Genomic DNA, 137201 nt, shown 5'->3' on the forward strand with positions numbered 1-137201 from the left:
TCTGCCTGCCAGCTATCTGCAGACGTTCGCATTTTCGGAGCAGGGCTGCTGCGGGCTCCCGGCACGGACCCCATAAGCTACGTTTGAAGTTTGAGGTGGCAAGATAAGCAAGCAGCCCCAGTCTCTGTGCCTCTGTGCGAGCAGTGCCGTGGGCAGATGAGGCTGAGCAACAGCTTTCCAGGATAGCTCCTTCTGCCTGCCAGCTATCTGCAGACGTTCGCATTTTCGAAGCAGGGCTGCCGGAGGCTGCCAGCACGGACCCCATTAGCTACGTTTGAAGTTTGAGGTGGCAAGACAAGCAAGCAGCCCCAGTCTCTGTGCCTCTGTGCGAGCAGTGCCGTGGGCAGATGAGGCTGAGCAACAGCTTTCCAGGCTAGCCCCTTCTGCCAGCCAGCTATCTGCAGACGTTCGCATTTTCAGAGCAGGGCTGCCGCAGGCTCCCGGAACAGACCCTATTAGATACGTTTGAAGTTTGAGGTGGCAAGACAAGCAAGCAGCCCCAGTCTCTGTGCCTCTGTGCGAGCAGTGCCATGGGCAGATGAGGCTGAGCAACAGCTTTCCAGGCTAGCCCCTTCTGCCTGCCAGCTATCTGCAGACATTCGCATTTTTGGAGCAGGGCTGCCGGAGGCTCCCGCAACGGACCCCATAAGTTAGTTGTGAAGTTTGAGGTGGCAAGACAAGCAAGCAGCCCCAGTCTCTGTGCCTCTGTGCGAGCAGTGCCGTGGGCAGATGAGGCTGAGCAAGAGCTTTCCAGGCTAGCCCCTTCTGCCTGCCAGCTATCTGCAGACGTTCGCATTTTTTGGAGCAGGTCTGCCGCAGGCTCCCGGCACGGACCCCATAAGATACGTTTGAAGTTTGAGGTGGCAAGACAAGCAAGCAGCCCCAGTCTCTGTGCCTCTGTGCGAGCAGTGCCGTGGGCAGATGAGGCTGAGCAACAGCTTTCCAGGCTAGCCCCTTCTGCCAGCCAGCTATCTGCAGACGTTCGCATTTTCAGAGCAGGGCTGCCGCAGGCTCCCGGAACAGACCCTATTAGATACGTTTGAAGTTTGAGGTGGCAAGACAAGCAAGCAGCCCCAGTCTCTGTGCCTCTGTGCGAGCAGTGCCGTGGGCAGATGAGGCTGAGCAACAGCTTTCCAGGCTAGCCCCTTCTGCCTGCCAGCTATATGCAGACGTTCGCATTTTTCGGAGCAGGGCTGCCGCAGGCTCCCGGCACGGACCCCATAAGATACGTTTGAAGTTTCAGGTGGCAAGACAAGCAAGCAGCCTCACTCTCTGTGCCTCTGTGCGAGCAGTGCCATGGGCAGATGAGGCTGAGCAACAGCTTTCCAGGCTACCCCCTTCTGCCTGCCAGCTATCTGCAGACGTTCGCATTTTCGGAGCAGGGCTGCCGCAGGCTCCCGGAACGGACCCCATAAGCTACGTTTGAAGTTTGAGGTAGCAAGACAAGCAAGCAGCCCGTCTCTGTGCCTCTGTGCGAGCAGTGCTGTGGGCAGATGAGGCTGAGCAACAGCTTACCAGGCTAGCCCCTTCTGCCTGCCAGCTATCTGCAGACGTTCGCATTTCTGGAGCTGGGCTGCCGCAGGCTCCCGGCACGTACCCCATAAGTTACGTTTGAAGTTTGAGGTGGCAAGACAAGCAAGCAGCCCCAGTCTCTGTGCCTGTGTGCGAGCAGTGCCGTGGGCAGATGAGGCTGAGCAACAGCTTTCCAGGCTAGCTCCTTCTGCCTTCCAGCTATCTGCAGACGTTCGCATTTTCGAAGCAGGGCTGCCGGAGGCTGCCAGCACGGACCCCATTAGATACGTTTGAAGTTTGAGGTGGCAAGACAAGCAAGCAGCCCCAGTCTCTGTGCCTGTGTGCGAGCAGTGCCGTGGGCAGATGAGGCTGAGCAACAGCTTTCCAGGCTAGCCCCTTCTGCCAGCTAGCTATCTGCAGACGTTCGCATTTTCAGAGCAGGGCTTCCGCAGGCTCCCGGAACAGACCCTATTAGATACGTTTGAAGTTTGAGGTGGCAAGACAAGCAAGCAGCCCCAGTCTCTGTGCCTCTGTGCGAGCAGTGCCGTGGGCACATGAGACTGAGCAACAGCTTTCCAGGCTAGCCCCTTCTGCCTGCCAGCTATCTGCAGACGTTCGCATTTTCGGAGCAGGGCTGCCGCAGGCTCCCGGCACGGACCCCATAAGCTACGTTTGAAGTTTGAGGTGGCAAGATAAGCAAGCAGCCCCAGTCTCTGTGCCTCTGTGCGAGCAGTGCCGTGGGCAGATGAGGCTGAGCAACAGCTTTCCAGGATAGCTCCTTCTGCCTGCCAGCTATCTGCAGACGTTCGCATTTTCGAAGCAGGGCTGCCGGAGGCTGCGAGCACGGACCCCATTAGCTACGTTTGAAGTTTGAGGTGGCAAGACAAGCAAGCAGCCCCAGTCTCTGTGCCTCTGTGCGAGCAGTGCCGTGGGCAGATGAGGCTGAGCAACAGCTTTCCAGGCTAGCCCCTTCTGCCAGCCAGCTATCTGCAGACGTTCGCATTTTCAGAGCAGGGCTGCCGCAGGCTCCCGGAACAGACCCTATTAGATACGTTTGAAGTTTGAGGTGGCAAGACAAGCAAGCAGCCCCAGTCTCTGTGCCTCTGTGCGAGCAGTGCCATGGGCAGATGAGGCTGAGCAACAGCTTTCCAGGCTAGCCCCTTCTGCCTGCCAGCTATCTGCAGACGTTCGCATTTTCGGAGCAGGGCTGCTGCGGGCTCCCGGCACGGACCCCATAAGCTACGTTTGAAGTTTGAGGTGGCAAGACAAGCAAGCAGCCCCAGTCTCTGTGCCTCTGTGCGAGCAGTGCCGTGGGCAGATGAGGCTGAGCAACAGCTTTCCAGGATAGCCCCTTCTGCCTGCCAGCTATCTGCAGACGTTCGCATTTTTCGGAGCAGGGCTGCCGCAGGCTCCCGGCACGGACCCCATAAGATACGTTTGAAGTTTGAGGTGGCAAGACAAGCAAGCAGCCCCAGTCTCTGTGCCTCTGTGCGAGCAGTGCCGTGGGCAGATGAGGCTGAGCAACAGCTTTCCAGGCTAGCCCCTTCTGCCTGCCAGCTATCTGCAGACGTTCGCATTTTCGGAGCAGGACTGCCGCAGGCTCCCGGAACGGACCCCATGAGCTACGTTTGAAGTTTGAGGTAGCAACACAAGCAAGCAGCCCCAGTCTCTGTGCCTCTGTGCGAGCAGTGCCGTGGGCAGATGAGGCTGAGCAACAGCTTTCCAGGCTAGCCCCTTCTGCCTGCCAGCTATATGCAGACGTTCGCATTTTCGGAGCAGGGCTGCCGCGGGCTCCCGGCACGGACCCGTAAGCTACGTTTGAACTTTCAGGTGGCAAGACAAGCAAGCAGCCTCACTCTCTGTGCCTCTGTGCGAGCAGTGCCGTGGGCAGATGAGGCTGAGCAACAGCTTTCCAGGCTACCCCCTTCTGCCTGCCAGCTATCTGCAGACGTTCGCATTTTCGCAGCAGGGCTGCCGCAGTCTCCCGGAACGGACCCCATAAGATACTTTTGAAGTTTGAGGTGGCAAGACAAGCAAGCAGCCCCAGTCTCTGTGCCTCTGTGCGAGCAGTGCCGTGGGCAGATGAGGCTGAGCAACAGCTTTCCAAGCTAGCCCCTTCTGCCTGCCAGCTATCTGCAGACGTTCGCATTTTTGGAGCTGGGCTGCCGCAGGCTCCCGGCACGGACCCCATAAGCTACGTTTGAAGTTTGAGGTGGCAAGACAAGCAAGCAGCCCCAGTCTCTGTGCCTGTGTGCGAGCAGTGCCGTGGGCAGATGAGGCTGAGCAACAGCTTTCCAGGCTAGCTCCTTCTGCCTGCCAGCTATCTGCAGACGTTCGCATTTTCGAAGCAGGGCTGCCGGAGGCTGCCAGCACGGACCACATTATCTACGTTTGAAGTTTGAGGTGGCAAGACAAGCAAGCAGCCCCAGTCTCTGTGCCTCTGTGCGAGCAGTGCCGTGGGCAGATGAGGCTGAGCAACAGCTTTCCAGGCTAGCCCCTTCTGCCAGCCAGCTATCTGCAGACGTTCGCATTTTCAGAGCAGGGCTGCCGCAGGCTCCCGGAACGGACCCCATAAGCTACGTTTGAAGTTTGAGGTGGCAAGACAAGCAAGCAGCCCCAGTCTCTGTGCCTCTGTGCGAGCAGTGCCGTGGGCACATGAGGCTGAGCAACAGCTTTCCAGGCTAACCCCTTCTGCCTGCCAGCTATCTGCAGACGTTCGCATTTTCGGAGCAGGGCTGCCGCAGGCTCCCGGCACGGACCCCATAAGCTACGTTTGAAGTTTGAGGTGGCAAGACAAGCAAGCAGCCCCAGTCTCTGTGCCTCTGTGCGAGCAGTGCCGTGGGCAGATGAGGCTGAGCAACAGCTTTCCAGGCTAGCCCCTTCTGCCTGCCAGCTATCTGCAGACGTTCGCATTTTCGGAGCAGGGCTGCCGCGGGCTCCCGGCACGGACCCCATAAGCTACGTTTGAAGTTTGAGGTGGCAAGACAAGCAAGCAGCCCCAGTCTCTCTGCCTCTGTGCGAGCAGTGCCATGGGCAGATGAGGCTGAGCAACAGCTTTCCAGGCTACCCCCTTCTGCCTGCCAGCTATATGCAGACGTTCGCATTTTCGGAGCAGGGCTGCCGCAGTCTCCCGGAACGGACCCCATAAGATACGTTTGAAGTTTGAGGTGGCAAGACAAGCAAGCAGCCCCAGTCTCTGTGCCTCTGTGCGAGCAGTGCCATGGGCAGATGAGACTGAGCAACAGCTTTCCAGGCTAGCCCCTTCTGCCTGCCAGCTATCTGCAGACGTTCGCATTTTTGGAGCTGGGCTGCCGCAGGCTCCTGGCACGGACCCCATAAGCTACGTTTGAAGTTTGAGGTGGCAAGACAAGCAAGCAGCCCCAGTCTCTGTGCCTGTGTGCGAGCAGTGCCGTGGGCAGATGAGGCTGAGCAACAGCTTTCCAGGCTAGCTCCTTCTGCCTGTCAGCTCTCTGCAGACGTTCGCATTTTCGAAGCAGGGCTGCCGGAGGCTGCCAGCACGGACCCCATAATCTACGTTTGAAGCTTGAGGTGGCAAGACAAGCAAGCAGCCCCAGTCTCTGTGCCTGTGTGCGAGCAGTGCCGTGGGCAGATGAGGCTGAGCAACAGCTTTCCAGGCTAGCCCCTTCTGCCTGCCAGCTATCTGCAGACGTTCGCATTTTCGGAGCAGGGCTGCCGCAGGCTCCCGGCACGGACCCCATAAGCTCCGTTTGAAGTTTGAGGTGGCAAGACAAGCAAGCAGCCCCAGTCTCTCTGCCTCTGTGCGAGCACTGCCGTGGGCACATGAGGCTGAGCAACAGCTTTCCAGGATAGCCCCTTCTGCCTGCCAGCTATCTGCAGACGTTCGCATTTTCGGAGCAGGGCTGCCGCAGGCTTCCGGCACGGACCCCATAATCTACGTTTGAAGTTTGAGGTGGCAAGACAAGCAAGCAGCCCCAGTCTCTGTGCCTCTGTGCGAGCAGTGCCGTGGGCAGATGACAGTGAGCAACAGCTTTCCAGGCTAGTCCCTTCTGCCTGCCAGCTATCTGCAGACGTTCGCATTTTTGGAGCAGGGCTGCCGCAGGCTCCCGCAACGGACCCCATAAGCTACGTTTGAAGTTTGAGGTGGCAAGACAAGCAAGCAGCCCCAGTCTCTGTGCCTCTGTGCGAGCAGTGCCGTGGGCAGATGAGGCTGAGCAACAGCTTTCCAAGCTAGCCCCTTCCGCCTGCCAGCTATCTGCAGACGTTCGCATTTTTGGAGCTGGGTTGCCGCAGGCTCCTGGCACGGACCCCATAAGCTACGTTTGAAGTTTGAGGTGGCAAGACAAGCAAGCAGCCCCAGTCTCTCTGCCTCTGTGCGAGCAGTGCCGTGGGCAGATGAGGCTGAGCAACAGCTTTCCAGGCTAGCCCCTTCTGCCTGCCAGCTCTCTGCAGACGTTCGCATTTTCGAAGCAGGGCTGCCGGAGGCTGCCAGCACGGACCCCATAATCTACGTTTGAAGCTTGAGCTGGCAAGACAAGCAAGCAGCCCCAGTCTCTGTGCCTCTGTGCGAGCAGTGCCGTGGGCAGATGAGGCTGAGCAACAGCTTTCAAAGCTAGCCCCTTCTGCCTGCCAGCTATCTGCAGACGTTCGCATTTTCGGAGCAGGGCTGCCGCAGGCTCCCGGCACTGACCCGATAAGCTCCGTTTGAAGTTTGAGGTGGCAAGACAAGCAAGCAGCCGCAGTCTCTGTGCCTCTGTGCGAGCAGTGCCGTGGGCAGATGAGGCTGAGCAACAGCTTTCCAGGATAGCCCCTTCTGCCTGCCAGCTATCTGCAGACGTTTGCATTTTTGGAGCTGGGCTGCCGGAGGCTCCCGCAACGGACCCCATTAGCTACGTTTGAAGTTTGAAGTGGCAAGACAAGCAAGCAGCCCCAGTCTCTCTGCCTCTGTGCGAGCAGTGCCGTGGGCAGATGAGGCTGAGCAACAGCTTTCCAGGCTAGCCCCTTCTGCCTGCCAGCTATCTGCAGACGTTCGCATTTTCGGAGCAGGGCTGCCGCAGGCTCCCGGCACGGACCCCATAAGATACGTTTGAAGTTTGAGGTGGCAAGACAAGCAAGCAGCCCCAGTCTCTCTGCCTCTGTGCGAGCAGTGCCGTGGGCAGATGACAGTGAGCAACAGCTTTCCAGGCTAGTCCCTTCTGCCTGCCAGCTATCTGCAAACGTTCGCATTTTTGGAGCAGGGCTGCCGGAGGCTCCCGCAACGGACCCCATAAGTTACGTGTGAAGTTTGAGGTGGCAAGACAAGCAAGCAGGCCCAATCTCTGTCCCTCTGTGCGAGCAGTGCCGTGGGCAGATGAGGCTGAGCAAGAGCTTTCCAGGCTAGCCCCTTCTGCCTGCCAGCTATCTGCAGACGTTCGCATTTTTTGGAGCAGGGCTGCCGCAGGCTCCCGGCACGGACCCCATAAGATACGTTTGAAGTTTGAGGTGGCAAGACAAGCAAGCAGCCCCAGTCTCTGTGCCTCTGTGAGAGCAGTGCCGTGGGCAGATGAGGCTGAGCAACAGCTTTCCAGGCTAGCCCCTTCTGCCAGCCAGCTATCTGCAGACGTTCGCATTTTCAGAGCAGGGCTGCCGCAGGCTCCCGGAACAGACCCTATTAGATACGTTTGAAGTTTGAGGTGGCAAGACAAGCAAGCAGCCCCAGTCTCTGTGCCTCTGTGCGAGCAGTGCCATGGGCAGATGAGGCTGAGCAACAGCTTTCCAGGCTAGCCCCTTCTGCCTGCCAGCTATCTGCAGACGTTCGCATTTTCGGAGCAGGGCTGCTGCGGGCTCCCGGCACGGACCCCATAAGCTACGTTTGAAGTTTGAGGTGGCAAGACAAGCAAGCAGCCCCAGTCTCTGTGCCTCTGTGCGAGCAGTGCCGTGGGCAGATGAGGCTGAGCAACAGCTTTCCAGGATAGCCCCTTCTGCCTGCCAGCTATCTGCAGACGTTCGCATTTTTCGGAGCAGGGCTGCCGCAGGCTCCCGGCACGGACCCCATAAGATACGTTTGAAGTTTGAGGTGGCAAGACAAGCAAGCAGCCCCAGTCTCTGTGCCTCTGTGCGAGCAGTGCCGTGGGCAGATGAGGCTGAGCAACAGCTTTCCAGGCTAGCCCCTTCTGCCTGCCAGCTATCTGCAGACGTTCGCATTTTCGGAGCAGGACTGCCGCAGGCTCCCGGAACGGACCCCATGAGCTACGTTTGAAGTTTGAGGTAGCAACACAAGCAAGCAGCCCCAGTCTCTGTGCCTCTGTGCGAGCAGTGCCGTGGGCAGATGAGGCTGAGCAACAGCTTTCCAGGCTAGCCCCTTCTGCCTGCCAGCTATATGCAGACGTTCGCATTTTCGGAGCAGGGCTTCCGCGGGCTCCCGGCACGGACCCGTAAGCTACGTTTGAACTTTCAGGTGGCAAGACAAGCAAGCAGCCTCACTCTCTGTGCCTCTGTGCGAGCAGTGCCGTGGGCAGATGAGGCTGAGCAACAGCTTTCCAGGCTACCCCCTTCTGCCTGCCAGCTATCTGCAGACGTTCGCATTTTCGCAGCAGGGCTGCCGCAGTCTCCCGGAACGGACCCCATAAGATACTTTTGAAGTTTGAGGTGGCAAGACAAGCAAGCAGCCCCAGTCTCTGTGCCTCTGTGCGAGCAGTGCCGTGGGCAGATGAGGCTGAGCAACAGCTTTCCAAGCTAGCCCCTTCTGCCTGCCAGCTATCTGCAGACGTTCGCATTTTTGGAGCTGGGCTGCCGCAGGCTCCCGGCACGGACCCCATAAGCTACGTTTGAAGTTTGAGGTGGCAAGACAAGCAAGCAGCCCCAGTCTCTGTGCCTGTGTGCGAGCAGTGCCGTGGGCAGATGAGGCTGAGCAACAGCTTTCCAGGCTAGCTCCTTCTGCCTTCCAGCTATCTGCAGACGTTCGCATTTTCGAAGCAGGGCTGCCGGAGGCTGCCAGCACGGACCACATTATCTACGTTTGAAGTTTGAGGTGGCAAGACAAGCAAGCAGCCCCAGTCTCTGTGCCTCTGTGCGAGCAGTGCCGTGGGCAGATGAGGCTGAGCAACAGCTTTCCAGGCTAGCCCCTTCTGCCAGCCAGCTATCTGCAGACGTTCGCATTTTCAGAGCAGGGCTGCCGCAGGCTCCCGGAACGGACCCCATAAGCTACGTTTGAAGTTTGAGGTGGCAAGACAAGCAAGCAGCCCCAGTCTCTCTGCCTCTGTGCGAGCAGTGCCGTGGGCACATGAGGCTGAGCAACAGCTTTCCAGGCTAACCCCTTCTGCCTGCCAGCTATCTGCAGACGTTCGCATTTTCGGAGCAGGGCTGCCGCAGGCTCCCGGCACGGACCCCATAAGCTACGTTTGAAGTTTGAGGTGGCAAGACAAGCAAGCAGCCCCAGTCTCTGTGCCTCTGTGCGAGCAGTGCCGTGGGCAGATGAGGCTGAGCAACAGCTTTCCAGGCTAGCCCCTTCTGCCTGCCAGCTATCTGCAGACGTTCGCATTTTCGGAGCAGGGCTGCCGCGGGCTCCCGGCACGGACCCCATAAGCTACGTTTGAAGTTTGAGGTGGCAAGACAAGCAAGCAGCCCCAGTCTCTCTGCCTCTGTGCGAGCAGTGCCATGGGCAGATGAGGCTGAGCAACAGCTTTCCAGGCTACCCCCTTCTGCCTGCCAGCTATATGCAGACGTTCGCATTTTCGGAGCAGGGCTGCCGCAGTCTCCCGGAACGGACCCCATAAGATACGTTTGAAGTTTGAGGTGGCAAGACAAGCAAGCAGCCCCAGTCTCTCTGCCTCTGTGCGAGCAGTGCCATGGGCAGATGAGACTGAGCAACAGCTTTCCAGGCTAGCCCCTTCTGCCTGCCAGCTATCTGCAGACGTTCGCATTTTTGGAGCTGGGCTGCCGCAGGCTCCTGGCACGGACCCCATAAGCTACGTTTGAAGTTTGAGGTGGCAAGACAAGCAAGCAGCCCCAGTCTCTGTGCCTGTGTGCGAGCAGTGCCGTGGGCAGATGAGGCTGAGCAACAGCTTTCCAGGCTAGCTCCTTCTGCCTGCCAGCTCTCTGCAGACGTTCGCATTTTCGAAGCAGGGCTGCCGGAGGCTGCCAGCACGGACCCCATAATCTACGTTTGAAGCTTGAGGTGGCAAGACAAGCAAGCAGCCCCAGTCTCTGTGCCTGTGTGCGAGCAGTGCCGTGGGCAGATGAGGCTGAGCAACAGCTTTCCAGGCTAGCCCCTTCTGCCTGCCAGCTATCTGCAGACGTTCGCATTTTCGGAGCAGGGCTGCCGCAGGCTCCCGGCACGGACCCCATAAGCTCCGTTTGAAGTTTGAGGTGGCAAGACAAGCAAGCAGCCCCAGTCTCTCTGCCTCTGTGCGAGCACTGCCGTGGGCACATGAGGCTGAGCAACAGCTTTCCAGGATAGCCCCTTCTGCCTGCCAGCTATCTGCAGACGTTCGCATTTTCGGAGCAGGGCTGCCGCAGGCTTCCGGCACGGACCCCATAATCTACGTTTGAAGTTTGAGGTGGCAAGACAAGCAAGCAGCCCCAGTCTCTGTGCCTCTGTGCGAGCAGTGCCGTGGGCAGATGACAGTGAGCAACAGCTTTCCAGGCTAGTCCCTTCTGCCTGCCAGCTATCTGCAGACGTTCGCATTTTCGAAGCAGGGCTGCCGGAGGCTGCCAGCACGGACCCCATAATCTACGTTTGAAGCTTGAGCTGGCAAGACAAGCAAGCAGCCCCAGTCTCTGTGCCTCTGTGCGAGCAGTGCCGTGGGCAGATGAGGCTGAGCAACAGCTTTCAAAGCTAGCCCCTTCTGCCTGCCAGCTATCTGCAGACGTTCGCATTTTCGGAGCAGGGCTGCCGCAGGCTCCCGGCACTGACCCCATAAGCTCCGTTTGAAGTTTGAGGTGGCAAGACAAGCAAGCAGCCCCAGTCTCTCTGCCTCTGTGCGAGCACTGCCGTGGGCACATGAGGCTGAGCAACAGCTTTCCAGGATAGCCCCTTCTGCCTGCCAGCTATCTGCAGACGTTTGCATTTTTGGAGCTGGGCTGCCGGAGGCTCCCGCAACGGACCCCATTAGCTACGTTTGAAGTTTGAAGTGGCAAGACAAGCAAGCAGCCCCAGTCTCTCTGCCTCTGTGCGAGCAGTGCCGTGGGCAGATGAGGCTGAGCAACAGCTTTCCAGGCTAGCCCCTTCTGCCTGCCAGCTATCTGCAGACGTTCGCATTTTCGGAGCAGGGCTGCCGCAGGCTCCCGGCACGGACCCCATAAGCTACGTTTGAAGTTTGAGGTGGCAAGACAAGCAAGCAGCCCCAGTCTCTCTGCCTCTGTGCGAGCAGTGCCGTGGGCAGATGACAGTGAGCAACAGCTTTCCAGGCTAGTCCCTTCTGCCTGCCAGCTATCTGCAAACGTTCGCATTTTTGGAGCAGGGCTGCCGGAGGCTCCCGCAACGGACCCCATAAGTTACGTGTGAAGTTTGAGGTGGCAAGACAAGCAAGCAGGCCCAATCTCTGTCCCTCTGTGCGAGCAGTGCCGTGGGCAGATGAGGCTGAGCAAGAGCTTTCCAGGCTAGCCCCTTCTGCCTGCCAGCTATCTGCAGACGTTCGCATTTTTTGGAGCAGGGCTGCCGCAGGCTCCCGGCACGGACCCCATTAGCTACGTTTCAAGTTTGAGGTGGCAAGACAAGCAAGCAGCCCCAGTCTCTGTGCCTCTGTGAGAGCAGTGCCGTGGGCAGATGAGGCTGAGCAACAGCTTTCCAAGCTAGCCCCTTCTGCCTGCCAGCTATCTGCAGACGTTCGCATTTTCGGAGCAGGACTGCCGCAGGCTCCCGGAACGGACCCCATAAGCTACGTTTGAAGTTTGAGGTAGCAACACAAGCAAGCAGCCCCAGTCTCTGTGCCTCTGTGCGAGCAGTGCCGTGGGCAGATGAGGCTGAGCAACAGCTTTCCAGGCTAGCCCCTTCTGCCTGCCATCTATATGCAGACGTTCGCATTTTCTGAGCAGGGCTGCCGCGGGCTCCCGGCACGGACCCCATAAGCTACGTTTGAAGTTTCAGGTGGCAAGACAAGCAAGCAGCCTCACTCTCTGTGCCTCTGTGCGAGCAGTGCCGTGGGCAGATGAGGATGAGCAACAGCTTTCCAGGCTACCCCTTTCTGCCTGCCAGCTATCTGCAGACGTTCGCATTTTCGCAGCAGGGCTGCCGCAGTCTCCCGGAACGGACCCCATAAGATACGTTTGAAGTTTGAGGTGGCAAGACAAGCAAGCAGCCCCAGTCTCTGTGCCTCTGTGCGAGCAGTGCCGTGGGCAGATGAGGCTGAGCAACAGCTTTCCAAGCTAGCCCCTTCTGCCTGCCAGCTATCTGCAGACGTTCGCATTTTTGGAGCTGGGCTGCCGCAGGCTCCCGGCACGGACCCCATAAGCTACGTTTGAAGTTTGAAGTGGCAAGACAAGCAAGCAGCCCCAGTCTCTGTGCCTGTGTGCGAGCAGTGCCGTGGGCAGATGAGGCTGAGCAACAGCTTTCCAGGATAGCTCCTTCTGCCTGCCAGCTATCTGCAGACGTTCGCATTTTCAGAGCAGGGCTGCCGGAGGCTGCCAGGACGGACCCCATTATCTACGTTTGAAGTTTGAGGTGGCAAGACAAGCAAGCAGCCCCAGTCTCTGTGCCTCTGTGCGAGCAGTGCCGTGGGCAGATGAGGCTGAGCAACAGCTTTCCAGGCTAGCCCCTTCTGCCAGCCAGCTATCTGCAGACGTTCGCATTTTCAGAGCAGGGCTGCCGCAGGCTCCCGGAATGGACGCCTTAAGCTACGTTTGAAGTTTGAGGTGGCAAAACAAGCAAGCAGCCCCAGTCTCTCTGCCTCTGTGCGAGCGGTGCCGTGGGCAGATGACAGTGAGCAACAGCTTTCCAGGCTAGCCCCTTCTGCCTGCCAGCTATCTGCAGACGTTCGCATTTTTGGAGCAGGGCTGCCGGAGGCTCCCGCAACAGACCACCTAAGCTACGTTTGAAGTTTGAGGTGGCAAGACAAGCAAGCAGCCCCAGTCTCTGTGCCTCTGTGCGAGCAGTGCCGTGGGCAGATGAGGCTGAGCAACAGCTTTCCAGGATAGCCCCTTCTGCCTGCCAGCTATCTGCAGACGTTCGCATTTTTCGGAGCAGGGCTGCCGCAGGCTCCCGGCACGGACCCCATAAGATACGTTTGAAGTTTGAGGTGGCAAGACAAGCAAGCAGCCCCAGTCTCTGTGCCTCTGTGCGAGCAGTGCCGTGGGCAGATGAGGCTGAGCAACAGCTTTCCAGGCTAGCCCCTTCTGCCTGCCAGCTATCTGCAGACGTTCGCATTTTCGGAGCAGGACTGCCGCAGGCTCCCGGAACGGACCCCATAAGCTACGTTTGAAGTTTGAGGTAGCAACACAAGCAAGCAGCCCCAGTCTCTGTGCCTCTGTGCGAGCAGTGCCGTGGGCAGATGAGGCTGAGCAACAGCTTTCCAGGCTAGCCCCTTCTGCCTGCCAGCTATATGCAGAATTTCGCATTTTCTGAGCTGGGCTGCCGCGGGCTCCCGGCACGGACCCCATAAGCTCCGTTTGAAGTTTCAGGTGGCAAGACAAGCAAGCAGCCTCACTCTCTGTGCCTCTGTGCGAGCAGTGCCATGGGCAGATGAGGCTGAGCAACAGCTTTCCAGGCTACCCCCTTCTGCCTGCCAGCTATCTGCAGACGTTCGCATTTTCGCAGCAGGGCTGCCGCAGTCTCCCGGAACGGACCCCATAAGATACGTTTGAAGTTTGAGGTGGCAAGAGAAGCAAGCAGCCCCAGTCTCTGTGCCTCTGTGCGAGCAGTGCCGTGGGCAGATGAGGCTGAGCAACAGCTTTCCAAGCTAGCCCCTTCTGCCTGCCAGCTATCTGCAGACGTTCGCATTTTTGGAGCTGGGCTGCCGCAGGCTCCCGGCACGGACCCCATAAGCTACGTTTGAAGTTTGAGGTGGCAAGACAAGCAAGCAGCCCCAGTCTCTGTGCCTGTGTGCGAACAGTGCCGTGGGCAGATGAGGCTGAGCAACAGCTTTCCAGGCTAGCTCCTTCTGCCTGCCAGCTATCTGCAGACGTTCGCATTTTCGAAGCAGGGCTGCCGCAGGCTGCCAGCACGGACCCCATTATCTACGTTTGAAGTTTGAGGTGGCAAGACAAGCAAGCAGCCCCAGTCTCTGTGCCTCTGTGCGAGCAGTGCCCTGGGCAGATGAGGCTGAGCAACAGCTTTCCAGGATAGCCCCTTCTGCCTGCCAGCTATCTGCAGACGTTCGCATTTTCGCAGCAGGGCTGCCGCAGTCTCCCGGAACGGACCCCATAAGATACTTTTGAAGTTTGAGGTGGCAAGACAAGCAAGCAGCCCCAGTCTCTGTGCCTCTGTGCGAGCAGTGCCGTGGGCAGATGAGGCTGAGCAACAGCTTTCCAAGCTAGCCCCTTCTGCCTGCCAGCTATCTGCAGACGTTCGCATTTTTGGAGCTGGGCTGCCGCAGGCTCCCGGCACGGACCCCATAAGCTACGTTTGAAGTTTGAGGTGGCAAGACAAGCAAGCAGCCCCAGTCTCTGTGCCTGTGTGCGAGCAGTGCCGTGGGCAGATGAGGCTGAGCAACAGCTTTCCAGGCTAGCTCCTTCTGCCTGCCAGCTATCTGCAGACGTTCGCATTTTCGAAACAGGGCTGCCGCAGGCTGCCAGCACGGACCCCATTATCTACGTTTGAAGTTTGAGGTGGCAAGACAAGCAAGCAGCCCCAGTCTCTGTGCCTCTGTGCGAGCAGTGCCCTGGGCAGATGAGGCTGAGCAACAGCTTTCCAGGCTAGCCCCTTCTGCCAGCCAGCTATCTGCAGACGTTCGCATTTTCAGAGCAGGGCTGCCGCAGGCTCCCGGAACGGACCCCATAAGCTACGTTTGAAGTTTGAGGTGGCAAGACAAGCAAGCAGCCCCACTCTCTGTGCCTCTGTGGGAGCAGTGCCGTGGGCAGATGACAGTGAGCAACAGCTTTCCAGGCTAGCCCCTTCTGCCTGCCAGCTATCTGCAGACGTTCGCATTTTTGGAGCAGGGCTGCCGCAGGCTCCCGCAACGGACCACCTAAGCTACGTTTGAAGTTTGAGGTGGCAAGACAAGCAAGCAGCCCCAGTCTCTGTGCCTCTGTGCGAGCAGTGCCGTGGGCAGATGAGGCTGAGCAACAGCTTTCCAGGCTAGCCCCTTCTGCCTGCCAGCTATCTGCAGACGTTCGCATTTTTCGGAGCAGGGCTGCCGCAGGCTCCCGGCACGGACCCCATAAGATACGTTTGAAGTTTGAGGTGGCAAGACAAGCAAGCAGCCCCAGTCTCTGTGCCTCTGTGCGAGCAGTGCCGTGGGCAGATGAGGCTGAGCAACAGCTTTCCAGGCTAGCCCCTTCTGCCTGCCAGCTATCTGCAGACGTTCGCATTTTCGGAGCAAGACTGCTGCAGGCTCCCGGAACGGACCCCATAAGCTACGTTTGAAGTTTGAGGTGGCAAGACAAGCAAGCAGCCCCAGTCTCTCTGCCTCTGTGCGAGCAGTGCCGTGGGCAGATGAGGCTGAGCAACAGCTTTCCAGGCTAGCCCCTTCTGCCTGCCAGCTATCTGCAGACGTTCACATTTTCTGAGCTGGGCTGCCGCGGGCTCCCGGCACGGACCCCATAAGCTACGTTTGAAGTTTGAGGTGGCAAGACAAGCAAGCAGCCTCACTCTCTGTGCCTCTGTGCGAGCAGTGCCATGGGCAGATGAGGCTGAGCAACAGCTTTCCAGGCTACCCCCTTCTGCCTGCCAGCTATCTGCAGACGTTCGCATTTTCGCAGCAGGGCTGCCGCAGTCTCCCGGAACGGACCCCATAAGATACTTTTGAAGTTTGAGGTGGCAAGACAAGCAAGCAGCCCCAGTCTCTGTGCCTCTGTGCGAGCAGTGCCGTGGGCAGATGAGGCTGAGCAACAGCTTTCCAAGCTAGCCCCTTCTGCCTGCCAGCTATCTGCAGACGTTCGCATTTTTGGAGCTGGGCTGCCGCAGGCTCCCGGCACGGACCCCATAAGCTACGTTTGAAGTTTGAGGTGGCAAGACAAGCAAGCAGCCCCAGTCTCTGTGCCTGTGTGCGAGCAGTGCCGTGGGCAGATGAGGCTGAGCAACAGCTTTCCAGGCTAGCTCCTTCTGCCTGCCAGCTATCTGCAGACGTTCGCATTTTCGAAGCAGGGCTGCCGGAGGCTGCCAGCACGGACCCCATTATCTACGTTTGAAGTTTGAGGTGGCAAGACAAGCAAGCAGCCCCAGTCTCTGTGCCTCTGTGCGAGCAGTGCCCTGGGCAGATGAGGCTGAGCAACAGCTTTCCAGGCTAGCCCCTTCTGCCAGCCAGCTATCTGCAGACGTTCGCATTTTCAGAGCAGGGCTGCCGCAGGCTCCCGGAACGGACCCCATAAGCTACGTTTGAAGTTTGAGGTGGCAAGACAAGCAAGCAGCCCCACTCTCTGTGCCTCTGTGCGAGCAGTGCCGTGGGCAGATGAGGCTGAGCAACAGCTTTCCAGGCTAGCCCCTTCTGCCTGCCAGCTATCTGCAGACGTTCGCATTTTCGGAGCAGGGCTGCCGCAGGCTCCCGGCACGGACCCCATAAGCTCCGTTTGAAGTTTGAGGTGGCAAGACAAGCAAGCAGCCCCAGTCTCTGTGCCTCTGTGCGAGCAGTGCCCTGGGCAGATGAGGCTGAGCAACACCTTTCCAGGCTAGCCCCTTCTGCCTGCCAGCTATCTGCAGACGTTCGCATTTTCAGAGCAGGGCTGCCGGAGAATCCCGGAATGGACGCCTTAACTACGTTTGAAGTTTGAGGTGGCAAAACAAGCAAGCAGCCAAAGTCTCTGTGCCTCTGTGCGAGCAGTGCCGTGGGCAGATGACAGTGAGCAACAGCTTTCCAGGCTAGTGCCTTCTGCCTGCCAGCTATCTGCAGACGTTCGCATTTTCGAAGCAGGGCTGCCGGAGGCTCCCGCAACGGACCCCATAAGCTACGTTTGAAGTTTGAGGTGGCAAGACAAGCAAGCATCCCCAGTCTCTGTGCCTCTGTGCGAGCAGTGCCGTGGGCAGATGAGGCTTAGCAAGAGCTTTCCAGGCTAGCCCCTTCTGCCTGCCAGCTATCTGCAGACGTTCGCATTTTTGGGAGCAGGGCTGCCGCAGGCTCCCGGCACGGACCCCATAAGATACGTTTGAAGTTTGAGGTAGCAACACAAGCAAGCAGCCCTAATCTCTGTGCCTCTGTGCGAGCAGTGCTGTGGGCAGATGAGGCTGAGCAACAGCTTTCCAGGCTAGCCCCTTCTGCCTGCCAGCTATATGCAGACGTTCGCATTTTCTGAGCAGGGCTGCCGCGGGCTCCCGGCACGGACCCCATAAGCTACGTTTGAAGTTTCAGGTGGCAAGACAAGCAAGCAGCCTCACTCTCTGTGCCTCTGTGCGAGCAGTGCCATGGGCAGATGAGGCTGAGCAACAGCTTTCCAGGCTACCCCCTTCTGCCTGCCAGCTATCTGCAGACGTTCGCATTTTCGCAGCAGGGCTGCCGCAGTCTCCCGGAACGGACCCCATAAGATACGTTTGAAGTTTGAGGTGGCAAGACAAGCAAGCAGCCCCAGTCTCTGTGCCTCTGTGCGAGCAGTGCCGTGGGCAGATGAGGCTGAGCAACAGCTTTCCAAGCTAGCCCCTTCTGCCTGCCAGCTATCTGCAGACGTTCGCATTTTTGGAGCTGGGCTGCCGCAGGCTCCCGGCACGGACGCCTTAAGCTACGTTTGAAGTTTGAGGTGGCAAGACAAGCAAGCAGCCCCAGTCTCTGTGCCTCTGTGCGAGCAGTGCCGTGGGCAGATGAGGCTGAGCAACAGCTTTCCAAGCTAGCCCCTTCTGCCTGCCAGCTATCTGCAGACGTTCGCATTTTCGGAGCAGGGCTGCCGCAGGCTCCCGGCACGGACCCCATAAGATACGTTTGAAGTTTGAGGTGGCAAGACAAGCAAGCAGCCCCAGTCTCTGTGCCTCTGTGCGAGCAGTGCCGTGGGCAGATGAGGCTGAGCAAGAGCTTTCCAGGCTAGCCCCTTCTGCCTGCCAGCTATCTGCAGACGTTCGCATTTTCGGAGCAGGACTGCCGCAGGCTCCCGGAACGGACCCCATAATCTACGTTTGAAGTTTGAGGTAGCAACACAAGCAAGCAGCCCCACTCTCTGTGCCTCTGTGCGAGCAGTGCCGTGGGCAGATGAGGCTGAGCAACAGCTTTCCAGGCTAGCCCCTTCTGCCTGCCAGCTATATGCAGACGTTCGCATTTTCTGAGCAGGGCTGCCGCGGGCTCCCGGCGCGGACCCCATAAGCTCCGTTTGAAGTTTCAGGTGGCAAGACAAGCAAGCAGCCTCACTCTCTGTGCCTCTGTGCGAGCAGTGCCATGGGCAGATGAGGCTGAGGAAAAGCTTTCCAGGCTACCCCCTTCTGCCTGCCAGCTATCTGCAGACGTTCGCATTTTCGCAGCAGGGCTGCCGCAGTCTCCCGGAACGGACCCCATAAGATACTTTTGAAGTTTGAGGTGGCAAGAGAAGCAAGCAGCCCCAGTCTCTGTGCCTCTGTGCGAGCAGTGCCGTGGGCAGATGAGGCTGAGCAACAGCTTTCCAAGCTAGCCCCTTCTGCCTGCCAGCTATCTGCAGACGTTCGCATTTTTGGAGCTGGGCTGCCGCAGGCTCCCGGCACGGACCCCATAAGCTACGTTTGAAGTTTGAGGTGGCAAGACAAGCAAGCAGCCCCAGTCTCTGTGCCTGTGTGCGAGCAGTGCCGTGGGCAGATGAGGCTGAGCAACAGCTTTCCAGGCTAGCTCCTTCTGCCTGCCAGCTATCTGCAGACGTTCGCATTTTCGAAGCAGGGCTGCCGGAGGCTGCCAGCACGGACCCCATTATCTACGTTTGAAGTTTGAGGTGGCAAGACAAGCAAGCAGCCCCAGTCTCTGTGCCTCTGTGCGAGCAGTGCCCTGGGCAGATGAGGCTGAGCAACAGCTTTCCAGGCTAGCCCCTTCTGGCTGCCAGCTATCTGCAGACGTTCGCATTTTCAGAGCAGGGCTGCCGCAGGCTCCCGGAACGGACCCCATAAGCTACGTTTGAAGTTTGAGGTGGCAAGACAAGCAAGCAGCCCCACTCTCTGTGCCTCTGTGCGAGCAGTGCCGTGGGCAGATGAGGCTGAGCAACAGCTTTCCAGGCTAGCCCCTTCTGCCAGCCAGCTATCTGCAGACGTTCGCATTTTCGGAGCAGGGCTGCCGCAGGCTCCCGGAACGGACCCCATAAGCTACGTTTGAAGTTTGAGGTGGCAAGACAAGCAAGCAGCCCCAGTCTCTGTGCCTCTGTGCGAGCAGTGCCCTGGGCAGATGAGGCTGAGCAACACCTTTCCAGGCTAGCCCCTTCTGCCTGCCAGCTATCTGCAGACGTTCGCATTTTCAGAGCAGGGCTGCCGGAGGCTCCCGGAATGGACGCCTTAACTACGTTTGAAGTTTGAGGTGGCAAAACAAGCAAGCAGCCAAAGTCTCTCTGCCTCTGTGCGAGCAGTGCCGTGGGCAGATGACAGTGAGCAACAGCTTTCCAGGCTAGTCCCTTCTGCCTGCCAGCTATCTGCAGACGTTCGCATTTTTGGAGCAGGGCTGCCGGAGGCTCCCGCAACGGACCCCATAAGCTACGTTTGAAGTTTGAGGTGGCAAGACAAGCAAGCATCCCCAGTCTCTGTGCCTCTGTGCGAGCAGTGCCGTGGGCAGATGAGGCTTAGCAAGAGCTTTCCAGGCTAGCCCCATCTGCCTGCCAGCTATCTGCAGACGTTCGCATTTTTGGGAGCAGGGCTGCCGCAGGCTCCCGGCACGGACCCCATAAGATACGTTTGAAGTTTGAGGTGGCAAGACAAGCAAGCAGCCCCAGTCTCTGTGCCTCTGTGCGAGCAGTGCCGTGGGCAGATGAGGCTGAGCAACAGCTTTCCAGGCTAGCCCCTTCTGCCTGCCAGCTATCTGCAGACGTTCGCATTTTCGGAGCCGGGCTGCCGCAGGCTCCCGGAACGGACCCCATAAGCTACGTTTGAAGTTTGAGGTAGCAACACAAGCAAGCAGCCCTAATCTCTGTGCCTCTGTGCGAGCAGTGCTGTGGGCAGATGAGGCTGAGCAACAGCTTTCCAGGCTAGCCCCTTCTGCCTGCCAGCTATCTGCAGACGTTCGCATTTTCGGAGCAGGGCTGCCGCGGGCTCCCGGCACGGACCCCATAAGCTACGTTTGAAGTTTCAGGTGGCAAGACAAGCAAGCAGCCTCACTCTCTGTGCCTCTGTGCGAGCAGTGCCATGGGCAGATGAGGCTGAGCAACAGCTTTCCAGGCTACCCCCTTCTGCCTGCCAGCTATCTGCAGACGTTCGCATTTTCGCAGCAGGGCTGCCGCAGTCTCCCGGAACGGACCCCATAAGATACTTTTGAAGTTTGAGGTGGCAAGACAAGCAAGCAGCCCCAGTCTCTGTGCCTCTGTGCGAGCAGTGCCGTGGGCAGATGAGGCTGAGCAACAGCTTTCCAAGCTAGCCCCTTCTGCCTGCCAGCTATCTGCAGACGTTCGCATTTTTGGAGCTGGGCTGCCGCAGGCTCCCGGCACGGACCCCATAAGCTACGTTTGAAGTTTGAGGTGGCAAGACAAGCAAGCAGCCCCAGTCTCTGTGCCTGTGTGCGAGCAGTGCCATGGGCAGATGAGGCTGAGCAACAGCTTTCCAGGCTAGCCCCTTCTGCCTGCCAGCTATCTGCAGACGTTCGCATTTTCGAAGCAGGGCTGCCAGAGGCTGCCAGCACGGACCCCATTATCTACGTTTGAAGTTTGAGGTGGCAAGACAAGCAAGCAGCCCCAGTCTCTGTGCCTCTGTGCGAGCAGTGCCCTGGGCAGATGAGGCTGAGCAACAGCTTTCCAGGCTAGCCCCTTCTGCCAGCCAGCTATCTGCAGACGTTCGCATTTTCAGAGCAGGGCTGCCGCAGGCTCCCGGAACGGACCCCATAAGCTACGTTTGAAGTTTGAGGTGGCAAGACAAGCAAGCAGCCCCAGTCTCTGTGCCTCTGTGCGAGCAGTGCCGTGGGCAGATGAGGCTGAGCAACAGCTTTCCAGGCTAGCCCCTTCTGCCTGCCAGCTATCTGCAGACGTTCGCATTTTCGGAGCAGGGCTGCCGCAGGCTCCCGGAACGGACCCCATAAGCTACGTTTGAAGTTTGAGGTGGCAAGACAAGCAAGCAGCCCCACTCTCTGTGCCTCTGTGCGACCAGTGGCGTGGGCAGATGAGGCTGAGCAACAGCTTTCCAGGCTAGCCCCTTCTGCCTGCCAGCTATCTGCAGACGTTCGCATTTTCGGAGCAGGGCTGCCGCAGGCTCCCGGCACGGACCCCATAAGCTCCGTTTGAAGTTTGAGGTGGCAAGACAAGCAAGCAGCCCCAGTCTCTGTGCCTCTGTGCGAGCAGTGCCGTGGGCAGATGAGGCTGAGCAACACCTTTCCAGGCTAGCCCCTTCTGCCTGCCAGCTATCTGCAGACGTTCGCATTTTTAGAGCAGGGCTGCCGGAGGCTCCCGTAATGGACGCCTTAACTACGTTTGAAGTTTGAGGTGGCAAAACAAGCAAGCAGCCAAAGTCTCTCTGCCTCTGTGCGAGCAGTGCCGTGGGCAGATGACAGTGAGCAACAGCTTTCCAGGCTAGTCCCTTCTGCCTGCCAGCTATCTGCAGACGTTCTCATTTTTGGAGCAGGGATGCCGGAGGCTCCCGCAACGGACCCCATATGCTACGTTTGAAGTTTGAGGTGGCAAGACAAGCAAGCAGCCCCAGTCTCTGTGCCTCTGTGCGAGCAGTGCCGTGGGCAGATGAGGCTTAGCAAGAGCTTTCCAGGCTAGCCCCTTCTGCCTGCCAGCTATCTGCAGACGTTCGCATTTTTCGGAGCAGGGATGCCGCAGGCTCCCGGCACGGACCCCATAAGATACGTTTCAAGTTTGAGGTAGCAACACAAGCAAGCAGCCCCAGTCTCTGTGCCTCTGTGCGAGCAGTGCCGTGGGCAGATGAGGCTGAGCAACAGCTTTCCAGGCTAGCCCCTTCTGCCTGCCAGCTATCTGCAGACGTTCGCATTTTCGGAGCAGGGCTGCCGCAGGCTCCCGGAACGGACCCCATAAGCTACGTTTGAAGTTTGAGGTAGCAACACAAGCAAGCAGCCCTAATCTCTGTGCCTCTGTGCGAGCAGTGCTGTGGGCAGATGAGGCTGAGCAACAGCTTTCCAGGCTAGCCCCTTCTGCCTGCCAGCTATATGCAGACGTTCGCATTTTCGGAGCAGGGCTGCCGCGGGCTCCCGGCACGGACCCCATAAGCTACGTTTGAAGTTTCAGGTGGCAAGAAAAGCAAGCAGCCTCACTCTCTGTGCCTCTGTGCGAGCAGTGCCATGGGCAGATGAGGCTGAGCAACAGCTTTCCAGGCTACCCCCTTCTGCCTGCCAGCTATCTGCAGACGTTCGCATTTTCGCAGCAGGGCTGCCGCAGTCTCCCGGAACGGACCCCATAAGATACGTTTGAAGTTTGAGGTGGCAAGACAAGCAAGCAGCCCCAGTCTCTGTGCCTCTCTGCGAGCAGTGCCGTGGGCAGATGAGGCTGAGCAACAGCTTTCCAAGCTAGCCCCTTCTGCCTGCCAGCTATCTGCAGACGTTCGCATTTTTGGAGCTGGGCTGCCGCAGGCTCCCGGCATGGACGCCTTAAGCTACGTTTGAAGTTTGAGGTGGCAAGACAAGCAAGCAGCCCCACTCTCTGTGCCTCTGTGCGAGCAGTGCCGTGGGCAGATGAGGCTGAGCAACAGCTTTCCAGGCTAGCCCCTTCTGCCTGACAGCTATCTGCAGACGTTCGCATTTTCGGAGCAGGGCTGCCGCAGGCTCCCGGAACGGACCCCATAAGCTCCGTTTGAAGTTTGAGGTGGCAAGACAAGCAAGCAGCCCCAGTCTCTCTGCCTCTGTGCGAGCAGTGCCGTGGGCAGATGAGGCTGAGCAACAACTTTCCAGGATAGCCCCTTCTGGCTGCCAGCTATCTGCAGACGTTCGCATTTTCAGAGCAGGGCTGCCGCAGGCTCCCGGAACGGACCCCATAAGCTACGTTTGAAGTTTGAGCTGGCAAGACAAGCAAGCAGCCCCAGTCTCTCTGCCTCTATGCGAGCAGTGCCGTGGGCAGATGAGGCTGAGCAACAGCTTTCCAGGCTAGCTCCTTCTGGCTGCCAGCTATCTGCAGACGTTCGCATTTTTGAAGCAGGGCTGCCGGAGGCTGCCAGCACGGACCCCATAATCTACGTTTGAAGCTTGAGGTGGCAAGACAAGCAAGCAGCCCCAGTCTCTGTGCCTCTGTGCGAGCAGTGCCGTGGGCAGATGAGGCTGAGCAAGAGCTTTCCAGGCTAGCCCCTTCTGCCAGCCAGCTATCTGCAGACTTTCGCATTTTTGGAGCTGGGCTGCCGCAGGCTCCCGGAACGGACCCCATAAGATATGTTTGAAGTTTGAGGTGGCAAGACAAGCAAGCAGCCCCAGTCTCTCTGCCTCTGTGCGAGCAGTGCCCTGGGCAGATGAGGCTGAGCAACAACTTTCCAGGATAGCCCCTTCTGGCTGCCAGCTATCTGCAGACGTTCGCATTTTCGGAGCAGGGCTGCCGCAGGCTCCCGGAACGGACCCCATAAGCTACGTTTGAAGTTTGAGGTAGCAACACAAGCAAGCAGCCCTAATCTCTGTGCCTCTGTGCGAGCAGTGCTGTGGGCAGATGAGGCTGAGCAACAGCTTTCCAGGCTAGCCCCTTCTGCCTGCCAGCTATATGCAGACGTTCGCATTTTCGGAGCAGGGCTGCCGCGGGCTCCCGGCACGGACCCCATAAGCTACGTTTGAAGTTTCAGGTGGCAAGAAAAGCAAGCAGCCTCACTCTCTGTGCCTCTGTGCGAGCAGTGCCATGGGCAGATGAGGCTGAGCAACAGCTTTCCAGGCTACCCCCTTCTGCCTGCCAGCTATCTGCAGACGTTCGCATTTTCGCAGCAGGGCTGCCGCAGTCTCCCGGAACGGACCCCATAAGATACGTTTGAAGTTTGAGGTGGCAAGACAAGCAAGCAGCCCCAGTCTCTGTGCCTCTCTGCGAGCAGTGCCGTGGGCAGATGAGGCTGAGCAACAGCTTTCCAAGCTAGCCCCTTCTGCCTGCCAGCTATCTGCAGACGTTCGCATTTTTGGAGCTGGGCTGCCGCAGGCTCCCGGCATGGACGCCTTAAGCTACGTTTGAAGTTTGAGGTGGCAAGACAAGCAAGCAGCCCCACTCTCTGTGCCTCTGTGCGAGCAGTGCCGTGGGCAGATGAGGCTGAGCAACAGCTTTCCAGGCTAGCCCCTTCTGCCTGCCAGCTATCTGCAGACGTTCGCATTTTCGGAGCAGGGCTGCCGCAGGCTCCCGGAACGGACCCCATAAGCTCCGTTTGAAGTTTGAGGTGGCAAGACAAGCAAGCAGCCCCAGTCTCTCTGCCTCTGTGCGAGCAGTGCCGTGGGCAGATGAGGCTGAGCAACAACTTTCCAGGATAGCCCCTTCTGGCTGCCAGCTATCTGCAGACGTTCGCATTTTCAGAGCAGGGCTGCCGCAGGCTCCCGGAACGGACCCCATAAGCTACGTTTGAAGTTTGAGCTGGCAAGACAAGCAAGCAGCCCCAGTCTCTCTGCCTCTGTGCGAGCAGTGCCGTGGGCAGATGAGACTGAGCAAGAGCTTTCCAGGCTAGCCCCTTCTGCCTGCCACCTATCTGGAGACGTTCGCATTTTCGGAGCAGGGCTGCCGGAGGCTGCCAGCACGGACCCCATTACCTACGTTTGAAGTTTGAGGTGGCAAGACAAGCAAGCAGCCCCAGTCTCTGTGCCTCTGTGCGAGCAGTGCCGTGGGCAGATGAGGCTGAGCAAGAGCTTTCCAGGCTAGCCCCTTCTGCCTGCCAGCTATCTGCAGACGTTCGCATTTTCGGAGCAGGGCTGCCGCGGGCTCCCGGCACGGACCCCATAAGCTACGTTTGAAGTTTGAGGTGGCAAGACAAGCAAGCAGCCCCAGTCTCTGTGCCTCTCTGCGAGCAGTGCCATGGGCAGATGAGGCTGAGCAACAGCTTTCCAGGCTAGCCCCTTCTGCCTGCCAGCTGTCTGCAGACGTTCGCATTTTTGGAACTGGGCTGCCGCAGGCTCCTGGCACGGACCCCATAAGCTACATTTGAAGTTTGAGGTGGCAAGACAAGCAAGCAGCCCCAGTCTCTGTGCCTGTGTGCGAGCAGTGCCGTGGGCAGATGAGGCTGAGCAACAGCTTTCCAGGCTAGCTCCTTCTGCCTGCCAGCTATCTGCAGACGTTCGCATTTTTGAAGCAGGGCTGCCGGAGGCTGCCAGCACGGACCCCATAATCTACGTTTGAAGCTTGAGGTGGCAAGACAAGCAAGCAGCCCCAGTCTCTGTGCCTCTGTGCGAGCAGTGCCGTGGGCAGATGAGGCTGAGCAAGAGCTTTCCAGGCTAGCCCCTTCTGCCAGCCAGCTATCTGCAGACTTTCGCATTTTTGGAGCTGGGCTGCCGCAGGCTCCCGGAACGGACCCCATAAGATATGTTTGAAGTTTGAGGTGGCAAGACAAGCAAGCAGCCCCAGTCTCTCTGCCTCTGTGCGAGCAGTGCCCTGGGCAGATGAGGCTGAGCAACAACTTTCCAGGCTAGCCCCTTCTGGCTGCCAGCTATCTGCAGACGTTCGCATTTTCGGAGCAGGGCTGCCGCAGGCTCCCGGAACGGACCCCATAAGCTACGTTTGAAGTTTGAGGTAGCAACACAAGCAAGCAGCCCTAATCTCTGTGCCTCTGTGCGAGCAGTGCTGTGGGCAGATGAGGCTGAGCAACAGCTTTCCAGGCTAGCCCCTTCTGCCTGCCAGCTATATGCAGACGTTCGCATTTTCGGAGCAGGGCTGCCGCGGGCTCCCGGCACGGACCCCATAAGCTACGTTTGAAGTTTCAGGTGGCAAGAAAAGCAAGCAGCCTCACTCTCTGTGCCTCTGTGCGAGCAGTGCCATGGGCAGATGAGGCTGAGCAACAGCTTTCCAGGCTACCCCCTTCTGCCTGCCAGCTATCTGCAGACGTTCGCATTTTCGCAGCAGGGCTGCCGCAGTCTCCCGGAACGGACCCCATAAGATACGTTTGAAGTTTGAGGTGGCAAGACAAGCAAGCAGCCCCAGTCTCTGTGCCTCTCTGCGAGCAGTGCCGTGGGCAGATGAGGCTGAGCAACAGCTTTCCAAGCTAGCCCCTTCTGCCTGCCAGCTATCTGCAGACGTTCGCATTTTTGGAGCTGGGCTGCCGCAGGCTCCCGGCATGGACGCCTTAAGCTACGTTTGAAGTTTGAGGTGGCAAGACAAGCAAGCAGCCCCACTCTCTGTGCCTCTGTGCGAGCAGTGCCGTGGGCAGATGAGGCTGAGCAACAGCTTTCCAGGCTAGCCCCTTCTGCCTGCCAGCTATCTGCAGACGTTCGCATTTTCGGAGCAGGGCTGCCGCAGGCTCCCGGAACGGACCCCATAAGCTCCGTTTGAAGTTTGAGGTGGCAAGACAAGCAAGCAGCCCCAGTCTCTCTGCCTCTGTGCGAGCAGTGCCGTGGGCAGATGAGGCTGAGCAACAACTTTCCAGGATAGCCCCTTCTGGCTGCCAGCTATCTGCAGACGTTCGCATTTTCAGAGCAGGGCTGCCGCAGGCTCCCGGAACGGACCCCATAAGCTACGTTTGAAGTTTGAGCTGGCAAGACAAGCAAGCAGCCCCAGTCTCTCTGCCTCTATGCGAGCAGTGCCGTGGGCAGATGAGACTGAGCAACAGCTTTCCAGGATAGCCCCTTCTGCCTGCCAGCTATCTGCAGACGTTCGCATTTTCGGAGCAGGGCTGCCGGAGGCTGCCAGCACGGACCCCATTACCTACGTTTGAAGTTTGAGGTGGCAAGACAAGCAAGCAGCCCCAGTCTCTGTGCCTCTGTGCGAGCAGTGCCGTGGGCAGATGAGGCTGAGCAAGAGCTTTCCAGGCTAGCCCCTTCTGCCTGCCAGCTATCTGCAGACGTTCGCATTTTCGGAGCAGGGCTGCCGCGGGCTCCCGGCACGGACCCCATAAGCTACGTTTGAAGTTTGAGGTGGCAAGACAAGCAAGCAGCCCCAGTCTCTGTGCCTCTCTGCGAGCAGTGCCATGGGCAGATGAGGCTGAGCAACAGCTTTCCAGGCTAGCCCCTTCTGCCTGCCAGCTGTCTGCAGACGTTCGCATTTTTGGAACTGGGCTGCCGCAGGCTCCTGGCACGGACCCCATAAGCTACATTTGAAGTTTGAGGTGGCAAGACAAGCAAGCAGCCCCAGTCTCTGTGCCTGTGTGCGAGCAGTGCCGTGGGCAGATGAGGCTGAGCAACAGCTTTCCAGGCTAGTCCCTTCTGCCTGCCATCTATCTGCAGACGTTCGCATTTTTGGAGCAGGGCTGCCGGAGGCTGCCAGCACGGACCCCATAATCTACGTTTGAAGCTTGAGGTGGCAAGACAAGCAAGCAGCCCCAGTCTCTGTGCCTCTGTGCGAGCAGTGCCGTGGGCAGATGAGGCTGAGCAACAGCTTTCCAGGCTAGCCCCTTCTGCCAGCCAGCTATCTGCAGACTTTCGCATTTTTGGAGCTGGGCTGCCGCAGGCTCCCGGAACGGACCCCATAAGATATGTTTGAAGTTTGAGGTGGCAAGACAAGCAAGCAGCCCCAGTCTCTCTGCCTCTGTGCGAGCAGTGCCCTGGGCAGATGAGGCTGAGCAACAACTTTCCAGGATAGCCCCTTCTGGCTGCCAGCTATCTGCAGACGTTCGCATTTTCAGAGCAGGGCTGCCGGAGGCTGCCAGCACGGACCTCATAATCTACGTTTGAAGCTTGAGGTGGCAAGACAAGCAAGCAGCCCCAGTCTCTCTGCCTCTGTGCGAGCAGTGCCGTGGGCAGATGAGGCTGAGCAACAGCTTTCCAGGCTAGCCCCTTCTGCCAGCCAGCTATCTGCAGACGTTCGCATTTTCAGAGCAGGGCTGCCGCAGGCTCCCGGAACGGACCCCATAAGATACGTTTGAAGTTTGAGGTGGCAAGACAAGCAAGCAGCCCCAGTCTCTCTGCCTCTGTGCGAGCAGTGCCGTGGGCAGATGAGGCTGAGCAACAGCTTTCCAGGCTAGCCCCTTCTGCCTGACAGCTATCTGCAGACGTTCGCATTTTCGGAGCAGGGCTGCCGCAGGCTCCCGGCACGGACCCCATAAGCTACGTTTGAAGTTTGAGGTGGCAAGACAAGCAAGCAGCACCAGTCTCTCTGCCTCTGTGCGAGCAGTGTCCTGGGCAGATGACGCTGAGCAACAACTTTCCAGGATAGCCCCTTCTGGCTGCCAGCTATCTGCAGACGTTCGCATTTTCGGAGCAGGGCTGCCGGAGGCTGCCGGCACGGACGCCTTAAGCTACGTTTGAAGTTTGAGGTGGCAAGACAAGCAAGCAGCCCCAGTCTCTCTGCCTCTGTGCGAGCAGTGCCGTGGGCAGATGAGACTGAGCAACAGCTTTCCAGGCTAGCCCCTTCTGCCTGCCAGCTATCTGCAGACGTTCGCATTTCTGGAGCTGGGCTGCCGCAGGCTCCCGGCACGCACCCCATAAGGTACGTTTGAAGTTTGAGGTGGCAAGACAAGCAAGCAGCCCCAGTCTCTGTGCCTCTGTGCGAGCAGTGCCGTGGGCAGATGAGGCTGAGCAACAGCTTTCCAGGATAGACCCTTCTGGCTGCCAGCTATCTGCAGACGTTCGCATTTTCAGAGCAGGGCTGCCGCAGGTTCCCGGAACGGACCCCATAACCTACGTTTGAAGTTTGAGGTGGCAAGACAAGCAAGCAGCCCCAGTCTTTGTGCCTCTATGCGAGCAGTGCCGTGGGCAGATGAGACTGAGCAAGAGCTTTCCAGGCTAGCCCCTTCTGCCTGCCAGCTATCTGCAGACGTTCGCATTTTCGAAGCAGGGCTGCCGGAGGCTGCCAGCACGGACCCCATTATCTACGTTTGAAGTTTGAGGTGGCAAGACAAGCAAGCAGCCCCAGTCTCTGTGCCTCTGTGCGAGCAGTGCCGTGGGCAGATGAGGCTGAGCAACAGCTTTCCAGGCTAGCCCCTTCTGCCTGCCAGCTATCTGCAGACGTTCGCATTTTCGGAGCAGGGCTGCCGCAGGCTCCCGGAACGGACCCCATAAGCTCCGTTTGAAGTTTGAGGTGGCAAGACAAGCAAGCAGCCCCAGTCTCTGTGCCTCTGTGCGAGCAGTGCCGTGGGCAGATGAGGCTGAGCAACAACTTTCCAGGCTAGCCCCTTCTGGCAGCCAGCTATCTGCAGACGTTCGCATTTTCGGAGCAGGGCTGCCGCAGGCTCCCGGAATGGACGCCTTAAGCTACGTTTGAAGTTTGAGGTGGCAAGACAAGCAAGCCGCCAAAGTCTCTCTGCCTCTGTGCGAGCAGTGCCGTGGGCAGATGACAGTGAGCAACAGCTTTCCAGGCTAGTCACTTCTGCCTGCCAGCTATCTGCAGACGTTCGCATTTTTGGAGCACGGCTGCCGGAGGCTCCCGCAACGGACCCCATAAGCTACGTTTGAAGTTTGAGGTGGCAAGACAAGCAAGCAGCCCCAGTCTCTGTGCCTCTGTGCGAGCAGTGCCGTGGGCAGATGAGGCTGAGCAACAGCTTTCCAAGCTAGCCCCTTCTGCCTGCCAGCTATCTGCAGACGTTCGCATTTTTGGAGCTGGGCTGCCGCAGGCTCCCGGCACGGACCCCATAAGCTACGTTTGAAGTTTGAGGTGGCAAGACAAGCAAGCAGCCCCAGTCTCTGTGCCTGTGTGCGAACAGTGCCGTGGGCAGATGAGGCTGAGCAACAGCTTTCCAGGCTAGCTCCTTCTGCCTGCCAGCTATCTGCAGACGTTCGCATTTTCGAAGCAGGGCTGCCGCAGGCTGCCAGCACGGACCCCATTATCTACGTTTGAAGTTTGAGGTGGCAAGACAAGCAAGCAGCCCCAGTCTCTGTGCCTCTGTGCGAGCAGTGCCCTGGGCAGATGAGGCTGAGCAACAGCTTTCCAGGATAGCCCCTTCTGCCTGCCAGCTATCTGCAGACGTTCGCATTTTCGCAGCAGGGCTGCCGCAGTCTCCCGGAACGGACCCCATAAGATACTTTTGAAGTTTGAGGTGGCAAGACAAGCAAGCAGCCCCAGTCTCTGTGCCTCTGTGCGAGCAGTGCCGTGGGCAGATGAGGCTGAGCAACAGCTTTCCAAGCTAGCCCCTTCTGCCTGCCAGCTATCTGCAGACGTTCGCATTTTTGGAGCTGGGCTGCCGCAGGCTCCCGGCACGGACCCCATAAGCTACGTTTGAAGTTTGAGGTGGCAAGACAAGCAAGCAGCCCCAGTCTCTCTGCCTGTGTGCGAGCAGTGCCGTGGGCAGATGAGGCTGAGCAACAGCTTTCCAGGCTAGCTCCTTCTGCCTGCCAGCTATCTGCAGACGTTCGCATTTTCGAAACAGGGCTGCCGCAGGCTGCCAGCACGGACCCCATTATCTACGTTTGAAGTTTGAGGTGGCAAGACAAGCAAGCAGCCCCAGTCTCTGTGCCTCTGTGCGAGCAGTGCCCTGGGCAGATGAGGCTGAGCAACAGCTTTCCAGGCTAGCCCCTTCTGCCAGCCAGCTATCTGCAGACGTTCGCATTTTCAGAGCAGGGCTGCCGCAGGCTCCCGGAACGGACCCCATAAGCTACGTTTGAAGTTTGAGGTGGCAAGACAAGCAAGCAGCCCCACTCTCTGTGCCTCTGTGGGAGCAGTGCCGTGGGCAGATGACAGTGAGCAACAGCTTTCCAGGCTAGCCCCTTCTGCCTGCCAGCTATCTGCAGACGTTCGCATTTTTGGAGCAGGGCTGCCGCAGGCTCCCGCAACGGACCACCTAAGCTACGTTTGAAGTTTGAGGTGGCAAGACAAGCAAGCAGCCCCAGTCTCTGTGCCTCTGTGCGAGCAGTGCCGTGGGCAGATGAGGCTGAGCAACAGCTTTCCAGGCTAGCCCCTTCTGCCTGCCAGCTATCTGCAGACGTTCGCATTTTTCGGAGCAGGGCTGCCGCAGGCTCCCGGCACGGACCCCATAAGATACGTTTGAAGTTTGAGGTGGCAAGACAAGCAAGCAGCCCCAGTCTCTGTGCCTCTGTGCGAGCAGTGCCGTGGGCAGATGAGGCTGAGCAACAGCTTTCCAGGCTAGCCCCTTCTGCCTGCCAGCTATCTGCAGACGTTCGCATTTTCGGAGCAAGACTGCTGCAGGCTCCCGGAACGGACCCCATAAGCTACGTTTGAAGTTTGAGGTGGCAAGACAAGCAAGCAGCCCCAGTCTCTCTGCCTCTGTGCGAGCAGTGCCGTGGGCAGATGAGGCTGAGCAACAGCTTTCCAGGCTAGCCCCTTCTGCCTGCCAGCTATCTGCAGACGTTCACATTTTCTGAGCTGGGCTGCCGCGGGCTCCCGGCACGGACCCCATAAGCTACGTTTGAAGTTTGAGGTGGCAAGACAAGCAAGCAGCCTCACTCTCTGTGCCTCTGTGCGAGCAGTGCCATGGGCAGATGAGGCTGAGCAACAGCTTTCCAGGCTACCCCCTTCTGCCTGCCAGCTATCTGCAGACGTTCGCATTTTCGCAGCAGGGCTGCCGCAGTCTCCCGGAACGGACCCCATAAGATACTTTTGAAGTTTGAGGTGGCAAGACAAGCAAGCAGCCCCAGTCTCTGTGCCTCTGTGCGAGCAGTGCCGTGGGCAGATGAGGCTGAGCAACAGCTTTCCAAGCTAGCCCCTTCTGCCTGCCAGCTATCTGCAGACGTTCGCATTTTTGGAGCTGGGCTGCCGCAGGCTCCCGGCACGGACCCCATAAGCTACGTTTGAAGTTTGAGGTGGCAAGACAAGCAAGCAGCCCCAGTCTCTGTGCCTGTGTGCGAGCAGTGCCGTGGGCAGATGAGGCTGAGCAACAGCTTTCCAGGCTAGCTCCTTCTGCCTGCCAGCTATCTGCAGACGTTCGCATTTTCGAAGCAGGGCTGCCGGAGGCTGCCAGCACGGACCCCATTATCTACGTTTGAAGTTTGAGGTGGCAAGACAAGCAAGCAGCCCCAGTCTCTGTGCCTCTGTGCGAGCAGTGCCCTGGGCAGATGAGGCTGAGCAACAGCTTTCCAGGCTAGCCCCTTCTGCCAGCCAGCTATCTGCAGACGTTCGCATTTTCAGAGCAGGGCTGCCGCAGGCTCCCGGAACGGACCCCATAAGCTACGTTTGAAGTTTGAGGTGGCAAGACAAGCAAGCAGCCCCACTCTCTGTGCCTCTGTGCGAGCAGTGCCGTGGGCAGATGAGGCTGAGCAACAGCTTTCCAGGCTAGCCCCTTCTGCCTGCCAGCTATCTGCAGACGTTCGCATTTTCGGAGCAGGGCTGCCGCAGGCTCCCGGCACGGACCCCATAAGCTCCGTTTGAAGTTTGAGGTGGCAAGACAAGCAAGCAGCCCCAGTCTCTGTGCCTCTGTGCGAGCAGTGCCCTGGGCAGATGAGGCTGAGCAACACCTTTCCAGGCTAGCCCCTTCTGCCTGCCAGCTATCTGCAGACGTTCGCATTTTCAGAGCAGGGCTGCCGGAGAATCCCGGAATGGACGCCTTAACTACGTTTGAAGTTTGAGGTGGCAAAACAAGCAAGCAGCCAAAGTCTCTGTGCCTCTGTGCGAGCAGTGCCGTGGGCAGATGACAGTGAGCAACAGCTTTCCAGGCTAGTGCCTTCTGCCTGCCAGCTATCTGCAGACGTTCGCATTTTCGAAGCAGGGCTGCCGGAGGCTCCCGCAACGGACCCCATAAGCTACGTTTGAAGTTTGAGGTGGCAAGACAAGCAAGCATCCCCAGTCTCTGTGCCTCTGTGCGAGCAGTGCCGTGGGCAGATGAGGCTTAGCAAGAGCTTTCCAGGCTAGCCCCTTCTGCCTGCCAGCTATCTGCAGACGTTCGCATTTTTGGGAGCAGGGCTGCCGCAGGCTCCCGGCACGGACCCCATAAGATACGTTTGAAGTTTGAGGTAGCAACACAAGCAAGCAGCCCTAATCTCTGTGCCTCTGTGCGAGCAGTGCTGTGGGCAGATGAGGCTGAGCAACAGCTTTCCAGGCTAGCCCCTTCTGCCTGCCAGCTATATGCAGACGTTCGCATTTTCTGAGCAGGGCTGCCGCGGGCTCCCGGCACGGACCCCATAAGCTACGTTTGAAGTTTCAGGTGGCAAGACAAGCAAGCAGCCTCACTCTCTGTGCCTCTGTGCGAGCAGTGCCATGGGCAGATGAGGCTGAGCAACAGCTTTCCAGGCTACCCCCTTCTGCCTGCCAGCTATCTGCAGACGTTCGCATTTTCGCAGCAGGGCTGCCGCAGTCTCCCGGAACGGACCCCATAAGATACGTTTGAAGTTTGAGGTGGCAAGACAAGCAAGCAGCCCCAGTCTCTGTGCCTCTGTGCGAGCAGTGCCGTGGGCAGATGAGGCTGAGCAACAGCTTTCCAAGCTAGCCCCTTCTGCCTGCCAGCTATCTGCAGACGTTCGCATTTTTGGAGCTGGGCTGCCGCAGGCTCCCGGCACGGACGCCTTAAGCTACGTTTGAAGTTTGAGGTGGCAAGACAAGCAAGCAGCCCCAGTCTCTGTGCCTCTGTGCGAGCAGTGCCGTGGGCAGATGAGGCTGAGCAACAGCTTTCCAAGCTAGCCCCTTCTGCCTGCCAGCTATCTGCAGACGTTCGCATTTTCGGAGCAGGGCTGCCGCAGGCTCCCGGCACGGACCCCATAAGATACGTTTGAAGTTTGAGGTGGCAAGACAAGCAAGCAGCCCCAGTCTCTGTGCCTCTGTGCGAGCAGTGCCGTGGGCAGATGAGGCTGAGCAAGAGCTTTCCAGGCTAGCCCCTTCTGCCTGCCAGCTATCTGCAGACGTTCGCATTTTCGGAGCAGGACTGCCGCAGGCTCCCGGAACGGACCCCATAATCTACGTTTGAAGTTTGAGGTAGCAACACAAGCAAGCAGCCCCACTCTCTGTGCCTCTGTGCGAGCAGTGCCGTGGGCAGATGAGGCTGAGCAACAGCTTTCCAGGCTAGCCCCTTCTGCCTGCCAGCTATATGCAGACGTTCGCATTTTCTGAGCAGGGCTGCCGCGGGCTCCCGGCGCGGACCCCATAAGCTCCGTTTGAAGTTTCAGGTGGCAAGACAAGCAAGCAGCCTCACTCTCTGTGCCTCTGTGCGAGCAGTGCCATGGGCAGATGAGGCTGAGGAAAAGCTTTCCAGGCTACCCCCTTCTGCCTGCCAGCTATCTGCAGACGTTCGCATTTTCGCAGCAGGGCTGCCGCAGTCTCCCGGAACGGACCCCATAAGATACTTTTGAAGTTTGAGGTGGCAAGAGAAGCAAGCAGCCCCAGTCTCTGTGCCTCTGTGCGAGCAGTGCCGTGGGCAGATGAGGCTGAGCAACAGCTTTCCAAGCTAGCCCCTTCTGCCTGCCAGCTATCTGCAGACGTTCGCATTTTTGGAGCTGGGCTGCCGCAGGCTCCCGGCACGGACCCCATAAGCTACGTTTGAAGTTTGAGGTGGCAAGACAAGCAAGCAGCCCCAGTCTCTGTGCCTGTGTGCGAGCAGTGCCGTGGGCAGATGAGGCTGAGCAACAGCTTTCCAGGCTAGCTCCTTCTGCCTGCCAGCTATCTGCAGACGTTCGCATTTTCGAAGCAGGGCTGCCGGAGGCTGCCAGCACGGACCCCATTATCTACGTTTGAAGTTTGAGGTGGCAAGACAAGCAAGCAGCCCCAGTCTCTGTGCCTCTGTGCGAGCAGTGCCCTGGGCAGATGAGGCTGAGCAACAGCTTTCCAGGCTAGCCCCTTCTGGCTGCCAGCTATCTGCAGACGTTCGCATTTTCAGAGCAGGGCTGCCGCAGGCTCCCGGAACGGACCCCATAAGCTACGTTTGAAGTTTGAGGTGGCAAGACAAGCAAGCAGCCCCACTCTCTGTGCCTCTGTGCGAGCAGTGCCGTGGGCAGATGAGGCTGAGCAACAGCTTTCCAGGCTAGCCCCTTCTGCCAGCCAGCTATCTGCAGACGTTCGCATTTTCGGAGCAGGGCTGCCGCAGGCTCCCGGAACGGACCCCATAAGCTACGTTTGAAGTTTGAGGTGGCAAGACAAGCAAGCAGCCCCAGTCTCTGTGCCTCTGTGCGAGCAGTGCCCTGGGCAGATGAGGCTGAGCAACACCTTTCCAGGCTAGCCCCTTCTGCCTGCCAGCTATCTGCAGACGTTCGCATTTTCAGAGCAGGGCTGCCGGAGGCTCCCGGAATGGACGCCTTAACTACGTTTGAAGTTTGAGGTGGCAAAACAAGCAAGCAGCCAAAGTCTCTCTGCCTCTGTGCGAGCAGTGCCGTGGGCAGATGACAGTGAGCAACAGCTTTCCAGGCTAGTCCCTTCTGCCTGCCAGCTATCTGCAGACGTTCGCATTTTTGGAGCAGGGCTGCCGGAGGCTCCCGCAACGGACCCCATAAGCTACGTTTGAAGTTTGAGGTGGCAAGACAAGCAAGCATCCCCAGTCTCTGTGCCTCTGTGCGAGCAGTGCCGTGGGCAGATGAGGCTTAGCAAGAGCTTTCCAGGCTAGCCCCATCTGCCTGCCAGCTATCTGCAGACGTTCGCATTTTTGGGAGCAGGGCTGCCGCAGGCTCCCGGCACGGACCCCATAAGATACGTTTGAAGTTTGAGGTGGCAAGACAAGCAAGCAGCCCCAGTCTCTGTGCCTCTGTGCGAGCAGTGCCGTGGGCAGATGAGGCTGAGCAACAGCTTTCCAGGCTAGCCCCTTCTGCCTGCCAGCTATCTGCAGACGTTCGCATTTTCGGAGCCGGGCTGCCGCAGGCTCCCGGAACGGACCCCATAAGCTACGTTTGAAGTTTGAGGTAGCAACACAAGCAAGCAGCCCTAATCTCTGTGCCTCTGTGCGAGCAGTGCTGTGGGCAGATGAGGCTGAGCAACAGCTTTCCAGGCTAGCCCCTTCTGCCTGCCAGCTATCTGCAGACGTTCGCATTTTCGGAGCAGGGCTGCCGCGGGCTCCCGGCACGGACCCCATAAGCTACGTTTGAAGTTTCAGGTGGCAAGACAAGCAAGCAGCCTCACTCTCTGTGCCTCTGTGCGAGCAGTGCCATGGGCAGATGAGGCTGAGCAACAGCTTTCCAGGCTACCCCCTTCTGCCTGCCAGCTATCTGCAGACGTTCGCATTTTCGCAGCAGGGCTGCCGCAGTCTCCCGGAACGGACCCCATAAGATACTTTTGAAGTTTGAGGTGGCAAGACAAGCAAGCAGCCCCAGTCTCTGTGCCTCTGTGCGAGCAGTGCCGTGGGCAGATGAGGCTGAGCAACAGCTTTCCAAGCTAGCCCCTTCTGCCTGCCAGCTATCTGCAGACGTTCGCATTTTTGGAGCTGGGCTGCCGCAGGCTCCCGGCACGGACCCCATAAGCTACGTTTGAAGTTTGAGGTGGCAAGACAAGCAAGCAGCCCCAGTCTCTGTGCCTGTGTGCGAGCAGTGCCATGGGCAGATGAGGCTGAGCAACAGCTTTCCAGGCTAGCCCCTTCTGCCTGCCAGCTATCTGCAGACGTTCGCATTTTCGAAGCAGGGCTGCCAGAGGCTGCCAGCACGGACCCCATTATCTACGTTTGAAGTTTGAGGTGGCAAGACAAGCAAGCAGCCCCAGTCTCTGTGCCTCTGTGCGAGCAGTGCCCTGGGCAGATGAGGCTGAGCAACAGCTTTCCAGGCTAGCCCCTTCTGCCAGCCAGCTATCTGCAGACGTTCGCATTTTCAGAGCAGGGCTGCCGCAGGCTCCCGGAACGGACCCCATAAGCTACGTTTGAAGTTTGAGGTGGCAAGACAAGCAAGCAGCCCCAGTCTCTGTGCCTCTGTGCGAGCAGTGCCGTGGGCAGATGAGGCTGAGCAACAGCTTTCCAGGCTAGCCCCTTCTGCCTGCCAGCTATCTGCAGACGTTCGCATTTTCGGAGCAGGGCTGCCGCAGGCTCCCGGAACGGACCCCATAAGCTACGTTTGAAGTTTGAGGTGGCAAGACAAGCAAGCAGCCCCACTCTCTGTGCCTCTGTGCGACCAGTGGCGTGGGCAGATGAGGCTGAGCAACAGCTTTCCAGGCTAGCCCCTTCTGCCTGCCAGCTATCTGCAGACGTTCGCATTTTCGGAGCAGGGCTGCCGCAGGCTCCCGGCACGGACCCCATAAGCTCCGTTTGAAGTTTGAGGTGGCAAGACAAGCAAGCAGCCCCAGTCTCTGTGCCTCTGTGCGAGCAGTGCCGTGGGCAGATGAGGCTGAGCAACACCTTTCCAGGCTAGCCCCTTCTGCCTGCCAGCTATCTGCAGACGTTCGCATTTTTAGAGCAGGGCTGCCGGAGGCTCCCGTAATGGACGCCTTAACTACGTTTGAAGTTTGAGGTGGCAAAACAAGCAAGCAGCCAAAGTCTCTCTGCCTCTGTGCGAGCAGTGCCGTGGGCAGATGACAGTGAGCAACAGCTTTCCAGGCTAGTCCCTTCTGCCTGCCAGCTATCTGCAGACGTTCTCATTTTTGGAGCAGGGATGCCGGAGGCTCCCGCAACGGACCCCATATGCTACGTTTGAAGTTTGAGGTGGCAAGACAAGCAAGCAGCCCCAGTCTCTGTGCCTCTGTGCGAGCAGTGCCGTGGGCAGATGAGGCTTAGCAAGAGCTTTCCAGGCTAGCCCCTTCTGCCTGCCAGCTATCTGCAGACGTTCGCATTTTTCGGAGCAGGGATGCCGCAGGCTCCCGGCACGGACCCCATAAGATACGTTTCAAGTTTGAGGTAGCAACACAAGCAAGCAGCCCCAGTCTCTGTGCCTCTGTGCGAGCAGTGCCGTGGGCAGATGAGGCTGAGCAACAGCTTTCCAGGCTAGCCCCTTCTGCCTGCCAGCTATCTGCAGACGTTCGCATTTTCGGAGCAGGGCTGCCGCAGGCTCCCGGAACGGACCCCATAAGCTACGTTTGAAGTTTGAGGTAGCAACACAAGCAAGCAGCCCTAATCTCTGTGCCTCTGTGCGAGCAGTGCTGTGGGCAGATGAGGCTGAGCAACAGCTTTCCAGGCTAGCCCCTTCTGCCTGCCAGCTATATGCAGACGTTCGCATTTTCGGAGCAGGGCTGCCGCGGGCTCCCGGCACGGACCCCATAAGCTACGTTTGAAGTTTCAGGTGGCAAGAAAAGCAAGCAGCCTCACTCTCTGTGCCTCTGTGCGAGCAGTGCCATGGGCAGATGAGGCTGAGCAACAGCTTTCCAGGCTACCCCCTTCTGCCTGCCAGCTATCTGCAGACGTTCGCATTTTCGCAGCAGGGCTGCCGCAGTCTCCCGGAACGGACCCCATAAGATACGTTTGAAGTTTGAGGTGGCAAGACAAGCAAGCAGCCCCAGTCTCTGTGCCTCTCTGCGAGCAGTGCCGTGGGCAGATGAGGCTGAGCAACAGCTTTCCAAGCTAGCCCCTTCTGCCTGCCAGCTATCTGCAGACGTTCGCATTTTTGGAGCTGGGCTGCCGCAGGCTCCCGGCATGGACGCCTTAAGCTACGTTTGAAGTTTGAGGTGGCAAGACAAGCAAGCAGCCCCACTCTCTGTGCCTCTGTGCGAGCAGTGCCGTGGGCAGATGAGGCTGAGCAACAGCTTTCCAGGCTAGCCCCTTCTGCCTGACAGCTATCTGCAGACGTTCGCATTTTCGGAGCAGGGCTGCCGCAGGCTCCCGGAACGGACCCCATAAGCTCCGTTTGAAGTTTGAGGTGGCAAGACAAGCAAGCAGCCCCAGTCTCTCTGCCTCTGTGCGAGCAGTGCCGTGGGCAGATGAGGCTGAGCAACAACTTTCCAGGATAGCCCCTTCTGGCTGCCAGCTATCTGCAGACGTTCGCATTTTCAGAGCAGGGCTGCCGCAGGCTCCCGGAACGGACCCCATAAGCTACGTTTGAAGTTTGAGCTGGCAAGACAAGCAAGCAGCCCCAGTCTCTCTGCCTCTATGCGAGCAGTGCCGTGGGCAGATGAGGCTGAGCAACAGCTTTCCAGGCTAGCTCCTTCTGGCTGCCAGCTATCTGCAGACGTTCGCATTTTTGAAGCAGGGCTGCCGGAGGCTGCCAGCACGGACCCCATAATCTACGTTTGAAGCTTGAGGTGGCAAGACAAGCAAGCAGCCCCAGTCTCTGTGCCTCTGTGCGAGCAGTGCCGTGGGCAGATGAGGCTGAGCAAGAGCTTTCCAGGCTAGCCCCTTCTGCCAGCCAGCTATCTGCAGACTTTCGCATTTTTGGAGCTGGGCTGCCGCAGGCTCCCGGAACGGACCCCATAAGATATGTTTGAAGTTTGAGGTGGCAAGACAAGCAAGCAGCCCCAGTCTCTCTGCCTCTGTGCGAGCAGTGCCCTGGGCAGATGAGGCTGAGCAACAACTTTCCAGGATAGCCCCTTCTGGCTGCCAGCTATCTGCAGACGTTCGCATTTTCGGAGCAGGGCTGCCGCAGGCTCCCGGAACGGACCCCATAAGCTACGTTTGAAGTTTGAGGTAGCAACACAAGCAAGCAGCCCTAATCTCTGTGCCTCTGTGCGAGCAGTGCTGTGGGCAGATGAGGCTGAGCAACAGCTTTCCAGGCTAGCCCCTTCTGCCTGCCAGCTATATGCAGACGTTCGCATTTTCGGAGCAGGGCTGCCGCGGGCTCCCGGCACGGACCCCATAAGCTACGTTTGAAGTTTCAGGTGGCAAGAAAAGCAAGCAGCCTCACTCTCTGTGCCTCTGTGCGAGCAGTGCCATGGGCAGATGAGGCTGAGCAACAGCTTTCCAGGCTACCCCCTTCTGCCTGCCAGCTATCTGCAGACGTTCGCATTTTCGCAGCAGGGCTGCCGCAGTCTCCCGGAACGGACCCCATAAGATACGTTTGAAGTTTGAGGTGGCAAGACAAGCAAGCAGCCCCAGTCTCTGTGCCTCTCTGCGAGCAGTGCCGTGGGCAGATGAGGCTGAGCAACAGCTTTCCAAGCTAGCCCCTTCTGCCTGCCAGCTATCTGCAGACGTTCGCATTTTTGGAGCTGGGCTGCCGCAGGCTCCCGGCATGGACGCCTTAAGCTACGTTTGAAGTTTGAGGTGGCAAGACAAGCAAGCAGCCCCACTCTCTGTGCCTCTGTGCGAGCAGTGCCGTGGGCAGATGAGGCTGAGCAACAGCTTTCCAGGCTAGCCCCTTCTGCCTGCCAGCTATCTGCAGACGTTCGCATTTTCGGAGCAGGGCTGCCGCAGGCTCCCGGAACGGACCCCATAAGCTCCGTTTGAAGTTTGAGGTGGCAAGACAAGCAAGCAGCCCCAGTCTCTCTGCCTCTGTGCGAGCAGTGCCGTGGGCAGATGAGGCTGAGCAACAACTTTCCAGGATAGCCCCTTCTGGCTGCCAGCTATCTGCAGACGTTCGCATTTTCAGAGCAGGGCTGCCGCAGGCTCCCGGAACGGACCCCATAAGCTACGTTTGAAGTTTGAGCTGGCAAGACAAGCAAGCAGCCCCAGTCTCTCTGCCTCTGTGCGAGCAGTGCCGTGGGCAGATGAGACTGAGCAAGAGCTTTCCAGGCTAGCCCCTTCTGCCTGCCACCTATCTGGAGACGTTCGCATTTTCGGAGCAGGGCTGCCGGAGGCTGCCAGCACGGACCCCATTACCTACGTTTGAAGTTTGAGGTGGCAAGACAAGCAAGCAGCCCCAGTCTCTGTGCCTCTGTGCGAGCAGTGCCGTGGGCAGATGAGGCTGAGCAAGAGCTTTCCAGGCTAGCCCCTTCTGCCTGCCAGCTATCTGCAGACGTTCGCATTTTCGGAGCAGGGCTGCCGCGGGCTCCCGGCACGGACCCCATAAGCTACGTTTGAAGTTTGAGGTGGCAAGACAAGCAAGCAGCCCCAGTCTCTGTGCCTCTCTGCGAGCAGTGCCATGGGCAGATGAGGCTGAGCAACAGCTTTCCAGGCTAGCCCCTTCTGCCTGCCAGCTGTCTGCAGACGTTCGCATTTTTGGAACTGGGCTGCCGCAGGCTCCTGGCACGGACCCCATAAGCTACATTTGAAGTTTGAGGTGGCAAGACAAGCAAGCAGCCCCAGTCTCTGTGCCTGTGTGCGAGCAGTGCCGTGGGCAGATGAGGCTGAGCAACAGCTTTCCAGGCTAGCTCCTTCTGCCTGCCAGCTATCTGCAGACGTTCGCATTTTTGAAGCAGGGCTGCCGGAGGCTGCCAGCACGGACCCCATAATCTACGTTTGAAGCTTGAGGTGGCAAGACAAGCAAGCAGCCCCAGTCTCTGTGCCTCTGTGCGAGCAGTGCCGTGGGCAGATGAGGCTGAGCAAGAGCTTTCCAGGCTAGCCCCTTCTGCCAGCCAGCTATCTGCAGACTTTCGCATTTTTGGAGCTGGGCTGCCGCAGGCTCCCGGAACGGACCCCATAAGATATGTTTGAAGTTTGAGGTGGCAAGACAAGCAAGCAGCCCCAGTCTCTCTGCCTCTGTGCGAGCAGTGCCCTGGGCAGATGAGGCTGAGCAACAACTTTCCAGGCTAGCCCCTTCTGGCTGCCAGCTATCTGCAGACGTTCGCATTTTCGGAGCAGGGCTGCCGCAGGCTCCCGGAACGGACCCCATAAGCTACGTTTGAAGTTTGAGGTAGCAACACAAGCAAGCAGCCCTAATCTCTGTGCCTCTGTGCGAGCAGTGCTGTGGGCAGATGAGGCTGAGCAACAGCTTTCCAGGCTAGCCCCTTCTGCCTGCCAGCTATATGCAGACGTTCGCATTTTCGGAGCAGGGCTGCCGCGGGCTCCCGGCACGGACCCCATAAGCTACGTTTGAAGTTTCAGGTGGCAAGAAAAGCAAGCAGCCTCACTCTCTGTGCCTCTGTGCGAGCAGTGCCATGGGCAGATGAGGCTGAGCAACAGCTTTCCAGGCTACCCCCTTCTGCCTGCCAGCTATCTGCAGACGTTCGCATTTTCGCAGCAGGGCTGCCGCAGTCTCCCGGAACGGACCCCATAAGATACGTTTGAAGTTTGAGGTGGCAAGACAAGCAAGCAGCCCCAGTCTCTGTGCCTCTCTGCGAGCAGTGCCGTGGGCAGATGAGGCTGAGCAACAGCTTTCCAAGCTAGCCCCTTCTGCCTGCCAGCTATCTGCAGACGTTCGCATTTTTGGAGCTGGGCTGCCGCAGGCTCCCGGCATGGACGCCTTAAGCTACGTTTGAAGTTTGAGGTGGCAAGACAAGCAAGCAGCCCCACTCTCTGTGCCTCTGTGCGAGCAGTGCCGTGGGCAGATGAGGCTGAGCAACAGCTTTCCAGGCTAGCCCCTTCTGCCTGCCAGCTATCTGCAGACGTTCGCATTTTCGGAGCAGGGCTGCCGCAGGCTCCCGGAACGGACCCCATAAGCTCCGTTTGAAGTTTGAGGTGGCAAGACAAGCAAGCAGCCCCAGTCTCTCTGCCTCTGTGCGAGCAGTGCCGTGGGCAGATGAGGCTGAGCAACAACTTTCCAGGATAGCCCCTTCTGGCTGCCAGCTATCTGCAGACGTTCGCATTTTCAGAGCAGGGCTGCCGCAGGCTCCCGGAACGGACCCCATAAGCTACGTTTGAAGTTTGAGCTGGCAAGACAAGCAAGCAGCCCCAGTCTCTCTGCCTCTATGCGAGCAGTGCCGTGGGCAGATGAGACTGAGCAACAGCTTTCCAGGATAGCCCCTTCTGCCTGCCAGCTATCTGCAGACGTTCGCATTTTCGGAGCAGGGCTGCCGGAGGCTGCCAGCACGGACCCCATTACCTACGTTTGAAGTTTGAGGTGGCAAGACAAGCAAGCAGCCCCAGTCTCTGTGCCTCTGTGCGAGCAGTGCCGTGGGCAGATGAGGCTGAGCAAGAGCTTTCCAGGCTAGCCCCTTCTGCCTGCCAGCTATCTGCAGACGTTCGCATTTTCGGAGCAGGGCTGCCGCGGGCTCCCGGCACGGACCCCATAAGCTACGTTTGAAGTTTGAGGTGGCAAGACAAGCAAGCAGCCCCAGTCTCTGTGCCTCTCTGCGAGCAGTGCCATGGGCAGATGAGGCTGAGCAACAGCTTTCCAGGCTAGCCCCTTCTGCCTGCCAGCTGTCTGCAGACGTTCGCATTTTTGGAACTGGGCTGCCGCAGGCTCCTGGCACGGACCCCATAAGCTACATTTGAAGTTTGAGGTGGCAAGACAAGCAAGCAGCCCCAGTCTCTGTGCCTGTGTGCGAGCAGTGCCGTGGGCAGATGAGGCTGAGCAACAGCTTTCCAGGCTAGTCCCTTCTGCCTGCCATCTATCTGCAGACGTTCGCATTTTTGGAGCAGGGCTGCCGGAGGCTGCCAGCACGGACCCCATAATCTACGTTTGAAGCTTGAGGTGGCAAGACAAGCAAGCAGCCCCAGTCTCTGTGCCTCTGTGCGAGCAGTGCCGTGGGCAGATGAGGCTGAGCAACAGCTTTCCAGGCTAGCCCCTTCTGCCAGCCAGCTATCTGCAGACTTTCGCATTTTTGGAGCTGGGCTGCCGCAGGCTCCCGGAACGGACCCCATAAGATATGTTTGAAGTTTGAGGTGGCAAGACAAGCAAGCAGCCCCAGTCTCTCTGCCTCTGTGCGAGCAGTGCCCTGGGCAGATGAGGCTGAGCAACAACTTTCCAGGATAGCCCCTTCTGGCTGCCAGCTATCTGCAGACGTTCGCATTTTCAGAGCAGGGCTGCCGGAGGCTGCCAGCACGGACCTCATAATCTACGTTTGAAGCTTGAGGTGGCAAGACAAGCAAGCAGCCCCAGTCTCTCTGCCTCTGTGCGAGCAGTGCCGTGGGCAGATGAGGCTGAGCAACAGCTTTCCAGGCTAGCCCCTTCTGCCAGCCAGCTATCTGCAGACGTTCGCATTTTCAGAGCAGGGCTGCCGCAGGCTCCCGGAACGGACCCCATAAGATACGTTTGAAGTTTGAGGTGGCAAGACAAGCAAGCAGCCCCAGTCTCTCTGCCTCTGTGCGAGCAGTGCCGTGGGCAGATGAGGCTGAGCAACAGCTTTCCAGGCTAGCCCCTTCTGCCTGACAGCTATCTGCAGACGTTCGCATTTTCGGAGCAGGGCTGCCGCAGGCTCCCGGCACGGACCCCATAAGCTACGTTTGAAGTTTGAGGTGGCAAGACAAGCAAGCAGCACCAGTCTCTCTGCCTCTGTGCGAGCAGTGTCCTGGGCAGATGACGCTGAGCAACAACTTTCCAGGATAGCCCCTTCTGGCTGCCAGCTATCTGCAGACGTTCGCATTTTCGGAGCAGGGCTGCCGGAGGCTGCCGGCACGGACGCCTTAAGCTACGTTTGAAGTTTGAGGTGGCAAGACAAGCAAGCAGCCCCAGTCTCTCTGCCTCTGTGCGAGCAGTGCCGTGGGCAGATGAGACTGAGCAACAGCTTTCCAGGCTAGCCCCTTCTGCCTGCCAGCTATCTGCAGACGTTCGCATTTCTGGAGCTGGGCTGCCGCAGGCTCCCGGCACGCACCCCATAAGGTACGTTTGAAGTTTGAGGTGGCAAGACAAGCAAGCAGCCCCAGTCTCTGTGCCTCTGTGCGAGCAGTGCCGTGGGCAGATGAGGCTGAGCAACAGCTTTCCAGGATAGACCCTTCTGGCTGCCAGCTATCTGCAGACGTTCGCATTTTCAGAGCAGGGCTGCCGCAGGTTCCCGGAACGGACCCCATAACCTACGTTTGAAGTTTGAGGTGGCAAGACAAGCAAGCAGCCCCAGTCTTTGTGCCTCTATGCGAGCAGTGCCGTGGGCAGATGAGACTGAGCAAGAGCTTTCCAGGCTAGCCCCTTCTGCCTGCCAGCTATCTGCAGACGTTCGCATTTTCGAAGCAGGGCTGCCGGAGGCTGCCAGCACGGACCCCATTATCTACGTTTGAAGTTTGAGGTGGCAAGACAAGCAAGCAGCCCCAGTCTCTGTGCCTCTGTGCGAGCAGTGCCGTGGGCAGATGAGGCTGAGCAACAGCTTTCCAGGCTAGCCCCTTCTGCCTGCCAGCTATCTGCAGACGTTCGCATTTTCGGAGCAGGGCTGCCGCAGGCTCCCGGAACGGACCCCATAAGCTCCGTTTGAAGTTTGAGGTGGCAAGACAAGCAAGCAGCCCCAGTCTCTGTGCCTCTGTGCGAGCAGTGCCGTGGGCAGATGAGGCTGAGCAACAACTTTCCAGGCTAGCCCCTTCTGGCAGCCAGCTATCTGCAGACGTTCGCATTTTCGGAGCAGGGCTGCCGCAGGCTCCCGGAATGGACGCCTTAAGCTACGTTTGAAGTTTGAGGTGGCAAGACAAGCAAGCCGCCAAAGTCTCTCTGCCTCTGTGCGAGCAGTGCCGTGGGCAGATGACAGTGAGCAACAGCTTTCCAGGCTAGTCACTTCTGCCTGCCAGCTATCTGCAGACGTTCGCATTTTTGGAGCACGGCTGCCGGAGGCTCCCGCAACGGACCCCATAAGCTACGTTTGAAGTTTGAGGTGGCAAGACAAGCAAGCAGCCCCAGTCTCTGTGCCTCTGTGCGAGCAGTGCCGTGGGCAGATGAGGCTGAGCAACAGCTTTCCAGGCTAACCCCTTCTGCCTGCCAGCTATCTGCAGACGTTCGCATTTTCGGAGCAGGGCTGCCGCAGGCTCCCGGCACGGACCCCATAAGGTACGTTTGAAGTTTGAGGTGGCAAGACAAGCAAGCAGCCCCAGTCTCTGTGCCTCTGTGCGAGCAGTGCCGTGGGCAGATGAGGCTGAGCAAGAGCTTTCCAGGCTAGCCCCTTCTGCCTGCCAGCTATCTGCAGACGTTCGCATTTTCGGAGCAGGGCTGCCGCGGGCTCCCGGCACGGACCCCATAAGCTACGTTTGAAGTTTGAGGTGGCAAGACAAGCAAGCAGCCCCAGTCTCTGTGCCTCTCTGCGAGCAGTGCCATGGGCAGATGAGGCTGAGCAACAGCTTTCCAGGCTAGCCCCTTCTGCCTGCCAGCTATCTGCAGACGTTCGCATTTTTGGAGCTGGGCTGCCGCAGGCTCCTGGCACGGACCCCATAAGCTACGTTTGAAGTTTGAGGTGGCAAGACAAGCAAGCAGCCCCAGTCTCTGTGCCTGTGTGCGAGCAGTGCCGTGGGCAGATGAGGCTGAGCAACAGCTTTCCAGGCTAGCTCCTTCTGCCTGCCAGCTATCTGCAGACGTTCGCATTTTTGAAGCAGGGCTGCCGGAGGCTGCCAGCACGGACCCCATAATCTACGTTTGAAGCTTGAGGTGGCAAGACAAGCAAGCAGCCCCAGTCTCTGTGCCTCTGTGCGAGCAGTGCCGTGGGCAGATGAGGCTGAGCAACAGCTTTCCAGGCTAGCCCCTTCTGCCAGCCAGCTATCTGCAGACTTTCGCATTTTTGGAGCTGGGCTGCCGCAGGCTCCCGGAACGGACCCCATAAGATATGTTTGAAGTTTGAGGTGGCAAGACAAGCAAGCAGCCCCAGTCTCTCTGCCTCTGTGCGAGCAGTGCCCTGGGCAGATGAGGCTGAGCAACAACTTTCCAGTATAGCCCCTTCTGGCTGCCAGCTATCTGCAGACGTTCGCATTTTCAGAGCAGGGCTGCCGGAGGCTGCCAGCACGGACCCCATAATCTACGTTTGAAGCTTGAGGTGGCAAGACAAGCAAGCAGCCCCAGTCTCTGTGCCTCTGTGCGAGCAGTGCCGTGGGCAGATGAGGCTGAGCAACAGCTTTCCAGGCTAGCCCCTTCTGCCAGCCAGCTATCTGCAGACGTTCGCATTTTCAGAGCAGGGCTGCCGCAGGCTCCCGGAACGGACCCCATAAGCTACGTTTGAAGTTTGAGGTGGCAAGACAAGCAAGCAGCCCCAGTCTCTCTGCCTCTGTGCGAGCAGTGCCGTGGGCAGATGAGGCTGAGCAACAGCTTTCCAGGCTAGCCCCTTCTGCCTGACAGCTATCTGCAGACGTTCGCATTTTCGGAGCAGGGCTGCCGCAGGCTCCCGGCACGGACCCCATAAGCTACGTTTGAAGTTTGAGGTGGCAAGACAAGCAAGCAGCACCAGTCTCTCTGCCTCTGTGCGAGCAGTGTCCTGGGCAGATGACGCTGAGCAACAACTTTCCAGGATAGCCCCTTCTGGCTGCCAGCTATCTGCAGACGTTCGCATTTTCGGAGCAGGGCTGCCGGAGGCTGCCGGCACGGACGCCTTAAGCTACGTTTGAAGTTTGAGGTGGCAAGACAAGCAAGCAGCCCCAGTCTCTCTGCCTCTGTGCGAGCAGTGCCGTGGGCAGATGAGACTGAGCAACAGCTTTCCAGGCTAGCCCCTTCTGCCTGCCAGCTATCTGCAGACGTTCGCATTTCTGGAGCTGGGCTGCCGCAGGCTCCCGGCACGCACCCCATAAGGTACGTTTGAAGTTTGAGGTGGCAAGACAAGCAAGCAGCCCCAGTCTCTGTGCCTCTGTGCGAGCAGTGCCGTGGGCAGATGAGGCTGAGCAACAGCTTTCCAGGATAGACCCTTCTGGCTGCCAGCTATCTGCAGACGTTCGCATTTTCAGAGCAGGGCTGCCGCAGGTTCCCGGAACGGACCCCATAACCTACGTTTGAAGTTTGAGCTGGCAAGACAAGCAAGCAGCCCCAGTCTCTGTGCCTCTATGCGAGCAGTGCCGTGGGCAGATGAGACTGAGCAAGAGCTTTCCAGGCTAGCCCCTTCTGCCTGCCAGCTATCTGCAGACGTTCGCATTTTCGAAGCAGGGCTGCCGGAGGCTGCCAGCACGGACCCCATAAGGTACGTTTGAAGTTTGAGGTGGCAAGACAAGCAAGCAGCCCCAGTCTCTCTGCCTCTGTGCGAGCAGTGCCGTGGGCAGATGAGGCTGAGCAACAGCTTTCCAGGCTAGCCCCTTCTGCCTGACAGCTATCTGCAGACGTTCGCATTTTCAAAGCAGGGCTGCCGCAGGCTCCCGGCACGGATCCCATAACCTACGTTTGAAGTTTGAGGTGGCAAGACAAGCAAGCAGCCCCAGTCTCTGTGCCTCTGTGCGAGCAGTGCCGTGGGCAGATGAGGCTGAGCAACACCTTTCCAGGATAGCCCCTTCTGGCTGCCAGCTATCTGCGGACGTTCGCATTTTCAGAGCAGAGCTGCCGCAGGCTCCCGGAACGGACCCCATAAGATACGTTTGAAGTTTGAGCTGGCAAGACAAGCAAGCAGCCCCAGTCTCTCTGCCTCTATGCGAGCAGTGCCGTGGGCAGATGAGACTGGGCAAGAGCTTTCCAGGCTAGCTCCTTCTGCCTGCCAGCTATCTGCAGACGTTCGCATTTTCGGAGCAGGGCTGCCGGAGGCTGCCAGCACAGACCCAATTACATACTTTTGAAGTTTGAGGTGGCAAGACAAGCAAGCAGCCCCAGTCTCTCTGCCTCTGTGCGAGCAGTGCCTTGGGAGATGAGACTGAGCAACAGCTTTCCAAGCTAGCCCCTTCTGCCTGCCAGCTATCTGCAGACGTTCGCATTTTTAGAGCTGGGCTGCCAGAGGCTCCCGCAACAGACCCCATAAGCTACGTTTGAAGTTTGAGGTGGCAAGACAAGCAAGCAGCCCCAGTCTCTCTGCCTCTGTGCGAGCAGTGCCGTGGGCAGATGAGGCTGAGCAAGAGCTTTCCAGGACAGACCCTTCTGCCTGCCAGCTATCTGCAGACGTTCGCATTTTCGGAGCAGGGCTGCCGCACTCTCCCGGAACGGACCCCATAAATACGTTTGAAGTTTGAGGTGGCAAGACAAGCAAGCAGCCCCAGTCTCTGTGCCTCTGTGCGAGCAGTGCCGTGGGCAGATGAGGCTGAGCAACAGCTTTCCAAGCTAGCCCCTTCCGCCTGCCAGCTATCTGCAGACGTTCGCATTTTTGGAGCTGGGCTGCCGCAGGCTCCTGGCACGGACCCCATAAGCTACGTTTGAAGTTTGAGGTGGCAAGACAAGCAAGCAGCCCCAGTCTCTGTGCCTCTGTGCGAGCAGTGCCGTGGGCAGATGAGGCTGAGCAACAGCTTTCCAGGCTAGCCCCTTCTGCCTGCCAGCTATCTGCAGACGTTCGCATTTTCGAAGCAGGGCTGCCAGAGGCTCCCAGCACGGACCCCATAATCTACGTTTGAAGTTTGAGGTGGCAAGACAAGCAAGCAGCCCCAGTCTCTGTGCCTCTGTGCGAGCAGTGCCGTGGGCAGATGAGGCTGAGCAACAGCTTTCCAGGCTAGCCCCTTCTGCCAGCCAGCTATCTGAAGACGTTCGCATTTTCAGAGCAGGGCTGCTGCAGGCTCCCGGCACGGACCCCATAAGCTCCGTTTGAAGTTTGAGGTGGCAAGACAAGCAAGCAGCCCCAGTCTCTCTGCCTCTGTGCGAGCAGTGCCCTTGGCAGATGAGGCTCAGCAACAACTTTCCAGGATAGCCCCTTCTGCCTGCCAGCTATCTGCAGACGTTCGCATTTTCGGAGCAGGGCTGCCGGAGTCTGCCGGCACGGACGCCTTAAGCTACGTTTGAAGTTTGAGGTGGCAAGACACGCAAGCAGCCCCAGTCTCTGTGCCTCTGTGCGAGCAGTGCCGTGGGCAGATGAGGCTGAGCAACAGCTTTCCAGGCTAGCTCCTTCTGCCTGCCAGCTATCTGCAGACGTTCGCATTTTTGGAGCTGGGCTGCCGCAGGCTCCTGGCACGGACCCCATAAGCTACGTTTGAAGTTTGAGGTGGCAAGACAAGCAAGCAGCCCCAGTCTCTGTGCCTCTGTGCGAGCAGTGCCCTGGGCAGATGAGGCTGAGCAACAGCTTTCCAGGCTAGCTCCTTCTTCCTGCCAGCTATCTGCAGACGTTCGCATTTTCGAAGCAGGGCTGCCGGAGGCTGCCAGCACGGACCCCATAATCTACGTTTGAAGCTTGAGGTGGCAAGACAAGCAAGCAGCCCCAGTCTCTGTGCCTCTGTGCGAGCAGTGCCGTGGGCAGATGAGGCTGAGCAACAGCTTTCCAGGCTAGCCCCTTCTGCCAGCCAGCTATCTGCAGACGTTCGCATTTTCAGAGCAGGGCTGCCGCAGGCTCCCGGAACGGACCCCATAAGCTACGTTTGAAGTTTGAGGTGGCAAGACAAGCAAGCAGCCCCAGTCTCTCTGCCTCTGTGCGAGCAGTGCCGTGGGCAGATGAGGCTGAGCAACAGCTTTCCAGGCTAGCCTCTTCTGCCTGACAGCTATCTGCAGACGTTCGCATTTTCGGAGCAGGGCTGCCGCAGGCTCCCGGCACGGACCCCATAAGCTACGTTTGAAGTTTGAGGTGGCAAGACAAGCAAGCAGCCCCAGTCTCTCTGCCTCTGTGCGAGCAGTGTCCTGGGCAGATGACGCTGAGCAACAACTTTCCAGGATAGCCCCTTCTGGCTGCCAGCTATCTGCAGACGTTCGCATTTTCAGAGCAGGGCTGCCGCAGGTTCCCGGAACGGACCCCATAACCTACGTTTGAAGTTTGAGCTGGCAAGACAAGCAAGCAGCCCCAGTCTCTGTGCCTCTATGCGAGCAGTGCCGTGGGCAGATGAGACTGAGCAAGAGCTTTCCAGGCTAGCCCCTTCTGCCTGCCAGCTATCTGCAGACGTTCGCATTTTCGAAGCAGGGCTGCCGGAGGCTGCCAGCACGGACCCCATAAGCTACGTTTGAAGTTTGAGGTGGCAAGACAAGCAAGCAGCCCCAGTCTCTGTGCCTCTGTGCGAGCAGTGCCGTGGGCAGATGAGGCTGAGCAACAGCTTTCCAGGCTAGTCCCTTCTCCCTGACAGCTATCTGCAGACGTTCGCATTTTCGGAGCAGGGCTGCCGGAGGCTCCCGGAACGGACCCCATAAGCTACGTTTGAAGTTTGAGGTGGCAAGACAAGCAAGCAGCCCCAGTCTCTGTGCCTCTGTGCGAGCAGTGCCGTGGGCAGATGACAGTGAGCAACAGCTTTCCAGGCTAGCCCCTTCTGCCTGACAGCTATCTGCAGACGTTCGCATTTTCAAAGCAGAGCTGCCGCAGGCTCCCGGAACGGACCCCATAAGATACGTTTGAAGTTTGAGCTGGCAAGACAAGCAAGCAGCCCCAGTCTCTGTGCCTCTATGCGAGCAGTGCCGTGGGCAGATGAGACTGAGCAAGAGCTTTCCAGGCTAGCTCCTTCTGCCTGCCAGCTATCTGCAGACGTTCGCATTTTCGGAGCAGGGCTGCCGGAGGCTGCCAGCACGGACCCAATTACATACTTTTGAAGTTTGAGGTGGCAAGACAAGCAAGCAGCCCCGGTCTCTCTGCCTCTGTGCGAGCAGTGCCTTGGGAGATGAGACTGAGCAACAGCTTTCCAAGCTAGCCCCTTCTGCCTGCCAGCTATCTGCAGACGTTCGCATTTTTAGAGCTGGGCTGCCAGAGGCTCCCGCAACAGACCCCATAAGCTACGTTTGAAGTTTGAGGTGGCAAGACAAGCAAGCAGCCCCAGTCTCTCTGCCTCTGTGCGAGCAGTGCCGTGGGCAGATGAGGCTGAGCAAGAGCTTTCCAGGACAGACCCTTCTGCCTGCCAGCTATCTGCAGACGTTCGCATTTTCGGAGCAGGGCTGCCGCACTCTCCCGGAACGGACCCCATAAATACGTTTGAAGTTTGAGGTGGCAAGACAAGCAAGCAGCCCCAGTCTCTGTGCCTCTGTGCGAGCAGTGCCGTGGGCAGATGAGGCTGAGCAACAGCTTTCCAAGCTGGCCCCTTCCGCCTGCCAGCTATCTGCAGACGTTCGCATTTTTGGAGCTGGGCTGCCGCAGGCTCCTGGCACGGACCCCATAAGCTACGTTTGAAGTTTGAGGTGGCAAGACAAGCAAGCAGCCCCAGTCTCTGTGCCTCTGTGCGAGCAGTGCCGTGGGCAGATGAGGCTGAGCAACAGCTTTCCAGGCTAGCCCCTTCTTCCTGCCAGCTATCTGCAGACGTTCGCATTTTCGAAGCAGGGCTGCCGGAGGCTGCCAGCACGGACCCCATAATCTACGTTTGAAGCTTGAGGTGGCAAGACAAGCAAGCAGCCCCAGTCTCTGTGCCTCTGTGCGAGCAGTGCCGTGGGCAGATGAGGCTGAGCAACCGCTTTCCAGGCTAGCCCCTTCTGCCAGCCAGCTATCTGCAGACGTTCGCATTTTCAGAGCAGGGCTGCCGGAGGCTCCCGGCACTGACCCCATAAGCTACGTTTGAAGTTTGAGGTGGCAAGACACGCAAGCAGCCCCAGTCTCTGTGCCTGTGTGCGAGCAGTGGCGTGGGCAGATGAGGCTGAGCAACAGCTTTCCAGGCTAGCTCCTTCTGCCTGCCAGCTATCTGCAGACGTTCGCATTTTCGAAGCAGGGCTGCCAGAGGCTCCCAGCACGGACCCCATAATCTACGTTTGAAGTTTGAGGTGGCAAGACAAGCAAGCAGCCCCAGTCTCTGTGCCTCTGTGCGAGCAGTGCCGTGGGCAGATGAGGCTGAGCAACAGCTTTCCAGGCTAGCCCCTTCTGCCAGCCAGCTATCTGCAGACGTTCGCATTTTCAGAGCAGGGCTGCCGCAGGCTCCCGGCACGGACCCCATAAGCACCGTTTGAAGTTTGAGGTGGCAAGACAAGCAAGCAGCCCCAGTCTCTCTGCCTCTGTGCGAGCAGTGCCCTTGGCAGATGAGGCTCAGCAACAACTTTCCAGGATAGCCCCTTCTGCCTGCCAGCTATCTGCAGACGTTCGCATTTTCGGAGCAGGGCTGCCGGAGTCTGCCGGCACGGACGCCTTAAGCTACGTTTGAAGTTTGAGGTGGCAAGACACGCAAGCAGCCCCAGTCTCTGTGCCTCTGTGCGAGCAGTGCCGTGGGCAGATGAGGCTGAGCAACAGCTTTCCAGGCTAGCTCCTTCTGCCTGCCAGCTATCTGCAGACGTTCGCATTTTTGGAGCTGGGCTGCCGCAGGCTCCTGGCACGGACCCCATAAGCTACGTTTGAAGTTTGAGGTGGCAAGACAAGCAAGCAGCCCCAGTCTCTGTGCCTCTGTGCGAGCAGTGCCCTGGGCAGATGAGGCTGAGCAACAGCTTTCCAGGCTAGCCCCTTCTGCCTGACAGCTATCTGCAGACGTTCGCATTTTCGGAGCAGGGCTGCCGCAGGCTCCCGGCACGGACCCCATAAGCTACGTTTGAAGTTTGAGGTGGCAAGACAAGCAAGCAGCACCAGTCTCTCTGCCTCTGTGCGAGCAGTGTCCTGGGCAGATGACGCTGAGCAACAACTTTCCAGGATAGCCCCTTCTGGCTGCCAGCTATCTGCAGACGTTCGCATTTTCAGAGCAGGGCTGCCGCAGGTTCCCGGAACGGACCCCATAACCTACGTTTGAAGTTTGAGCTGGCAAGACAAGCAAGCAGCCCCAGTCTCTGTGCCTCTATGCGAGCAGTGCCGTGGGCAGATGAGACTGAGCAAGAGCTTTCCAGGCTAGCCCCTTCTGCCTGCCAGCTATCTGCAGACGTTCGCATTTTCGAAGCAGGGCTGCCGGAGGCTGCCAGCACGGACCCCATAAGCTACGTTTGAAGTTTGAGGTGGCAAGACAAGCAAGCAGCCCCAGTCTCTGTGCCTCTGTGCGAGCAGTGCCGTGGGCAGATGAGGCTGAGCAACAGCTTTCCAGGCTAGTCCCTTCTCCCTGACAGCTATCTGCAGACGTTCGCATTTTCGGAGCAGGGCTGCCGGAGGCTCCCGGAACGGACCCCATAAGCTACGTTTGAAGTTTGAGGTGGCAAGACAAGCAAGCAGCCCCAGTCTCTGTGCCTCTGTGCGAGCAGTGCCGTGGGCAGATGACAGTGAGCAACAGCTTTCCAGGCTAGCCCCTTCTGCCTGACAGCTATCTGCAGACGTTCGCATTTTCAAAGCAGGGCTGCCGCAGGCTCCCGGCACGGACCTCATAACCTACGTTTGAAGTTTGAGGTGGCAAGACAAGCAAGCAGCCCCAGTCTCTGTGCCTCTGTGCGAGCAGTGCCGTGGGCAGATGAGGCTGAGCAACACCTTTCCAGGATAGCCCCTTCTGGCTGCCAGCTATCTGCGGACGTTCGCATTTTCAGAGCAGAGCTGCCGCAGGCTCCCGGAACGGACCCCATAAGATACGTTTGAAGTTTGAGCTGGCAAGACAAGCAAGCAGCCCCAGTCTCTCTGCCTCTATGCGAGCAGTGCCGTGGGCAGATGAGACTGAGCAAGAGCTTTCCAGGCTAGCTCCTTCTGCCTGCCAGCTATCTGCAGACGTTCGCATTTTCGGAGCAGGGCTGCCGGAGGCTGCCAGCACGGACCCAATTACATACTTTTGAAGTTTGAGGTGGCAAGACAAGCAAGCAGCCCCAGTCTCTCTGCCTCTGTGCGAGCAGTGCCTTGGGAGATGAGACTGAGCAACAGCTTTCCAAGCTAGCCCCTTCTGCCTGCCAGCTATCTGCAGACGTTCGCATTTTTAGAGCTGGGCTGCCAGAGGCTCCCGCAACAGACCCCATAAGCTACGTTTGAAGTTTGAGGTGGCAAGACAAGCAAGCAGCCCCAGTCTCTCTGCCTCTGTGCGAGCAGTGCCGTGGGCAGATGAGGCTGAGCAAGAGCTTTCCAGGACAGACCCTTCTGCCTGCCAGCTATCTGCAGACGTTCGCATTTTCGGAGCAGGGCTGCCGCACTCTCCCGGAACGGACCCCATAAATACGTTTGAAGTTTGAGGTGGCAAGACAAGCAAGCAGCCCCAGTCTCTGTGCCTCTGTGCGAGCAGTGCCGTGGGCAGATGAGGCTGAGCAACAGCTTTCCAAGCTAGCCCCTTCCGCCTGCCAGCTATCTGCAGACGTTCGCATTTTTGGAGCTGGGCTGCCGCAGGCTCCTGGCACGGACCCCATAAGCTACGTTTGAAGTTTGAGGTGGCAAGACAAGCAAGCAGCCCCAGTCTCTGTGCCTCTGTGCGAGCAGTGCCGTGGGCAGATGAGGCTGAGCAACAGCTTTCCAGGCTAGCCCCTTCTTCCTGCCAGCTATCTGCAGACGTTCGCATTTTCGAAGCAGGGCTGCCGGAGGCTGCCAGCACGGACCCCATAATCTACGTTTGAAGCTTGAGGTGGCAAGACAAGCAAGCAGCCCCAGTCTCTGTGCCTCTGTGCGAGCAGTGCCGTGGGCAGATGAGGCTGAGCAACCGCTTTCCCGGCTAGCCCCTTCTGCCAGCCAGCTATCTGCAGACGTTCGCATTTTTGGAGCTGGGCTGCCGCAGGCTCCCGGCACTGACCCCATAAGCTACGTTTGAAGTTTGAGGTGGCAAGACACGCAAGCAGCCCCAGTCTCTGTGCCTGTGTGCGAGCAGTGGCTTGGGCAGATGAGGCTGAGCAACAGCTTTCCAGGCTAGCTCCTTCTGCCTGCCAGCTATCTGCAGACGTTCGCATTTTCGAAGCAGGGCTGCCAGAGGCTCCCAGCACGGACCCCATAATCTACGTTTGAAGTTTGAGGTGGCAAGACAAGCAAGCAGCCCCAGTCTCTGTGCCTCTGTGCGAGCAGTGCCGTGGGCAGATGAGGCTGAGCAACAGCTTTCCAGGCTAGCCCCTTCTGACAGCCAGCTATCTGCAGACGTTCGCATTTTCAGAGCAGGGCTGCCGCAGGCTCCCGGCACGGACCCCATAAGCACCGTTTGATGTTTGAGGTGGCAAGACAAGCAAGCAGCCCCAGTCTCTCTGCCTCTGTGCGAGCAGTGCCCTTGGCAGATGAGGCTCAGCAACAACTTTCCAGGATAGCCCCTTCTGCCTGCCAGCTATCTGCAGACGTTCGCATTTTCGGAGCAGGGCTGCCGGAGTCTGCCGGCACGGACGCCTTAAGCTACGTTTGAAGTTTGAGGTGGCAAGACACGCAAGCAGCCCCAGTCTCTGTGCCTCTGTGCGAGCAGTGCCGTGGGCAGATGAGGCTGAGCAACAGCTTTCCAGGCTAGCTCCTTCTGCCTGCCAGCTATCTGCAGACGTTCGCATTTTTGGAGCTGGGCTGCCGCAGGCTCCTGGCACGGACCCCATAAGCTACGTTTGAAGTTTGAGGTGGCAAGACAAGCAAGCAGCCCCAGTCTCTGTGCCTCTGTGCGAGCAGTGCCCTGGGCAGATGAGGCTGAGCAACAGCTTTCCAGGCTAGCTCCTTCTTCCTGCCAGCTATCTGCAGACGTTCGCATTTTCGAAGCAGGGCTGCCGGAGGCTGCCAGCACGGACCCCATAATCTACGTTTGAAGCTTGAGGTGGCAAGACAAGCAAGCAGCCCCAGTCTCTGTGCCTCTGTGCGAGCAGTGCCGTGGGCAGATGAGGCTGAGCAACAGCTTTCCAGGCTAGCCCCTTCTGCCAGCCAGCTATCTGCAGACGTTCGCATTTTCAGAGCAGGGCTGCCGCAGGCTCCCGGAACGGACCCCATAAGCTACGTTTGAAGTTTGAGGTGGCAAGACAAGCAAGCAGCCCCAGTCTCTCTGCCTCTGTGCGAGCAGTGCCGTGGGCAGATGAGGCTGAGCAACAGCTTTCCAGGCTAGCCCCTTCTGCCTGACAGCTATCTGCAGACGTTCGCATTTTCGGAGCAGGGCTGCCGCAGGCTCCCGGCACGGACCCCATAAGCTACGTTTGAAGTTTGAGGTGGCAAGACAAGCAAGCAGCACCAGTCTCTCTGCCTCTGTGCGAGCAGTGTCCTGGGCAGATGATGCTGAGCAACAACTTTCCAGGCTAGCCCCTTCTGGCTGCCAGCTATCTGCAGACGTTCGCATTTTCGGAGCAGGGCTGCCGGAGGCTGCCGGCACGGACGCCTTAAGCTACGTTTGAAGTTTGAGGTGGCAAGACAAGCAAGCAGCCCCAGTCTCTCTGCCTCTGTGCGAGCAGTGCCGTGGGCAGATGAGACTGAGCAACAGCTTTCCAGGCTAGCCCCTTCTGCCTGCCAGCTATCTGCAGACGTTCGCATTTCTGGAGCTGGGCTGCCGCAGGCTCCCGGCACGCACCCCATAAGGTACGTTTGAAGTTTGAGGTGGCAAGACAAGCAAGCAGCCCCAGTCTCTGTGCCTCTGTGCGAGCAGTGCCGTGGGCAGATGAGGCTGAGCAACAGCTTTCCAGGATAGACCCTTCTGGCTGCCAGCTATCTGCAGACGTTCGCATTTTCAGAGCAGGGCTGCCGCAGGTTCCCGGAACGGACCCCATAACCTACGTTTGAAGTTTGAGCTGGCAAGACAAGCAAGCAGCCCCAGTCTCTGTGCCTCTATGCGAGCAGTGCCGTGGGCAGATGAGACTGAGCAAGAGCTTTCCAGGCTAGCCCCTTCTGCCTGCCAGCTATCTGCAGACCTTCGCATTTTCGGAGCAGGGCTGCCGTAGGCTGCCGGCACGGACGCCTTAAGCTACGTTTGAAGTTTGAGGTGGCAAGACAAGCAAGCAGCCCCAGTCTCTGTGCCTCTGTGCGAGCAGTGCCGTGGGCAGATGAGGCTGAGCAACAGCTTTCCAGGCTAGCCCCTTCTGCCTGACAGCTATCTGCAGACGTTCGCATTTTCGGAGCAGGGCTGCCGCGGGCTCCCGGAACGGACCCCATAAAATACTTTTGAAGTTTGAGGTGGCAAGACAAGCAAGCAGCCCCAGTCTCTGTGCCTCTGTGCGAGCAGTGCCGTGGGCAGATGACAGTGAGCAACAGCTTTCCAGGCTAGTCCCTTCTGCCTGCCAGCTATCTGCAGACGTTCGCATTTTCGGAGCAGGGTTGCCGCAGGCTCCCGGAACGGACCCCCTAAGGTACGTTTGAAGTTTGAGGTGGCAAGACAAGCAAGCAGCCCCAGTCTCTGTGCCTCTGTGCGAGCAGTGGCGTGGGCAGATGAGGCTGAGCAACAGCTTTCCAGGCTAGCTCCTTCTGCCTGCCAGCTATCTGCAGACGTTCGCATTTTCGAAGCAGGGCTGCCAGAGGCTCCCAGCACGGACCCCATAATCTACGTTTGAAGTTTGAGGTGGCAAGACAAGCAAGCAGCCCCAGTCTCTGTGCCTCTGTGCGAGCAGTGCCGTGGGCAGATGAGGCTGAGCAAGAGCTTTCCAGGCTAGCCCCTTCTGCCAGCCAGCTATCTGCAGACGTTCGCATTTTCAGAGCTGGGCTGCCGCAGGCTCCCGGCACGGACCCCATAAGCACCGTTTGAAGTTTGAGGTGGCAAGACAAGCAAGCAGCCCCAGTCTCTGTGCCTCTGTGCGAGCAGTGCCGTGGGCAGATGAGGCTGAGCAACACCTTTCCAGGATAGCCCCTTCTGGCTGCCAGCTATCTGCGGACGTTCGCATTTTCAGAGCAGAGCTGCCGCAGGCTCCCGGAACGGACCCCATAAGCTACGTTTGAAGTTTGAGCTGGCAAGACAAGCAAGCAGCCCCAGTCTCTCTGCCTCTATGCGAGCAGTGCCGTGGGCAGATGAGACTGAGCAAGAGCTTTCCAGGCTAGCTCCTTCTGCCTGCCAGCTATCTGCAGACGTTCGCATTTTCGGAGCAGGGCTGCCGGAGGCTGCCAGCACGAACCCCATTACCTACGTTTGAAGTTTGAGGTGGCAAGACAAGCAAGCAGCCCCAGTCTCTCTGCCTCTGTGCGAGCAGTGCTTTGGGAGATGAGACTGAGCAACAGCTTTCCAGGCTAGCCCCTTCTGGCTGCCAGCTATCTGCAGACGTTCGCATTTTTAGACCTGGGCTGCCAGAGGCTCCCGCAACAGACCCCATAAGCTACGTTTGAAGTTTGAGGTGGCAAGACAAGCAAGCAGCCCCAGTCTCTCTGCCTCTGTGCGAGCAGTGCCGTGGGCAGATGAGGCTGAGCAAGAGCTTTCCAGGACAGACCCTTCTGCCTGCCAGCTATCTGCAGACGTTCGCATTTTCGGAGCAGGGCTGCCGCAGGCTCCCGGCACTGACCCCATAATCTACGTTTGAAGTTTGAGGTGGCAAGACACGCAAGCAGCCCCAGTCTCTGTGCCTGTGTGCGAGCAGTGGCGTGGGCAGATGAGGCTGAGCAACAGCTTTCCAGGCTAGCTCCTTCTTCCTGCCAGCTATCTGCAGACGTTCGCATTTTCGAAGCAGGGCTGCCGGAGGCTGCCAGCACGGACCCCATAATCTACGTTTGAAGCTTGAGGTGGCAAGACAAGCAAGCAGCCCCAGTCTCTGTGCCTCTGTGCGAGCAGTGCCGTGGGCAGATGAGGCTGAGCAACAGCTTTCCAGGATAGCCCCTTCTGCCAGCCAGCTATCTGCAGAGGTTCGCATTTTCGGAGCAGGGCTGCCGCAGGCTCCCGGAACGGACCCCATAAGCTACGTTTGAAGTTTGAGGTGGCAAGACAAGCAAGCAGCACCAGTCTCTCTGCCTCTGTGCGAGCAGTGCCCTGGGCAGATGAGGCTGAGCAACAACTTTCCAGGATAGCCCCTTCTGCCTGCCAGCTATCTGCAGACGTTCGCATTTTCGGAGCAGGGCTGCCAGAGGCTGCCGGCACGGACGCCTTAAGCTACGTTTGAAGTTTGAGGTGGCAAGACAAGCAAGCAGCCCCAGTCTCTCTGCCTCTGTGCGAGCAGTGCCGTGGGCAGATGACAGTGAGCAACAGCTTTCCAGGCTAGTCCCTTCTGCCTGCCAGCTATCTGCAGACGTTCGCATTTTCGGAGCAGGGTTGCCGCAGGCTCCCGAAACGGACCCCCTAAGGTACGTTTGAAGTTTGAGGTGGCAAGACAAGCAAGCAGCCCCAGTCTCTGTGCCTCTGTGCGAGCAGTGCCGTGGGCAGATGAGGCTGAGCAACAGCTTTCCAAGCTAGCCCCTTCTGCCTGCCAGCTATCTGCAGACATTCGCATTTTTGGAGCTGGGCTGCCACAGGCTCCCGGCACTGACCCCATAAGCTACGTTTGAAGTTTGAGGTGGCAAGACAAGCAAGCAGCCCCAGTCTCTGTGCCTGTGTGCGAGCAGTGGCGTGGGCAGATGAGGCTGAGCAACAGCTTTCCAGGCTAGCTCCTTCTGCCTGCCAGCTATCTGCAGACGTTCGCATTTTCGAAGCAGGGCTGCCAGAGGCTCCCAGCACGGACCCCATAATCTACGTTTGAAGTTTGAGGTGGCAAGACAAGCAAGCAGCCCCAGTCTCTGTGCCTCTGTGCGAGCAGTGCCGTGGGCAGATGAGGCTGAGCAACAGCTTTCCAGGCTAGCCCCTTCTGCCAGCCAGCTATCTGCAGACGTTCGCATTTTCAGAGCAGGGCTGCCGCAGGCTCCCGGCACGGACCCCATAAGCACCGTTTGAAGTTTGAGGTGGCAAGACAAGCAAGCAGCCCCAGTCTCTGTGCCTCTGTGCGAGCAGTGCCGTGGGCAGATGAGGCTGAGCAACAGCTTTCCAGGCTAGTCCCTTCTCCCTGACAGCTATCTGCAGACGTTCGCATTTTCGGAGCAGGGCTGCCGCGGGCTCCCGGAACGGACCCCATAAGCTACGTTTGAAGTTTGAGGTGGCAAGACAAGCAAGCAGCCCCAGTCTCTGTGCCTCTGTGCGAGCAGTGCCGTGGGCAGATGAGGCTGAGCAACAGCTTTCCAGGCTAGCCCCTTCTGCCTGACAGCTATCTGCAGACGTTCGCATTTTCGGAGCAGGGCTGCCGCAGGCTCCCGGCACGGACCCCATAACCTACGTTTGAAGTTTGACGTGGCAAGACAAGCAAGCAGCCCCAGTCTCTGTGCCTCTGTGCGAGCAGTGCCGTGGGCAGATGAGGCTGAGCAACACCTTTCCAGGATAGCCCCTTCTGGCTGCCAGCTATCTGCGGACGTTCGCATTTTCAGAGCAGAGCTGCCGCAGGCTCCCGGAACGGACCCCATAAGCTACGTTTGAAGTTTGAGCTGGCAAGACAAGCAAGCAGCCCCAGTCTCTCTGCCTCTATGCGAGCAGTGCCGTGGGCAGATGAGACTGAGCAAGAGCTTTCCAGGCTAGCTCCTTCTGCCTGCCAGCTATCTGCAGACGTTCGCATTTTCGGAGCAGGGCTGCCGGAGGCTGCCAGCACGAACCCCATTACCTACGTTTGAAGTTTGAGGTGGCAAGACAAGCAAGCAGCCCCAGTCTCTCTGCCTCTGTGCGAGCAGTGCCTTGGGAGATGAGACTGAGCAACAGCTTTCCAGGCTAGCCCCTTCTGGCTGCCAGCTATCTGCAGACGTTCGCATTTTTAGAGCTGGGCTGCCAGAGGCTCCCGCAACAGACCCCATAAGCTACGTTTGAAGTTTGAGGTGGCAAGACAAGCAAGCAGCCCCAGTCTCTCTGCCTCTGTGCGAGCAGTGCCGTGGGCAGATGAGGCTGAGCAAGAGCTTTCCAGGACAGACCCTTCTGCCTGCCAGCTATCTGCAGACGTTCGCATTTTCGGAGCAGGGCTGCCGCAGGCTCCCGGCACTAACCCCATAAGCTACGTTTGAAGTTTGAGGTGGCAAGACACGCAAGCAGCCCCAGTCTCTGTGCCTGTGTGCGAGCAGTGGCGTGGGCAGATGAGGCTGAGCAACAGCTTTCCAGGCTAGCTCCTTCTTCCTGCCAGCTATCTGCAGACGTTCGCATTTTCGAAGCAGGGCTGCCGGAGGCTGCCAGCACGGACCCCATAATCTACGTTTGAAGCTTGAGGTGGCAAGACAAGCAAGCAGCCCCAGTCTCTGTGCCTCTGTGCGAGCAGTGCCGTGGGCAGATGAGGCTGAGCAACAGCTTTCCAGGATAGCCCCTTCTGCCAGCCAGCTATCTGCAGAGGTTCGCATTTTCGGAGCAGGGCTGCCGCAGGCTCCCGGAACGGACCCCATAAGCTACGTTTGAAGTTTGAGGTGGCAAGACAAGCAAGCAGCCCCAGTCTCTCTGCCTCTGTGCGAGCAGTGCCGTGGGCAGATGAGGCTGAGCAACAGCTTTCCAGGCTAGCCCCTTCTGCCTGCCAGCTATCTGCAGACATTCGCATTTTCGGAGCAGGGCTGCCGCAGGCTCCCGGCACGGACCCCATAAGCTACGTTTGAAGTTTGAGGTGGCAAGACAAGCAAGCAGCACCAGTCTCTCTGCCTCTGTGCGAGCAGTGTCCTGGGCAGATGACGCTGAGCAACAACTTTCCAGGATAGCCCCTTCTGCCTGCCAGCTATCTGCAGACGTTCGCATTTTCGGAGCAGGCTGCCAGAGGCTGCCGGCACGGACGCCTTAAGCTACGTTTGAAGTTTGAGGTGGCAAGACAAGCAAGCAGCCCCAGTCTCTGTGTCTCTGTGCGAGCAGTGCCGTGGGCAGATGAGACTGAGCAAGAGCTTTCCAGGCTAGCCCCTTCTGCCTGGCAGCTATCTGCAGACGTTCGCATTTCTGGAGCTGGGCTGCCGCAGGCTCCCGGCACGCACCCCATAAGGTACGTTTGAAGTTTGAGGTGGCAAGACAAGCAAGCAGCCCCAGTCTCTGTGCCTCTGTGCGACTAGTGCCGTGGGCAGATGAGGCTGAGCAACAGCTTTCCAGGATAGACCCTTCTGGCTGCCAGCTACCTGCAGACGTTCGCATTTTCGGAGCAGGGCTGCCGGAGGCTGCCGGCACGGACCCCATAAGCTACGTTTGAAGTTTGAGGTGGCAAGACAAGCAAGCAGCCCCAGTCTCTGTGCCTCTGTGCGAGCAGTGCCGTGGGCAGATGAGGCTGAGCAACAGCTTTCCAGGCTAGCCCCTTCCGCCTGCCAGCTATCTGCAGACGTTCGCATTTTTAGAGCTGGGCTGCCAGAGGCTCCCGCAACGGACCCTATTAGCTACGTTTGAAGTTTGAGGTGGCAAGACAAGCAAGCAGCCCCAGTCTCTCTGCCTCTGTGCGAGCAGTGCCGTGGGCAGATGAGGCTGAGCAACAGCTTTCCAGGCTAGCCCCTTCTGCCTGCCAGCTATCTGCAGACGTTCGCATTTTCGGAGCAGGGCTGCCGCAGGCTCCCGGCACGGACCCCTTAAGCTACGTTTGAAGTTTGAGGTGGCAAGACAAGCAAGCAGCCCCAGTCTCTGTGCCTCTGTGCGAGCAGTGCCGTGGGCAGATGAGGCTGAGCAACAGCTTTCCAGGCTAGCCCCTTCTGCCTGCCAGCTATCTGCAGACGTTCGCATTTTCGGAGCAGGGCTGCCGCGTGCTCCCGGAACGGACCCCATAAGCTACGTTTGAAGTTTGAGGTGGCAAGACAAGCAAGCAGCCTCACTCTCTGTGCCTCTGTGCGAGCAGTGCCATGGGCAGATGAGGCTGAGCAACAGCTTTCCAGGCTACCCCCTTCTGCCTGCCAGCTATCTGCAGACGTTCGCATTTTCGGAGCAGGGCTGCCGCAGGCTCCCGGAACGGACCCCCTAAGATACGTTTGAAGTTTGAGGTGGCAAGACAAGCAAGCAGCCCCAGTCTCTGTGCCTCTGTGCGAGCAGTGCCGTGGGCAGATGAGGCTGAGCAACAGCTTTCCAAGCTAGCCCCTTCTGCCTGCCAGCTCTCTGCAGACGTTCGCATTTTTGGAGCTGGGCTGCCGCAGGCTCCCGGCACGGACCCCATAAGCTACGTTTGAAGTTTGAGGTCTCAAAACACGCAAGCAGCCCCAGTCTCTGTGCCTGTGTGCGAGCAGTGGCGTGGGCAGATGAGGCTGAGAAACAGCTTTCCAGGCTAGCTCCTTCTGCCTGCCAGCTATCTGCAGACGTTCGCATTTTCGAAGCAGGGCTGCCAGAGGCTCCCAGCACGGACCGCATAATCTACGTTTGAAGTTTGAGGTGGCAAGACAAGCAAGCAGCCCCACTCTCTGTGCCTCTGTGCGAGCAGTGCCGTGGGCAGATGAGGCTGAGCAACAGCTTTCCAGGCTAGCCCCTTCTGCCAGCCAGCTATCTGCAGACGTTCGCATTTTCAGAGCAGGGCTGACGCAGGCTCCCGGCACGGACCCCATAAGCACCGTTTGAAGTTTCAGGTGGCAAGACAAGCAAGCAGCCCCAGTCTCTCTGCCTCTGTGCGAGCAGTGCCCTTGGCAGATGAGGCTGAGCAACAACTTTCCAGGATAGCCCCTTCTGCCTGCCAGCTATCTGCAGACGTTCGCATTTTCGGAGCAGGGCTGCCGGAGGCTCCCGCAACGGACCCCATAAGCTACGTTTGAAGTTTGAGGTGGCAAGACAAGCAAGCAGCCCCAGTCTCTGTGCCTCTGTGCGAGCAGTGCCGTGGGCAGATGACACTGAGCAACAGCTTTCCAGGCTAGCTCCTTCTGCCTGCAAGCTATCTGCAGACGTTCGCATTTTCGGAGCAGGGCTGCCGGAGGCTGCCAGCACGGACCCCATAAGCTACGTTTGAAGTTTGAGGTGGCAAGACAAGCAAGCAGCCCCAGTCTCTGTGCCTCTGTGCGAGCAGTGCCGTGGGCAGATGAGGCTGAGCAACAGCTTTCCAGGCTAGTCCCTTCTCCCTGACAGCTATCTGCAGACGTTCGCATTTTCGGAGCAGGGCTGCCGCGGGCTCCCGGAACGGACCCCATAAGCTACGTTTGAAGTTTGAGGTGGCAAGACAAGCAAGCAGCCCCAGTCTCTGTGCCTCTGTGCGAGCAGTGCCGTGGGCAGATGAGGCTGAGCAACAGCTTTCCAGGCTAGCCCCTTCTGCCTGCCAGCTATCTGCAGACGTTCGCATTTTCGGAGCAGGGCTGCCGCAGGCTCCCGGCACGGACCCCATAAGCTACGTTTGAAGTTTGAGGTGGCAAGACAAGCAAGCAGCCCCAGTCTCTGTGCCTCTGTGCGAGCAGTGCCGTGGGCAGATGAGGCTGAGCAACAGCTTTCCAGGCTAGCCCCTTCTGCCTGCCAGCTATCTGCAGACGTTCGCATTTTCGGAGCAGGGCTGCCGCGGGCTCCCGGCACGGACCCCATAAGCTACGTTTGAAGTTTGAGGTGGCAAGACAAGCAAGCAGCCCCAGTCTCTCTGCCTCTGTGCGAGCAGTGCCATGGGCAGATGAGGCTGAGCAACAGCATTCCAGGCTACCCCCTTCTGCCTGCCAGCTATCTGCAGACGTTCGCATTTTCGGAGCAGGGCTGCCGCAGTCTCCCGGAACGGACCCCATAAGATACGTTTGAAGTTTGAGGTGGCAAGACAAGCAAGCAGCCCCAGTCTCTGTGCCTCTGTGCGAGCAGTGCCGTGGGCAGATGAGGCTGAGCAACAGCTTTCCAAGCTAGCCCCTTCTGCCTGCCAGCTATCTGCAGACGTTCGCATTTTCAGAGCAGGGTTGCCGCAGGCTCCCGGAACGGACCCCATAAGATACTTTTGAAGTTTGAGGTGGCAAGACAAGCAAGCAGCCCCAGTCTCTCTGCCTCTGTGCGAGCAGTGCCGTGGGCAGATGAGGCTGAGCAACAGATTTCCAGGCTAGCCCCTTCTGCCTGCCAGCTATCTGCAGACGTTTGCATTTTCGGAGCAGGGCTGCCGCAGGCTCCCGGCACGGACCCCATAAGCTCCGTTTGAAGTTTGAGGTGGCAAGACAAGCAAGCAGCCCCAGTCTCTCTGCCTCTGTGCGAGCAGTGCCCTGGGCAGATGAGGCTGAGCAACAACTTTCCAGGATAGTCCCTTCTGGCTGCCAGCTATCTGCAGACGTTCGCATTTTCGGAGCAGGGCTGCCGCAGGCTCCCGGAACGGACCCCATAAGCTACGTTTGAAGTTTGAGGTGGCAAGACAAGCAAGCAGCCCCAGTCTCTCTGCCTCTGTGCGAGCAGTGCCGTGGGCAGATGAGGCTGAGCAACAGATTTCCAGGCTAGCCCCTTCTGCCTGCCAGCTATCTGCAGACGTTTGCATTTTCGGAGCAGGGCTGCCGCAGGCTCCCGGCACGGACCCCATAAGCTCCGTTTGAAGTTTGAGGTGGCAAGACAAGCAAGCAGCCCCAGTCTCTCTGCCTCTGTGCGAGCAGTGCCCTGGGCAGATGAGGCTGAGCAACAACTTTCCAGGATAGTCCCTTCTGGCTGCCAGCTATCTGCAGACGTTCGCATTTTCGGAGCAGGGCTGCCGCAGGCTCCCGGAACGGACCCCATAAGCTACGTTTGAAGTTTGAGGTGGCAAGACAAGCAAGCAGCCCCAGTCTCTCTGCCTCTGTGCGAGCAGTGCCGTGGGCAGATGAGACTGAGCAACAGCTTTCCAGGCTAGCCCCTTCTGCCTGCCAGCTATCTGCAGATGTTCGCATTTCTGGAGCTGGGCTGCCGCAGGCTCCCGGAACGGACCCCATAAGCTACGTTTGAAGTTTGAGGTGGCAAGACAAGCAAGCAGCCCCAGTCTCTCTGCCTCTGTGCGAGCAGTGCCGTGGGCAGATGAGGCTGAGCAACAGCTTTCCAGGCTAGCCCCTTCTGCCTGCCAGCTATCTGCAGACGTTCGCATTTTCAGAGCAGGGCTGCCGCAGGCTCCCGGAACGGACCCCATAACTTACGTTTGAAATTTGAGCTGGCAAGACAAGCAAGCAGCCCCAGTCTCTGTGCCTCTATGCGAGCAGTGCCGTGGGCAGATGAGACTGAGCAAGAGCTTTCCAGGCTAGCCCCTTCTGCCTGCCAGCTATCTGCAGACGTTCGCATTTTCGGAGCAGGGCTGCCGGAGGCTGCCGGCATGGACGCCTTAAGCTACGTTTGAAGTTTGAGGTGGCAAGACAAGCAAGCAGCCCCAGTCTCTCTGCCTCTGTGCGAGCAGTGCCGTGGGCAGATGAGGCTGAGCAACAGCTTTCCAGGCTAGCCCCTTCTGCCTGCCAGCTATCTGCAGACGTTCGCATTTTCGGAGCAGGGCTGCCGGAGGCTGCCAGCACGGACCCTATTAGATACGTTTGAAGTTTGAGGTGGCAAGACAAGCAAGCAGCCCCAGTCTCTGTGCCTCTGTGCGAGCAGTGCCCTTGGCAGATGAGGCTGAGCAACAACTTTCCAGGATAGCCCCTTCTGCCTGTCAGCTATCTGCAGACGTTCACATTTTCGGAGCAGGGCTGCCGGAGGCTGCCGGCACGGACGCCTTAAGCTATGTTTGAAGTTTGAGGTGGCAAGACAAGCAAGCAGCCCCAGTCTCTGTGCCTCTGTGCGAGCAGTGCCGTGGGCAGATGACACTGAGCAACAGCTTTCCAGGCTAGCCCCTTCTGCCTGCCAGCTATCTGCAGACGTTCGCATTTTCGAAGCAGGGCTGCCGGAGGCTGCCAGCACGGACCCCATATGCTACGTTTGAAGTTTGAGGTGGCAAGACAAGCAAGCAGCCCCAGTCTCTGTGCCTCTGTGCGAGCAGTGCCGTGGGCAGATGAGGCTGAGCAACAGCTTTCCAGGATAGCCCCTTCTGGCTGCCAGCTATCTGCAGACGTTCGCATTTTCGGAGCAGGGCTGCCGCGGGCTCCCGGAACGGACCCCATAAGCTACGTTTGAAGTTTGAGGTGGCAAGACAAGCAAGCAGCCCCAGTCTCTGTGCCTCTGTGCGAGCAGTGCCGTGGGCAGATGAGGCTGAGCAACAGCTTTCCAGGCTAGCCCCTTCTGCCTGCCAGCTATCTGCAGACGTTCGCATTTTCGAAGCAGGGCTGCCGCAGTCTCCCGGAACGGACCCCATAAGATACGTTTGAAGTTTGAGGTGGCAAGACAAGCAAGCAGCCCCAGTCTCTGTGCCTCTGTGCGAGCAGTGCCGTGGGCAGATGAGACTGAGCAACAGCTTTCCAAGCTAGCCCCTTCTGCCTGCCAGCTATCTGCAGACGTTCGCATTTTTGGAGCTGGGCTGCCGCAGGCTCCCGGCACGGACCCCATAAGCTACGTTTGAAGTTTGAGGTGGGAAGACACGCAAACAGCCCCAGTCTCTGTGCCTGTGTGCGAGCAGTGCCGTGGGCAGATGAGGCTGAGCAACAGCTTTCCAGGCTAGCTCCTTCTGCCTGCCAGCTATCTGCAGACGTTCGCATTTTCGAAGCAGGGCTGCCGCAGGCTCCCGGAACGGACCCCATAAGCTACGTTTGAAGTTTGAGGTGGCAAGACAAGCAAGCAGCCCCAGTCTCTGTGCCTCTGTGCGAGCAGTGCCGTGGGCAGATGAGGCTGAGCAACAGATTTCCAGGCTAGCCCCTTCTGCCTGACAGCTATCTGCAGACGTTAGCATTTTCGGAGCAGGGCTGCCGCAGGGTCCCGGCACGGACCCCATAACCTCCGATTGAAGTTTGAGGTGGCAAGACAAGCAAGCAGCCCCAGTCTCTCTGCCTCTGTGCGAGCAGTGCCCTGGGCAGATGAGGCTGAGCAACAACTTTCCAGGATAGCCCCTTCTGCCTGCCAGCTATCTACAGACGTTCGCATTTTCGGAGCAGGGCTGCCGGAGGCTGCCGGCATGAACGCCTTAAGCTACGTTTGAAGTTTGAGGTGGCAAGACAAGCAAGCAGCCCCAGTCTCTCTGCCTCTGTGCGAGCAGTGCCATGGGCAGATGACACTGAGCAACAGCTTTCCAGGCTAGCCCCTTCTGGCTGCCAGCTATCTGCAGACGTTCGCATTTTTAGAGCTGGGCTGCCAGAGGCTCCCGCAACGGACCCCATAAGCTACGTTTGAAGTTTGAGGTGGCAAGACAAGCAAGCAGCCCCAGTCTCTGTGCCTCTGTGCGAGCAGTGCCGTGGGCAGATGAGACTGAGCAAGAGCTTTCCAGGCTAGCCCCTTCTGCCTGCCAGCTATCTGCAGACGTTCGCATTTTCGAAGCAGGGCTGCCGGAGGCTGCCAGCACGGACCCCATAAGCTACGTTTGAAGTTTGAGGTGGCAAGACAAGCAAGCAGCCCCAGTCTCTGTGCCTCTGTGCGAGCAGTGCCGTGGGCAGATGAGGCTGAGCAACAGCTTTCCAGGATAGCCCCTTCTGGCTGCCAGCTATCTGCAGACGTTCGCATTTTCGGAGCAGGGCTGCCACGGGCTCCCGGAACGGACCCCATAAGCTACGTTTGAAGTTTGAGGTGGCAAGACAAGCAAGCAGCCCCAGTCTCTCTGCCTCTGTGCGAGCAGTGCCGTGGGCAGATGAGGCTGAGCAACAGCTTTCCAGGCTAGCCCCTTCTGCCTGACAGCTATCTGCAGACGTTCGCATTTTCGGAGCAGGGCTGCCGGAGGCTGCCAGCACGGACCCTATTAGATACGTTTGAAGTTTGAGGTGGCAAGACAAGCAAGCAGCCCCAGTCTCTCTGCCTCTGTGCGAGCAGTGCCGTGGGCAGATGAGACTGAGCAACAGCTTTCCAAGCTAGCCCCTTCTGCCTGCCAGCTATCTGCAGACGTTCGCATTTTTGGAGCAGGGCTGCCGCAGGCTCCCGGCACGGACCCCATAAGCTACGTTTGAAGTTTGAGGTGGGAAGACACGCAAACAGCCCCAGTCTCTGTGCCTGTGTGCGAGCAGTGCCGTGGGCAGATGAGGCTGAGCAACAGCTTTCCAGGCTAGCTCCTTCTGCCTGCCAGCTATCTGCAGACGTTCGCATTTTCGAAGCAGGGCTGCCGCAGGCTCCCAGCACGGACCCCATAATCTACGTTTGAAGTTTGAGGTGGCAAGACAAGCAAGCAGCCCCAGTCTCTGTGCCTCTGTGCGAGCAGTGCCGTGGGCAGATGAGGCTGAGCAACAGCTTTCCAGGCTAGCCCCTTCTGCCTGCCAGCTATCTGCAGACGTTCGCATTTTCAGAGCAGGGCTGCCGCAGGCTCCCGGAACGGACCCCATAAGCTACGTTTGAAGTTTGAGGTGGCAAGACAAGCAAGCAGCCCCAGTCTCTCTGCCTCTGTGCGAGCAGTGCCGTGGGCAGATGAGGCTGAGCAACAGATTTCCAGGCTAGCCCCTTCTGCCTGCCAGCTATCTGCAGACGTTAGCATTTTCGGAGCAGGGCTGCCGCAGGGTCCCGGCACGGACCCCATAGCCTCCGTTTGAAGTTTGAGGTGGCAAGACAAGCAAGCAGCCCCAGTCTCTCTGCCTCTGTGCGAGCAGTGCCCTGGGCAGATGAGGCTGAGCAACAACTTTCCAGGATAGCCCCTTCTGCCTGCCAGCTATCTACAGACGTTCGCATTTTCGGAGCAGGGCTGCCGGAGGCTGCCGGCATGGACGCCTTAAGCTACGTTTGAAGTTTGAGGTGGCAAGACAAGCAAGCAGCCCCAGTCTCTCTGCCTCTGTACGAGCAGTGCCATGGGCAGATGACACTGAGCAACAGCTTTCCAGGCTAGCCCCTTCTGGCTGCCAGCTATCTGCAGACGTTCGCATTTTTAGAGCTGGCCTGCCAGAGGCTCCCGCGACGGACCCCATAAGCTACGTTTGAAGTTTGAGGTGGCAAGACAAGCAAGCAGCCCCAGTCTCTGAGCCTCTGTGCGAGCAGTGCCGTGGGCAGATGAGGCTGAGCAACAGCTTTCCAGGATAGCCCCTTCTGCCTGCCAGCTATCTGCAGACGTTCGCATTTTTAGAGCTGGGCTGCCAGAGGCTCCCGGCACGGACCCCATAAGCTACGTTTGAAGTTTGAGGTGGCAAGACAAGCAAGCAGCCCCAGTCTCTGAGCCTCTGTGCGAGCAGTGCCGTGGGCAGATGAGGCTGAGCAACAGCTTTCCAGGCTAGCCCCTTCTGCCTGCCAGCTATCTGCAGACGTTCGCATTTTCAGAGCAGGGCTGCCGCAGGCTCCCGGAACGGACCCCATAAGCTACGTTTGAAGTTTGAGCTGGCAAGACAACCAAGCAGCCCCAGTCTCTCTGCCTCTATGCGAGCAGTGCCGTGGGCAGAGGAGGCTGAGCAACAGCTTTCCAGGCTAGCCCCTTCTGCCTGCCAGCTATCTGCAGACGTTCGCATTTTCGGAGCTGGGCTGCCGGATGCTGCCGGCACGGAAGCCTTAAGCTACGTTTGAAGTTTGAGGTGGCAAGACAAGCAAGCAGACCCAGTCTCTCTGTCTCTGTGCGAGCAGTGCCGTGGGCAGATGACACTGAGCAACAGCTTTCCAGGCTAGCCCCTTCTGCCTGACAGCTATCTGCAGACGTTCGCATTTTTAGAGCTGGGCTGCCAGAGGCTCCCGCAACGGACCCCTTAAGCTACGTTTGAAGTTTGAGGTGGCAAGACAAGCAAGCAGCCCCAGTCTCTGTGCCTCTGTGCGAGCAGTGCCGTGGGCAGATGAGGCTGAGCAACAGCTTTCCAGGCTAGCCCCTTCTGGCTGCCAGCTATCTGCAGACGTTCGCATTTTCGGAGCAGGGCTGACGGAGGCTGCCAGCACGGACCCTATTAGATACGTTTGAAGTTTGAGGTGGCAAGACAAGCAAGCAGCCCCAGTCTCTGTGCCTCTGTGCGAGCAGTGCCCTTGGCAGATGAGGCTGAGCAACAACTTTCCAGGATAGCCCCTTCTGCCTGCCAGCTATCTGCAGACGTTCACATTTTCGGAGCAGGGCTGCCGGAGGCTGCCGGCACGGACGCCTTAAGCTACGTTTGAAGTTTGAGGTGGCAAGACAAGCAAGCAGCCCCAGTCTCTGTGCCTCTGTGCGAGCAGGGCCGTGGGCAGATGAGACTGAGCAAGAGCTTTCCAGGCTAGCCCCTTCTGCCTGCCAGCTATCTGCAGACGTTCGCATTTTCGAAGCAGGGCTGCCACGGGCTCCCGGCACGGACCCCATAAGCTACGTTTGAAGTTTGAGGTGGCAAGACAAGCAAGCAGCCCCAGTCTCTGTGCCTCTGTGCGAGCAGTGCCGTGGGCAGATGAGGCTGAGCAACAGCTTTCCAGGATAGCCCCTTCTGCCTGCCAGCTATCTGCAGACGTTCGCATTTTCGGAGCAGGGCTGCCGCAGTCTCCCGGAACGGACCCCATAAGATACGTTTGAAGTTTGAGGTGGCAAGACAAGCAAGCAGCCCCAGTCTCTGTGCCTCTGTGCGAGCAGTGCCGTGGGCAGATGAGACTGAGCAACAGCTTTCCAAGCTAGCCCCTTCTGCCTGCCAGCTATCTGCAGACGTTCGCATTTTTGGAGCTGGGCTGCCGCAGGCTCCCGGCACGGACCCCATAACCTCCGTTTCAAGTTTGAGGTGGGAAGACACGCAAACAGCCCCAGTCTCTGTGCCTGTGTGCGAGCAGTGCCGTGGGCAGATGAGGCTGAGCAACAGCTTTCCAGGCTAGCTCCTTCTGCCTGCCAGCTATCTGCAGACGTTCGCATTTTCGAAGCAGGGCTGACGGAGGCTCCCAGCACGGACCCCATAATCTACGTTTGAAGTTTGAGGTGGCAAGACAAGCAAGCAGCCCCAGTCTCTGTGCCTCTGTGCGAGCAGTGTCCTGGGCAGATGACGCTGAGCAACAACTTTCCAGGATAGCCCCTTCTGGCTGCCAGCTATCTGCAGACGTTCGCATTTTCGGAGCAGGGCTGCCGGAGGCTGCCGGCACGGACGCCTTAAGCTACGTTTGAAGTTTGAGGTGGCAAGACAAGCAAGCAGCCCCAGTCTCTGTGACTCTGTGCGAGCAGTGCCGTGGGCAGATGAGGCTGAGCAACAGCTTTCCAGGCTAGCCCCTTCTGCCTGCCAGCTATCTGCAGACGTTCGCATTTTCGGAGCAGGGCTGCCGCGGGCTCCCGGAACGGACCCCATAAAATACTTTTGAAGTTTGAGGTGGCAAGACAAGCAAGCAGCCCCAGTCTCTGTGCCTCTGTGCGAGCAGTGCCGTGGGCAGATGACAGTGAGCAACAGCTTTCCAGGCTAGTCCCTTCTGCCTGCCAGCTATCTGCAGACGTTCGCATTTTCGGAGCAGGGTTGCCGCAAGCTCCCGGAACGGACCCCATAAGCTACGTTTGAAGTTTGAGGTGGCAAGACAAGCAAGCAGCCCCAGTCTCTGTGCCTCTGTGCGAGCAGTGCCGTGGGCAGATGAGGCTGAGCAACAGCTTTCCAGGCTAGCCCCTTCTGCCTGACAGCTATCTGCAGATGTTCGCATTTTCGGAGCAGGGCTGCCGGAGGCTGCCAGCACGAACCCCATAAGCTACGTTTGAAGTTTGAGGTGGCAAGACAAGCAAGCAGCCCCAGTCTCTCTGCCTCTGTGCGAGCAGTGCCTTGGGAGATGAGACTGAGCAACAGCTTTCCAGGCTAGCCCCTTCTGGCTGCCAGCTATCTGCAGACGTTCGCATTTTTAGAGCTGGGCTGCCAGAGGCTCCCGCAACAGACCCCATAAGCTACGTTTGAAGTTTGAGGTGGCAAGACAAGCAAGCAGCCCCAGTCTCTCTGCCTCTGTGCGAGCAGTGCCGTGGGCAGATGAGGCTGAGCAAGAGCTTTCCAGGACAGACCCTTCTGCCTGCCAGCTATCTGCAGACGTTCGCATTTTCGGAGCAGGGCTGCCGCACTCTCCCGGAACGGACCACATAAATACGTTTGAAGTTTGAGGTGGCAAGACAAGCAAGCAGCCCCAGTCTCTGTGGCTCTGTGCGAGCAGTGCCGTGGGCAGATGAGGCTGAGCAACAGCTTTCCAAGCTAGCCCCTTCCGCCTGCCAGCTATCTGCAGACGTTCGCATTTTTGGAGCTGGGCTGCCGCAGGCTCCTGGCACGGACCCCATAAGCTACGTTTGAAGTTTGATGTGGCAAGACAAGCAAGCAGCCCCAGTCTCTGTGCCTCTGTGCGAGCAGTGCCGTGGGCAGATGAGGCTGAGCAACAGCTTTCCAGGCTAGCCCCTTCTTCCTGCCAGCTATCTGCAGACGTTCGCATTTTCGAAGCAGGGCTGCCGGAGGCTGCCAGCACGGACCCCATAATCTACGTTTGAAGCTTGAGGTGGCAAGACAAGCAAGCAACCCCAGTCTCTGTGCCTCTGTGCGAGCAGTGCCGTGGGCAGATGAGGCTGAGCAACAGCTTTCCAGGCTAGCCCCTTCCGCCTGCCAGCTATCTGCAGACGTTCGCATTTTTAGAGCTGGGCTGCCAGAGGCTCCCGCAACGGACCCCATAAGCTACGTTTGAAGTTTGAGCTGGCAAGACAACCAAGCAGCCCCAGTCTCTCTGCCTCTGTGCAAGCAGTGCCGTGGGCAGAGGAGGCTGAGCAACAGCTTTCCAGGCTAGCCCCTTCTGCCTGCCAGCTATCTGCAGACGTTCGCATTTTCGGAGCAGGGCTGCCGGAGGCTGCCGGCACGGACGCCTTAAGCTACGTTTGAAGTTTGAGGTGGCAAGACAAGCAAGCAGCCCCAGTCTCTCTGCCTCTGTGCGAGCAGTGCCGTGGGCAGATGAGGCTGAGCAACAGCTTTCCAGGCTAGCCCCTTCCGCCTGCCAGCTATCTGCAGACGTTCGCATTTTTAGAGCTGGGCTGCCAGAGGCTCCCGCAACGGACCCTATTAGCTACGTTTGAAGTTTGAGGTGGCAAGACAAGCAAGCAGCCCCAGTCTCTCTGCCTCTGTGCGAGCAGTGCCGTGGGCAGATGAGGCTGAGCAACAGCTTTCCAGGCTAGCCCCTTCTGCCTGCCAGCTATCTGCAGACGTTCGCATTTTCGGAGCAGGGCTGCCGCAGGCTCCCGGCACGGACCCCTTAAGCTACGTTTGAAGTTTGAGGTGGCAAGACAAGCAAGCAGCCCCAGTCTCTGTGCCTCTGTGCGAGCAGTGCCGTGGGCAGATGAGGCTGAGCAACAGCTTTCCAGGATAGCCCCTTCTGCCTGCCAGCTATCTGCAGACGTTCGCATTTTCGGAGCAGGGCTGCCGCGGGCTCCCGGAACGGACCCCATAAGCTACGTTTGAAGTTTGAGGTGGCAAGACAAGCAAGCAGCCCCAGTCTCTGTGCCTCTGTGCGAGCAGTGCCATGGGCAGATGAGGCTGAGCAACAGCTTTCCAGGCTACCCCCTTCTGCCTGCCAGCTATCTGCAGACGTTCGCATTTTCGGAGCAGGGCTGCCGCAGGCTCCCGGAACGGACCCCCTAAGATACGTTTGAAGTTTAAGGTGGCAAGACAAGCAAGCAGCCCCAGTCTCTGTGCCTCTGTGCGAGCAGTGCCGTGGGCAGATGAGGCTGAGCAACAGCTTTCCAAGCTAGCCCCTTCTGCCTGCCAGCTCTCTGCAGACGTTCGCATTTTTGGAGCTGGGCTGCCGCAGGCTCCCGGCACGGACCCCATAAGCTACGTTTGAAGTTTGAGGTGGCAAAACACGCAAGCAGCCCCAGTCTCTGTGCCTGTGTGCGAGCAGTGGCGTGGGCAGATGAGGCTGAGCAAGAGCTTTCCAGGCTAGCTCCTTCTGCCTGCCAGCTATCTGCAGACGTTCGCATTTTCGAAGCAGGGCTGCCAGAGGCTCCCAGCACGGACCGCATAATCTACGTTTGAAGTTTGAGGTGGCAAGACAAGCAAGCAGCCCCACTCTCTGTGCCTCTGTGCGAGCAGTGCCGTGGGCAGATGAGGCTGAGCAACAGCTTTCCAGGCTAGCCCCTTCTGCCAGCCAGCTATCTGCAGACGTTCGCATTTTCAGAGCAGGGCTGCCGCAGGCTCCCGGCACGGACCCCATAAGCACCGTTTGAAGTTTGAGGTGGCAAGACAAGCAAGCAGCCCCAGTCTCTCTGCCTCTGTGCGAGCAGTGCCCTTGGCAGATGAGGCTGAGCAACAACTTTCCAGGATAGCCCCTTCTGCCTGCCAGCTATCTGCAGACGTTCGCATTTTCGGAGCAGGGCTGCCGGAGGCTCCCGCAACGGACCCCTTAATCTACGTTTGAAGTTTGAGGTGGCAAGACAAGCAAGCAGCCCCAGTCTCTGTGCCTCTGTGTGAGCAGTGCCGTGGGCAGATGAGGCTGAGCAACAGCTTTCCAGGCTAGCCCCTTCTGCCTGCCAGCTATCTGCAGACGTTCGCATTTTCGGAGCAGGGCTGCCGCAGGCTCCCGGCACGGACCCCATAAGCTACGTTTGAAGTTTGAGGTGGCAAGACAAGCAAGCAGCCCCAGTCTCTGTGCCTCTGTGCGAGCAGTGCCGTGGGCAGATGAGGCTGAGCAACAGCTTTCCAGGCTAGCCCCTTCTGCCTGCCATCTATCTGCAGACGTTCGCATTTTCGGAGCAGGGCTGCCGCAGGCTCCCGGCACGGACCCCATAAGCTACGTTTGAAGTTTGAGGTGGCAAGACAAGCAAGCAGCCCCAGTCTCTGTGCCTCTGTGCGAGCAGTGCCATGGGCAGATGAGGCTGAGCAACAGCATTCCAGGCTACCCCCTTATGCCTGCCAGCTATCTGCAGACGTTCGCATTTTCGGAGCAGGGCTGCCGCAGGCTCCCGGAACGGACCCCATAAGACACGTTTGAAGTTTGAGGTGGCAAGACAAGCAAGCAGCCCCAGTCTCTGTGCCTCTGTGCGAGCAGTGCCGTGGGCAGATGAGGCTGAGCAACAGCTTTCCAAGCTAGCCCCTTCTGCCTGCCAGCTATCTGCAGACGTTCGCATTTTTGGAGCTGGGCTGCCGCAGGCTCCCGGCACGGACCCCATAAGCTACGTTTGAAGTTTGAGGTGGCAAGACACGCAAACAGCTCCAGTCTCTGTGCCTGTGTGCGAGCAGTGCCGTGGGCAGATGAGGCTGAGCAACAGCTTTCCAGGCTAGCTCCTTCTGCCTGCCAGCTATCTGCAGACGTTCGCATTTTCGAAGCAGGGCTGCCGGAGGCTCCCGGAACGGACCCCATAATCTACGTTTGAAGCTTGAGCTGGCAAGACAAGCAAGCAGCCCCAGTCTCTGTGCCTCTGTGCGAGCAGTGCCGTGGGCAGATGAGGCTGAGCAACAGCTTTCCAGGCTAGCCCCTTCTGCCTGCCAGCTATCTGCAGACGTTCGCATTTCTGGAGCTGGGCTGCCGCAGGCTCCCGGCACGCACCCCATAAGGTACGTTTGAAGTTTGAGGTGGCAAGACAAGCAAGCAGCCCCAGTCTCTGTGCCTCTGTGCGAGCAGTGCCGTGGGCAGATGAGGCTGAGCAACAGCTTTCCAGGCTAGCCCCTTCTGCCTGCCAGCTATCTGCAGACGTTCGCATTTTCGGAGCAGGGCTGCCGCAGGCTCCCGGAACGGACCCCATAACCTACGTTTGAAATTTGAGCTGGCAAGACAAGCAAGCAGCCCCAGTCTCTCTGCCTCTATGCGAGCAGTGCCGTGGGCAGATGAGACTGAGCAAGAGCTTTCCAGGCTAGCCCCTTCTGCCTGCCAGCTATCTGCAGACGTTCGCATTTTCGGAGCAGGGCTGCCGGAGGCTGCCGGCATGGACGCCTTAAGCTACGTTTGAAGTTTGAGGTGGCAAGACAAGCAAGCAGCCCCAGTCTCTCTGCCTCTGTGCGAGCAGTGCCGTGGGCAGATGACACTGAGCAACAGCTTTCCAGGCTAGCCCCTTCTGCCTGCCAGCTATCTGCAGACGTTCGCATTTTTAGAGCTGGGCTGCCAGAGGCTCCCGCGACGGACCCCATAAGCTATGTTTGAAGTTTGAGGTGGCAAGACAAGCAAGCAGCCCCAGTCTCTGTGCCTCTGTGCGAGCACTGCCGTGGGCAGATGAAGCTGAGCAACAGCTTTCCAGGCTAGCCCCTTCTGCCTGCCAGCTATCTGCAGACGTTCGCATTTTCGGAGCAGGGCTGCCGCAGGCTCCCGGCACGGACCCCATAAGCTACGTTTGAAGTTTGAGGTGGCAAGACAAGCAAGCAGCCCCAGTCTCTGTGCCTCTGTGCGAGCAGTGCCGTGGGCAGATGAGGCTGAGCAACAGCTTTCCAGGCTAGCCCCTTCTGCCTGACAGCTATCTGCAGACGTTCGCATTTTCGGAGCAGGGCTGCCGCGGGCTCCCGACACGGACCCCATAAGCTACGTTTGAAGTTTGAGGTGGCAAGACAAGCAAGCAGCCCCAGTCTCTCTGCCTCTGTGCGAGCAGTGCCATGGGCAGATGAGGCTGAGCAACAGCTTTCCAGGCTACCCCCTTCTGCCTGCCAGCTATCTGCAGACGTTCGCATTTTCGGAGCAGGGCTGCCGCAGTCTCCCGGAACGGACCCCATAAGATACGTTTGAAGTTTGAGGTGGCAAGACAAGCAAGCAGCCCCAGTCTCTGTGCCTCTGTGCGAGCAGTGCCGTGGGCAGATGAGGCTGAGCAACAGCTTTCCAAGCTAGCCCCTTCTGCCTGCCAGCTATCTGCAGACGTTCGCATTTTTGGAGCTGGGCTGCCGCAGGCTCCCGGCACGGACCCCATAAGCTACGTTTGAAGTTTGAGGTGGGAAGACACGCAAACAGCCCCAGTCTCTGTGCCTGTGTGCGAGCAGTGCCGTGGGCAGATGAGGCTGAGCAACAGCTTTCCAGGCTAGCTCCTTCTGCCTGCCAGCTATCTGCAGACGTTCGCATTTTCGAAGCAGGGCTGCCGCAGGCTCCCAGCACGGACCCCATAATCTACGTTTGAAGTTTGAGGTGGCAAGACAAGCAAGCAGCCCCAGTCTCTGTGCCTCTGTGCGAGCAGTGCCGTGGGCAGATGAGGCTGAGCAACAGCTTTCCAGGCTAGCCCCTTCTGCCTGCCAGCTATCTGCAGACGTTCGCATTTTCGGAGCAGGGCTGCCGCAGGCTCCCGGAACGGACCCCATAAGCTACGTTTGAAGTTTGAGGTGGCAAGACAAGCAAGCAGCCCCAGTCTCTGTGCCTCTGTGCGAGCAGTGCCGTGGGCAGATGAGGCTGAGCAACAGATTTCCAGGCTAGCCCCTTCTGCCTGCCAGCTATCTGCAGACGTTAGCATTTTCGGAGCAGGGCTGCCGCAGGGTCCCGGCACGGACCCCATAACGTCCGTTTGAAGTTTGAGGTGGCAAGACAAGCAAGCAGCCCCAGTCTCTCTGCCTCTGTGCGAGCAGTGCCCTGGGCAGATGAGGCTGAGCAACAACTTTCCAGGATAGCCCCTTCTGCCTGCCAGCTATCTACAGACGTTCGCATTTTCGGAGCAGGGCTGCCGGAGGCTGCCGGAACGGATCCCCTAAGCTACGTTTGAAGTTTGAGGTGGCAAGACAAGCAAGCAGCCCCAGTCTCTCTGCCTCTGTGCGAGCAGTGCCATGGGCAGATGACACTGAGCAACAGCTTTCCAGGCTAGCCCCTTCTGGCTGCCAGCTATCTGCAGACGTTCGCATTTTTAGAGCTGGCCTGCCACAGGCTCCCGCGACGGACCCCATAAGCTACGTTTGAAGTTTGAGGTGGCAAGACAAGCAAGCAGCCCCAGTCTCTGAGCCTCTGTGCGAGCAGTGCCGTGGGCAGATGAGGCTGAGCAACAGCTTTCCAGGATAGCCCCTTCTGGCTGCCAGCTATCTGCAGACGTTCGCATTTTTAGAGCTGGGCTGCCAGAGGCTCCCGCAACGGACCCCATAAGCTACGTTTGAAGTTTGAGGTGGCAAGACAAGCAAGCAGCCCCAGTCTCTGAGCCTCTGTGCGAGCAGTGCCGTGGGCAGATGAGGCTGAGCAACAGCTTTCCAGGCTAGCCCCTTCTGCCTGCCAGCTATCTGCAGATGTTCGCATTTTCAGAGCAGGGCTGCCGCAGGCTCCCGGAACGGACCCCATAAGCTACGTTTGAAGTTTGAGCTGGCAAGACAACCAAGCAGCCCCAGTCTCTCTGCCTCTATGCGAGCAGTGCCGTGGGCAGAGGAGGCTGAGCAACAGCTTTCCAGGCTAGCCCCTTCTGCCTGCCAGCTATCTGCAGACGTTCGCATTTTCGGAGCTGGGCTGCCGGATGCTGCCGGCACGGACGCCTTAAGCTACGTTTGAAGTTTGAGGTGGCAAGACAAGCAAGCAGCCCCAGTCTCTCTGTCTCTGTGCGAGCAGTGCCGTGGGCAGATGACACTGAGCAACAGCTTTCCAGGCTAGCCCCTTCTGCCTGACAGCTATCTGCAGACGTTCGCATTTTTAGAGCTGGGCTGCCAGAGGCTCCCGCAACGGACCCCTTAAGCTACGTTTGAAGTTTGAGGTGGCAAGACAAGCAAGCAGCCCCAGTCTCTGTGCCTCTGTGCGAGAAGTGCCGTGGGCAGATGAGGCTGAGCAACAGCTTTCCAGGCTAGCCCCTTCTGCCTGCCAGCTATCTGCAGACGTTCGCATTTTCGGAGCAGGGCTGCCGGAGGCTGCCAGCACGGACCCTATTAGATACGTTTGAAGTTTGAGGTGGCAAGACAAGCAAGCAGCCCCAGTCTCTGTGCCTCTGTGCGAGCAGTGCCCTTGGCAGATGAGGCTGAGCAACAACTTTCCAGGATAGCCCCTTCTGCCTGCCAGCTATCTGCAGACGTTCGCATTTTCGAAGCAGGGCTGCCGGAGGCTGCCAGCACGGACCCCATAAGCTACGTTTGAAGTTTGAGGTGGCAAGACAAGCAAGCAGCCCCAGTCTCTCTGCCTCTGTGCGAGCAGTGCCGTGGGCAGATGAGGCTGAGCAACAGATTTCCAGGCTAGCCCCTTCTGCCTGCCAGCTATCTGCAGACGTTAGCATTTTCGGAGCAGGGCTGCCGCAGGGTCCCGGCACGGACCCCATAACCTCCGTTTGAAGTTTGAGGTGGCAAGACAAGCAAGCAGCCCCAGTCTCTCTGCCTCTGTGCGAGCAGTGCCCTGGGCAGATGAGGCTGAGCAACAACTTTCCAGGATAGCCCCTTCTGCCTACCAGCTATCTACAGACGTTCGCATTTTCGGAGCAGGGCTGCCGGAGGCTGCCGGCATGGACGCCTTAAGCTACGTTTGAAGTTTGAGGTGGCAAGACAAGCAAGCAGCCCCAGTCTCTCTGCCTCTGTGCGAGCAGTGCCATGGGCAGATGACACTGAGCAACAGCTTTCCAGGCTAGCCCCTTCTGGCTGCCAGCTATCTGCAGACGTTCGCATTTTTAGAGCTGGCCTGCCAGAGACTCCCGCGACGGACCCCATAAGCTACGTTTGAAGTTTGAGGTGGCAAGACAAGCAAGCAGCCCCAGTCTCTGAGCCTCTGTGCGAGCAGTGCCGTGGGCAGATGAGGCTGAGCAACAGCTTTCCAGGATAGCCCCTTCTGGCTGCCAGCTATCTGCAGACGTTCGCATTTTTAGAGCTGGGCTGCCAGAGGCTCCCGCAACGGACCCCATAAGCTACGTTTGAAGTTTGAGGTGGCAAGACAAGCAAGCAGCCCCAGTCTCTGAGCCTCTGTGCGAGCAGTGCCGTGGGCAGATGAGGCTGAGCAACAGCTTTCCAGGCTAGCCCCTTCTGCCTGCCAGCTATCTGCAGACGTTCGCATTTTCAGAGCAGGGCTGCCGCAGGCTCCCGGAACGGACCCCATAAGCTACGTTTGAAGTTTGAGCTGGCAAGACAACCAAGCAGCCCCAGTCTCTCTGCCTCTATGCGAGCAGTGCCGTGGGCAGAGGAGGCTGAGCAACAGCTTTCCAGGCTAGCCCCTTCTGCCTGCCAGCTATCTGCAGACGTTCGCATTTTCGGAGCTGGGCTGCCGGATGCTGCCGGCACGGACGCCTTAAGCTACGTTTGAAGTTTGAGGTGGCAAGACAAGCAAGCAGCCCCAGTCTCTCTGCCTCTGTGCGAGCAGTGCCATGGGCAGATGACACTGAGCAACAGCTTTCCAGGCTAGCCCCTTCTGGCTGCCAGCTATCTGCAGACGTTCGCATTTTTAGAGCTGGCCTGCCAGAGGCTCCCGCGACGGACCCCATAAGCTACGTTTGAAGTTTGAGGTGGCAAGACAAGCAAGCAGCCCCAGTCTCTGAGCCTCTGTGCGAGCAGTGCCGTGGGCAGATGAGGCTGAGCAACAGCTTTCCAGGATAGCCCCTTCTGGCTGCCAGCTATCTGCAGACGTTCGCATTTTTAGAGCTGGGCTGCCAGAGGCTCCCGCAACGGACCCCATAAGCTACGTTTGAAGTTTGAGGTGGCAAGACAAGCAAGCAGCCCCAGTCTCTGAGCCTCTGTGCGAGCAGTGCCGTGGGCAGATGAGGCTGAGCAACAGCTTTCCAGGCTAGCCCCTTCTGCCTGCCAGCTATCTGCAGACGTTCGCATTTTCAGAGCAGGGCTGCCGCAGGCTCCCGGAACGGACCCCATAAGCTACGTTTGAAGTTTGAGGTGGCAAGACAAGCAAGCAGCCCCAGTCTCTCTGCCTCTATGCGAGCAGTGCCGTGGGCAGAGGAGGCTGAGCAACAGCTTTCCAGGCTAGCCCCTTCTGCCTGCCAGCTATCTGCAGACGTTCGCATTTTCGGAGCTGGGCTGCCGGATGCTGCCGGCACGGACGCCTTAAGCTACGTTTGAAGTTTGAGGTGGCAAGACAAGCAAGCAGCCCCAGTCTCTCTGTCTCTGTGCGAGCAGTGCCGTGGGCAGAGGACACTGAGCAACAGCTTTCCAGGCTAGCCCCTTCTGCCTGACAGCTATCTGCAGACGTTCGCATTTTTAGAGCTGGGCTGCCAGAGGCTCCCGCAACGGACCCCTTAAGCTACGTTTGAAGTTTGAGGTGGCAAGACAAGCAAGCAGCCCCAGTCTCTGTGCCTCTGTGCGAGCAGTGCCGTGGGCAGATGAGGCTGAGCAACAGCTTTCCAGGCTAGCCCCTTCTGCCTGCCAGCTATCTGCAGACGTTCGCATTTTCGGAGCAGGGCTGCCGGAGGCTCCCGGAACGGACCCTATTAGATACGTTTGAAGTTTGAGGTGGCAAGACAAGCAAGCAGCCCCAGTCTCTGTGCCTCTGTGCGAGCAGTGCCCTTGGCAGATGAGGCTGAGCAACAACTTTCCAGGATAGCCCCTTCTGCCTGCCAGCTATCTGCAGACGTTCACATTTTCGGAGCAGGGCTGCCGGAGGCTGCCGGCACGGACGCCTTAAGCTACGTTTGAAGTTTGAGGTGGCAAGACAAGCAAGCAGCCCCAGTCTCTGTGCCTCTGTGCGAGCAGTGCCGTGGGCAGATGACACTGAGCAACAGCTATCCAGGCTAGCCCCTTCTGCCTGCCAGCTATCTGCAGACGTTCGCATTTTCGAAGCAGGGCTGCCGGAGGCTGCCAGCACGGACCCCATAAGCTACGTTTGAAGTTTGAGGTGGCAAGACAAGCAAGCAGCCCCAGTCTCTGTGCCTCTGTGCGAGCAGTGCCGTGGGCAGATGAGGCTGAGCAACAGCTTTCCAGGATAGCCCCTTCTGGCTGCCAGCTATCTGCAGACGTTCGCATTTTCGGAGCAGGGCTGCTGCGGGCTCCCGGAACGGACCCCATAAGCTACGTTTGAAGTTTGAGGTGGCAAGACAAGCAAGCAGCCCCAGTCTCTGTGCCTCTGTGCGAGCAGTGCCGTGGGCAGATGAGGCTGAGCAACAGCTTTCCAGGCTAGCCCCTTCTGCCTGCCAGCTATCTGCAGACGTTCGCATTTTCGGAGCAGGGCTGCCGCAGTCTCCCGGAACGGACCCCATAAGATACGTTTGAAGTTTGAGGTGGCAAGACAAGCAAGCAGCCCCAGTCTCTGTGCCTCTGTGCGAGCAGTGCCGTGGGCAGATGGGACTGAGCAACAGCTTTCCAAGCTAGCCCCTTCTGCCTGCCAGCTATCTGCAGACGTTCGCATTTTTGGAGCTGGGCTGCCGCAGGCTCCCGGCACGGACCACATAAGCTACGTTTGAAGTTTGAGGTGGGAAGACACGCAAACAGCCCCAGTCTCTGTGCCTGTGTGCGAGCAGTGCCGTGGGCAGATGAGGCTGAGCAACAACTTTCCAGGCTAGCTCCTTCTGCCTGCCAGCTATCTGCAGACGTTCGCATTTTCGAAGCAGGGCTGCCGCAGGCTCCCAGCACGGACCCCATAATCTACGTTTGAAGTTTGAGGTGGCAAGACAAGCAAGCAGCCCCAGTCTCTGTGCCTCTGTGCGAGCAGTGCCGTGGGCAGATGAGGCTGAGCAACAGCTTTCCAGGCTAGCCCCTTCTGCCTGCCAGCTACCTGCAGACGTTCGCATTTTCAGAGCAGGGCTGCCGCAGGCTCCCGGAACGGACCCCAAAATCTACGTTTGAAGTTTGAGGTGGCAAGACAAGCAAGCAGCCCCAGTCTCTCTGCCTCTGTGCGAGCAGTGCCGTGGGCAGATGAGGCTGAGCAACAGATTTCCAGGCTAGCCCCTTCTGCCTGCCAGCTATCTGCAGACATTAGCATTTTCGGAGCAGGGCTGCCGCAGGGTCCCGGCACGGACCCCATAACCTCCGTTTGAAGTTTGAGGTGGCAAGACAAGCAAGCAGCCCCAGTCTCTCTGCCTCTGTGCGAGCAGTGCCCTGGGCAGATGAGGCTGAGCAACAACTTTCCAGGATAGCCCCTTCTGCCTGCCAGCTATCTGCAGACGTTCGCATTTTCGGAGCAGGGCTGCCGCAGGCTGCCGGCATGGACGCCTTAAGCTACGTTTGAAGTTTGAGGTGGCAAGACAAGCAAGCAGCCCCAGTCTCTCTGCCTCTGTGCGAGCAGTGCCATGGGCAGATGACACTGAGCAACAGCTTTCCAGGCTAGCCCCTTCTGGCTGCCAGCTATCTGCAGACGTTCGCATTTTTAGAGCTGGCCTGCCAGAGGCTCCCGCGACGGACCCCATAAGCTACGTTTGAAGTTTGAGGTGGCAAGACAAGCAAGCAGCCCCAGTCTCTGAGCCTCTGTGCGAGCAGTGCCGTGGGCAGATGAGGCTGAGCAACAGCTTTCCAGGATAGCCCCTTCTGGCTGTCAGCTATCTGCAGACGTTCGCATTTTTAGAGCTGGGCTGCCAGAGGCTCCCGGCACGGACCCCATAAGCGACGTTTGAAGTTTGAGGTGGCAAGACAAGCAAGCAGCCCCAGTCTCTGAGCCTCTGTGCGAGCAGTGCCGTGGGCAGATGAGGCTGAGCAACAGCTTTCCAGGCTAGCCCCTTCTGCCTGCCAGCTATCTGCAGACGTTCGCATTTTCGAAGCAGGGCTGCCGCAGGCTCCCGGAACGGACCCCATAAGCTACGTTTGAAGTTTGAGCTGGCAAGACAACCAAGCAGCCCCAGTCTCTCTGCCTCTATGCGAGCAGTGCCGTGGGCAGAGGAGGCTGAGCAACAGCTTTCCAGGCTAGCCCCTTCTGCCTGCCAGCTATCTGCAGACGTTCGCATTTTCGGAGCTGGGCTGCCGGATGCTGCCGGCACGGACGCCTTAAGCTACGTTTGAAGTTTGAGGTGGCAAGACAAGCAAGCAGCCCCAGTCTCTCTGTCTCTGTGCGAGCAGTGCCGTGGGCAGATGACACTGAGCAACAGCTTTCCAGGCTAGCCCCTTCTGCCTGCCAGCTATCTGCAGACTTTCGCATTTTCGAAGCAGGGCTGCCGGAGGCTCCCAGCACGGACCCCATAATCTACGTTTGAAGTTTGAGGTGGCAAGACAAGCAAGCAGCCCCAGTCTCTGTGCCTCTGTGCGAGCAGTGCCCTGGGCAGATGAGGCTGAGCAACAGCTTTCCAGGCTAGCCCCTTCTCCCTGCCAGCTATCTGCAGACGTTCGCATTTTCGGAGCAGGGCTGCCGCAGGCTCCCGGAACGGACCCCATAAGCTACGTTTGAAGTTTGAGGTGGCAAGACAAGCAAGCAGCCCCAGTCTCTGAGCCTCTGTGCGAGCAGTGCCGTGGGCAGATGAGACTGAGCAACAGCTTTCCAGGCTAGCCCCTTCTGCCTGCCAGCTATCTGCAGACGTTCGCATTTTTAGAGCTGGGCTGCCAGAGGCTCCCGCGACGGACCCCATAAGCTACGTTTGAAGTTTGAGGTGGCAAGACAAGCAAGCAGCCCCAGTCTCTGAGCCTCTGTGCGAGCAGTGCCATGGGCAGATGAGGCTGAGCAACAGCTTTCCAGGATAGCCCCTTCTGCCTGCCAGCTATCTGCAGACGTTCGCATTTTCGGAGCAGGGCTGCTGCAGACTCCCGGCACGGACCCCATAAGCTACGTTTGAAGTTTGAGGTGGCAAGACAAGCAAGCAGCCCCAGTCTCTGTGCCTCTGTGCGAGCAGTGCCGTGGGCAGATGAGGCTGAGCAACAGCTTTCCAGTCTAGTCCCTTCTCCCTGACAGCTATCTGCAGACGTTCGCATTTTCGGAGCAGGGCTGCCGCGGTCTCCCGGAACGGACCCCATAAGCTACGTTTGAATTTTGAGGTGGCAAGACAAGCAAGCAGCCCCAGTCTCTGTGCCTCTGTGCGAGCAGTGCCATGGGCAGATGAGGCTGAGCAACAGCTTTCCAGGCTAGCCCCTTTCTGCCTGCCAGCTATCTGCAGACGTTCGCATTTTCGGAGCAGGGCTGCCGCAGGCTCTCGGAACGGACCCCATAAGCTACGTTTGAAGTTTGAGGTGGCAAGACAAGCAAGCAGCCCCAGTCTCTGTGCCTCTGTGCGAGCAGTGCCGTGGGCAGATGAGGCTGAGCAACAGCTTTCCAGGCTAGCCCCTTCTGCCTGCCAGCTATCTGCAGACGTTCGCATTTTCGAAGCAGGGCTGCCGCAGGCTCCCGGAACGGACCCCATAAGCTACGTTTGAAGTTTGAGGTGGCAAGACAAGCAAGCAGACCCACTCACTGTGCCTCTGTGCGAGTAGTGCCATGGGCAGATGAGACTGAGCAACAGCTTTCCAGGATAGCCCCTTCTGCCTGCCAGCTATCTGCAGACGTTCGCATTTTTAGAGCTGGGCTGCCAGAGGCTCCCGCAACGGACCCCATAAGCTACGTTTGAAGTTTGAGGTGGCAAGACAAGCAAGCAGCCCCAGTCTCTGAGCCTCTGTGCGAGCAGTGCCGTGGGCAGATGAGGCTGAGCAACAGCTTTCCAGGATAGCCCCTTCTGGCTGCCAGCTATCTGCAGACGTTCGCATTTTCAGAGCAGGGCTGCCGCAGGCTCCCGGAACGGACCCCATAAGCTACGTTTGAAGTTTGAGGTGGCAAGACAACCAAGCAGCCCCAGTCTCTGTGCCTCTATGCGAGCAGTGCCGTGGGCAGAGGAGGCTGAGCAACAGCTTTCCAGGCTAGCCCCTTCTGCCTGCCAGCTATCTGCAGACGTTCGCATTTTCGGAGCAGGGCTTCCGGAGGCTGCCGGCACGGGCGCCTTAAGCTATGTTTGAAGTTTGAGGTGGCAAGACAAGCAAGCAGCCCCAGTCTCTCTGCCTCTGTGCGAGCAGTGCCGTGGGCAGATGAGGCTGAGCAACAGCTTTCCAGGCTAGCCCCTTCTGCCTGCCAGCTGTATGCAGACGTTCGCATTTTCGGAGCAGGGCTGCCGCAGACTCCCGGAACCGACCCCATAAGCTACGTTTGAAGTTTGAGGTGGCAAGACAAGCAAGCAGCCCCAGTCTCTGTGCCTCTGTGCGAGCAGTGCCGTGGGCAGATGAGGCTGAGCAACAGCTTTCCAGGCTAGCCCCTTCTGCCTGCCAGCTATCTGCAGACGTTCGCATTTTCGGAGCAGGGCTGCCGCAGACTCCCGGCACGGACCCTATAAACTACGTTTGAAGTTTGAGGTGGCAAGACAAGCAAGCAGCCCCAGTCTCTGTGCCTCTGTGCGAGCAGTGCCGTGGGCAGATGAGACTGAGCAACAGCTTTCCAGGCTAGCCCCTTCTGCCTGACAGCTATCTGCAGACGTTCGCATTTTCGGAGCACGGCTGCCGGAGGCTCCCGGAACGGACCCCATAAGCTACGTTTGAAGTTTGAGCTGGCAAGACAACCAAGCAGCCCCAGTCTCTCTGCCTCTGTGCGAGCAGTGCCGTGGGCAGATGAGGCTGAGCAACAGCTTTCCAGGCTAGCCCCTTCTGCCTGCCAGCTATCTGCAGACGTTCGCATTTTCGGAGCAGGGCTGCCGCAGGCTCCCGGCACGGACCCTATAAACTACGTTTGAAGTTTGAGGTGGCAAGACAAGCAAGCAGCCCCAGTCTCTGTGCCTCTGTGCGAGCAGTGCCGTGGGCAGATGAGACTGAGCAACAGCTTTCCAGGCTAGCCCCTTCTGCCTGACAGCTATCTGCAGACGTTCGCATTTTCGGAGCACGGCTGCCGCAGGCTCCCGGAACGGACCCCATAAGCTACGTTTGAAGTTTGAGGTGGCAAGACAAGCAAGCAGCCCCAGTCTCTGTGCCTCTGTGCGAGCAGTGCCGTGGGCAGATAAGGCTGAGCAACAGCTTTCCAGGCTAGCCCCTTCTGCCTGCCAGCTATCTGCAGACGTTCGCATTTTCGAAGCAGGGCTGCAGGAGGCTCTCGGCACGGACCCCATAATCTACGTTTGAAATTTGAGGTGGCAAGACAAGCAAGCAGCCCCAGTCTCTGTGTCTCTGTGCGAGCAGTGCCGTGGGCAGATGAGGCTGAGCAACAGCTTTCCAGGCTAGCCCCTTCTGCCTGCCAGCTATCTGCAGACGATCGCATTTTCGGAGCAGGGCTGCCGGAGGCTCTCGGCACTGACCCCATAAGCTACGTTTGAAGTTTGAGGTGGCAAGACAAGCAAGCAGCCCCAGTCTCTGTGCCTCTGTGCGAGCAGTGCCGTGGGCACATGAGACTGAGTAACAGCTTTCCAGGCTAGCCCCTTCTGCCTGCCAGCTATCTGCAGACGTTCGCATTTTCGGAGCACGGCTGCCGCAGGTTCCCGGAACGGACCCCATAAGCTACGTTTGAAGTTTGAGGTGGCAAGACAAGCAAGCAGCCCCAGTCTCTGTGCCTCTGTGCGAGCAGTGCCGTGGGCAGAGGAGACTGAGCAACAGCTTTCCAGGCTAGCCCCTTCTGCCTGCCAGCTATCTGCAGACGTTCGCATTTTCGGAGCAGGGCTGCCGCAGGCTTCCGGAACGGACCCCCTAAGATATGTTTGAAGTTTGAGGTGGCAAGACAAGCAAGCAGCCCCAGTCTCTGTGCCTCTGTGCGAGCAGTGCCGTGGGCAGATGAGGCTGAGCAACAGCTTTCCAGGCTAGCCCCTTCTGCCTGCCAGCTATCTGCAGATGTTAGCATTTTCGGTGCAGGGCTGCCGCAGGCTCCCGGCACAGAACCCCTAAGCTACGTTTGAAATTTGAGTTGGCAAGACAAGCAAGCAGCCCCAGTCTCTGTGCCTCTGTGCGAGCAGTGCCGTGGGCAGATGAGACTGAGCAACAGCTTTCCAGGCTAGCCCCTTCTGCCTGCCAGCTATCTGCAGACGTTCGCATTTTCGGAGCAGGGCTTCCGCGGTCTCCCGGAACGGACCTCATAAGCTACATTTGAAGTTTGAGGTAGCAAGACAAGCAAGCAGCCCCAGACTCTGTGCCTCTCTGCGAGCAGTGCCGTGGGCAGATGAGACTGAGCAACAGCTTTCCAGGCTAGCCCCTTCTGCCTGCCAGCTATCTGCAGACGTTCGCATTTTCGGAGCAGGGCTGCCGGAGGCTCCCGGCAAGTACGCCTTAAGATACGTTTGAAGTTTGAGGTAGCAAGACAAGCAAGCAGCCCCAGTCTCTCTGCCTCTGTGCGAGCAGTGCCGCGGGCAGAGGAGGCTGAACAAGAGCTTTCCAGGCTAGCCACTTCTGCATGCCAGCTATCTGCAGACGTTCGCAATTTCGCAGCAGGGCTGCCGCAGGCTCCAGGAACGGACCTCGTAAGCTACGTTTGATGTTTGAAGTGGCAAGACAAGCAAGTAGCCCCAGTCTCTGTGCCTCTGTGGGAGCAGTGCCGTGGGCAGATGAGACTGAGCAACAGCTTTCCAGGCTAGCCCCTTCTGCCTGCCAGCTATCTGCAGACGTTCGTATTTTCGGAGCAGGGCTGCCGCAGGCTCCCGGAACGGACCCCATAAGCTACGTTTGAAGTTTGAGGTGGCAAGACAAGCAAGCAGCCCCAGTCTCTGTGCCTCTGTGCGAGCAGTGCCGTGGGCAGATGAGACTGAGAAACAGCTTTCCAGGCTAGCCTCTTCTGCCTGACAGCTATCTGCAGACGTTCGCATTGTCGGAGCTGGGCTGCAGGAGGCTCCCGGCACGGACCCAATAAACCACCTTTGAAGTTTGAAGTGGCAAGACAAGCAAGCAGCCCCAGTCTCTGTGCCTCTGTGTGAGCAGTGGCGTGGCCAGATGAGGCTGAGCAACAGCTTTCCAGGATAGCCCCTTCTGCCTGCCAGCTATCTGCAGACGATCGCATTTTCGGAGCAGGGCTGCCGGAGGCTCTCGGCACTGACCCCCTGAGCTACGTTTGAAGTTTGAGGTGGCAAGACAAGCAAGCAGCCCCAGTCTCTGTGCCTCTGTGCGAGCAGTGCCGTGGGCACATGAGACTGAGTAACAGCTTTCCAGGCTAGCCCCTTCTGCCTGCCAGCTATCTGCAGACGTTCGCATTTTCGGAGCACGGCTGCCGCAGGCTCCCGGAACGGACCCCATAAGCTACGTTTGAAGTTTGAGGTGGCAAGACAAGCAAGCAGCCCCAGTCTCTGTGCCTCTGTGCGAGCAGTGCCGTGGGCAGAGGAGACTGAGCAACAGCTTTCCAGGCTAGCCCCTTCTGCCTGCCAGCTATCTGCAGACGTTCGCATTTTCGGAGCAGGGCTGACGGAGGCTCCCGGCAAGTACGCCTTAAGCTACGTTTGAAGTTTGAGGTGGCAAGACAAGCAAGCAGCCCCAGTCTCTCTGCCTCTGTGCGAGCAGTGCCGCGGGCAGAGGAGGCTGAACAAGAGCTTTCCAGGCTAGCCACTTCTGCATGCCAGCTATCTGCAGACATTCGCATTTTCGCAGCAGGGCTGCCGCAGGCTCCAGGAACAGACCTCGTAAGCTACGTTTGATGTTTGAAGTGGCAAGACAAGCAAGTAGCCCCAGTCTCTGTGCCTCTGTGGGAGCAGTGCCGTGGGCAGATGAGACTGAGCAACAGCTTTCCAGGCTAGCCCCTTCTGCCTGCCAGCTATCTGCAGACGTTCGCATTTTCGGAGCAGGGCTGCCGCAGGCTCCCGGCACGGACCCCATAAGCTACGTTTGAAGTTTGAGGTGGCAAGACAAGCAAGCAGCCCCAGTCTCTCTGCCTCTGTGCGAGCAGTGCCGTGGGCAGATGAGGCTGAGCAACAGCTTTCCAGGCTAGCCCCTTCTCCCTGCCAGCTATCTGCAGACGTTCGCGTTTTCGGAGCAGGGCTTTCGCAGGCTCCCGGAACGGACCCCATAAGCTACGTTTGAAGTTTGAGGTGGCAAGACAAGCAAGCAGCCCCAGTCTCTGTGCCTCTGTGCGAGCAGTGCCGTGGGCAGATGAGACTGAGAAACAGCTTTCCAGGCTAGCCTCTTCTGCCTGACAGCTATCTGCAGACGTTCGCATTGTCGGAGCAGGACTGCCGGAGGCTCCCGGCACGGACCCAATAAACCACCTTTGAAGTTTGAAGTGGCAAGACAAGCAAGCAGCCCCAGTCTCTGTGCCTCTGTGGGAGCAGTGCCGTGGGCAGATGAGGCTGAGCAACAGCTTTCCAGGCTAGCCCCTTCTGGCTGCCAGCTATCTGCAGACGTTCGCATTTTCGGAGCAGGGCTGCCGCGGTCTCCCGGAACGGACCTCATAAGCTACATTTGAAGTTTGAGGTAGCAAGACAAGCAAGCAGCCCCAGTCTCTGTGCCTCTCTGCGAGCAGTGCCGTGGGCAGATGAGACTGAGCAACAGCTTTCCAGGCTAGCCCCTTCTGCCTGCCAGCTATCTGCAGACGTTCGCATTTTCGGAGCAGGGCTGCCGCGGTCTTCTGGAACGGACCTCATAAGCTACATTTGAAGTCTGAGGTAGCAAGACAAGCAAGCAGCCCCAGTCTCTGTGCCTCTCTGCGAGCAGTGCCGTGGGCAGATGAGGCTGAGCAACAGCTTTCCAGGATAGCCCCTTCTGCCTGCCAGCTATCTGCAGACGTTCGCATTTTCGGAGCAGGGCTGCCGGAGGCTCCCGGCAAGTACGCCTTAAGCTACGTTTGAAGTTTGAGGTGGCAAGACAAGCAAGCAGCCCCAGTCTCTGTGCCTCTGTGCGAGCAGTGCCGTGGGCAGATGAGGCTGAGCAACAGCTTTCCAGGCTAGCCCCTTCTGCCTGCCAGCTATCTGCAGACGTTCGCATTTTCGGAGCAGGGCTGCCGCAGACTCCCGGCACGGACCCTATAAATCTACGTTTGAAGTTTGAGGTGGCAAGACAAGCAAGCAGCCCCAGTCTCTGTGCCTCTGTGCGAGCAGTGCCGTGGGCAGATGAGACTGAGCAACAGCTTTCCAGGCTAGCCCCTTCTGCCTGACAGCTATCTGCAGACGTTCGCATTTTCGGAGCACGGCTGCCGGAGGCTCCCGGAACGGACCCCATAAGCTACGTTTGAAGTTTGAGGTGGCAAGACAAGCAAGCAGCCCCAGTCTCTGTGCCTCTGTGCGAGCAGTGCCGTGGGCAGATAAGGCTGAGCAACAGCTTTCCAGGCTAGCCCCTTCTGCCTGCCAGCTATCTGCAGACGTTCGCATTTTCGGAGCAGGGCTGCAGGAGGCTCTCGGCACGGACCCCATAATCTACGTTTGAAATTTGAGGTGGCAAGACAAGCAAGCAGCCCCAGTCTCTGTGTCTCTGTGCGAGCAGTGCCGTGGGCAGATGAGGCTGAGCAACAGCTTTCCAGGCTAGCCCCTTCTGCCTGCCAGCTATCTGCAGACGATCTCATTTTCGGAGCAGGGCTGCCGGAGGCTCTCGGCACTGACCCCCTGAGCTACGTTTGAAGTTTGAGGTGGCAAGACAAGCAAGCATCCCCAGTCTCTGTGCCTCTGTGCGAGCAGTGCCGTGGGCACATGAGACTGAGTAACAGCTTTCCAGGCTAGCCCCTTCTGCCTGACAGCTATCTGCAGACGTTCGCATTTTCGGAGCACGGCTGCCGCAGGCTCCCGGAACGGACCCCCTAAGATATGTTTGAAGTTTGAGGTGGCAAGACAAGCCAGCAGCCCCAGTCTCTGTGCCTCTGTGTGAACAGTGCCGTGGGCAGAGGAGGCTGAGCAACAGCTTTCCAGGCTAGCCCCTTCTGCCTGCCAGCTATCTGCAGATGTTAGCATTTTCGGAGCAGGGCTGCCGCAGCCTCCCGGCACAGAACCCCTAAGCTACGTTTGAAGTTTTCGGTGGCAAGAAAAGCAAGCAGCCCCAGTCTCTGTGCCTCTGTGCGAGCAGTGCCGTGGGCAGATGAGACTCAGCAACAGCTTTCCAGGCTACCCCCTTCTGCCTGCCAGCTATCTGCAGACGTTCGCATTTTCGGAGCAGGGCTGCCGCAGGCTCCCGGAACGGACCTCATAAGCTACATTTGAAGTTTGAGGTAGCAAGACAAGCAAGCAGCCCCAGTCTCTGTGCCTCTCTGCGAGCAGTGCCGTGGGCAGATGAGGCTGAGCAACAGCTTTCCAGGCTAGCCCCTTCTGCCTGCCAGCTATCTGCAGACGTTCACATTTTCGGAGCAGGGCTGCCGGAGGCTCCCGGCAAGTACGCCTTAAGCTACGTTTGAAGTTTGAGGTGGCAAGACAAGCAAGCAGCCCCAGTCTCTCTGCCTCTGTGCGAGCAGTGCCGTGGGCAGATGAGGCTGAGCAACAGCTTTCCAGGCTAGCCCCTTCTGCCTGCCAGCTATATGCAGACGTTCGCATTTTCGGAGCAGGGCTGCCGCAGACTCCCGGAACGGACCCCATAAGCTACGTTTGAAGTTTGAGGTGGCAAGACAAGCAAGCAGCCCCAGTCTCTGTGCCTCTGTGCGAGCAGTGCCGTGGGCAGATGAGGCTGAGCAACAGCTTTCCAGGATAGCCCCTTCTGCCTGCCAGCTATCTGCAGACGTTCGCATTTTCGGAGCAGGGCTGCTGCAGACTCCCGGAACGGACCCTATAAACTACGTTTGAAGTTTGAGGTGGCAAGACAAGCAAGCAGCCCCAGTCTCTGTGCCTCTGTGCGAGCAGTGCCGTGGGCAGATGAGGCTGAGCAACAGCTTTCCAGGCTAGCCCCTTCTCCCTGCCAGCTATCTGCAGACGTTCGCGTTTTCGGAGCAGGGCTTTCGCAGGCTCCCGGAACGGACCCCATAAGCTACGTTTGAAGTTTGAGGTGGCAAGACAAGCAAGCAGCCCCAGTCTCTGTGCCTCTGTGCGAGCAGTGCCGTGGGCAGATGAGACTGAGCAACAGCTTTCCAGGCTAGCCTCTTCTGCCTGACAGCTATCTGCAGACGTTCGCATTGTCGGAGCAGGGCTGCCGCAGGCTCCCGGCACGGACCCAATAAACCACCTTTGAAGTTTGAAGTGGCAAGACAAGCAAGCAGCCCCAGTCTCTGTGCCTCTGTGGGAGCAGTGCCGTGGGCAGATGAGGCTGAGCAACAGCTTTCCAGGATAGCCCCTTCTGGCTGCCAGCTATCTACAGACGTTCGCATTTTCGGAGCAGGGCTGCCGCGGTCTCCCGGAACGGACCTCATAAGCTACATTTGAAGTTTGAGGTAGCAAGACAAGCAAGCAGCCCCAGTCTCTGTGCCTCTCTGCGAGCAGTGCCGTGGGCAGATGAGGCTGAGCAACAGCTTTCCAGGCTAGCCCCTTCTGCCTGCCAGCTATCTGCAGACGTTCGCATTTTCGGAGCAGGGCTGTCGCGGTCTTCTGGAACGGACCTCATAAGCTACATTTGAAGTCTGAGGTAGCAAGACAAGCAAGCAGCCCCAGTCTCTGTGCCTCTCTGCGAGCAGTGCCGTGGGCAGATGAGGCTGAGCAACAGCTTTCCAGGCTAGCCCCTTCTGCCTGCCAGCTATCTGCAGACGTTCGCATTTTCGGAGCAGGGCTGCCGCAGACTCCCGGCACGGACCCTATAAACTACGTTTGAAGTTTGAGGTGGCAAGACAAGCAAGCAGCCCCAGTCTCTGTGCCTCTGTGCGAGCAGTGCCGTGGGCAGATGAGACTGACCAACAGCTTTCCAGGCTAGCCCCTTCTGCCTGCCAGCTATCTGCAGACGTTCGCATTTTCGGAGCACGGCTGCCGGAGGCTCCCGGAACGGACCCCATAAGCTACGTTTGAAGTTTGAGGTGGCAAGACAAGCAAGCAGCCCCAGTCTCTCTGCCTCTGTGCGAGCAGTGCCGTGGGCAGATGAGGCTGAGCAACAGCTTTCCAGGCTAGCCCCTTCTGCCTGCCAGCTATCTGCAGACGTTCGCATTTTCGGAGCAGGGCTGCCGCAGGCTCCCGGCACGGACCCTATAAACTACGTTTGAAGTTTGAGGTGGCAAGACAAGCAAGCAGCCCCAGTCTCTGTGCCTCTGTGCGAGCAGTGCCGTGGGCAGATGAGACTGACCAACAGCTTTCCAGGCTAGCCCCTTCTGCCTGCCAGCTATCTGCAGACGTTCGCATTTTCGGAGCACGGCTGCCGGAGGCTCCCGGAACGGACCCCATAAGCTACGTTTGAAGTTTGAGGTGGCAAGACAAGCAAGCAGCCCCAGTCTCTCTGCCTCTGTGCGAGCAGTGCCGTGGGCAGATGAGGCTGAGCAACAGCTTTCCAGGCTAGCCCCTTCTGCCTGCCAGCTATATGCAGACGTTCGCATTTTCGGAGCAGGGCTGCCGCAGACTCCCGGAACGGACCCCATAAGATACGTTTGAAGTTTGAGGTGGCAAGACAAGCAAGCAGCCCCAGTCTCTGTGCCTCTGTGCGAGCAGTGCCGTGGGCAGATGAGGCTGAGCAACAGCTTTCCAGGATAGCCCCTTCTGCCTGCCAGCTATCTGCAGACGTTCGCATTTTCGGAGCAGGGCTGCTGCAGACTCCTGGCACGGACCCTATAAACTACGTTTGAAGTTTGAGGTGGCAAGACAAGCAAGCAGCCCCAGTCTCTGTGCCTCTGTGCGAGCAGTGCCGTGGGCAGATGAGACTGAGCAACAGCTTTCCAGGCTAGCCCCTTCTGCCTGCCAGCTATCTGCAGACGTTCGCATTTTCGGAGCACGGCTGCCGCAGGCTCCCGGAACGGACCCCATAAGCTCCGTTTCAAGTTTGAGGTGGCAAGACAAGCAAGCAGCCCCAGTCTCTGTGCCTCTGTGCGAGCAGTGCCGTGGGCACATGAGACTGAGTAACAGCTTTCCAGGCTAGCCCCTTCTGCCTGCCAGCTATCTGCAGACGTTCGCATTTTCGGAGCACGGCTGCCGCAGGCTCCCGGAACGGACCCCATAAGCTACGTTTGAAGTTTGAGGTGGCAAGACAAGCAAGCAACCCCAGTCTCTCTGCCTCTGTGCGAGCAGTGCCGTGGGCAGATGAGACTGAGCAACAGCTTTCCAGGCTAGCCCCTTCTGCCTGCCAGCTATCTGCAGACTTTCGCATTTTCGGAGCAGGGCTGCCGCAGGCTCCCGGAACGGACCCCCTAAGATATGTTTGAAGTTTGAGGTGGCAAGACAAGCAAGCAGCCCCAGTCTCTCTGCCTCTGTGCGAGCAGTGCCGTGGGCAGATGAGACTGACCAACAGCTTTCCAGGCTAGCCCCTTCTGCCTGCCAGCTATCTGCAGACGTTCGCATTTTCGGAGCAGAGCTGCCGCAGGCTCCCGGCACAGAACCCCTAAGCTACGTTTGAAATTTGAGTTGGCAAGACAAGCAAGCAGCCCCAGTCTCTGTGCCTCTGTGCGAGCAGTGCCGTGGGCAGATGAGACTGAGCAACAGCTTTCCAGGCTAGCCCCTTCTGCCTGCCAGCTATCTGCAGACGTTCGCATTTTCGGAGCAGGGCTGCCGTAGGCTCCCGGAACGGACCCCACAAGCTACGTTTGAAGTTTGAGGGAGCAAGACAAGCAAGCAGCCCCAGTCTCTGTGCCTCTGTGCGAGCAGTGCCGTGGGCAGATGAGACTGAGCAACAGCTTTCCAGGCTAGCCCCTTCTGCCTGCCAGCTATCTGCAGACGTTCGCATTTTCGGAGCAGGGCTGCCGGAGGCTCCCGGAACGGACCTCATAAGCTACATTTGAAGTTTGAGGTAGCAAGACAAGCAAGCAGCCCCAGTCTCTGTGCCTCTGTGCGAGCAGTGCCGTGGGCAGATGAGGCTGAGCAACAGCTTTCCAGGCTAGCCCCTTCTGCCTGCCAGCTATCTGCAGACGTTCGCATTTTCGGAGCAGGGCTGCCGGAGGCTCCCGGCAAGTACGCCTTAAGCTACGTTTGAAGTTTGAGGTGGCAAGACAAGCAAGCAGCCCCAGTCTCTCTGCCTCTGTGCGAGCAGTGCCGTGGGCAGATGAGGCTGAGCAACAGCTTTCCAGGCTAGCCCCTTCTGCCTGCCAGCTATATGCAGACGTTCGCATTTTCGGAGCAGGGCTGCCGCAGACTCCCGGAACGGACCCCATAAGCTACGTTTGAAGTTTGAGGTGGCAAGACAAGCAAGCAGCCCCAGTCTCTGTGCCTCTGTGCGAGCAGTGCCGTGGGCAGATGAGGCTGAGCAACAGCTTTCCAGGATAGCCCCTTCTGGCTGCCAGCTATCTGCAGACGTTCGCATTTTCGGAGCAGGTCTGCTGCAGACTCCCGGCACGGACCCTATAAAATACGTTTGAAGTTTGAGGTGGCAAGACAAGCAAGCAGCCCCAGTCTCTGTGCCTCTGTGCGAGCAGTGCCGTGGGCAGATGAGACTGAGCAACAGCTTTCCAGGCTAGCCCCTTCTGCCTGACAGCTATCTGCAGACATTCGCATTTTCGGAGCACGGCTGCCGGAGGCTCCCGGAACGGACCCCATAAGCTACGTTTGAAGTTTGAGGTGGCAAGACAAGCAAGCAGCCCCAGTCTCTCTGCCTCTGTGCGAGCAGTGCCATGGGCAGATGAGGCTGAGCAACAGCTTTCCAGGCTAGCCCCTTCTGCCTGCCAGCTATCTGCAGACGTTCGCATTTTCGGAGCAGGGCTGCCGCAGGCTCCCGGCACGGACCCTATATACAACGTTTGAAGTTTGAGGTGGCAAGACAAGCAAGCAGCCCCAGTCTCTGTGCCTCTGTGCGAGCAGTGCCGTGGGCAGATGAGACTGAGCAACAGTTTTCCAGGCTAGCCTCTTCTGCCTGCCAGCTATCTGCAGACGTTCGCATTTTCGGAGCACGGCTGCCGGAGGCTCCCGGAACGGACCCCATAAGCTACGTTTGAAGTTTGAGGTGGCAAGACAAGCAAGCAGCCCCAGTCTCTGTGCCTCTGTGCGAGCAGTGCCGTGGGCAGATGAGGCTGAGCAACAGCTTTCCAGGCTAGCCCCTTCTGCCTGCCAGCTATCTGCAGACGTTCGCATTTTCGGAGCAGGGCTGCCGCAGGCTCTCGGCACTGACCCCATAAGCTACGTTTGAAGTTTGAGGTGGCAAGACAAGCAAGCAGCCCCAGCCTCTGTGCCTCTGTGCGAGCAGTGCCGTGGGCACATGAGACTGAGTAACAGCTTTCCAGGCTAGCCCCTTCTGCCTGCCAGCTATCTGCAGACGTTCGCATTTTCGGAGCACGGCTGCCGCAGGCTCCCGGAACGGACCCCATAAGCTACGTTTGAAGTTTGAGGTGGCAAGACAAGCAAGCAGCCCCAGTCTCTCTGCCTCTGTGCGAGCAGTGCCGTGGGCAGATGAGACTGAGCAACAGCTTTCCAGGCTAGCCCCTTCTGCCTGCCAGCTATCTGCAGACGTTCGCATTTTCAGAGCAGGGCTGCCGCAGGCTCCCGGAACGGACCCCCTAAGATATGTTTGAAGTTTGAGGTGGCAAGACAAGCAAGCAGCCCCAGTCTCTGTGCCTCTGTGGGAGCAGTGCCGTGGGCAGATGAGGCTGAGCAACCGCTTTTCAGGATAGCCCCTTCTGCCTGCCAGCTATCTGCAGACGTTCGCATTTTCGGAGCAGGGCTGCCGCAGGCTGCCGGCACGGACCCCTTAAGCTACGCTTGAAGTTTGAGGTGGCAAGACAAGCAAGCAGCCCCAGTCTCTGTGCCTCTGTGTGAGCAGTGCCATGGGCAGATGAGGCTGAGCAACAGCTTTCCAGGATAGCCCCTTCCGGCTCCAGCTATCTGCAGACGTTCGCATTTTCGGAGCAGGGCTGCCGCAGGCTGCCGGCACTGACCCCCTAAGCTACGTTTCAAGTTCGAGGTGGCAAGACAAGCAAGCAGCCCCAGTCTCTCTGCCTCTGTGCGAGCAGTGCCGTGGGCAGATGAGACTGAGCAACAGCTTTCCAGGCTAGCCCCTTCTGCCTGCGAGCTATCTGCAGACGTTCGCATTTTCGGAGCAGGGCTGCCAGAGGCTCTCGGCACTAACCCCCTAAGGTACATATGAAGTTTGAGGTGGCAAGACAAGCAAGCAGCCCCAGTCTCTGTGCCTCTGTGCGAGCAGTGCCGTGGGGAGATGAGGCTGAGCAACAGCTTTCCAGGCTAGCCCCTTCTGCCTGACAGCTATCTGCAGACGTTCGCATTTTCAGAGAACAGCTGAGAAAAGATTCTGGCAGGCACACCCCCCATTCCCAGGGTACGTTTGAAGTTTGAGGTGGCAAGACAAGCAAGCAGCCCCAGTCTCTGTGCCTCTGTGCGAGCAGTGCCGTGGGCAGATGAGGCTGAGCAACAGCTTTCCAGGCTAGCCCCTTCTGCCTGCCAGCTATCTGCAGACGTTCGCATTTTCGGAGCAGGGCTGCCGCAGGCTCCCGGAACGCACCCCATAAGCTACGTTTGAAGTTTGAGGTGGCAAGACAAGCCAGCAGCCCCAGTCTCTGTGCCTCTGTGCGAGCAGTGCCGTGGGCAGATGAGACTGAGCAACAGCTTTCCAGGCTAGCCCCTTCTGCCTGCCAGCTATCTGCAGACGTTCGCATTTTCGGAGCACGGCTGCCGCAGGCTCTCGGCACAGACCCACTGAGCTACGTTTGAAGTTTGAGGTGGCAAGACAAGCAAGCAGCCCCAGTCTCTGTGCCTCTGTGCGAGCAGTGGCGTGGGCAGATGAGGCTGAGCAACAGCTTTCCAGGCTAGCCCCTTCTGCCTGCCAGCTATCTGCAGACGTTCGCATTTTCAGAGAACAGCTGAGAAAAGATTCTGGCAGGCACACCCCCCATTCCCAGGGTACGTTTGAAGTTTGAGGTGGCAAGACAAGCAAGCAGCCCCAGTCTCTGTGCCTCTGTGCGAGCAGTGGCGTGGGCAGATGAGGCTGAGCAACAGCTTTCCAGGCTAGCCCCTTCTGCCTGCCAGCTATCTGCAGACGTTCGCATTTTCGGAGCAGGGCTGCCGCAGGCTCCCGGAACGCACCCCATAAGCTACGTTTGAAGTTTGAGGTGGCAAGACAAGCCAGCAGCCCCAGTCTCTGTGCCTCTGTGCGAGCAGTGCCGTGGGCAGATGAGACTGAGCAAGAGCTTTCCAGGCTAGCCCCTTCTGCCTGCCAGCTATCTGCAGACGTTCGCATTTTCGGAGCACGGCTGCCGCAGGCTCTCGGCACAGACCCACTGAGCTACGTTTGAAGTTTGAGGTGGCAAGACAAGCAAGCAGCCCCAGTCTCTGTGCCTCTGTGCGAGCAGTGGCGTGGGCAGATGAGGCTGAGCAACAGCTTTCCAGGCTAGCCCCTTCTGCCTGCCAGCTATCTGCAGACGTTCGCATTTTCGGAGCAGGGCTGCCGGAGGCTCTCGGCACGTACCCCCTAAGCTACGTTTGAAGTTTGAGGTGGCAAGACAAGAAAGCAGCCCCAGTCTCTGTGCCTCTGTGCGAGCAGTGCCGTGGGCAGATGAGACTGAGCAACAGCTTTTCAGGATAGCCCCTTCTGCCTGCCAGCTATCTGCAGACGTTCGCATTTTCGAAGCACGGCTGACGGAGGCTCTCGGCACTGACCCAATGAGATACGTTTGAAGTTTGAGGTGGCAAGACAAGCAAGCAGCCCCAGTCTCTGTGCCTCTGTGCGAGCAGTGCCGTGGGCAGATGAGACTGAGCAACAGCTTTCCAGGCTAGCCCCTTCTGCCTGACAGCTATCTGCAGACGTTCGCATTTTCGGAGCACGGCTGCCGGAGGCTCCCGGAACGGACCCCATAAGCTACGTTTGAAGTTTGAGGTGGCAAGACAAGCAAGCAGCCCCAGCCTCTCTGCCTCTGTGCGAGCAGTGCCGTGGGCAGATGAGGCTGAGCAACAGCTTTCCAGGCTAGCCCCTTCTGCCTGCCAGCTATCTGCAGACGTTCGCATTTTCGGAGCAGGGCTGCCGCAGGCTCCCGGCACGGACCCTATAAACTACGTTTGAAGTTTGAGGTGGCAAGACAAGCAAGCAGCCCCAGTCTCTGTGCCTCTGTGCGAGCAGTGCCGTGGGCAGATGAGACTGAGCAACAGCTTTCCAGGCTAGCCCCTTCTGCCTGACAGCTGTCTGCAGACGTTCGCATTTTCGGAGCACGGCTGCCGGAGGCTCCCGGAATGGACCCCATAAGCTACGTTTGAAGTTTGAGGTGGCAAGACAAGCAAGCAGCCCCAGTCTCTGTGCCTCTGTGCGAGCAGTGCCGTGGGCAGATAAGGCTGAGCAACAGCTTTCCAGGCTAGCCCCTTCTGCCTGCCAGCTATCTGCAGACGTTCGCATTTTCGGAGCAGGGCTGCAGGAGGCTCTCGGCATGGACCCCATAATCTACGTTTGAAATTTGAGGTGGCAAGACAAGCAAGCAACCCCAGTCTCTGTGTCTCTGTGCGAGCAGTGCCGTGGGCAGAGGAGGCTGAGCAACAGCTTTCCAGGCTAGCCCCTTCTGCCTGCCATCTATCTGCAGATGTTAGCATTTTCGGAGCAGGGCTGCCGCAGGCTCCCGGCACAGAACCCCTAAGCTATGTTTGAAATTTGAGTTGGCAAGACAAGCAAGCAGCCCCAGTCTCTGTGCCTCTGTGCGAGCAGTGCCGTGGGCAGATGAGACTGAGCAACAGCTTTCCAGGCTAGCCCCTTCTGCCTGACAGCTATCTGCAGACGTTCGCATTTTCGGAGCAGGGCTGCCGTATGCTCCCGCAACGGACCCCATAAGCTACGTTTGAAGTTTGAGGGAGCAAGACAAGCAAGCAGCCCCAGTCTCTGTGCCTCTGTGCGAGCAGTGCAATGGGCACATGAGGCTGAGCAACAACTTTCCAGGATAGCCCCTTCTGCCTGCAAGCTATCTGCAGACGTTCGCATTTTCGGAGCAGGGCTGCCGCAGGCTCCCGGCACGGACCCCATAAGCTACGTTTGAAGTTTGAGGTGGCAAGACAAGCAAGCAGCCCCAGTCTCTGTGCCTCTGTGCGAGCAGTGCCGTGGGCAGATGAGGCTGAGCAACAGCTTTCCAGGCTAGCCCCTTCTGCCTGCGAGCTATCTGCAGACGTTCGCATTTTCGGAGCAGGGCTGCCAGAGGCTCTCGGCACTAACCCCCTAAGGCACATTTGAAGTTTGAGGTGGCAAGACAAGCAAGCAGCCCCAGTCTCTGTGCCTCTGTGCGAGCAGTGCCGTGGGCAGAGGAGGCTGAGCAACAGCTTTCCAGGCTAGCCCCTTCTGGCTGCCAGCTATCTGCAGACGTTCGCATTTTCAGAGAACAGCTGAGAAAAGATTCTGGCAGGCACACCCCTCATTCCCAGGGTACGTTTGAAGTTTGAGGTGGCAAGACAAGCAAGCAGCCCCAGTCTCTGTGCCTCTGTGCGAGCAGTGCCGTGGGCAGATGAGACTGAGCAACAGCTTTTCAGGATAGCCCCTTCTGCCTGCCAGCTATCTGCAGACGTTCGCATTGTCGGAGCACGGCTGCCGGAGGCTCTCGGCACTGACCCAATGAGATACGTTTGAAGTTTGAGGTGGCAAGACAAGCAAGCAGCCCCAGTCTCTGTGCCTCTGTGCGAGCAGTGCCGTGGGCAGATCAGACTGAGCAACAGCTTTCCAGGCTAGCCCCTTCTGCCTGCGAACTATCTCCAGACGTTCGCATTTTCGGAGCAGGGCTGCCGGAGGCTCCCGGCACGGACCCCCTAAGCTACGTTTGAAGTTTGAGGTGGCAAGACAAGCAAGCAGCCCCAGTCTCTGTGCCTCTGTGCGAGCAGTGCAGTGGGCAGATGAGACTGAGCAACAGCTTTCCAGGCTAGCCCCTTGTGCCTGCCAGCTATCTGCAGACGTTCGCATTTTCGGAGCAGGGCTGCCGGAGGCTCCCGGCACGTACCCCCTAAGCTACGTTTGAAGTTTGAGGTGGCAAGACAAGCAAGCAGCCCCAGTCTCTGTGCCTCTGTGCGAGCAGTGCCGTGGGCAGATGAGACTGAGCAACAGCTTTCCAGGCTAGCCCTTTCTGGCTGCCAGCTATCTGCAGACGTTCGCATTTTCGGAGCAGGGCTGCCAGAGGCTCTCGGCACTCACCCCTTAAGGTACATTTGAAGTTTGAGGTGGCAAGACAAGCAAGCAGCCCCAGTCTCTGTGCCTCTGTGCGAGCAGTGCCGTGGGCAGATGAGGCTGAGCAACAGCTTTCCAGGCTAGCCCCTTCTGCCTGCCAGCTATCTGCAGACGTTCGCATTTTCGGAGCAGGCCTGCCGCAGGCTGCCGTCACTGACCCCAAAATCTACGTTTGAAGTTTGAGGTGGCAAGACAAGCAAGCAGCCCCAGTCTCTGTGCCTCTGTGTGAGCAGTGGCGTGGGCAGATGAGGCTGAGCAACAGCTTTCCAGGCTAGCCCCTTCTGCCTGCCAGCTATCTGCAGACGTTCGCATTTTCGGAGCAGGGCTGCCGCAGGCACCCTGAATGAACCCCCTAAGCTACGTTTGAAGTTTGAGGTGGCAAGACAAGTCAGCAGCCCCAGTCTCTGTGCCTCTGTGCGAGCAGTGCCGTGGGCAGATGAGACTGAGCAACAGCTTTCCAGGCTAGCCCCTTCTGCCTGCGAGCTATCTGCAGACGTTCGCATTTTCGGAGCAGGGCTGCCAGAGGCTCTCGGCACTCACCCCCTAAGGTACATTTGAAGTTTGAGGTGGCAAGACAAGCAAGAAGCCCCAGTCTCTGTGCCTCTGTGCGAGCAGTGCCGTGGGCAGATGAGGCTGAGCAACAGCTTTCCAGGCTAGCCCCTTCCGGCTGCCAGCTATCTGCAGACGTTCGCATTTACAGAGAACGGCTGAGAAAAGATTCTGGCAGGCACACGCCCCATTCCCAGGGTACGTTTGAAGTTTGAGGTGGCAAGACAAGCAAGCAGCCCCAGTCTCTGTGCCTCTGTGCGAGCAGTGCCGTGGGCAGATGAGACTGAGCAACAGCTTTCCAGGCTAGCCCCTTCTGCCTGCCAGCTATCTGCACACGTTCGCATTTTCGGAGCAGGGCTGCCGGAGGCTCTCGGGAAGTACACCCTAAGCTATGTTTGAAGTTTGAAGTGGCAAGACAAGCAGGCAGCCCCAGTCTCTCTGCCTCTGTGCGAGCAGTGCCGTGGGCAGATGAGGCTGAGCAACAACTTTCCAGGCTAGCCCCTTCTGCCTGCCAGCTATCTGCAGACGTTCGCATTTTCGGAGCAGGGCTGCCGTAGGCTCCCGGAATGGACCCCATAAGCTACTTTTGAAGTTTGAGGTGGCAAGACAAGCAAGCAGCCCCAGTCTCTGTGCCTCTGTGCGAGCAGTGCCGTGGGCAGATGAGGCTGAGCAACAGCTTTCCAGGATAGCCCCTTCTCCCTGACACCTATCTGCAGACGTTCGCATTTTCGGAGCAGGGCTGCCGGAGGCTCCCAGCAATGACCCCCTAATCTACGTTTGAAGTTTGAGGTGGCAAGACAAGCCAGCAGCCCCAGTCTCTGTGCCTCTGTGTGAGCAGTGCCGTGGGCAGATGAGGCTGAGCAACAGCTTTCCAGGCTAGCCCCTTCTGCCTGCCAGCTATCTGCAGACGTTCGCATTTTCGGAGCACGGCTGCCGGAGGCTCTCGGCAGTGACCCCATAAGCTACGTTTGAAGTTTGAGGTGGCAAGACAAGCAAGCAGCCCCAGTCTCTGTGCCTCTGTGCGAGCAGTGCCGTGGGCAGATGAGGCTGAGCAACAGCTTTCCAGGCTAGCCCCTTCTGCCTGCCAGCTATCTGCAGACGTTCGCATTTTCGGAGCAGGGCTGCCGCAGGCTCCCGGAACGGACCCCCTAAGATATGTTTCAAGTTTGAGGTGGCAAGACAAGCAAGCAGCCCCAGTCTCTGTGCCTCTGTGCGAGCAGTGCCGTGGGCAGAGGAGGCTGAGCAACAGCTTTCCAGGCTAGCCCCTTCTGCCTGCCAGCTATCTGCAGATGTTAGCATTTTCGGAGCAGGGCTGCCGCAGTCTGCCGCCACAGAACCCCTAAGTTAAGTTTGAAATTTGAGGTGGCAAGACAAGCAAGTAGCCCCAGTCTCTGTGCCTCTGTGCGAGCAGTGCCGTGGGCAGATGAGACTGAGAAACAGCTTTCCAGGCTAGCCCCTTCTGCCTGACAGCTATCTGCAGACGTTCGCATTTTCGGAGCAGGGCTGCCGCAGGCTCCCGGCACGGACCCCATAAGCTACGTTTGAAGTTTGAGGTGGCAAGACAAGCAAGCAGACCCACTCTCGGTGCCTCTGTGCGAGCAGTGCTGTGGGCAGATGAGGCTGAGCAAAAACTTTCCAAGACAGCCCCTTCTGCCTGCCAGCTATCTGCAGACGTTCGCATTTTCGGAGCAGGGCTGCCGCAGTCTGCTGTCACTGACCCCAAAATCTGCGTTTGAAGTTTGAGGTGGCAAGACAAGCAAGCAGCCCCAGTCTCTGTGCCTCTGTGCGAGCAGTGCCGTGGGCAGATGAGACTGAGCAACAGCTTTCCAGGATAGCTCCTTCTGCCTGCCAGCTATCTGCAGACTTTCCCATTGTCGGAGCAGGGCTGCCGCGGGCTCCCGGCACGGACCCCATAAGCTACGTTTGAAGTTTGAGGTGGCAAGACAAGCAAGCAGCCCCAGTCTCTGTGCCTCTGTGCGAGCAGTGCCGTGGGCAGATGAGGCTGAGCAAGAGCTTTCCAGGATAACCCCTTCTGCCTGACAGCTATCTGCAGACGTTCGCATTTTCGGAACAGGGCTGCCGGAGGCTCCCGGCACTGACCCCCTAATCTACGTTTGAATTTTGAGGTGGCAAGACAAGCAAGCAGCCCAAGTCTCTGTGCCTCTGTGCGAGCAGTGCCGTGGGCAGATGAGGCTGAGCAACAGCTTTCCAGGCTAGCTCCTTCTGCCTGCCAGCTATCTGCAGACGTTCCCATTTTCGGAGCAGGGCTGCCGCAGGCTCCCGGCACGGACCCCCTAATCTACGTTTGAAGTTTGAGGTGGCAAGACAAGCAAGCAGCCCCAGTCTCTGTGCCTCTGTGCGAGCAGTGCCGTGGGCAGATGAGGCTGAGCAACAGCTTTCCAGGCTAGCCCCTTCTGCCTGCCAGCTATCTGCAGACATTCGCATTTTCGGAGCACGGCTGCCAGAGGCTCTCGGCACTCACCCCCTAAGGTACATTTGAAGTTTGAGGTGGCAAGACAAGCAAGCAGCCCCAGTCTCTGTGCGTCTGTGCGAGCAGTGCCGTGGGCAGATGAGGCTGAGCAACAGCTTTCCAGGCTAGCCCCTTCTGCCTGCCAGCTATCTGCAGACGTTCGCATTTACAGAGAACGGCTGAGAAAAGATTCTGGCAGGCACACGCCCCATTCCCAGGGTACGTTTGAAGTTTGAGGTGGCAAGACAAGCAAGCAGCCCCAGTCTCTGTGCCTCTGTGCGAGCAGTGGCGTGGGCAGATGAGGCTGAGCAACAGGTTTCCAGGCTATCCCCTTCTGCCTGCCAGTTATCTGCAGACGTTCGCATTGTCGGAGCAGGGCTGCCGCAGGCTGCCGGCACGGACCCCATAAGCTACGTTTGAAGTTTGAGGTGGCAAGACAAGCCAGCAGCCCCAGTCTCTGTGCCTCTGTGCGAGCAGTGCCGTGGGCAGATGAGGCTGAGCAACACCTTTCCAGGCTAGTCCCTTCTGCCTGCCAGCTATCTGCAGACGTTCGCATTTTCGGAGCACGGCTGCCGCAGGCTCCCGGAACGGACCCCATAAGCTACGTTTGAAGTTTGAGGTGGCAAGACAAGCAAGCAGCCCCAGTCTCTGTGCCTCTGTGCAAGCAGTGCCGTGGGCAGATGAGACTGAGCAACAGCTTTCCAGGCTAGCCCCTTCTGGCTGCCAGCTATCTGCAGACGTTCGCATTTTCGGAGCAGGGCTGCCGCAGGCTCTCGGCACGTACCCCCTAAGCTACGTTTGAAGTTTGAGGTGGCAAGACAAGAAAGCAGCCCCAGTCTCTGTGCCTCTGTGCGAGCAGTGCCGTGGGCAGATGAGACTGAGCAACAACTTTTCAGGATAGCCCCTTCTGCCTGCCAGCTATCTGCAGACGTTCGCATTTTCGGAGCACGGCTGCCGGAGGCTCTCGGCACTGACCCCCTGAGATACGTTTGAAGTTTGAGGTGGCAAGACAAGCAAGCAGCCCCAGTCTCTGTGCCTCTGTGCGAGCAGTGCCGTGGGCAGATGAGACTGAGCAACAGCTTTCCAGGCTAGCCCCTTCTGCCTGCCAGCTATCTGCAGACGTTCGCATTTTCGGAGCAGGGCTGCCGCAGGCTCCCGGAACGGACCCCCTAAGCTACGTTTGAAGTTTGAGGTAGCAAGACAAGCAAGCAGCCCCAGTCTCTGTGCGTCTGTGCGAGCAGTGCAGTGGGCAGATGAGGCTGAGCAACAGCTTTCCAGGCTAGCCCCTTCTGCCTGCCAGCTATCTGCAGACGTTCGCATTTTCGCAGCAGGGCTGCCGGAGGCTCTCGGCACGTACCCCCTAAGCTACATTTGAAGTTTGAGGTGGCAAGACAAGCAAGCAGCCCCAGTCTCTGTGCGTCTGTGCGAGCAGTGCCGTGGGCAGATGAGGCTGAGCAACAGCTTTCCAGGCTAGCCCCTTCCGGCTGCCAGCTATCTGCACACGTTCGCATTTACAGAGAACGGCTGAGAAAAGATTCTGGCAGGCACACGCCCCATTCCCAGGGTACGTTTGAAGTTTGAGGTGGCAAGACAAGCAAGCAGCCCCAGTCTCTGTGCCTCTGTGCGAGCAGTGCCGTGGGCAGATGAGACTGAGCAACAGCTTTCCAGGATAGCTCCTTCTGCCTGCCAGCTATCTGCAGACTTTCCCATTTTCGGAGCAGGGCTGCCGCAGGCTCCCGGCACGGACCCCATAAGATACGTTTGAAGTTTGAGGTGGCAAGACAAGCAAGCAGCCCCAGTCTCTGTGCCTCTGTGCGAGCAGTGCCGTGGGCAGATCAGACTGAGCAACAGCTTTAAGGCTAGCCCCTTCTGCCTGACAGCTATCTGCAGACGTTCGCATTTTCGGAGCAGGGCTGCCGCAGGCTCTCGGCACTGACCCCCTGAGCTACGTTTGAAGTTTGAGGTGGCAAGACAAGCAAGCAGCCCCAGTCTCTGTGCCTCTGTGCGAGCGGTGCCATGGGCAGATGAGACTGAGAAACAGCTTTCCAGGCTAGCCCCTTCTGCCTGCCAGCTATCTGCAGACGTTCGCATTTTCGGAGCAGGGCTGCCGTAGGCTCCCGGAATGGACCCCATAAGATACGTTTGAAATTTGAGGTGGCAAGACAAGCAAGCAGCCCCAGTCTCTGTGCCTCTGTGCGAGCAGTGCCGTGGGCAGATGAGGCTGAGCAACAGCTTTCCAGGATAGCCCCTTCTGCCTGCCAGCTATCTCCAGACGTTCGCATTGTCGGAGCAGGGCTGCCGCGGGCTCCCGGCACGGACCCCATAAGCTACGTTTGAAGTTTGAGGTGGCAAGACAAGCAAGCAGCCCCAGTCTCTGTGCCTCTGTGCGAGCAGTGCCGTGGGCAGATGAGGCTGAGCAAGAGCTTTCCAGGATAACCCCTTCTGCCTGACAGCTATCTGCAGACGTTCGCATTTTCGGAACAGGGCTGCCGGAGGCTCCCGGCACGGACCCCCTAATCTACGTTTGAAGTTTGAGGTGGCAAGACAAGCAAGCAGCCCCAGTCTCTCTGCCTCTGTGCGAGCAGTGCCGTGGGCAGATGAGGCTGAGCAACAGCTTTCCAGGCTAGCCCCTTCTGCCTGCCAGCTATCTGCAGACATTCGCATTTTCGGAGCACGGCTGCCAGAGGCTCTCGGCACTCACCCCCTAAGGTACCTTTGAAGTTTGAGGTGGCAAGACAAGCAAGCAGCCCCAGTCTCTTTGCGTCTGTGCGAGCAGTGCCGTGGGCAGATGAGGCTGAGCAACAGCTTTCCAGGCTAGCCCCTTCTGCCTGCCAGCTATCTGCAGACGTTCGCATTTACAGAGAACGGCTGAGAAAAGATTCTGGCAGGCACACGCCCCATTCCCAGGGTACGTTTGAAGTTTGAGGTGGCAAGACAAGCAAGCAGCCCCAGTCTCTGTGCCTCTGTGTGAGCAGTGGCGTGTTCAGATGAGGCTGAGCAACAGCTTTCCAGGCTAGCCCCTTCTGCCTGCCAGCTATCTGCAGACGTTCGCATTTTCGGAGCAGGGCTGCCGCAGGCTCCCGGAACGGACCCCATAAGCTACGTTTGAAGTTTGAGGTGGCAAGACAAGCCAGCAGCCCCAGTCTCTGTGCCTCTGTGCGAGCAGTGCCGTGGGCAGATGAGACTGAGCAACACCTTTCCAGGCTAGCCCCTTCTGCCTGCCAGCTATCTGCAGACGTTCGCATTTTCGGAGCAGGGCTGCCGTAGGCTCCCGGAATGGACCGCATAAGCTACGTTTGAAATTTGAGGTGGCAAGACAAGCAAGCAGCCCCAGTCTCTGTGCCTCTGTGCGAGCAGTGCCGTGGGCAGATGAGGCTGTGCAACAGCTTTCCAGGATAGCCCCTTCTGCCTGCCAGCTATCTGCAGACGTTCGCATTGTCGGAGCAGGGCTGCCGCAGGCTCCCGGAACGGACCCCATAAGCTATGTTTGAACTTTGAGGTGGCAAGACAAGCAAGCAGCCCCAGTCTCTGTGCCTCTGTGCGAGCAGTGGCGTGGGCAGATGAGGCTGAGCAACAGCTTTCCAGGCTAGCTCCTTCTGCCTGCCAGCTATCTGCAGACGTTCCCATTTTCGGAGCAGGGCTGCCGCAGGCTCCCGGAACGGACCCCATAAGCTACGTTTGAAGTTTGAGGTGGCAAGACAAGCAAGCAGCCCCAGTCTCTGTGCCTCTGTGCGAGCAGTGCCGTGGGCAGATGAGACTGAGCAACAGCTTTCCAGGCTAGCCCCTTCTGGCTGCCAGCTATCTGCAGACGTTCGCATTTTCGGAGCAGGGCTGCCGCAGGCTCTCGGCACGTACCCCCTAAGCTACGTTTGAAGTTTGAGGTGGCAAGACAAGAAAGCAGCCCCAGTCTCTGTGCCTCTGTGCGAGCAGTGCCGTGGGCAGATGAGACTGAGCAACAGCTTTTCAGGATAGCCCCTTCTGCCTGCCAGCTATCTGCAGACGTTCGCATTTTCGGAGCACGGCTGCCGGAGGCTCTCGGCACTGACCCCCTGAGATACGTTTGAAGTTTGAGGTGGCAAGACAAGCAAGCAGCCCCAGTCTCTGTGCCTCTGTGCGAGCAGTGCCGTGGGCAGATGAGACTGAGCAACAGCTTTCCAGGCTAGCCCCTTCTGCCTGCCAGCTATCTGCAGACGTTCGCATTTTCGGAGCAGGGCTGCCGCAGGCTCCCGGAACGGACCCCCTAAGCTACGTTTGAAGTTTGAGGTAGCAAGACAAGCAAGCAGCCCCAGTCTCTGTGCCTCTGTGCGAGCAGTGCAGTGGGCAGATGAGACTGAGCAACAGCTTTCCAGGCTAGCCCCTTCTGGCTGCCAGCTATCTGCAGACGTTCGCATTTTCGCAGCAGGGCTGCCGGAGGCTCTCGGCACGTACCCCCTAAGCTACATTTGAAGTTTGAGGTGGCAAGACAAGAAAGCAGCCCCAGTCTCTCTGCCTCTGTGCGAGCAGTGCCGTGGGCAGATGAGGCTGAGCAACAGCTTTCCAGGCTAGCCCCTTCTGCCTGCCAGCTATCTGCAGACGTTCGCATTTTCGGAGCAGGGCTGCCAAAGGCTCTCCTGAAGTACCCCCTAAGGTACATTTGAAGTTTGAGGTGGCAAGACAAGCAAGCAGCCCCAGTCTCTGTGCCTCTGTGCGAGCAGTGCCGTGGGCAGATGAGGCTGAGCAACAGCTTTCCAGGCTAGCCCCTTCTGCCTGCCAGCTATCTGCAGACGTTCGCATTTTCGGAGCAGGGCTGCCGCAGGCTGCCGTCACTGACCCCAAAATCTACGTTTGAAGTTTGAGGTGGCAAGACAAGCAAGCAGCCACAGTCTCTGTGCCTCTGTGCGAGCAGTGCCGTGGGCAGATGAGACTGAGCAACAGCTTTCCAGGCTAGCCCCTTCTGCCTGCGAGCTATCTGCAGACGTTCGCATTTTCGGAGCAGGGCTGCCAGAGGCTCTCGGCACTCACCCCCTAAGGTACATTTGAATTTTGAGGTGGCAAGACAAGCAAGCAGCCCCAGTCTCTGTGCCTCTGTGCGAGCAGTGCCGTGGGGAGATGAGGCTGAGCAACAGCTTTCCAGGCTAGCCCCTTCCGGCTGCCAGCTATCTGCAGACGTTCGCATTTACAGAGAACGGCTGAGAAAAGATTCTGGCAGGCACACGCCCCATTCCCAGGGTACGTTTGAAGTTTGAGGTGGCAAGACAAGCAAGCAGCCCCAGTCTCTGTGCCTCTGTGCGAGCAGTGCCGTGGGCAGATGAGACTGAGCAACAGCTTTCCAGGATAGCCCCTTCTGCCTGCCAGCTATCTGCAGACGTTCGCATTTTCGGAGCAGGGCTGCCGCAGGCTCTCGGGAAGTACACCCTAAGCTACGTTTGAAGTTTGAGGTGGCAAGACAAGCAAGCAGCCCCAGTCTCTCTGCCTCTGTGCGAGCAGTGCCGTGGGCAGATGAGGCTGAGCAACAGCTTTCCAGGCTAGCCCCTTCTGCCTGCCAGCTATCTGCAGACGTTCGCATTTTCGGAGCACGGCTGACGCAGGCTCTCGGGAAGTACACCCTAAGCTACGTTTGAAGTTTGAGGTGGCAAGACAAGCAAGCAGCCCCACTCTCTGTACCTCTGTGCGAGCAGTGCCATGGGCAGATGAGACTGAGCAACAGCTTTCCAGGCTAGCCCCTTCTGGCTGCCAGCTATCTGCAGACGTTCGCATTTTCGCAGCAGGGCTGCCGGAGGCTCTCGGCACTGACCCCATAAGCTACGTTTGAAGTTTGAGGTGGCAAGACAAGCAAGCAGCCCCAGTCTCTGTGCCTCTGTGCGAGCAGTGCCGTGGGCAGATGAGGCTGAGCAACAGCTTTCCAGGCTAGCCCCTTCTGCCTGCCAGCTATCTGCAGACGTTCGCATTTTCGGAGCAGGGCTGCCGCAGGCTCCCGGAACGGACCCCCTAAGATATGTTTCAAGTTTGAGGTGGCAAGACAAGCAAGCAGCCCCAGTCTCTGTGCCTCTGTGCGAGCAGTGCCGTGGGCAGAGGAGGCTGAGCAACAGCTTTCCAGGCTAGCCCCTTCTGCCTGCCAGCTATCTGCAGACGTTAGCATTTTCGGAGCAGGGCTGCCGCAGTCTGCCGCCACAGAACCCCTAAGTTAAGTTTGAAATTTGAGGTGGCAAGACAAGCAAGCAGCCCCAGTCTCTGTGCCTCTGTGCGAGCAGTGCCGTGGGCAGATGAGACTGAGCAACAGCTTTCCAGGCTAGCCCCTTCTGCCTGCCAGCTATCTGCAGACGTTCGCATTTTCGGAGCAGGGCTGCCGCAGACTCCCGGCACAGACCCCATAAGCTACGTTTGAAGTTTGAGGTGGCAAGACAAGCAAGCAGCCCCACTCTCGGTGCCTCTGTGCGAGCAGTGCTGTGGGCAGATGAGGCTGAGCAACAACTTTCCAGGACAGCCCGTTCTGCCTGCCAGCTATCTGCAGACGTTCGCATTTTCGGAGCAGGGTTGCCGCAGTCTGCTGTCACTGACCCCAAAATCTACGTTTGAAGTTTGAGGTGGCAAGACAAGCAAGCAGCCCCAGTCTCTGTGCCTCTGTGCGAGCAGTGCCGTGGGCAGATGAGGCTGAGCAACAGCTTTCCAGGCTAGCCCCTTCTGCCTGCCAGCTATCTGCAGACGTTCGCATTTTCGGAGCAGGGCTGCCGCAGGCTCCCGGAACGGACCCCCTAAGATATGCTTCAAGTTTGAGGTGGCAAGACAAGCAAGCAGCCCCAGTCTCTGTGCCTCTGTGCGAGCAGTGCCGTGGGCAGATGAGGCTGAGCAACAGCTTTCCAGGCTAGCCCCTTCTGCCTGCCAGCTATCTGCAGATGTTAGCATTTTCGGAGCAGGGCTGCCGCAGTCTGCCGCCACACAACCCCTAAGTTAAGTTTGAAATTTGAGGTGGCAAGACAAGCAAGCAGCCCCAGTCTCTGTGCCTCTGTGCGAGCAGTGCCGTGGGCAGATGAGACTGAGCAACAGCTTTCCAGGCTAGCCCCTTCTGCCTGCCAGCTATCTGCAGACGTTCGCATTTTCGGAGCAGGGCTGCCGCAGACTCCCGGCACAGACCCCATAAGCTACGTTTGAAGTTTGAGGTGGCAAGACAAGCAAGAAGCCCCACTCTCGGTGCTTCTGTGCGAGCAGTGCTGTGGGCAGATGAGGCTGAGCAACAACTTTCCAGGACAGCCCGTTCTGCCTGCCAGCTATCTGCAGACGTTCGCATTTTCGGAGCAGGGTTGCCGCAGTCTGCTGTCACTGACCCCAAAATCTACGTTTGAAGTTTGAGGTGGCAAGACAAGCAAGCAGCCCCAGTCTCTGTGCCTCTGTGCGAGCAGTGCCGTGGGCAGATGAGACTGAGCAACAGCTTTCCAGGATAGCCCCTTCTGCCTGCCAGCTATCTGCAGACTTTCCCATTTTCGGAGCAGGGCTGCCGCAGGCTCCCGGCACGGACCCCATAAGCTACGTTTGAAGTTTGAGGTGGCAAGACAAGCAAGCAGCCCCAGTCTCTGTGCCTCTGTGCGAGCAGTGCCGTGGGCAGATCAGACTGAGCAACAGCTTTAAGGCTAGCCCCTTCTGGCTGCCAGCTATCTGCAGACGTTCGCATTTTCGGAGCAGGGCTGCCGCAGGCTCTCAGCACTGACCCCCTGAGCTACGTTTGAAGTTTGAGATGGCAAGACAAGCAAGCAGCCCCAGTCTCTGTGCCTCTGTGCGAGCAGTGCCATGGGCAGATGAGACTGAGCAACAGCTTTCCAGGCTAGCCCCTTCTGCCTGCCAGCTATCTGCAGACGTTCGCATTTTCGGAGCACGGCTGCCGTAGGCTCCCAGAATGGACCCCATAAGCTACGTTTGAAATTTGAGGTGGCAAGACAAGCAAGCAGCCCCAGTCTCTGTGCCTCTGTGCGAGCAGTGCCGTGGGAAGATGAGGCTGAGCAACAGCTTTCCAGGATAGCCCCTTCTGCCTGCCAGCTATCTCCAGACGTTCACATTGTCGGAGCAGGGCTGCCGGAGGCTCCCTGCACTGACCCCCTAAGATACGTTTGAAGTTTGAGGTGGCAAGACAAGCAAGCAGCCCCAGTCTCTGTGCCTCTGTGCGAGCAGTGCCGTGGGCAGATGAGGCTGAGCAACAGCTTTCCAGGCTAGCCTCTTCTGCCTGCCAGCTATCTGCAGACGTTCCCATTTTCAGAGCAGGGCTGCTGCAGGCTCCCGGAATGGACCCCATAAGATACGTTTGAAGTTTGAGGTGGCAAGACAAGCAAGCACCCCCAGTCTCTCTGCCTCTGTGCGAGCAGTGCCGTGGGCAGATGAGGCTGAGCAACAGCTTTCCAGGATAGCCCCTTCTGCCTGCCAGCTATCTGCAGACGTTCGCATTTTCGGAGCACGGCTGCCAGAGGGTCTCGGCACTCACCCCCTAAGGTACATTGGAAGTTTGCGGTGGCAAGACAAGCAAGCAGCCCCAGTCTCTGTGCCTCTGTGCGAGCAGTGCCGTGGGCAGATGAGGCTGAGCAACAGCTTTCCAGGATAGCCCCTTCTGCCTGCCAGCTATCTCCAGACGTTCACATTGTCGGAGCAGGGCTGCCGGAGGCTCCCTGCACTGACCCCCTAATCTACGTTTGAAGTTTGAGGTGGCAAGACAAGCAAGCAGCCCCAGTCTCTGTGCCTCTGTGCGAGCAGTGCCGTGGGCAGATGAGGCTGAGCAACAGCTTTCCAGGCTAGCCTCTTCTGCCTGCCAGCTATCTGCAGACGTTCCCATTTTCAGAGCAGGGCTGCTGCAGGCTCCCGGAATGGACCCCATAAGATACGTTTGAAGTTTGAGGTGGCAAGACAAGCAAGCAGCCCCAGTCTCTCTGCCTCTGTGCGAGCAGTGCCGTGGGCAGATGAGGCTGAGCAACAGCTTTCCAGGCTAGCCCCTTCCGGCTGCCAGCTATCTGCAGACGTTCGCATTTACAGAGAACATCTGAGAAAAGATTCTGGCAGGCACACGCCCCATTCCCAGGGTACGTTTGAAGTTTGAGGTGGCAAGACAAGCAAGCAGCCCCAGTCTCTGTGCCTCTGTGCGAGCAGTGCCGTGGGCAGATGAGACTGAGCAACAGCTTTCCAGGCTAGCCCCTTCTGCCTGCCAGCTATCTGCAGACGTTCGCATTTTCGGAGCAGGGCTGCCGGAGGCTCTCGGGAAGTACACCCTAAGCTACGTTTGAAGTTTGAGGTGGCAAGACAAGCAAGCAGCCCCAGTCTCTCTGCCTCTGTGCGAGCAGTGCCGTGGGCAGATGAGGCTGAGCAACAGCTTTCCAGGCTAGCCCCTTCTGCCTGCCAGCTATCTGCAGACGTTCGCATTTTCGCAGCAGGACTGCCGCAGGCTGCTGTCACTGACGCCAAAATCTACGTTTGAAGTTTGAGGTGGTAAGGCAAGCAAGCAGCCCCAGTCTCTGTGCCTCTGTGCGAGCAGTGCCATGGGCAGATGAGGCTGAGCAACAGCTTTCCAGGCTAGCCCCTTCTGCCTGCCACCTATCTGCAGACGTTCGCATTTTCGGAGCAGGGCTGCCGCAGGCTCCCGGCACGGACCCCATAAGCTACGTTTGAAGTTTGAGGTGGCAAGACAAGCCAGCAGCCCCAGTCTCTGTGCCTCTGTGCGAGCAGTGCCGTGGGCAGATGAGGCTGAGCAACAGCTTTCCAGGCTAGCCCCTTCTGCCTGCCAGCTATCCGCAGACGTTCGCATTTTCGGAGCACGGATGCCGGAGGCTCTCGGCACTGACCCCCTGAGCTACGTTTGAAGTTTGAGGTGGCAAGACAAGCAAGCAGCCCCAGTCTCTGTGCCTCTGTGCGAGCAGTGCCGTGGGCAGATGAGGCTGAGCAACAGCTTTCCAGGCTAGCCCCTTCTGCCTGCCAGCTATCTGCAGACGTTCCCATTTTCAGAGCAGGGCTGCTGCAGGCTCCCGGAATGGACCCCATAAGATACGTTTGAAGTTTGAGGTGGCAAGACAAGCAAGCAGCCCCACTCTCTGTGCCTCTGTGCGAGCAGTGCCGTGGGCAGATGAGGCTGAGCAACAGCTTTCCAGGATAGCCCCTTCTGCCTGCCAGCTATCTGCAGACGTTCGCATTTACAGAGAACATCTGAGAAAAGATTCTGGCAGGCACACGCCCCATTCCCAGGGTACGTTTGAAGTTTGAGGTGGCAAGACAAGCAAGCAGCCCCAGTCTCTGTGCCTCTGTGCGACCAGTGCCGTGGGCAGATGAGACTGAGCAACAGCTTTCCAGGCTAGCCCCTTCTGCCTGCCAGCTATCTGCAGACGTTCGCATTTTCGGAGCAGGGCTGCCGGAGGCTCTCGGGAAGTACACCCTAAGCTACGTTTGAAGTTTGAGGTGGCAAGACAAGCAAGCAGCCCCAGTCTCTCTGCCTCTGTGAGAGCAGTGCCGTGGGCAGATGAGGCTGAGCAACAGCTTTCCAGGCTAGCCCCTTCTGCCTGCCAGCTATCCGCAGACGTTCGCATTTTCGGAGCAGGGCTGCCGCAGGCTCCCGGCACGGACCCCATAAGCTACGTTTGAAGTTTGAGGTGGCAAGACAAGCAAGCAGCCCCAGTCTCTGTGCCTCTGTGCGAGCAGTGCCGTGGGCAGATGAGGCTGAGCAACAGCTTTCCAGGCTAGCCCCTTCTGCCTGCCAGCTATCCGCAGACGTTCGCATTTTCGGAGCACGGATGCCGGAGGCTCTCGGCACTGACCCCCTGAGCTACGTTTGAAGTTTGAGGTAGCAAGACAAGCAAGCAGCCCCAGTCTCTGTGCCGCTGTGCGAGCAGTGCCGTGGGCAGATGAGGCTGAGCAACAGCTTTCCAGGCTAGCCCCTTCTGCCTGCCAGCTATCTGCAGACGTTCCCATTTTCAGAGCAGGGCTGCTGCAGGCTCCCGGAATGGACCCCATAAGATACGTTTGAAGTTTGAGGTGGCAAGACAAGCAAGCAGCCCCAGTCTCTCTGCCTCTGTGCGAGCAGTGCCGTGGGCAGATGAGGCTGAGCAACAGCTTTCCAGGCTAGCCCCTTCCGGCTGCCAGCTATCTGCAGACGTTCGCATTTACAGAGAACATCTGAAAAAGATTCTGGCAGGCACACGCCCCATTCCCAGGGTACGTTTGAAGTTGAGGTGGCAAGACAAGCAAGCAGCCCCAGTCTCTCTGCCTCTGTGCGAGCAGTGCCGTGGGCAGATGAGACTGAGCAACAGCTTTCCAGGCTAGCCCCTTCTGCCTGCCAGCTATCTGCAGACGTTCGCATTTTCGGAGCAGGGCTGCCGGAGGCTCTCGGGAAGTACACCCTAAGCTACGTTTGAAGTTTGAGGTGGCAAGACAAGCAAGCAGCCCCAGTCTCTCTGCCTCTGTGCGAGCAGTGCCGTGGGCAGATGAGGCTGAGCAACAGCTTTCCAGGCTAGCCCCTTCTGCCTGCCAGCTATCTGCAGACGTTCGCATTTTCGCAGCAGGACTGCCGCAGGCTGCTGTCACTGACGCCAAAATATACGTTTGAAGTTTGAGGTGGTAAGGCAAGCAAGCAGCCCCAGTCTCTGTGCCTCTGTGCGAGCAGTGCCATGGGCAGATGAGGCTGAGCAACAGCTTTCCAGGCTAGCCCCTTCTGGCTGCCAGCTATCTGCACACGTTCGCATTTTCGGAGCAGGGCTGCCGCAGGCTCCCGGCACGGACCCCATAAGCTACGTTTGAAGTTTGAGGTGGCAAGACAAGCAAGCAGCCCCAGTCTCTGTGCCTCTGTGCGAGCAGTGCCGTGGGCAGATGAGGCTGAGCAACAGCTTTCCAGGATAGCCCCTTCTGCCTGCCAGCTATCCGCAGACGTTCGCATTTTCGGAGCACGGATGCCGGAGGCTCTCGGCACTGACCCCCTGAGCTACGTTTGAAGTTTGAGGTGGCAAGACAAGCAAGCAGCCCCAGTCTCTGTGCCTCTGTGCGAGCAGTGCCGTGGGCAGATGAGGCTGAGCAACAGCTTTCCAGGCTAGCCCCTTCTGCCTGCCAGCTATCTGCAGACGTTCCCATTTTCAGAGCAGGGCTGCTGCAGGCTCCCGAAATGGACCCCATAAGATACGTTTGAAGTTTGAGGTGGCAAGACAAGCAAGCAGCCCCAGTCTCTCTGCCTCTGTGCGAGCAGTGCCGTGGGCAGATGAGGCTGAGCAACAGCTTTCCAGGATAGCCCCTTCTGCCTGCCAGCTATCTGCAGACGTTCGCATTTTCGGAGCACGGCTGCCAGAGGGTCTCGGCACTCACCCCCTAAGGTACATTGGAAGTTTGAGGTGGCAAGACAAGCAAGCAGCCCCAGTCTCTGTGCCTCTGTGCGAGCAGTGCTGTGGGCAGATGAGGCTGAGCAACAACTTTCCAGGATAGCCCCTTCTGCCTGCCAGCTATCTGCAGACGTTCGCATTTTCGGAGCAGGGCTGCCGCAGGCTCTCGGCACTGACCCCCTCAGCTACGTTTGAAGTTTGAGGTGGCAAGACAAGCAAGCAGCCCCAGTCTCTGTGCCTCTGTGCGAGCAGTGCCGTGGGCAGATGAGCCTGAGCAACAGCTTTCCAGGATAGCCCCTTCTGCCTGACAGCTATCTGCAGACGTTCGCATTTTCAGAGCAGGGCTGCTGCAGGCTCCCGGAATGGACCCCATAAGATACGTTTGAAGTTTGAGGTGGCAAGACAAGCAAGCAGCCCCAGTCTCTCTGCCTCTGTGCGAGCAGTGCCGTGGGCAGATGAGGCTGAGCAACAGCTTTCCAGGATAGCCCCTTCTGCCTGCCAGCTATCTGCAGACGTTCGCATTTTCGGAGCACGGCTGCCAGAGGGTCTCGGCACTCACCCCCTAAGGTACATTGGAAGTTTGAGGTGGCAAGACAAGCAAGCAGCCCCAGTCTCTGTGCCTCTGTGCGAGCAGTGCCGTGGGCAGATGAGGCTGAGCAACAGCTTTCCAGGCTAGCCCCTTCCGGCTGCCAGCTATCTGCAGACGTTCGCATTTACAGAGAACATCTGAGAAAAGATTCTGGCAGGCACACGCCCCATTCCCAGGGTACGTTTGAAGTTTGAGGTGGCAAGACAAGCAAGCAGCCCCAGTCTCTGTGCCTCTGTGCGAGCAGTGCCGTGGGCAGATGAGACTGAGCAACAGCTTTCCAGGCTAGCCCCTTCTGCCTGCCAGCTATCTGCAGACGTTCGCATTTTCGGAGCAGGGCTGCCGGAGGCTCTCGGGAAGTGCACCCTAAGCTACGTTTGAAGTTTGAGGTGGCAAGACAAGCAAGCAGCCCCAGTCTCTCTGCCTCTGTGCGAGCAGTGCCGTGGGCAGATGAGGCTGAGCAACAGCTTTCCAGGCTAGCCCCTTCTGCCTGCCAGCTATCTGCAGACGTTCGCATTTTCGCAGCAGGACTGCCGCAGGCTGCTGTCACTGACGCCAAAATCTACGTTTGAAGTTTGAGGTGGTAAGGCAAGCAAGCAGCCCCAGTCTCTGTGCCTCTGTGCGAGCAGTGCCATGGGCAGATGAGGCTGAGCAACAGCTTTCCAGGCTAGCCCCTTCTGCCTGCCACCTATCTGCAGACGTTCGCATTTTCGGAGCAGGGCTGCCGCAGGCTCCCGGCACGGACCCCATAAGCTACGTTTGAAGTTTGAGGTGGCAAGACAAGCAAGCAGCCCCAGTCTCTGTGCCTCTGTGCGAGCAGTGCCGTGGGCAGATGAGGCTGAGCAACAGCTTTCCAGGCTAGCCCCTTCTGCCTGCCAGCTATCCGCAGACGTTCGCATTTTCGGAGCACGGATGCCGGAGGCTCTCGGCACTGACCCCCTGAGCTACGTTTGAAGTTTGAGGTGGCAAGACAAGCAAGCAGCCCCAGTCTCTGTGCCTCTGTGCGAGCAGTGCCGTGGGCAGATGAGGCTGAGCAACAGCTTTCCAGGCTAGCCCCTTCTGCCTGCCAGCTATCTGCAGACGTTCCCATTTTCAGAGCAGGGCTGCTGCAGGCTCCCGGAATGGACCCCATAAGATACGTTTGAAGTTTGAGGTGGCAAGACAAGCAAGCAGCCCCAGTCTCTCTGCCTCTGTGCGAGCAGTGCCGTGGGCAGATGAGGCTGAGCAACAGCTTTCCAGGATAGCCCCTTCTGCCTGCCAGCTATCTGCAGACGTTCGCATTTTCGGAGCACGGCTGCCAGAGGGTCTCGGCACTCACCCCCTAAGGTACATTGGAAGTTTGAGGTGGCAAGACAAGCAAGCAGCCCCACTCTCTGTGCCTCTGTGCGAGCAGTGCCGTGGGCAGATGAGGCTGAGCAACAGCTTTCCAGGCTAGCCCCTTCCGGCTGCCAGCTATCTGCAGACGTTCGCATTTACAGAGAACATCTGAGAAAAGATTCTGGCAGGCACACGCCCCATTCCCAGGGTACGTTTGAAGTTTGAGGTGGCAAGACAAGCAAGCAGCCCCAGTCTCTGTGCCTCTGTGCGACCAGTGCCGTGGGCAGATGAGACTGAGCAACAGCTTTCCAGGCTAGCCCCTTCTGCCTGCCAGCTATCTGCAGACGTTCGCATTTTCGGAGCAGGGCTGCCGGAGGCTCTCGGGAAGTACACCCTAAGCTACGTTTGAAGTTTGAGGTGGCAAGACAAGCAAGCAGCCCCAGTCTCTCTGCCTCTGTGAGAGCAGTGCCGTGGGCAGATGAGGCTGAGCAACAGCTTTCCAGGCTAGCCCCTTCTGCCTGCCAGCTATCTGCAGACGTTCGCATTTTCGGAGCAGGGCTGCCGCAGGCTCCCGGCACGGACCCCATAAGCTACGTTTGAAGTTTGAGGTGGCAAGACAAGCAAGCAGCCCCAGTCTCTGTGCCTCTGTGCGAGCAGTGCCGTGGGCAGATGAGGCTGAGCAACAGCTTTCCAGGCTAGCCCCTTCTGCCTGCCAGCTATCCGCAGACGTTCGCATTTTCGGAGCACGGATGCCGGAGGCTCTCGGCACTGACCCCCTGAGCTACGTTTGAAGTTTGAGGTAGCAAGACAAGCAAGCAGCCCCAGTCTCTGTGCCGCTGTGCGAGCAGTGCCGTGGGCAGATGAGGCTGAGCAACAGCTTTCCAGGCTAGCCCCTTCTGCCTGCCAGCTATCTGCAGACGTTCCCATTTTCAGAGCAGGGCTGCTGCAGGCTCCCGGAATGGACCCCATAAGATACGTTTGAAGTTTGAGGTGGCAAGACAAGCAAGCAGCCCCAGTCTCTCTGCCTCTGTGCGAGCAGTGCCGTGGGCAGATGAGGCTGAGCAACAGCTTTCCAGGCTAGCCCCTTCCGGCTGCCAGCTATCTGCAGACGTTCGCATTTACAGAGAACATCTGAAAAAGATTCTGGCAGGCACACGCCCCATTCCCAGGGTACGTTTGAAGTTGAGGTGGCAAGACAAGCAAGCAGCCCCAGTCTCTCTGCCTCTGTGCGAGCAGTGCCGTGGGCAGATGAGACTGAGCAACAGCTTTCCAGGCTAGCCCCTTCTGCCTGCCAGCTATCTGCAGACGTTCGCATTTTCGGAGCAGGGCTGCCGGAGGCTCTCGGGAAGTACACCCTAAGCTACGTTTGAAGTTTGAGGTGGCAAGACAAGCAAGCAGCCCCAGTCTCTCTGCCTCTGTGCGAGCAGTGCCGTGGGCAGATGAGGCTGAGCAACAGCTTTCCAGGCTAGCCCCTTCTGCCTGCCAGCTATCTGCAGACGTTCGCATTTTCGCAGCAGGACTGCCGCAGGCTGCTGTCACTGACGCCAAAATATACGTTTGAAGTTTGAGGTGGTAAGGCAAGCAAGCAGCCCCAGTCTCTGTGCCTCTGTGCGAGCAGTGCCATGGGCAGATGAGGCTGAGCAACAGCTTTCCAGGCTAGCCCCTTCTGGCTGCCAGCTATCTGCACACGTTCGCATTTTCGGAGCAGGGCTGCCGCAGGCTCCCGGCACGGACCCCATAAGCTACGTTTGAAGTTTGAGGTGGCAAGACAAGCAAGCAGCCCCAGTCTCTGTGCCTCTGTGCGAGCAGTGCCGTGGGCAGATGAGGCTGAGCAACAGCTTTCCAGGATAGCCCCTTCTGCCTGCCAGCTATCCGCAGACGTTCGCATTTTCGGAGCACGGATGCCGGAGGCTCTCGGCACTGACCCCCTGAGCTACGTTTGAAGTTTGAGGTGGCAAGACAAGCAAGCAGCCCCAGTCTCTGTGCCTCTGTGCGAGCAGTGCCGTGGGCAGATGAGGCTGAGCAACAGCTTTCCAGGCTAGCCCCTTCTGCCTGCCAGCTATCTGCAGACGTTCCCATTTTCAGAGCAGGGCTGCTGCAGGCTCCCGAAATGGACCCCATAAGATACGTTTGAAGTTTGAGGTGGCAAGACAAGCAAGCAGCCCCAGTCTCTCTGCCTCTGTGCGAGCAGTGCCGTGGGCAGATGAGGCTGAGCAACAGCTTTCCAGGATAGCCCCTTCTGCCTGCCAGCTATCTGCAGACGTTCGCATTTTCGGAGCACGGCTGCCAGAGGGTCTCGGCACTCACCCCCTAAGGTACATTGGAAGTTTGAGGTGGCAAGACAAGCAAGCAGCCCCAGTCTCTGTGCCTCTGTGCGAGCAGTGCTGTGGGCAGATGAGGCTGAGCAACAACTTTCCAGGATAGCCCCTTCTGCCTGCCAGCTATCTGCAGACGTTCGCATTTTCGGAGCAGGGCTGCCGCAGGCTCTCGGCACTGACCCCCTCAGCTACGTTTGAAGTTTGAGGTGGCAAGACAAGCAAGCAGCCCCAGTCTCTGTGCCTCTGTGCGAGCAGTGCCGTGGGCAGATGAGCCTGAGCAACAGCTTTCCAGGATAGCCCCTTCTGCCTGACAGCTATCTGCAGACGTTCGCATTTTCAGAGCAGGGCTGCTGCAGGCTCCCGGAATGGACCCCATAAGATACGTTTGAAGTTTGAGGTGGCAAGACAAGCAAGCAGCCCCAGTCTCTCTGCCTCTGTGCGAGCAGTGCCGTGGGCAGATGAGGCTGAGCAACAGCTTTCCAGGATAGCCCCTTCTGCCTGCCAGCTATCTGCAGACGTTCGCATTTTCGGAGCACGGCTGCCAGAGGGTCTCGGCACTCACCCCCTAAGGTACATTGGAAGTTTGAGGTGGCAAGACAAGCAAGCAGCCCCAGTCTCTGTGCCTCTGTGCGAGCAGTGCCGTGGGCAGATGAGGCTGAGCAACAGCTTTCCAGGCTAGCCCCTTCCGGCTGCCAGCTATCTGCAGACGTTCGCATTTACAGAGAACATCTGAGAAAAGATTCTGGCAGGCACACGCCCCATTCCCAGGGTACGTTTGAAGTTTGAGGTGGCAAGACAAGCAAGCAGCCCCAGTCTCTGTGCCTCTGTGCGAGCAGTGCCGTGGGCAGATGAGACTGAGCAACAGCTTTCCAGGCTAGCCCCTTCTGCCTGCCAGCTATCTGCAGACGTTCGCATTTTCGGAGCAGGGCTGCCGGAGGCTCTCGGGAAGTGCACCCTAAGCTACGTTTGAAGTTTGAGGTGGCAAGACAAGCAAGCAGCCCCAGTCTCTCTGCCTCTGTGCGAGCAGTGCCGTGGGCAGATGAGGCTGAGCAACAGCTTTCCAGGCTAGCCCCTTCTGCCTGCCAGCTATCTGCAGACGTTCGCATTTTCGCAGCAGGACTGCCGCAGGCTGCTGTCACTGACGCCAAAATCTACGTTTGAAGTTTGAGGTGGTAAGGCAAGCAAGCAGCCCCAGTCTCTGTGCCTCTGTGCGAGCAGTGCCATGGGCAGATGAGGCTGAGCAACAGCTTTCCAGGCTAGCCCCTTCTGCCTGCCACCTATCTGCAGACGTTCGCATTTTCGGAGCAGGGCTGCCGCAGGCTCCCGGCACGGACCCCATAAGCTACGTTTGAAGTTTGAGGTGGCAAGACAAGCAAGCAGCCCCAGTCTCTGTGCCTCTGTGCGAGCAGTGCCGTGGGCAGATGAGGCTGAGCAACAGCTTTCCAGGCTAGCCCCTTCTGCCTGCCAGCTATCCGCAGACGTTCGCATTTTCGGAGCACGGATGCCGGAGGCTCTCGGCACTGACCCCCTGAGCTACGTTTGAAGTTTGAGGTGGCAAGACAAGCAAGCAGCCCCAGTCTCTGTGCCTCTGTGCGAGCAGTGCCGTGGGCAGATGAGGCTGAGCAACAGCTTTCCAGGCTAGCCCCTTCTGCCTGCCAGCTATCTGCAGACGTTCCCATTTTCAGAGCAGGGCTGCTGCAGGCTCCCGGAATGGACCCCATAAGATACGTTTGAAGTTTGAGGTGGCAAGACAAGCAAGCAGCCCCAGTCTCTCTGCCTCTGTGCGAGCAGTGCCGTGGGCAGATGAGGCTGAGCAACAGCTTTCCAGGATAGCCCCTTCTGCCTGCCAGCTATCTGCAGACGTTCGCATTTTCGGAGCACGGCTGCCAGAGGGTCTCGGCACTCACCCCCTAAGGTACATTGGAAGTTTGAGGTGGCAAGACAAGCAAGCAGCCCCACTCTCTGTGCCTCTGTGCGAGCAGTGCCGTGGGCAGATGAGGCTGAGCAACAGCTTTCCAGGCTAGCCCCTTCCGGCTGCCAGCTATCTGCAGACGTTCGCATTTACAGAGAACATCTGAGAAAAGATTCTGGCAGGCACACGCCCCATTCCCAGGGTACGTTTGAAGTTTGAGGTGGCAAGACAAGCAAGCAGCCCCAGTCTCTGTGCCTCTGTGCGACCAGTGCCGTGGGCAGATGAGACTGAGCAACAGCTTTCCAGGCTAGCCCCTTCTGCCTGCCAGCTATCTGCAGACGTTCGCATTTTCGGAGCAGGGCTGCCGGAGGCTCTCGGGAAGTACACCCTAAGCTACGTTTGAAGTTTGAGGTGGCAAGACAAGCAAGCAGCCCCAGTCTCTCTGCCTCTGTGAGAGCAGTGCCGTGGGCAGATGAGGCTGAGCAACAGCTTTCCAGGCTAGCCCCTTCTGCCTGCCAGCTATCTGCAGACGTTCGCATTTTCGGAGCAGGGCTGCCGCAGGCTCCCGGCACGGACCCCATAAGCTACGTTTGAAGTTTGAGGTGGCAAGACAAGCAAGCAGCCCCAGTCTCTGTGCCTCTGTGCGAGCAGTGCCGTGGGCAGATGAGGCTGAGCAACAGCTTTCCAGGCTAGCCCCTTCTGCCTGCCAGCTATCCGCAGACGTTCGCATTTTCGGAGCACGGATGCCGGAGGCTCTCGGCACTGACCCCCTGAGCTACGTTTGAAGTTTGAGGTAGCAAGACAAGCAAGCAGCCCCAGTCTCTGTGCCGCTGTGCGAGCAGTGCCGTGGGCAGATGAGGCTGAGCAACAGCTTTCCAGGCTAGCCCCTTCTGCCTGCCAGCTATCTGCAGACGTTCCCACTTTCAGAGCAGGGCTGCTGCAGGCTCCCGGAATGGACCCCATAAGATACGTTTGAAGTTTGAGGTGGCAAGACAAGCAAGCAGCCCCAGTCTCTCTGCCTCTGTGCGAGCAGTGCCGTGGGCAGATGAGGCTGAGCAACAGCTTTCCAGGATAGCCCCTTCTGCCTGCCAGCTATCTGCAGACGTTCGCATTTTCGGAGCACGGCTGCCGGAGGCTCTCGGCACTGACCCAATGAGATACGTTTGAAGTTTGAGGTGGCAAGACAAGCAAGCAGCCCCAGTCTCTCTGCCTCTGTGCGAGCAGTGCCGTGGGCAGATGAGACTGAGCAACAGCTTTCCAGGCTAGCCCCTTCTGCCTGCCAGCTATCTGCAGACGTTCGCATTTTCGGAGCAGGGCTGCCGGAGGCTCTCGGGAAGTACACCCTAAGCTACGTTTGAAGTTTGAGGTGGCAAGACAAGCAAGCAGCCCCAGTCTCTCTGCCTCTGTGCGAGCAGTGCCGTGGGCAGATGAGGCTGAGCAACAGCTTTCCAGGCTAGCCCCTTCCGGCTGCCAGCTATCTGCAGACGTTCGCATTTACAGAGAACATCTGAGAAAAGATTCTGGCAGGCACACGCCCCATTCCCAGGGTACGTTTGAAGTTGAGGTGGCAAGACAAGCAAGCAGCCCCAGTCTCTCTGCCTCTGTGCGAGCAGTGCCGTGGGCAGATGAGACTGAGCAACAGCTTTCCAGGCTAGCCCCTTCTGCCTGCCAGCTATCTGCAGACGTTCGCATTTTCGGAGCAGGGCTGCCGGAGGCTCTCGGGAAGTACACCCTAAGCTACGTTTGAAGTTTGAGGTGGCAAGACAAGCAAGCAGCCCCAGTCTCTCTGCCTCTGTGCGAGCAGTGCCGTGGGCAGATGAGGCTGAGCAACAGCTTTCCAGGCTAGCCCCTTCTGCCTGCCAGCTATCTGCAGACGTTCGCATTTTCGCAGCAGGACTGCCGCAGGCTGCTGTCACTGACGCCAAAATATACGTTTGAAGTTTGAGGTGGTAAGGCAAGCAAGCAGCCCCAGTCTCTGTGCCTCTGTGCGAGCAGTGCCATGGGCAGATGAGGCTGAGCAACAGCTTTCCAGGCTAGCCCCTTCTGGCTGCCAGCTATCTGCACACGTTCGCATTTTCGGAGCAGGGCTGCCGCAGGCTCCCGGCACGGACCCCATAAGCTACGTTTGAAGTTTGAGGTGGCAAGACAAGCAAGCAGCCCCAGTCTCTGTGCCTCTGTGCGAGCAGTGCCGTGGGCAGATGAGGCTGAGCAACAGCTTTCCAGGATAGCCCCTTCTGCCTGCCAGCTATCCGCAGACGTTCGCATTTTCGGAGCACGGATGCCGGAGGCTCTCGGCACTGACCCCCTGAGCTACGTTTGAAGTTTGAGGTGGCAAGACAAGCAAGCAGCCCCAGTCTCTGTGCCTCTGTGCGAGCAGTGCCGTGGGCAGATGAGGCTGAGCAACAGCTTTCCAGGCTAGCCCCTTCTGCCTGCCAGCTATCTGCAGACGTTCGCATTTTCAGAGCAGGGCTGCTGCAGGCTCCCGAAATGGACCCCATAAGATACGTTTGAAGTTTGAGGTGGCAAGACAAGCAAGCAGCCCCAGTCTCTCTGCCTCTGTGCGAGCAGTGCCGTGGGCAGATGAGGCTGAGCAACAGCTTTCCAGGATAGCCCCTTCTGCCTGCCAGCTATCTGCAGACGTTCGCATTTTCGGAGCACGGCTGCCAGAGGGTCTCGGCACTGACCCCCTCAGCTACGTTTGAAGTTTGAGGTGGCAAGACAAGCAAGCAGCCCCAGTCTCTGTGCCTCTGTGCGAGCAGTGCCGTGGGCAGATGAGCCTGAGCAACAGCTTTCCAGGATAGCCCCTTCTGCCTGACAGCTATCTGCAGACGTTCGCATTTTCAGAGCAGGGCTGCTGCAGGCTCCCGGAATGGACCCCATAAGATACGTTTGAAGTTTGAGGTGGCAAGAAAAGCAAGCAGCCCCAGTCTCTCTGCCTCTGTGCGAGCAGTGCCGTGGGCAGATGAGGCTGAGCAACAGCTTTCCAGGATAGCCCCTTCTGCCTGCCAGCTATCTGCAGACGTTCGCATTTTCGGAGCAAGGCTGCCAGAGGGTCTCGGCACTCACCCCCTAAGGTACATTGGAAGTTTGAGGTGGCAAGACAAGCAAGCAGCCCCAGTCTCTGTGCCTCTGTGCGAGCAGTGCCGTGGGCAGATGAGGCTGAGCAACAGCTTTCCAGGCTAGCCCCTTCCGGCTGCCAGCTATCTGCAGACGTTCGCATTTACAGAGAACATCTGAGAAAAGATTCTGGCAGGCACACGCCCCATTCCCAGGGTACGTTTGAAGTTTGAGGTGGCAAGACAAGCAAGCAGCCCCAGTCTCTGTGCCTCTGTGCGAGCAGTGCCGTGGGCAGATGAGACTGAGCAACAGCTTTCCAGGCTAGCCCCTTCTGCCTGCCAGCTATCTGCAGACGTTCGCATTTTCGGAGCAGGGCTGCCGGAGGCTCTCGGGAAGTACACCCTAAGCTACGTTTGAAGTTTGAGGTGGCAAGACAAGCAAGCAGCCCCAGTCTCTCTGCCTCTGTGCGAGCAGTGCCGTGGGCAGATGAGGCTGAGCAACAGCTTTCCAGGCTAGCCCCTTCTGCCTGCCAGCTATCTGCAGACGTTCGCATTTTCGCAGCAGGACTGCCGCAGGCTGCTGTCACTGACGCCAAAATCTACGTTTGAAGTTTGAGGTGGTAAGGCAAGCAAGCAGCCCCAGTCTCTGTGCCTCTGTGCGAGCAGTGCCATGGGCAGATGAGGCTGAGCAACAGCTTTCCAGGCTAGCCCCTTCTGCCTGCCACCTATCTGCAGACGTTCGCATTTTCGGAGCAGGGCTGCCGCAGGCTCCCGGCACGGACCCCATAAGCTACGTTTGAAGTTTGAGGTGGCAAGACAAGCAAGCAGCCCCAGTCTCTGTGCCTCTGTGCGAGCAGTGCCGTGGGCAGATGAGGCTGAGCAACAGCTTTCCAGGCTAGCCCCTTCTGCCTGCCAGCTATCCGCAGACGTTCGCATTTTCGGAGCACGGATGCCGGAGGCTCTCGGCACTGACCCCCTGAGCTACGTTTGAAGTTTGAGGTGGCAAGACAAGCAAGCAGCCCCAGTCTCTGTGCCTCTGTGCGAGCAGTGCCGTGGGCAGATGAGGCTGAGCAACAGCTTTCCAGGCTAGCCCCTTCTGCCTGCCAGCTATCTGCAGACGTTCCCATTTTCAGAGCAGGGCTGCTGCAGGCTCCCGGAATGGACCCCATAAGATACGTTTGAAGTTTGAGGTGGCAAGACAAGCAAGCAGCCCCAGTCTCTCTGCCTCTGTGCGAGCAGTGCCGTGGGCAGATGAGGCTGAGCAACAGCTTTCCAGGATAGCCCCTTCTGCCTGCCAGCTATCTGCAGACGTTCGCATTTTCGGAGCACGGCTGCCAGAGGGTCTCGGCACTCACCCCCTAAGGTACATTGGAAGTTTGAGGTGGCAAGACAAGCAAGCAGCCCCAGTCTCTGTGCCTCTGTGCGAGCAGTGCCGTGGGCAGATGAGGCTGAGCAACAGCTTTCCAGGCTAGCCCCTTCCGACTGCCAGCTATCTGCAGACGTTCGCATTTACAGAGAACATCTGAGAAAAGATTCTGGCAGGCACACGCCCCATTCCCAGGGTACGTTTGAAGTTTGAGGTGGCAAGACAAGCAAGCAGCCCCAGTCTCTGTGCCTCTGTGCGAGCAGTGCCGTGGGCAGATGAGACTGAGCAACAGCTTTCCAGGCTAGCCCCTTCTGCCTGCCAGCTATCTGCAGACGTTCGCATTTTCAGAGCAGGGCTGCCGGAGGCTCTCGGGAAGTACACCCTAAGCTACGTTTGAAGTTTGAGGTGGCAAGACAAGCAAGCAGCCCCAGTCTCTCTGCCTCTGTGCGAGCAGTGCCGTGGGCAGATGAGGCTGAGCAACAGCTTTCCAGGCTAGCCGCTTCTGCCTGCCAGCTATCTGCAGACGTTCGCATTTTCGCAGCAGGACTGCCGCAGGCTGCTGTCACTGACGCCAAAATCTACGTTTGAAGTTTGAGGTGGTAAGGCAAGCAAGCAGCCCCAGTCTCTGTGCCTCTGTGCGAGCAGTGCCATGGGCAGATGAGGCTGAGCAACAGCTTTCCAGGCTAGCCCCTTCTGCCTGCCACCTATCTGCAGACGTTCGCATTTTCGGAGCAGGGCTGCCGCAGGCTCCCGGCACGGACCCCATAAGCTACGTTTGAAGTTTGAAGTGGCAAGACAAGCAAGCAGCCCCAGTCTCTGTGCCTCTGTGCGAGCAGTGCCGTGGGCAGATGAGGCTGAGCAACAGCTTTCCAGGCTAGCCCCTTCTGCCTGCCAGCTATCCGCAGACGTTCGCATTTTCGGAGCACGGCTGCCAGAGGGTCTCGGCACTCACCCCCTAAGGTACATTGGAAGTTTGAGGTGGCAAGACAAGCAAGCAGCCCCAGTCTCTGTGCCTCTGTGCGAGCAGTGCCGTGGGCAGATGAGGCTGAGCAACAGCTTTCCAGGATAGCCCCTTCTGCCTGCCAGCTATCTGCAGACGTTCGCATTTTCGGAGCACGGCTGCCATAGGGTCTCGGCACTCACCCCCTAAGGTACATTGGAAGTTTGAGGTGGCAAGACAAGCAAGCAGCCCCAGTCTCTGTGCCTCTGTGCGAGCAGTGCTGTGGGCAGATGAGGCTGAGCAACAACTTTCCAGGATAGCCCCTTCTGCCTGCCAGCTATCTGCAGACGTTCGCATTTTCGGAGCAGGGCTGCCGCAGGCTCTCGGCACTGACCCCCTCAGCTACGTTTGAAGTTTGAGGTGGCAAGACAAGCAAGCAGCCCCAGTCTCTGTGCCTCTGTGCGAGCAGTGCCGTGGGCAGATGAGGCTGAGCAACAGCTTTCCAGGATAGCCCCTTCTGCCTGACAGCTATCTGCAGACGTTCGCATTTTCGGAGCAGGGCTGCCGGAGGCTCCCGGAACGGACCCCATAAGCTACGTTTGAAGTTTGAGGTAGCAAGACAAGCAAGCAGCCCCAGTCTCTGTGCCTCTGTGCGAGCAGTGCCGTGGGCAGAAGAGGCTGAGCAACAGCTTTCCAGGCTAGCCCCTTCTGCCTGCCAGCTATCTGCAGACGTTCGCATTTTCGGAGCAGGGCTGCCGGAGGCTCTCGGCACTGACCCCATAATCTACGTTTGAAGTTTGAGGTGGCAAGACAAGCAAGCAGCCCCAGTCTCTGTGCCTCTGTGCGAGCAGTGCCGTGGGCAGATGAGACTGAGCAACAGCTTTCCAGGCTAGCCCCTTCTGCCTGACAGCTATCTGCAGACGTTCGCATTTTCGGAGCAGGGCTGCCGCAGGCTCCCGGAACGGACCCCCTAAGATATGTTTCAAGTTCGAGGTGGCAAGACAAGCAAGCAGCCCCAGTCTCTGTGCCTCTGTGCGAGCAGTGCCGTGGGCAGATGAGGCTGAGCAACAGCTTTCCAGGCTAGCCCCTTCTGCCTGCCAGCTATCTGCAGACGTTCGCATTTTCGGAGCAGGGCTGCCGCAGTCTGCTGTCACTGACCCCAAAATCTACGTTTGAAGTTTGAGGTGGCAAGACAAGCAAGCAGCCCCAGTCTCTGTGCCTCTGTGCGAGCAGTGCCGTGGGCAGATGAGGCTGAGCAACAGCTTTCCAGGCTAGCCCCTTCTGCCTGCCAGCTATCTGCAGACGTTCGCATTTTCGGAGCACGGCTGCCGGAGGCTCTCGGCACTGACCCCCTGAGCTACGTTTGAAGTTTGAGGTGGCAAGACAAGCAAGCAGCCCCAGTCTCTGTGCCTCTGTGCGAGCAGTGCCATGGGCAGATGAGACTGAGCAACAGCTTTCCAGGCTAGCCCCTTCTGCCTGACAGCTATCTGCAGACGTTCGCATTTTCGGAGCAGGGCTGCCGCAGGCTCCCGGCACGGACCCCATAAGCTACGTTTGAAGTTTGAGGTGGCAGAACAAGCAAGCAGCCCCAGTCTCTGTGCCTCTGTGCGAGCAGTGCCGTGGGCAGATGAGGCTGAGCAACAGCTTTCCAGGCTAGCCCCTTCTGCCTGCCAGCTATCTGCAGATGTTAGCATTTTCGGAGCAGGGCTGCCGCAGTCTGCCGCCACAGAACCCCTCATTTAAGTTTGAAATTTGAGATGGCAAGACAAGCAAGTAGCCCCAGTCTCTGTGCCTCTGTGCGAGCAGTGCCGTGGGCAGATGAGACTGAGCAACAGGTTTCCAGGCTAGCCCCTTCTGCCTGCCAGCTATCTGCAGACGTTCGCATTTTCGGAGCAGGGCTGCCGCAGACTCCCGGCACAGACCCCATAAGCTACGTTTGAAGTTTGAGGTGGCAAGACAAGCAAGCAGCCCCACTCTCTGTGCCTCTGTGCGAGCAGTGCTGTGGGCAGATGAGGCTGAGCAACAACTTTCCAGGATAGCCCCTTCTGCCTGCCAGCTATCTGCAGACGTTCGCATTTTCGGAGCAGGGCTGCCGCAGTCTGCTGTCACTGACCCCAAAATCTACGTTTGAAGTTTGAGGTGGCAAGACAAGCAAGCAGCCCCAGTCTCTGTGCCTCTGTGCGAGCAGTGCCGTGGGCAGATGAGGCTGAGCAACAGCTTTCCAGGCTAGCCCCTTCTGCCTGCCAGCTATCTGCAGACGTTCGCATTTTCGGAGCAGGGCTGCCGCAGTCTGCTGTCACTGACCCCAAAATCTACGTTTGAAGTTTGAGGTGGCAAGACAAGCAAGCAGCCCCAGTCTCTGTGCCTCTGTGCGAGCAGTGCCGTGGGCAGATGAGGCTGAGCAACAGCTTTCCAGGCTAGCCCCTTCTGCCTGCCAGCTATCTGCAGACGTTCGCATTTTCGGAGCAGGGCTGCCGCAGGCTGCCGGCACGGACCCCATAAGCTACGTTTGAAGTTTGAGGTGGCAGAACAAGCAAGCAGCCCCAGTCTCTGTGCCTCTGTGCGAGCAGTGCCGTGGGCAGATGAGGCTGAGCAACAGCTTTCCAGGATAGCTCCTTCTGCCTGCCAGCTATCTGCAGACTTTCCCATTTTCGGAGCAGGGCTGCCGCAGGCACCTTGAATGGACCCCATAAGGTACGTTTGAAGTTTGAGGTGGCAAGACAAGCAAGCAGCCCCAGTCTCTCTGCCTCTGTGCGAGCAGTGCCATGGGCAGATGAGGCTGAGCAACAGCTTTCCAGGCTAGCCCCTTCTGCCTGCCAGCTATCTGCAGACGTTCGCATTTTCGGAGCAGGGCTGCCGCAGGCTCCCGGCACGGACCCCATAAGCTACGTTTGAAGTTTGAGGTGGCAAGACAAGCAAGCAGCCCCAGTCTCTGTGCCTCTGTGCGAGCAGTGCCGTGGGCAGAGGAGGCTGAGCAACAGCTTTCCAGGCTAGCCCCTTCTGCCTGCCAGCTATCCGCAGACGTTCGCATTTTCGGAGCACGGATGCCGGAGGCTCTCGGCTCTGACCCCCTGAGCTACGTTTGAAGTTTGAGGTGGCAAGACAAGCAAGCAGCCCCAATCTCTGTGCCTCTGTGCGAGCAGTGCCATGGGCAGATGAGACTGAGCAACAGCTTTCCAGGCTAGCCCCTTCTGCCTGCCAGCTATCTGCAGACGTTCGCATTTTCGGAGCAGGGCTGCCGCAGGCTCCCGGAACGGACCCCCTAAGCTACGTTTGAAGTTTGAGGTAGCAAGACAAGCAAGCAGCCCCAGTCTCTGTGCCTCTGTGCGAGCAGTGCCGTGGGCAGATGAGGTTGAGCAACAGCTTTCCAGGATAGCCCCTTCTGCCTGCCAGCTATCTGCAGACGTTCGCATTTTCGGAGCAGGGCTGCCGCAGGCTCCCGTAACGCACCCCATAAGCTACGTTTGAAGTTTGAGGTGGCAAGACAAGCAAGCAGCCCCAGTCTCTGTGCCTCTGTGCGAGCAGTGCCGTGGGCAGATGAGGCTGAGCAACAACTTTCCAGGATAGCTCCTTCTGCCTGCCAGCTATCTGCAGACTTTCCCATTTTCGGAGCAGGGCTGCCGCAGGCACCTTGAATGGACCCCATAAGGTACGTTTGAAGTTTGAGGTGGCAAGACAAGCAAGCAGCCCCAGTCTCTCTGCCTCTGTGCGAGCAGTGCCGTGGGCAGATGAGCCTTTGCAACAACTTTCCAGGATAGCCCCTTCTGCCTGCCAGCTATCTGCAGACGTTCGCATTTTCGGAGCAGGGCTGCCGGAGGCTCTCGGCACGTACCCCCTAAGCTACGTTTGAAGTTTGAGGTGGCAAGACAAGCAAGCAGCCCCAGTCTCTGTGCCTCTGTGCGAGCAGTGCCGTGGGCAGATGAGGCTGAGCAACAGCTTTTCAGGATAGTCCCTTCTGCCTGCCAGCTATCTGCAGACGTTCGCATTGTTGGAGCAGGGCTGCCGCAGGCTGCCGGCACTGACCCCCTAAGGTACATTTCAAGTTTGAGGTTGCAAGACAAGCAAGCAGCCCCAGTCTCTGTGCCTCTGTGCGAGCAGTGCCGTGGGCAGATGAGGCTGAGCAGCAGCTTTCCAGGATAGCCCCTTCCGGCTGCCAGCTATCTGCAGACGTTCGCATTTTCAGAGAACGGCTGAGAAAAGATTCTGGCAGGCACACGCCCCATTCCCAGGGTACGTTTGAAGTTTGAGGTGGCAAGACAAGCAAGCTGCCCCACTCTCGGTGCCTCTGTGCGAGCAGTGCCGTGGGCAGATGACGCTGAGCAACAGCTTTCCAGGCTAGCACCTTCTGCCTGCCAGCTACTGCAGACGTTCGCATTTTCGGAGCAGGGCTGCCGCAGGCTCCCGGAACGGACCCCCTAAGCTACGTTTGAAGTTTGAGGTGGCAAGACAAGCAAGCAGCCCCAGTCTCTGTGCCTCTGTGCGAGCAGTGCCGTGGGCAGATGAGGCTGAGCAACAGCTTTCCAGGCTAGCCCCTTCTGCCTGCCAGCTATCTGCAGACGTTCGCATTTTCGGAGCAGGGCTGCAGGAGGCTCTCGGCACGGACCCCATAAGCTACGTTTGAAGTTTGAGGTAGCAAGAAAAGCAAGCAGCCCCAGTCTCTCTGCCTCTGTGCGAGCAGTGCCTTGGGCAGATGAGACTGAGCAACAGCTTTCCAGGCTAGCCCCTTCTGCCTGACAGCTATCTGCAGACGTTCGCATTTTCGGAGCAGGGCTGCCATAGGCTCCCGGAATGGACCCCATAAGCTACGTTTGAAGTTTGAGGTGTCAAGACAAGCAAGCAGCCCCAGTCTCTGTGCCTCTGTGCGAGCAGTGCCATGGGCAGATGAGGCTGAGCAGCAGCTTTCCAGGATAGCCCCTTCTGCCTGCCAGCTATCTGCAGACGTTCGCATTTTCGGAGCACGGCTGCCGCAGGCTCCCGGAACGGACCCCATAAGCTACGTTTGAAGTTTGAGGTGGCAAGACAAGCAAGCAGCCCCAGTCTCTGTGCCTCTGTGCGAGCAGTGCCGTGGGCAGATGAGACTGAGCAACAGCTTTCCAGGATAGCCCCTTCTGCCTGCCAGCTATCTGCAGACGTTCGCATTTTCGGAGCAGGGCTGCCGCAGGCTCCCGGAACGGACCCCATAAGCTCCGTTTGAAGTTTGAGGTGGCAAGACAAGCAAGCAGCACCAGTCTCTGTGCCTCTGTGCGAGCAGTGCCGTGGGCAGATGAGGCTGAGCAACAGCTTTCCAGGATAGCCCCTTCTGCCTGCCAGCTATCTGCAGACGTTCTCATTGTCGGAGCAGGGCTGCCGCAGGCTGCCGGCACGGACCCCATAAGGTACGTTTGAAGTTTGAGGTGGCAAGACAAGCAAGCAGCCCCAGTCTCTGTGCCTCTGTGCGAGCAGTGCCGTGGGCAGATGAGGCTGAGCAACAGCTTTCCAGGCTAGCCCCTTCTGCCTGCCAGCTATCTGCAGACGTTCGCATTTTCGGAGCAGGGCTGCCGCAGGCTCCCGGCACTGACCCGAAAATCTACGTTTGAAGTTTGAGGTGGCAAGACGAGCAAGCAGCCCCAGTCTCTGTGCCTCTGTGTGAGCAGTGGCGTGGGCAGATGAGGCTGAGCAACAGCTTTCCAGGATAGCTCCTTCTGCCTGCCAGCTATCTACAGACGTTCGGATTTTCGGAGCAGGGCTGCCGCAGGCCCCCGGAATGGACCCCATAAGCTACGTTTGAAGTTTGAGGTGGCAAGACAAGCAAGCAGCCCCAGTCTCTCTGCCTCTGTGCGAGCAGTGCCGTGGGCAGATGAGGCTGAGCAACAGCTTTCCAGGCTAGCCCCTTCTGCCTGCCAGCTATCTGCAGACGATCGCATTTTCGGAGCACGGCTGCCGGAGGCTCTCGGCACTGACCCCCTGAGATGCGTTTGAAGTTTGAGGTGGCAAGACAAGCAAGCAGCCCCAGTCTCTGTGCCTCTGTGCGAGCAGTGCCGTGGGCAGATGAGGCTGAGCAACAGCTTTCCAGGCTAGCCCCTTCTGCCTGCCAGCTATCTGCAGACGTTCGCATTTTCGGAGCAGGGCTGCAGGAGGCTCTCGGCACGGACCCCATAAGCTACATTTGAAGTTTGAGGTAGCAAGAAAAGCAAGCAGCCCCAGTCTCTGTGCCTCTGTGCGAGCAGTGCCGTGGGCAGATGAGACTGAGCAACAGCTTTCCAGGCTAGCCCCTTCTGCCTGCCAGCTATCTGCAGACGTTCGCATTTTCGGAGCAGGGCTGCCGTAGGCTCCCGGAATGGACCCCATAAGCTACGTTTGAAGTTTGAGGTGGCAAGACAAGCAAGCAGCCCCAGTCTCTGTGCCTCTGTGCGAGCAGTGGCGTGGGCAGATGAGGCTGAGCAACAGCTTTCCAGGATAGCCCCTTCTGCCTGCCAGCTATCTGCAGACGTTCGCATTTTCGGAGCACGGCTGCCGGAGGCTCTCGGCACTGACCCAATGAGATACGTTTGAAGTTTGAGGTGGCAAGACAAGCAAGCAGCCCCAGTCTCTGTGCCTCTGTGCGAGCAATGCCGTGGGCAGATGAGGGTGAGCAACAGCTTTCCAGGCTAGCCCCTTCTGCCTGCCAGCTATCTGCAGACGTTCGCATTTTCGGAGCAGGGCTGCCGGAGGCTCCCGGCACTGACCCCAAAATCTACGTTTGAAGTTTGAGGTGGCAAGACAAGCAAGCAGCCCCAGTCTCTGTGCCTCTGTGCGAGCAGTGCCGTGGGCAGATGAGGCTGAGCAACAGCTTTCCAGGATAGCTCCTTCTGCCTGCCAGCTATCTGCAGATGTTCCCATTTTCGGAGCAGGACTGCCACAGGCTCCCGGAATGGACCCCATAAGCTACGTTTGAAGTTTGAGGTAGCAAGACAAGCAAGCAGCCCCAGTCTCTGTGCCTCTGTGCGAGCAGTGGCGTAAGCAGATGAGGCTGAGCAACAGCTTTCCAGGCTAACCCCTTCTGCCTGCCATCTATCTGCAGACGTTCGCATTTTCGGAGCAGGGCTGCCGCAGGCTCCCAGAACGGACCCCCTAAGATACGTTTGAAGTTTGAGGTGGCAAGACAAGCAAGCAGCCCCAGTCTCTGTGCCTCTGTGCGAGCAGTGCCATGGGCAGAGGAGGCTGAGCAACAGCTTTCCAAGCTAGCACCTTCTGCCTGCCAGCTATCTGTAGACGTTAGCATTTTCGGAGCAGGGCTGCCGCAGGCTGCCGTCACGGACCGCAAAATCTACGTTTGAAGTTTGAGGTGGCAAGACAAGCAAGCAGCCCCAGTCTCTGTGCCTCTGTGCGAGCAGTGCCGTGGGCAGATGAGGCTGAGCAACAACTTTCCAGGATAGCCCCTTCTGCCTGCCAGCTATCTGCAGACGTTCGCATTTTCGGAGCAGGGCTGCCGCAGTCTGCTGTCACTGACCCCAAAATCTACGTTTGAAGTTTGAGGTGGCAAGACAAGCAAGCAGCCCCAGTCTCTGTGCCTCTGTGCGAGCAGTGCCGTGGGCAGATGAGGCTGAGCAACAGCTTTCCAGGCTAGCCCCTTCTGCCTGCCAGCTATCTGCAGACGTTCGCATTTTCGGAGCACGGCTGCCGGAGGCTCTCGGCACTGACCCCCTGAGCTACGTTTGAAGTTTGAGGTGGCAAGACAAGCAAGCAGCCCCAGTCTCTGTGCCTCTGTGCGAGCAGTGCCATGGGCAGATGAGACTGAGCAACAGCTTTCCAGGCTAGCTCCTTCTGCCTGCCAGCTATCTGCAGACGTTCGCATTTTCGGAGCAGGGCTGCCGCAGGCTCCCGGCACGGACCCCATAAGCTACGTTTGAAGTTTGAGGTGGCAGAACAAGCAAGCAGCCCCAGTCTCTGTGCCTCTGTGCGAGCAGTGCCGTGGGCAGATGAGGCTGAGCAACAGCTTTCCAGGATAGCTCCTTCTGCCTGCCAGCTATCTGCAGACTTTCCCATTTTCGGAGCAGGGCTGCCGCAGGCACCTTGAATGGACCCCATAAGGTACGTTTGAAGTTTGAGGTGGCAAGACAA

This window comes from Opisthocomus hoazin, chromosome 20, assembly GCF_030867145.1.
Source record: "Opisthocomus hoazin isolate bOpiHoa1 chromosome 20, bOpiHoa1.hap1, whole genome shotgun sequence".
Lineage (NCBI taxonomy): Eukaryota > Metazoa > Chordata > Aves > Opisthocomiformes > Opisthocomidae > Opisthocomus > Opisthocomus hoazin.